The sequence below is a fragment of the Melanerpes formicivorus genome, unplaced genomic scaffold (assembly GCF_026170545.1).
Source record: "Melanerpes formicivorus ecotype bairdi unplaced genomic scaffold, bMelFor1.0.p_v2 SCAF_4, whole genome shotgun sequence".
Classification (NCBI taxonomy): Eukaryota; Metazoa; Chordata; class Aves; order Piciformes; family Picidae; genus Melanerpes; species Melanerpes formicivorus.
Window position 1 is genome coordinate 10,943,745 of NW_027142356.1, and position 144,179 is coordinate 11,087,923.

The 144,179-nt window shown below is 38.5% G+C and overlaps 1 protein-coding gene across 1 annotated transcript; it reads left to right on the forward strand.

Annotated features, from left to right (window-relative positions):
* The first annotated feature begins 3,698 nt into the window (after positions 1-3,698).
* MTNR1A (melatonin receptor 1A) lies at positions 3,699-61,983 on the forward strand. Its single transcript, XM_068136912.1, has 2 exons — positions 3,699-4,091; positions 61,115-61,983. Exons 1-2 carry the CDS (start codon positions 3,899-3,901, stop codon positions 61,981-61,983), a joined length of 1,062 nt encoding a protein of 353 aa, XP_067993013.1. The 5' UTR covers positions 3,699-3,898.
* The last annotated feature ends 82,196 nt before the right edge of the window (positions 61,984-144,179 follow it).

Here is a 144,179-nt window from a genome sequence, read left to right on the forward strand (position 1 = left end):
CCTGTTACTGACCATCACATATTCTAGTCCCAGCTGCCAGACAGGCTCTATTCTCTTACAGAGAGATTTCTTCTCGTTGATTTCTTCTCATGCTTTCTACTCTTCCACTTTTAAGATGGATGGCATGGATCCATTACTTCCCCCCACTCATCTGCTTGGTAGCAGTAACAGCTTCTCCACAAGGGAAGGCAAGCCAGGAGCCAATGGAAACCCCAGCACAGTCCCACAGGGTATGAGAGCAGCAAGCAGACCTAGATGCTGGCAACAGGATCAATCAGCAGCCTTAGACAGTGGAAAGAGATGAGTCAGGCCCAGCACTCATCCAGAGAGTCCACAATAGGATCAACAGGAGCCAGGACTAAAATCAAGACTGCAACATCAGTCCAATATCAGCCAGAAATCAAGGCTAGAAATAGGACTGGCAACAGGCACATCTACAACAGCACTCAAGCAAAGGCAAATCATGGCTCTTCTAAGACAACCCAGACAGGTTCCTTTGTTTCTTCTACATTCACCAAAAGCTCATTCAGATCTCTGCTAACTTTGCCTATTACAGTGAAGTCAATCCTGATTGAAACAATTATAATAAGGGGTGACTGGCCCTAGTGATTTGCTCGTTCTCATGCCTTGATCACCTCTATGCCAGTCTCACGCAAAGCATGATTTAACTTCACCTACTCTTTGAAAATGTGTATCTAGAAAAAAATGTAGAAAATGCGTGGAGAGACCAGCCCCAGAAGATCTAACAGAGAGTATTAGACAGGGCGGCATCTTAAAGTCTCCAAAACAGGAGTAAACAGCTTTTAAATCTTATGTGATACTTTGATGTAATGTTGAGGGTGGTGGTAGTAGAATTTCAACCCACCACACCTTAAAATGCAGCATGCTTTGTAAGAAGAGGTGTCGCTGTCAAGGGGAGAGAATGACAGCGCAGGGGAACGGGAAGGTAGTCCTAGCTGGAGCCTGACCCATGCTCAGTCCCTATTCACCAGGAGGCAACACTGGCACATGAAGCAGTAGCATAAGGCTTCACAACATACTTTGGCCCTTGTTGGTCCTTGGGTCTCCCTCAGCTTTTGTAGAGTTTTCTGACAAGACCTCTCCAGTTTCTTTCTCAGGAAGCATTCCTTTTCCTAAGCATTGCTTTCACCACCACAAGCAGCCTTTGTGCCCAGGATATACTCTTGTCACAAGACTAACATGGGACTGAGTGACATCTCCATTGCCCTGTGGGCACAAATTGCAAACATGTGGCTGAATGAGACAAATGACAGCAGTTCCCCGGTGGACCATATTCCCTTTCTTTGAAGTAAAATCCTGGGCTGATCCTCATTGCCATTCTACCTTCTGGTTAAAAATATCTGACCTTGTAAGACTTCACAAGTCTCTCTCAGCAGCACCTCCCTATCCCGTGAAACACCCCATGAGGTCTACTGAGGACCAGGCAGTTCTGACTGGCTACACGTGTTCCTACCCTTGATCTCACGGCCTGCTGATGCTGCTCCCCTTAATTTTAACCTTGTCCAACAGACTTATAGCATATTTGTTATGCACCTACAAGGACTTTCTCGTCTTTCTTTCTCTGCAAGATCAACTTGGGGGATGGGGGCGGGGATGAAGGAGGAGGGCGAGGGTCGCTGTGTGTGGCAGAGTGCGCTCGCTAGTTCCCTCTGCTAGGGGCTGCGGCGCCGCGGTGAGGGAGGGATCGACTGTAACCCCCCTTTCGAATGAGAGCTGCGTCCCCAGTGATGGGCTTTGCTCTCCTCGACGCAGCAGCTGGAGGGACTGCTCTGCAGTGCCGACACATCTCCCGAGCTCTGCTCTTCACCGAGACGCGGGGAGAGAATCACGCTGCTGGAATATTGAGCATTTTTTAAGTTAGTAAGTGATTAAATAAACCAGCCCTGTCCCCGTCCCCCCCCCCCCCCCCCCCCCCCCCCCCCGATAAAATGCTCTCAAGCAGCAACGCAGGCTGCTAGCCGTGCCGCCTACTCCGTTGGCAACGTTGGGGCGGGAAAGCTCCGGTTGCATCGAGCCGTGTGGCTGGGGCTACGGAGCTGTCCGGATTGGGAGCCCGTACGCTTTCATCCGTGGCTGCACTGGAGGCGACTGCAGATTCTGTTCCCGACGGGCCCTTAGACGGGCGTTCAGTCCTGGGGGACCTGTCGGCCGTTGATAGCGCATGGGGGTACGAATAGAGGCTGGTGCTTTAGCCAGCAAGGACCGACCACGGCCCCTCTTACCAGCGACTGCCAGTCTTCTTCTCACACCCCGCCGCTGTTACGTAACACGGAAGACGGAGCTCCCGTTGGTCATAATGATTTTTAACTGTTGATAACGGTGGGTTTAGTTACTCGTTACCAAGGATTGCCATTACAGGTACAGCCCAGCAGCCAACTTAGCGGAGGTCGCGGTGACTGACCTGGTTGGAGCAGCAGCCAGAGCCTCCCCCCTCCGCGCAGCGCCTCTGCCCTCGCCCCGCAGCGCAAGCAGAACCGATGCCATTCCGGCAGGAGCCCTGCGCTCCTACTGCGTACTCCCCGTCCACTCCTTACCCTTTTTCCCCCCTTCTCCCTCCCCCCCCCCCCCTTCTCCCGCCTCCCCCCCCCCCCGCCCGCTAAGGCTTCGGGTACCCCAAAGTTGCTGTACCCCACTGTTTCGGGTGCGCAGGGTCACCCGCGGCCACCAGCGCCGCTCACAGCCCTGCGCTCAGCGAAGCACGGCGTGAATTGTCTTCCCTGCTCCAGCCCGGGATCCCGAGCGGGAGAGTGATTCCCACGCCCAAGTCAGATATTTTAAACAGCTTTCCACCACGCGGGTGGAGGGGATTTGCTGCTGTCATTACACTCCGAGGAAAGTGCCTTTTCTCCTTCTCTCCCGTACGACACTGTACAATAGGTTGAAGAGAACCCCATTCACCCCAACGGTTCCTCCGCCCGGGTGGGCAATGGCTGCCTGTTCCCTCAGAGCTGCTTTTTGGGAACAGCAGAGCCAAACCCCACCGTCCTCATAGCTGCGGCGTGTGGCTGGCCCGCGCTGCCGAGGCGGAGGCGGGGAAAGCAGGGAAGCTGCCGGGGCGGTGTGTCTCCCCCCTTCCCCGCCACCACCGCCGCCACCCCCGTGCAGCGGCGGCACGTGGTGCTCCCGGGGCGCGGGTCCTCAGACGCCCCCCCCCCGCCCGCAGCGAGAGCTTTTTATAGCAACACCGACCCGCTCCCCGATGGGGGTTTTCTCGCCGCGCTCACGTTACCGAGCGAGTGCGATGCTAAATAAAAACGGGGGATGGAGGAGGAGGAGGGGGAGGAAGTTCAGCGAACGCCTAATTAAGAGACGGCGTTAACCAGGAGAGCTAAAAATAGCCCCGAGCGCAGCAAACCGCATAGCCGCAGACAGCAAACCCCCATTGATCCCGCTCGCTCCTCTGCCGCTGAATGGAGCGGCCGCCACTGAATGGAACGGAAAGCCCGGGCGCATGAATGGGAGAAGCGGGGCGCGGTCGGACGCCGCCCGGGGGCGCTGTGGCGCCGCGCCGCCGCCGCCGCGCGGCAGCTGGAAGCCCCGGCCGTGCACGTGCCGGCGCGGGGGCGTCTCGGTGTCACCTGGCGGCAGCGGTGGCGGCGGCGGCGGGCGGGGCGGCTGGCGCGGGGCAGGCTATAAGAGTGTCCCGCCGCTGCACATGCACACTTCGGGGAAACTTCCTCGCTGGAGAGCCGCGGCGGTCATGGGAGAAACGCTCGCTCCCGCCAGCCCCGCTCCGCCCTAAGGCGGGTAGTCCCGCGGCGGAGGGGCGGCTGCAGCCGGGACCCCCGCCCCGACCTGTCCCCGCGTTAGGCGGTGCTGGAAGGCGTGCCTTTTTCGCCAGCACCTGGCTCTGCCCTGGAGAGGCTGTGGCGGCAGGATGAGAGTGAACGGGAGTGAGCTGAACAGCTCCGACCTCCCGCGGGACCCACCGTCCGAGGACTCCCCGCGTCGCCCCCCGTGGGTGACCTCCACCCTTGCCGCCGTTCTAATCTTCACCATCGTGGTGGACCTGCTGGGCAACTTCCTGGTCATCCTCTCCGTCTACCGCAACAAGAAGCTGCGGAACGCGGGTAAGGGGCGGCGGGGAAGCCCGAGGGGATCGCCCGGAGTGAGGGAGGGGGGACGCGGCGCTTGGTGCCGGACCCACTTCGTCTGCCGACGAAACTTTGCCGGGGCGCGCAACTCCAGGGCTGGGCGCGCTCTGCCTTCATCCCTAGCCAGCGGTTATAGGCTGTGACAGATGCCAAGGGCTTCGTCTTTCCTTCCGAGTCGGTGATCGAGCGGGTAAGGGTATTTTTAGCGCCTGCTACCGAACCGTGGTGCTATTTTTAGCTCTACACAGTCCCCACCTAGCAAAAATGAAAGGCAAGTAAACCTTAATTAAGAATGAAATTTAAACGTGGTTCTGGCGATGCTGCTGTGACACACAGTGTGTGCCTGTGCATGCCGGATGCTGTTTTTCTCATTGATTTTCTTTGAGTTAAAGAAATGCTTCAAATAACGTCTGTTATGGATGGAGCTTCAAATCAAGCAAATGCTAAGTAATAGACTTAGCAGGAGTCAGAAAAAAAACACAACAACATCCAAGGCAGCCGGTTTATTTTCTTTGTTCACCTCCTTCCCATCTCTGGGGAATGGGAAACAACTGTCAGAAAACAGATTTAGGCACGTTCTTTAAAAGAAATAAATAAAAATCTTGAATTATTGACAGGCTATAACCTGTGATGGTCTGTTGAGTAAATCCCTCTTAGTTCATGGATTATTGGTCAGGCAGGCAGGAAGTTCTTCAGATTCATTCTGCTTTATCGTGTTAGACCAGCTGCCGCGCACGTGTACCAAATCTGTGCACTCAAAACCCAATGCATCTTTCATTGAAAAAAATACAGGAGCATGTGAAGGGAGCTGTGTTGTTAATGAAAGCAGGGTTTCACTCCATGGAGACTGATACCCTGCTTTTAGGTTCCCCCCCCCCCCCCCAACTGTCTGTCAGCTTCTTTACTATAATTCCACGAAGTTCATTGGCTAATGGTTTAAAAATCATCTGAGAAGGAACCTGAATCCAAGGTTGGTTACAATCTAGCCTAATAAAGATATCTTTTGTTGGACTCTGGCAAACAGTGGCGCTTGTAACTTTCTAAGGTTAAGTCAGGTTATTCAGATGTCTTGTACGTTTCAGCCACAGTGGAATGCCAGCACCAGGTTCAAAACGAAGACTAACAAGTTGATTTCTCTTCTTCTTACAATTGCCACTCATGTGAGGTCTAAAACCTATATTCTCTTCTTGCTTTCATTGACAAAAATTTCATTCACTGGAGCTGGCAGGGTTACTACAACACTATGTGTTTGAGAAGAGAATCAGACTCCAGAAGTCCAAGTCAGCGTTTCACTATCCCTGTTCCCTGGGAGGTTTTCAGATGGAGGGAGGAAGGGTTCATACAGGCATATTACTGGGGTTACTCCAGGGTAAAGGATGATACTGTGCTCCCCCTTAAGTACTAAATATATGCTTCAGCACTTCTTTGGGGAGTTTGCAATATAGACATGTCTGGTAATAAGCCTGAAATAAACATGGTGCCTGTTTTCAGGAAACATAACTGAATCATTGGACTCTATATATGTGTGCATATCCTCTGCTGTAGATCTCACGTAATCCCTCTTGAACCCCAACACGTGCTCACTTGCTCACACTTACTGCATTTCTTGTTCTTGCCTTTTCTGTCATAGTGGTTGTTAAGAGCTGCAGCAAACTGGCAACAGTTACCTCCCACAGCTAGGAGAATAGAGCATTCTTCTGAACATTATTTATTTTAGACTGTAACTTGAGCTAGATACTGGTTTGGCCTCTGAAGTTAAGGATTAATTAGAACAAGTAGGTACTTACTACAGGACAGGAAATAGCTAATATTCCATTATAGGAAAAAAAAAGTAACAATTTCTAAAAGTTGTAAAGTATTTTTTTTTCTTGAAAGTAAAGATCTTTGGGTTTTACTTCCAGTATATAGATAAAAGACAAATTTGGAAAGAACATAATTAATATGCCTCAGAGGTGTGTGAAGTGTTTTTTGACTAATCCTGCAGAAACCTATGCCTGGGTATAACTTTACTTATGAACATCACTATTAAGCTTGGCATTGAATTAGGGTGGGCCTACTCAGGTGTGTAAATTTATGACAAGGCATAAGTATATAGAAAACTCTGGCCTAGTATTTGTAAGTGTGAAGAAGAAAGTTTCCTAAATCTTGTTGAGACCAATTCAGATTGTTGAGGAAGAGATTATGTTGAAAATAATCTGATTTATGCATACCACTAATTTGTAACTTGATAGTTATGAAGACAATTACAACTATTTACTGAACTGTAATAAGAAAAAAAACACTTAGGAGTACAACAACTGATACTAATAAGCCTTTTGCTGGCACATTTATTGAGAAAAAAGAACACAGGATGAAAATTCCACTGGAAAATAAGGTCAGGGAGGAGCAGAAGATACCTCCTGAAGAAAATGTATCTCACTGAAGATATTCTTCTTTGCAAGAAAGGCCTAACAGAAATAAGGAGTATGTAACACTTTGCCAAAAAGGTGGATTTGGTGGGGGAAAACACCTTTCATCTCTGTCACACTCTGTATTATATACATATTTTTCGAAGATAACTACAAATTGAACCCGTGGACCTATGATTTTAAAAAGTGCTCTGGGGAACAGTAGGAAGGCCTAGAAAAACCTTCTCAACAAACCTTCCTGGCAGTCAGAAGGTTAGTAAAAGACACTGATCAAAGCAGAGATGTCAGTATCTCAAAGAAGTTTGTCTCAGCAAGCGAGGAGTGTCTGATACAGACTCCTTCATAGTCACAAGCATGGCTTCAGTAGATGCTCTTCTAGACACAGAAGCTGATGATGCAACTGGTAGGATTCTCTTTTATTTAATGTACTTGACTTATAATGAGTTTCATAATTCTGGTCTGGTTTTGGGGTTTTATTTTTTTGGGGGGGTTGGCTTCTTTTTTTTTTTGCTGTTTGTTTTTTTTGTTCATTTTTTGTTTGTTTCATTTTTAAATGGTGGCTTTGTAATCTAACAGGCGCCTGACACAATTCAGTCCTGATGGGAGCAGCTACAATTTAATGCTGGCCTTCACAAAGACTGAATTTGGTTTATGATGTCTGTGATCTTTTAACTTTGAAACAAAGTTCAAGGGAAACATTCAAGGCATAAGGATTTTAATGCCCATATCTTGATAGCACATTCACACAGCTTGAATTTTAAACTGATGTGCTTTCCTGAATAATTAATTTAAAAAAGAATGAGAATAGCTCATTTAAAAATGAAATTTGGTGTAAACCATCCTAATATATCTAATTTTCCATATCAGAAAAGGTCATTCAGCAGTTCTACCCTGAAACATGAAACAACTAGCCTTAGGGAAGACATATTAAAGAACTAGTAATACTTTTTGCAACAAGTGGAATTTTTAGTTGAAACATTGGATTAAAGCATCTCAGTAAACTGAAGAGATCATTTGAAGTGATTTATGTAATGTACAGAAATTCAGTGACTTTCCTTATGCCTTTGTTGTTACCCACACCAAGAAAAAACAATGCATCAAGAACAAGATGAGGGAGCAGTTGCAGGTCTTTGTGGAGATTAGTTTACCACTTGTTACATTAAAATGTCAGTTAATGTGCACCTGTCATTTTGGTGTTGAGAGGGATTTGGGAACTTGCTGATTGCCGGACTGGACCATTCTTCAGGTCAATAAGGAAAGCTCTCTAGGTGCTATTACACCTCTTGCTCTTCTTTCTCTTCCTTTTCAAACTGTTCTCTTTGGCATGATGAGTTGCTTTTTCCTGGGTGCTTTATGTCCAAAGGTGCCCTGACTACAGCTCCAACAGCCCTGTGTTAGAAGGGAGCCTGAAGTGGGCAAAAAGGGAGCCCCAGCAGGCTCATTCATTCTTCTCTGCCTGTCCTGTCTGCTAACACCTGACACAAATTGGGATAACACAGGGACTTGTGCCAAGCTGGTAACCAAGCACCTACCACATCAGGGCAGAAAGCTGCATTCACTCCCTTCTCACCCATCTCTGTTCTGTGCTAGATGCGTTTGAGTTTTTGTACTTTTTACCAGTTTCCCCCTGCCTTTCACCCAGATGTTTTGCCACTATAACTTGTGGTTTTGTCCCTAGTGAAGAAGGCAGAAAGGAAGCCTGACATTGTTGAGGTGCCAGGGTCCTCAGCAGCAAGATGCAGTTAACTTCACTAGGACTGCACACATGCTTAAACTTACCCGTGTGTTATCTAATTTTCTCAACAAGATGGCAATGGAAAAGGGAAAACCCAATCTTTGTATGCAGGTCTGAATTAGGTCTGGAAGATCTAAGGAGCACAGCTACTAACTTTTAATTTTTTTTTAATTCACTCTTTGTTAACTCGTTCAGCCATTGCAGAATTGAGGGATGAGATCTATCAGTGAGAATCTTATTTTGGAGACTTTTCAAATTGACCCTGGGATTTGCTCTGAGCAGTATAAGAATCTGATTGGAGAGTGTTCTTCTCTTAGTGCATTTCCTAGAAAATAAATTTTAAATATAAGAATGGGACTATCTTTTGATAATCAGACTGGGGATCTCATCAGCCTTTTCAGAATATGATTGTTCTTGATGATGTTTTGTTTTTGTTTAGTTTTAAAATTTTATTGTTAAATACTCTATTAAAGATTGCTTTATCTAATGAATGAAACGCCTGTAGTGAATTCAGACTAATGGAATCATTGTTTTTATTACAGGTGAACCTTGGATGCGTTTTTGTGCCCTGAGAGATGAGTAGCCCAACAAATATTTGACTCAAGAGAGATAACGTGTAGAAGACCCAAGTTGTAGCACAAATTCAGGGCTCTGATGAAAACTGAGGTGTTGATGACTGAACATTATTTCAAACATGAATAACTTCCAGTATTAAAAATGGTAAGCTGTTTGGGAGAAGTGAAAATGTCTAGTGGAGATGCTGAGCTTTTCCAATTGTTGAATAGAACTGAGCATAAAAATATAGTTTAAATAAACCTGTTCCTCTGACTGGTTTTGATTGAATACTTCACTGAATTGAAGGTTTACTTCAGAAACCTGCTTACATGGCACTGTCAGTGAGCAAAGGTAGGATGAGTATTTCAAATGAATACTCTTCTTACTGATGTCTGCCAAACTCACCTACTTATTTCTGCAAGATTCTGCATTCTGAAGTTTTTAGAGGCACTGCTTTTTATAGTTTACTTTTACAAGCAGACAACTGTACACTAGATGTTGTCTCTTTCAGGCTATCCTTTGAGGGGCTGTCCCTTTTCTCCTTAATTTATGTTTAATTTTTTCATTGGTAATTTCTCATCTGCTTCCTTTACCTCCTTACTACTTCTTTACACTATCCACTTTTCTGCCTTGTTACAGCTTCTTTCATATACTAGCATAAGACATCAACAGCAAGTCTAGTTTAGTGACAGAAAACACTACCAACAGTAAGCATCCATTGCTGATGTGGCAATGTCTGTTCTATCTGTACAATGAGGATTGTTTTCCTAGGGCAATAAAAATGTTGCAGTGTCAGTTCAATGCTATGTATTGCAGTTTAATTTTGCAACCTCTTTAAGAACCTTATTACCCTTGCTGTTGGCAGTTTTTTCCTTGTACTCACATCCGTGACCTGCTTCAAACTCCACGTTTTCCACTCAAACTCCACGTTTTCCACTCAAACTCCACGTTTTCCACTCAAACTCCACGTTTTCACACTTCTGTTTCAGGAAAACAACAGTTACTAAGAATTCTTCAGGATAACTGAAAGAATTTATTAATGCTTTAATGTTTACTTATTTAATGAACAAGTAAGATTGTATTTATGTGTAGTGAATAGTGCTTGGGACTCTAATACAAATGCTGCTACTAAAGAAGTGTTACTTAAAAACCTAGCCCTCCTGAAATCACAAAATGGGCAGTGTTATAGTTCAGCAGGATAATCAACATTGCTACCTTGTGTGACTGAAAAAGATCTGATTACTTTCCTAAATTCAAGAACAGATAAAATACACACAAAAGTTTTACCAATACACTTACATTCAGATAAGCCTGCTGCAAACTTCTTAATCTTTTTCAGGTGAAGCAGAAACTAAAGTATAATCAGTTAGTCTATTTACAACTTTGAGATAGTGACTTGGGTAGCAGCTTAATAATTTTGGGGTAAGGTAAGGGTACAAAGTTTTATGGCCTATTGTTCTTTTTATATGAAGTTTGTTATCCATATAGAGAAGGTAAATGTATACCCCTTCTTTGAAGAAGCACTTTGAACCAGATGTGAAAGACTTTCAGCTTATTTTTTTCACCTTATAAATTATCTAATATAGTTAGATAAGACTTCTGAAAAATTGTTAGTACTTTATCAAGCATCCTAAAAACACAGGTCTTGATTGTCACACAGGGTCCTATACTTGAGTAAGTGGCTCAAATTAGGTTGTCTGGTTTTTGAGGAGGGGAAGTAGGTTGGGTTTTTTGACCATGGAGGGCTCCATCTTTTCTGTTGCTCAAGTTCCAAGAAAGTTCTTCAATGCTTTACCAAGCACTCCAATCAACTCTAACTCGTAAGGTTCCCTGCTCTCTAAGAAGAGAGAACAGAAACAGCTGATTTCAAAACCTGCTGTTTGCTCAAGCACTGTAATTCTCTATTCAAGTACATACTAAGCAGTTATATGGATGGTTTTATGTTAATTGTATTTTGTTTTTCTGTCTGCACCTTTAAAGAGACTAGCTACTTCTGGTGTGCAAGTTGGGCAGAATATGTAACTTCTCCATTTAGGCTTAGAAAAACACTAATTTGCATGAAGTGTGCATGTGATTCTGTGTGTGATGCTACAATACAATATGTATTTGACATTTCTTTTGGGGTGGGGGTGCAAGGTTATCAAAACTAATGGCTCTTTAGGGGGAGTTTACCAAGCGAAAGTACTCTGCCTTGTGTTGACAAAGATTGGCTTCTTCCAAGGTGCTTGGTATTGTCTGAGGTGAGCCATTTAATCTTTACCTGAGCATTAGCTTAGTGTGGCTATGGTGCACCTGTTAGTACCATGTTACCTGGACAGGTGAGGTGGCCATCTCTGTAGCTGTTGGCCAAAGTAATGAATGGGCATCAGCCTTGCAGACAGGTATTCAGTCACACCATACAGAAGTTTCAGCAGATACTTATCTTTGTGTGTGTTTCGGGTAAGAATTATGAATGTTCTTTCCTCCCTGGTAGTAGCTATGTATTCCATTTGATGTTCCTGTTTCCCAGACTGAGTGATGAGCAATTTTCTTCTCCTTAGTCTTGTTTTTAAGGACACATTAATCTTCCTATCTGTGTCTGGGAGAAAAGAAACTATTTAATTTTTAGAGATAAAGGAATATTCTTATCCCAATACAGTTAGGGTATGGGTATTTCTGTGTTACAAGTATTGAAAAGTGCCTAACTTTTTATGTGAACTGTATTTGTTAACAGCCATTATTTGCCCCTTCAGTCAAACATAGAATCATAGAATCAATAAGGTTGGAAAAGACCTCAAACATCATAAAGTCCAACCTGTCAACATAGACCTCATGACTACTAAACCATGGCACCAAGTGCCATGTCCAGTCCCCTCTTGAACACCTCCAAGGATGGTGACTCCACCACCTCCCTGGGCAGCCCATTCCAATGGCTAACAACTCTCTCAGTGAAGAGCTTTCTCTTCACCTTGAGCCTAAACTTCCCCTGGTGCCGTTTGAGACTGTGTCCTCTTGTTCTGGTACTGGTTGCCTGGGAGAAGATACCAACCCCCTCCTGGCTACAGCCTCCCTTCAGGCAGCTGTAGACAGCAACAAGGTCTCCCCTGAGACATGACAGTGCCACTCAAAATGAAGAATTGCAATAACTTTTTATACTCATTCAGAAATCTTTGAGATGCTTTTGTTTTATTTTTCATAAGTGAAAACATCCACAGACTTATTTTGAGACTAGATTTTGTTGAAAATAGAGGAACTGCTGTGTAACCAGCAGGACCAGAATGTTGATTGTCCCACTGTGCTCAGCATGGGTGAGGCCACACCTTGAGTGCTGTGTTCGGTTTTGGGCACTGCAGTATAAGAGAGTCATTGAGGTATTGGAGCAGGTCCACAGAAGGGTCTTGAGAATAGGTCTCATGAGGAGCAGCTGAGGAAAGTGGGGTGGTTTAATCTGAAGAAAAGGAGGCTGACCTTATTGCTCTCTACAACTACCTGAAAGAATTTAGAGAGGTGGGTGTTGGTCTCTTCTCACAAGTCACAACTGATAGGATGAGGAAATGGCATCAAGTTATGGCAGCAGAGGTTTAGGTTAGACATTAGGAAAGAATTTTGTACTAGAAAGGGTTGTCAAAGCCTGGAACAGGCTGCCCAGGGAAGTGATTGAATTGCCATCCCTGGATGTATTTAAAAGCTATCTAGATATGGTGCTCATAATAATGGTTGGACTTTGTGATCTTAAAGGTCTTTTCCAACCTGCATAATTGCAAATTAATGTGTTTCTTCAGTTGCATTTGTGTTCCATTTTGGAAGAAGTATCAATGGGATGTAAATAAAAACCTCACCTATTTTTATCACCAGTTTATGTGTATTTCACATTAATATGTTCTGTCTTAATAATTATTTACATCAAAGGTAGGTTTCCATATCTGTCTGTAATTCTGGGGTCTATCTTCTGTAATTGGAGTACTGTAATGTAGGTCCACATACTGTAACTTTACAAAACCTATGTTCTTCCCCACTTTTCCATTATGCCACATTACGTCTTTGAACCTTCCCTGAATCTCTGTATTATTTCTCACTTCAAGCAAAAAATTAAAAGGGAGCTTCTCTATCATCAAATCCAATTTCCAGGTCTAGTGTTCATACAAATCCTTTCAGAATCACCTTTCACCCTAAGTTACAGCTTTTTCTCCTTATTCCATCTCCAGAAGAGTGTTCATACTGCTTAAATGTACTGTCTGTCAGTTTATGTACTTTTGCTATTGTACCAACATTAATATTGCTTAGCATCTCTCTAGTCATGTAATTAGAATAAAACCATCACCTCTTGGCTGTCATTAGGCTAGTCCATAAAAGGTGGATATAAAATTCTATTAAGTTATTTAGCAAATAACCTTTCCCCTTCTGTGAGAGAGCACTACCCCTAGAAGTATGCCTCATCTCTGGAAATACCTTCCCTAAAAGAGAAATAGGGTTTTACTGAAATCAATAACAAACAGCTCCTGTCTGTTGAGATTCCCTGCAGTGCCTCACAGACCCATCTTATTCTCCCATCCTGATGATGTGATGCATTTCAATACCTGTTGCTAAGGACTTTCTTAGCATTGGCTGTTTCTTATTTGGGGGCTATACGGTAACACATTTGTGTTAAACCATATGTAAATGCTACTGGATTTTAGCATGTTGCAGAAGGTACTCATCAAATTTTGTTTCATTTTGTGGTATACTTTGATTTTATGAATTTACAGATACAGCTGCATCTAGAAATATTTCCTCTAATTATTTGGGTATTTTTTCAGGACATGTTTTTCCATTTTCCTTTTTTCTTCTTTTTTTCCCCCTAAAGCAGCATCCATTGGCACACTGTAACCTGTATTTTTCTATATTGCTTGTGAATAAACACACTCTCTGGAAACGAGGATCTCTTGTGTGAAGGAGAAAAATATTCAGCATGTCTGACAGGAAGGAGGGACAGTAGTCTTTCCTTAGCTTTCCTGCTAGGTACATGCGGTGGGTTTAGTTGGTGGTATAAATTGAAGAGCTTCAGTGTTCCTGTAGTTTGTAATCTTTATCAATGAGTGTCATGTAAACATAGCTTTCACTGGCTGTGCTCATGCCATTCTAACCTTTCTGCATGCAAGTGTCCAGGACTACAGAGTTAACCCAGAAATCCTCATCAGACTGGGTAGAACAGCTTTTCATCTCTGTGTACTGGTAAGTACAGAGAAGATAGAACCAAGGTTGTGTGTTAGCATATGTTAAACACCTAATGTAGAGCAGAAAAAAATGCAGGTTTTTGAACATTCTTTTTAGCAAATAATTGGGCATTTCTTTTGCAGCTCCTGTTTTTTGCAGCCCTTCTGATTCCTTTTTCTCTTGCTTGTTCAGCATATCCCACTACTGAGAATCTCTGCAGTGCCTGGTGCGATTGTGAACTCTGAACATTTTGTTGGTGGCCAGAAATCTGCTTTTATTCTCCTAGTTTTTATAGCATAATATTTGTCTTGTCAATATATTGTCTTCTCCCACATAATTTTTGTTCAAGTATTTTTTGACATTCCTAGAATTCTGTTATACTTCTGTTCATCAAACATTATGCTGAATATTGGTGAAAGTGACTACTTCTGTATTCTTTGCTGCTGAATTTTTTGGAGTTTTGGTGGTGGCTTGGTTTTTTTTTTTTTTTTGTGTTTTCACACCCCTCACACCCCCCTGCATTTTTTCATTGAGGGTGGATATGTCAAGTTTTGCCTGAAAGGGTCTTGTTTTAGAGTTCTTACTGACTAGAGTCTCCCTTCTGGGGTCCATTACATGTTCTGTAAGGCTGTTTTTCATATACTCTGTAATAATAGAATAGTGAGGAGTATTGCAAATGCTCACATTTTAAAAGGAATATTGAGTGCTGGTTTTGCAGTCTTTCCTGGTAAAAATTTATGATGCATATTTAGTGATAATCTAGGGAAGATTATACAGTTACACAGAGGTTGCATTTGCACCTTGTTAATACTGTTCGCAGCAGTAATTATCTAAAATGTGCTGTGAATATGTGGCTGGATCTGATGAACATGTAAATGCACAGGTACAAATAGTTGAAAAAGGAAGGAAATACATGAGGTTGAAGGAACATAGTGAATGTAGAATTTGCAATCTGCTTGTTGTTGCTTTTGTACCTTTGTCACAACAGTGTTGCCTCCCTTTGTGGTAAACTTTTCTAGCAGGTTTTCTCTTGTCCTTTCCTAAAGCTCTTGCATTGACAGGACTTTCCTGCTAGAATGCTTATTGGAGTATAGCTCCGTGAACACGTCTTTATTGTGCAGTGAAAACATCATGGATTACCACCAAAGCAGGGAATGGATTTCTGAGATCCTTTCCTTGTATTCGGATGTTCATATTATCTCCTGTCCTCAGAAAACTTTCTTCACCAGTTTCAAATTTCACAGTGATTTCACCTGTTTCTCTCTTTTGAGCTGCTGACCATTCCTTGTGATGACTGAAGAAAATGTTTGCTTACTTTACTCAAAAGCATGAAACTTGCTATCCTTGCAAATAAATCTCCAAATACTGAACTTGCTTGTGTTGTTTTTTTTCCGGTCTGCTCTCTCATACAGGTGTGCCAATGAAGTAAATGGAATTTCCAGTAGTAACACTGGGTGGCAGCTTCAGTATATGTTTAATATAAGTTTAAAAAACATTCTGAAAACATGTTTATTTATAAAGAATTTATTTTGTAGGAACATTTCTACATATTCATGTGGTAAGTGCAAACGGAGCATGTGACCAACTGCTTTTTCTTGAAACACTAAAAAATTGACCTTTTTAGTGCATGGGAATGTTACTGGAAATAAAGGACTCTCTAATGATCATCTGTGAGTTAAAAAATACTCCTTCTCTATTCAGAAACTCTGAACCTCTGCTGAGGTAAGAAAAATATCAAATGAGCCAATAAGTCAGTAATGCAGTATAACTGGAAAAGTTAGATTAATGTCAGTTATAATAGGGCACTAATTAGGCAGTAATCTTGAAACCAACTTTCCTCTCACAGGTGTAAGTGTGGAATTAGTTACTAGAAGTAGGCTACTTCTCTATGTATGTGTACCAACATGGTTACTTAGGTCTGGAGTCAGTCTGTCCTACTGGAGACTGTTCTCAGGATTGAAAGCTGCACACCCCACCCACTGGTGATGGCTGCAGTAAGTCACTTGTGGTAAGGACCTCCCTGCAAACTTTGGCATTGAAGGGGATTTTTGTCAACAGGGTGTCATTCAGTTAGCAGCCTCAAAATGGTTCTTCTCTCTTCTACTTCTTACTTCCTTTTATTTCTCTTGCTCCTGAAAAAGACTTCTGAGCCCAGAACATTTTGGGTTGAGGTTTTTTTGCAGTTACTATTGTATGATAAATACCCTGAATTTGGTAAGTATCCTGACTTATTTTAGTTTCCAACTTAGTTTTTAGCTGTTTTTAACTTCTGTTTGAAATAATATCTGTTCACCATGTAGAACACTATCACTACTTCAAGGATACTTCTTTACCATCTCTGAGATGGATGTGTGTGGTACTAGACCCCATCATAATACTTGTCACAAGGAGACTTTCTAGAAGGACCTCCTCTCTTAGGAACATCTTAATTCCACCAGGCTTCTGACCATGTTAGGTTGCAGTATTAAGGGAATACATTTGATTAAATTCTCTTACCTGTTCATTAATAATGGTGTTATATTTTGTTGCTCATAACTAAAACTAAACTATATTTTATCCAGCATACTTAAAAGTGCTGAATAATAAATGCAGGTGGGCACAGCTTATTTGACCATTTTCTCTTGCCCTTTATTTCTCTGGAGTTTTAAAGCAGTTTTAGGTTGTTTTTCAGCTCGTTGACAACAAATGGTAGCAAGCTCTCCAGTGTTGTTATTTGTGCTTCTTCAGAAGATCAGACTTAAAACACCTACCCAAGTTTTAACAAAAGGACATTGATTCCCTTTCTTTATTGTCTTCCAGAACCATCTTCCCAGTCCTCTATAGACTTCATTGACTATATTTGTACTCAAAAGTTCAGAAGTGACCTTTTCTTCCAGTCTGTGTCAATACATCGAATACTAAATTTCTGAACATTTGTGTACATGACCTCTATTTCTTGGTTTCCTTGGGACTTTCCCCTTTTACTACTCTTTAATGTCCTTCTATCTCTCATGAGTTTCCTTCCATATTTGTTCCTAGCCAAAGCTTGTAATTCCTTAAATTTCATTAGATAACCTTTATAGATCATGCTTTATTGTTACAATTTTTGTACTGTCAGTGTAGAAAACAGCTAAATCCATTGGCTTCTATCACTTTTTTGTAGTGCTTGGCCAGTTTTTTCTGCATGTATTTTCTACATCAAATCTCACAAATCTACATAATTTTAAACTGTGACAACGCTTAGGAAACAATGATTAAAAAAAATTACATGTTAGCGCTTCACGTTTATTCTGCCTCTACATCAAATCCCTTCAGTTTGAAAATCATTGTGAAATGCTAGGAATGTTCAGCTGTGAAGGGGTTTTCTACATGGATAGATAGGCTTGATAGCATTCCAGTTAATACCCACTACCAGTAGTGTCTGAAAGAAATAACAATCAGGTAACTTTGGTCAAAAAATTTTCAAAACAAGAATTCTATAGTAAATTGAAAAAAAATATTTGGACTATCTGGACTGCAGTACTACTCTGCAAGTGTCTTATAAGAATTTACAGAAAAATGTTCTTTCCTTTTTGTTGTCCAAGTTCTAGTTTGGATTTGGCCACTGGAAAAAAAAAAAAAAACCCAAAAAAAACCCCCACCACACACAATTGATATGAGTCTAGAAATAAAGTCTTGGTTAAGTGGAGCAAATGGTAGAATAAATTTGAACCTGCCTCTTTGCACCTGAAATTCCCATTTCGTATTTTTGTGAATCTAGAAAAAAAGAAAAGTTGCTGCCAGTTTCTTCTGTCACCAGAGACTCTTACTTACACATCTGACTATTGTTTGGTTCCCATCTGTTTTCTTTTATATACTGGAAAGCTTTTTGAGCAGTGGTGTGTACATTATGCAAACTATTTACAATGACAAAAAATGCCAGAAGTATGTAATGAAATAAGATTTAGACCTTTCTTAGTGTGGAACAAAAAATTCCAAATGTATTTTCCAAAATTCTGATGTTAGAAAAATCTGGACATATCTATAGTTAAAAGTAATGACTCTCTTTTAAGCACCTGTGTATTTCATGGAGATGATTCTGTCCTAACCTAATTGAACATGAGGCCTCTGACTTTGGAACTGAAGATGCTACAGATGCCAAAGGGTCTCGTAAATACTCAGCTTTCAGAGCTTGGCAAGTTTTGTAGGAGTCTGTAATACTTTGTTAAAGAAACTCAGTGTCAAAAATTAGTCCAGGGCAAGAAAAGTATTAGATCACATGCTGATTTAAGATACAGATGGAATAGGCATTTATGTATAGGAATGCCATAGGCAGGGTTAATCAGATATTTGAAGAAGAAAAAGAACTGTGGTGACCACTTTTTACTCCTTCTTACACAAACTGCTTTATGGTCTTTTTTGACCCATACAGTTTATGTATTTGTTGACAATACTTTGAGACATATGCAATGGTAAATAATTTCTTCTCATCTGAGAATATATTTCGTTTTTATGTTACAACTGTCAGTCTCCTATTGCACCTACTGTAGTATTTCAAAGCCCAGTTCCCAAGCCATTTTGAACTTCACTGTTTGAGTGATCCTGGCTTGTGTGTAATATCCCAGTTCTGATATTGAATTTACTTGTTCCAATACTTTTTGTCCCCATGAACATTTTCCAGCTTCATTCCGGAACAGTCTTTTTGTCTCAGCGGGGCAGTAAGTAATTCTTTATCTAAAATAACTGGGCAGGGAATATAATTTTCCACAGCACCTCTGTGCCACATAGAAGCCCTGTGCCAGACCATGACTGCAGCTTTTTTGTCATCAGCTTGGTTTCCTATGGAGAGAACATACAGTTAATGCATTTGATTTCATTTGTTGTGTCCTTGATGTTACCTAATCCAAACTACTATTTTTTATCACTAGTTCAGTGCTTCCTCAGACTCTGGGTTTGTACCATGGCCTTAGCTGTTGCACAGATGCCTGTGATGTCCCTGAATTAGTCTCTTAGTTCTTTTGTCAAAGTATTCCACTATTTCACAGTTGACTTTGTCCCTAAAAGAGTGTATTAAAAAAATAAAAAGGGGGGAAGGGGGGAGGAGGAGTGTAATGCCATGTATCTAGTGTGCCCAGCTTTGCTGACTCTTCAGCCTTTTTGTTGTCAGAATGCATCTTCTTATCCAGAATAGTTGGTTTGTTTTCACCACCTGTTTATTTGATTTAAATATTTGTGGTTAAGTGCATAAACTCTTGTTATTTATTGATATCTATGTTAGGATCTTCAAGATCAATACAAATTGTAGTTGAAGGGTGCCTTAGGACTGTGCTATAACACCAATTCATACTAATTATGGTTCTTCCCTTTTTAGGTGCATTTCTGAATCTATTCACCAAAATTACTTCTTCTGAAACTTGTGCATTTTCAATCATTACAAATGTGCAGTGCTCAGGAATGCCCCAGTCCCCTCAAACAATTTCAGGCACTGCACAGTTAGATTGATTTTATTTCTTTTCAGTGATGGATGCATTTTTTCAGTGAATGCCTAATTTAGCATATTTAGCTTTTCAGCTTCACTAGCACTGCAGAACTTTTTAAGAAAAAGTATTAAGAACTGTCCTTATTCTGGACTGTTGCTTCCACTAAGGTCATCTCACCTCAGGCTTTTAGGATCCCTTTACATCTTAAAGGCAAAAGGTCAGATTACCTTATCTGAGGGGCACCTATTACCTCTATAAAGTGAGTATTCATAATAATGCAACACATTAGCTTAAGTCCCTTAAATCTTTAGAAATACATTCTCTAAATACACTGAAGGATACTAAGTTATGTTATATATGATTTATTCTCTAGCACTTTAAAGATGGGGTAGAAAGATATGAATTTATCTTTGGGGTAAGAAATTTATTCTGAATATGGCAGATTGTAATCCCCTACGCCCCCACTTCCCATATTCATGACCCATTACTGATATAGTCTGTATAGAGACTTGGTTGTTCAGACTCTTGTGTATATAACTACATATATTAATTTCTGAATTTCAAATTTGGTACTCTCCCTGCACTTTTGTGAGTAATCTGAGTCTGTTGGTATGTAACTCTTCGTGAACATTTTAAAAACACTTGTCATGCTGTTTGTGAAATTCTGGAAATGTACCCTGCCTATTGCAAGATTATAACTTTAAAAGGAAATATTTCAATTTTCCCTCCCAAAATACCCATTCTTATAAATGTATTTTGCTCACAAGTGTTTTATTCAGAGAATATATGTCAAATGCACCTTCAAAAAATTGCCTTGAAAAGAACTGTGTAGCTAGATGTTCTTTCCTAATCACATATTGGGGCAATTTCCTACTTAGGTCTGCCCAGCTGTTTTTGGATGAGATGCTACAATAAAAATGAACATTGGAAAAATTTGGGGTTGTTTTCTCAGGAACGGTTTCAAAAGTTACAATTTTGAGAGGCATCAGTTAGATGGCGTATCTAGTGGAGTTCATGAGTCTGTGATTGCTGGGTTCCACTACAGTATGGTCATTTCAGTATCAGTGTAACTAAACATTTCTTACTGGATTACAGGTATTACAGGTATGAGGTGTCCTCCCTTCAAAAAGTCTTTATTTACATCATTTCCTTATAAGGGCATTTAAAACTTTTTGAGGTAAGTACATCATGAAGGTCATTGAATTAAGCATGTAATGTGGTCAATATTGATACAAAGTTCAAAAGCCAATGTGAATACTTTTAGCTTGTTGTCCACCCCTTTAGCCATGCCATTTAATTGATTTTTCTGCCTCGTATTGGCTAGCATCAGTGGAAATACAGCTTTTGGATATTTCTGCTTTTCATGTCTCACCTGATAGTTCAAACAATGTCTGAAATGTCCCAGAATGCATATGTCCTTATTTCTTGTGCTAGTTTCTGTAGTTCATGATGTTTCTTAGAGAGATGGCCCTAAATTCTCTGTGAAGTGGTGTCATCTCTTCTATGACATTTGCATAGCTTACCATACTGTTGAAATCACAAAATTCAGAGAAGATACTAGGCTCTGCTGAAAGCAGAAGATGGGCTTGAGTTGCATTTTTCTTCTTGCTAAGATGACTCTCATAAACAAAGCTAATATATATGTGTAATTGGTGATGAACCCCTCAGTCTGGTCAGGAACCACTTCACTGTAACTGCTGGGAAAGCCTACAGTGCTTTTTACTTACTTTCAGCTTTGTCTGTTTTCTCTGAAGACTAGCATGTCTGGTAGCCATGCTCATGTTCAGAAAACTGCAGGTTGTCATCTGTGACTGGATTTACAGCAAGACATTCAGGCCACTTGTAGCTTGTGAATTTTAAAACTTCTAATAAAATTGTTTATGTCCTTGTAAACAAGTTGAAATACCATTCAGTGGTGAATATCCCTGTGTGAAAATTCTACTGAGAGCAAAATAATAGAGCAGTCACAAAATATAGGCATGACATAAATTTAAAATCACTACAAGAAAAGACAGTAATGCCTTCTAATACACTTAAAGCCTTTGCCACATAAACTGCAGACATCAAAACTTTCCAGAAAGTTTCTGTTCTGCTGATGCATGTTTATCCCATTGATTTTAAGAGACAATGAGTGACTTTGACTTAAGTCAAAGTATTATCATCATAGAATTAACATGCTTTTTACATTAAAGTATTAAAGACATTTTACATTAAAGTTTAGGATTACCAGCCAAATATTTGCTATGGCAAAGGAACAGCAAATCAGACAGATCCCTGAAAAAATCTTGTCCTTGAAGAAACTAAATAGCGAAGTGAGGTCGCATAGAGTAAACCACAAATTGAGCTGCTAGTGTGACTCAGGGATTTGTTAAGACAGCTGTAAACTGTAAACAGATTTTCTACAAAGCGTTGGAGTGGTCCCTTTGTTGATAGGCAGCAGTTTAAATATTGAAAACATCACTCCTAATATAAGAGGAAAGAACAAATTTGGAAAGAGTTTCTTGTTTGCATTTCCATGAGCCTAATTTGAAAATGTATAGGAAAAAGATGAAGGAGACTTATGTTTATGACAACAGAAATGAAATTATACAGCAATAGGAATCATATTTACTGGTTTCATGCTTATCTACACTGCCTCTGTCATCAATTGAACTTCCATGCAGTAAACATTGCAAAAGCACCAGAATAGATGACCCTATTAAAAGGATGGCAATCAAGTAATTATGAATTGGGTTCATGCCATTATTTGTTATTTGAGGTCTGATCACAGCAGTTTTCTGGAACTCTTTGCATATTATTCATTCCAGATGTGTGTCACAGCTGTGTCCCATATTACCGTTGGGTAAGAGAAATGGCAGACCAAAAGCCTGTTTAGTGCACTATGCATATCATATACTGACAGAAATATATATCCCCTGTTACATGACAATATCTTTGATATTGTTCAGAACAGCACCCCTTACAATAATAATTTAATTTTTAATTAGCATCTGTAGTAACACCTGGCTGCAGATGTTTAGGGTTTTGGACCTCTCAGTAGTGATGATATATTTGTTAGAATACTGATATATTTATCTTCAAACCTAATTTCAAATGCATAAAGTATCTGAAAATGTTCTTTTCAATGTCCTATTTCATGTATAGGAGCTGTCTGATTTTTTACATTGAATTGAGAGTTTAACAGTAGATTTTAATAGCAGTAGCATTGCCCATGTTTTGTTTTGTGAAATTGGGGTGTCTGTGCCACCAGAGAGTTTTGTAGTTTCCTCCTTAATCTGCTTTAAATCAAGCAAACAGATCCTTAACTGATGTTAATGTTCTCAGCTCCTATCTCTGTGACAGTAAGATGCAGCTGATGTTGCTTCTGGCCCTCCTCCCTGGTGTTATTTTGCCTGCTTAAATTCCATTTCAAGCCATAAGAAGCTGTGGTACTTTCTTATTCAATACATCTGCCTAGTCAAGCTGAAACAGAACTTCATTGGATACTGGTAGATATTGGATATCTGGTAGATTAAATGGCTCTCTTCAAAAAGTCTTTATTTCTAGTCTTTCCATATAATGTCATTTAAAACTTTCTTTAATTGTGCTTTACGTCATTGTAGGGGCTTCAAATAGTACACTGGGATTGGCAGTCCTCTAGGCATCTTTGTTTACAGTTGCAAACTGTGTAGGGTGGATGAGAATCACCTGTCACAAAATATGCACATGAGAAACTTCTAGAGGTAAAAGACTAAGTTGCATACCGGAAACTGGAACTTTGCAATGTGGGTTATCCATGTGCATGTTCTGCATCACTTTTCACTCTCCCCATCCACTTACCAAAGTCCTTGATGCATCAGGACTCTGCAGTTCAGAACAGCTGAGAGCTGGAAAGGAAGGACCAGCTTCTTTACTCTAACTGCAGATCAGAGCAAACAGCAGGAGAGTTGAACTCTGCAGGAGTAATGAGATAAATGTTTTAGCTCAAAGGTGTAGGGTGCATGTACCGCCTGTACTGTTATGAGCATGCATAGAAGTCTGGACCTCTGTCATTATATTACTGTCTTCTTTTTGTCTCCCTAGGATGGAGACAATTTTTGTGTTCTGGGAATTATTAATGGGGGAACAGTCCATTCTGTCCACTTCAGGAAAACCTGGGTAGGTTAGGAAGACTTTAGAGTTTGCTAAGGACCTTTTTAGAAACTTGGTTCCTGCTGTCTTTCAAATATAGTCATCTCACAGAGAGCTCCACTGAAGTTTCTTTTTCTTTTTCACATGACCTTTTCTGTACAGTTGAAGGGGGAGGGTGGTCATTGCTGGTTTTTGTTAGTTGTGGGTTTTTTTGGTTGGTTGCTTGCTTTTTGTTTTAGTTTGGTCTGCTTTTGTTGTTGTGTGGGTTTTTTTGTTCTTTCTCTGTGTTCTTTTTCTGTGCATTTCCATTGCAATACAAACTTTTTCAGGATGCAGATGCCCCAATCAGGCAATGCTTATCCTCGAAGCTGACTTATGATTAAATGTTTTGCAGGTCTAAGGGCTCAACTGTGTATGTCACTACTGGAATGTCTGAAATTAAAAGCCATTATAGAGATTTTTTTTTTCTGTCTTCCTTTTGTTTTCTTGTCTAACCTGAATTTAAGATTCAAATATTTTTGGGAGCAGAAAATATTCAGGACACTCAAAATCCTGCTACTGAATTTGCAACAAGTCCCACGAATACTTCAATTACTTCAGATAGTTCTGTCTTAATTTTATTGCAACACCTCCACAAAAGCCAAGTATGATTGATGTATTAAACATCTAGGGGGGAAAAAAATAGCTTCAGTGCCAGTTACACTTGAGAAGAAGAGACAAATGTATTTTATTTTGTATCCAGATGCTCAAGGCACTTTCTGCTCAAATGAGCTGACTCTTCTGGTAAACAAAGTATTTAAAATAAAGTTCTTAAGACATGTTTTTAGTAATGGTAACGGGAAGATTTCTTATGTCACTGTATTTACATGCCTAGTATGTTCCAGTCACTCAAATCCATGGGTTTATCTAAAATCAAAATCAGTTCCAACACACTGCATTCCCCTTTGGCTTATCCTCAGCTGCTTGAATTGTCACAAAAGTCATATTAATAGAGGCAGCTGCTTTTCATCACAGTATCGCAGTACATTAGAGATTGGAATGGACCTCCAGAGATCATCAGGTCCAACCCCCCTGCCAAAGCAGGATTGCCTAAGGTAGTCCACACAGGAATGCATCCAAGTGGGTTTTGAATGTGTTCAGAGAAGGAGACTCCACAAGCTCTCTGGACAGCCTGTTCCAGTGCTCCATCACCCTCACTGTAAAGAAGTTTCTCCTCGAGGTGAAATCTGTGTTCAACCTTGAACCTGTTGTTTCTTGTCTTACAATTGCATACCACCAAAAAGAGCTTGGCCCCCTCCACTTGACACCCACCCCTCAGATATTTATACACATTGATGAGATCCCCTCTCAGTCTTCTCAAGACTAAACAGCCCCAGGTGTCTCAGTCTCTCTTCACAGGGGAGGTGCTCAAGTCCGGACCCTGCCCATGGCAGGGGGGTTGGAACTAGATGATCCTTGTGGTCCCTTCCAACCCTGACTGATACTATGATACTATGATCCTTGTGGTTCTCTGTTGGATTCTGTCCAGCAGGTTCCTGTCTCAAACTGGGGAGTCCAAAACTGGAAACTATTCCAGGTGTGGTGTCACCAGGGCAGAGTAAAGGGGGAGAAGAACCTCCCTAGACTTTCCTGATGCACTGCAGGGTACTATTTGCTCTCTTGGCCGCAAGGGCAACTTTGTGGTGCTGTTCTGTGAGTACTGACAGGCCAAAGCTGTGCACATCAATTGCAATCCAAAGTTCAGAGTGGACTTTCAGTGCTAAATTTTCTGGGGTTTATTTGTCTTTGTTTTAAAGTTCATTTCCAGGTGATTTTATTCCACAACTTTAACATGTATTTTACTGCATCTTTGAATGTTTTTCATATGAGAGCTTTCATTGATGTTGTTAACTGGCTGTGGTTTGTTTATTTTTTTCTGGATTCTAAAGGCAAATGAACAGTTTACCAAAGACAAATTTGACCTTCACTGTTTTGTACCAGTGCTTTCTTTCACTATCCTGTCTTTTAAGCTAAATGGCACTTTTTTTGCAGATTTTTCCCTGCCAAAATTTTCAAGAGCATGGCTGTCGTAAGAGAACATCTCTCTTCAGAAGAGAGATGAGATTACCTGTTGGACTGTCAAGCCAAATCTGCCTGACATGTATGCTTTGCCATTGACAACGTTAACACCTGCACAAAGCAGGAAGTCTTTTTAGACTCCATTTCTACAGTAATTATCCAGAATGGAAAAATGTCTCCTATCGGTATTTCAACAATTTGGAAACTATATAGCCACAGTGACTGTTCTTTGATGTCTACCTGGCAGATTGTAGTGGCTGAAAAACGTGCTGTGGCATTATAATGTCTCTTGGATTTTGAATGGGACATGCATGTATGATCTTAAATAATTTAAGGTGCTTGAGAACTTAAAATATATGTCAAATCTTCTTCTAGTTAAAAATTTTGATCTGTTATGCTCTATCTCCCTTCAGCCTCTTTTATGCACTCAGAACGGACTATTAGCAGCTATCAAAATACTAAATATGTCAAATTCTAAAGACGTGAGGGGAAATAGCTTTTGTAGCAATTTCAAGGGGTCATCCACTCAGCCTCCTATCCTACCTAACACAGCATCAGCTTTACCAAAGGTACCCCGAAAAGCATCTACTAGGTCAATTCATTATTGTATTCCAAAATCTGCCTGCTTGTTTTCCTCTGCAGAAAGATTATGGAGTAAAGACTGATTTTGCAGGTATGCATGCAGTGGCTGCTTTGTCATTCTCAACAGAAGGAGCTGCTTTCAGCAGAAGGCGTTTTGCTTCTAATGGCATGTGGAATTGATAGAGAGCTCAGAAGTATTATCTCTGTGTGGCCTTGGTCACGTATCTGTGTTATATACAAAGATTAAAAACACATAATCACTTTTCCAAGAAAATATGAGAAATATTCACTTGCCCTTTATCCTTCACCTAAGGTTTTAGGAATAAAATTCTCAAAAGAGTTTGACCAATTACAAATTTTCTTTGGTTCCACATCTTACTGAGGTTTATGACAAAAATTTCCTGCATGATAGTGTTCACAGTTTTGGAAGGCAAAATCTTGAAGTTCAAAATATATGCTTCAAGGTAGATTAGGATTTAATAAAAAAACCCAAACAAACCAAATCCAAAATAAAACGCAAAACCCCCAAAGGTGTTTAATATTATTACATCTTTTTTTTGAGAAGAGTAAGGTTTTTTAATCTACAGTTTGGTAGTGGTAAGATATAATCTTTTTTCTTTTTTGTTGAAGTTTTCTTTGTTGTTTCTAGCACCCTACTGGTATTAATGATCCATTTTCAGAACCTCATTAGGAAAGCTTTCTAAGTTTGCTATCTTGCCTAATTCACCATCAGATTCAGAATATGGGTTTTTTTTCCCCTTGTTTTCTTTTTTTTTTTTTCTTTCTCCTGGTTTAGGTCTGTGAATGATTTTTTTTTTTTACCCAGTCTTTGTAATGATGACAAGAAAAACACCTTGGTCTGTTGATACTTCAGTAGTAATGATAGAATCCAGCCTTGGCTGATTACAGAAGTCATTGTCTAGAACAGTTCAGTGTGCTATTTGCAAATGACATCTAAAAACATGACAGGGAAAAAAAGGAAATAAAATAAGTATCTTTTTAATTGTTTTTCATTCTGATAATGATAGAAGGGGTGAATGGTTTTTCTTCTGTTGCTGAGTTTTGAAATATGAATACCGTTAGAAGCAAAGCTTTCTTTTCTACCTGACAAATCCTACATATTTTTTACTGATTCTAGGCCCAACAAAAGTTATCCACCCTTTTCACATAGGTCTTCTTACAAGTCTTACTTGCATCAGCCTGGGTTTTAAATACACAATTCCTTCTTTCTGGAAGGAAAACTGTAGAAAAGTACTTTGGCAGATACCTCTTACTGCTATATAAGTTGCTTTATCTCCTGGAATCTGATTTCAGGTACTCTGTTGTGAAAAAGTTTTCCAACAAATTATGCAATATCTCTTTGTGTCTAACTGAATCTGCAATTATTTCAAAGACAGTGTTAAGATGATGAAGCTAATTTTGTGTGACCCTTCATATTTGGGAAGAAGGAGTGAGTAGCACTATTAAAAAATCATGAATTACGTAGGAAGTCGTGATACCAGTGTAAAACTTCAGATGCTTGAATTGGACTAACACATCAATCTTCACTAAAGAAATTTATCCCCTGCAGTTCAGGCCCTAAATCAAATAAATCATTCCTTTTGATCCAGTCTTGTTGGGGTGTTTTCCTGAAGTCTTTACCTTAATCAGCTTCTGCTTTACAGTCAGTGGACAGCTCAGCCCATTATCTTTGCACCATTCAACCTGTCAGAATTCATTAGCTTGCCATCTACAGAGAACTCCCTCTGCAACCAATCACTTGTTAATTCATCTACAGCAAACTCTGAGGGATTTTGTTAAAGAGCCATTTTACGCAAAGAATTTGATTTATACTTCCTTTGGCACTATTTCTCCAAAGGTTCGGCACACGTCAGGTTTTTACAGATCACTCAAGCTTGGTAAGATTTTTTACTTCTTGAGGTTTTGAAAGTAATCTGTTAGCAGTGATTTTGGCAATGGGCAAATGCCACAGTAAAAATCTTGTGTGTTATTGCATCAAACTGTTTAGAAATATTCTCTCTCTAGGGAAATTATTTTCATTAGAGGACACTGAAAATAATAAGTCTTTCAATTTGTAATTCCATAAGAGACATTACTTACTTGATGTACATAAAGCCCATTCTTTTGAGATTGCTAGAGGGCATTGAAACTGTCTTCTCTGGGAAGACCTTTTCTTCAGTTTTGTTCAGCCTGATGCGTTGTTGTAAGAATGTTTCCATCAGAATGACCAAGACTCACTTTAACTGATAACCAGCTATTTTATTTCATTCTTATACTGGAATGCTAAGCACTTTAAAGAGCAATGGACTTCAGTATTGTATTTAAGCTTATATATAAAATTTCTTTTAAAATTTCACACCTTTGCTTGTTGCCTTGTGGTGGGCTATGCCTATCCTGAAAACGGGGGGGAGGGCTTGCGAGAGTTTTTTGCCCCCCTGGAGGGTGTTTTCCCCCCTGGGAGACTGACTTGGTCTCTTCCACTGCCTCCCCCCCGACCTTGTCCAGCAGGGGTATAAAAAGGGAGGACACTGCAGCCATTGCTCTCTCTCTTCCTTCTGCTTCGCAGGGATGAAAGAGAGTTGCTGCTGGCTTGCTGCCGGCTTGCTGCCTCCCTGCCAAGTGGTCCTCCCTGCTGCTTCCACGCTTTGCAAAAGGCTGGTTCTATATCTCATATTTATTTTCCTTTTCCCATCCATCCTTGTTCCTTACCCTTATGAACCTTGCCTGTCATTGTTACATAAATATATATACTGTTTAAAGAAAGTTCTTTGTCTCTCTACTTCCAAGCCGAACCCAAATTATTTCTTGGTGGATTTGCTCCCCTCCCTTTTTTCTTTTCTCTCTATTGGGAAAGTGGAGGGGGGAAGCAGGGGAGGGAATTCTCAGCCTTGCCCCCATCTGAGCTATTAAGCCCCAGTTAAGGCTCAAACCACCACATGCCTTCATAGGAGACTCATACTACAGCAATCAATTGTACAAAGGTGTTCTTTCTCCTGAATGTATCATCTTCCATGAATATTTTTAATTCCAAAAAATGTTTAGGCAGTTGCCTGACCAGGGAAAATACAGTGTTGTATCAAAGGCTTAGCACAGGACTAGGCACACAAAAGTCCACAGGTCTGTGGCATATATGAACTTTTGAAATGTGAGTAATATGTTTAGGAGATTAAACAGCAGTATTGAAATCTTACCTTAGACCTGCATAGTGGTTTTGTTTGTTTAATTTCATGCTTTTATATCTCCCATTTCTTAAACAATAATTCTTCTGTATCTCTGCTTCATAAACAATAATGGGTAGTATTTGATATTCTTATTTTCTTGTATCTGTGATTTACATCGTAGTTTCCTTTTTTTTTGAGCATCATTTATATCTGCGATATAGTACCAGCACAAGTACCTCAGTTAGGAGTACAGCATCAGAGGCCTCTATAAAATCAGTGAAAATGCCTCAAGAAAGCTGGTCATCAGAGACAGAATTCTCCATCCTGATTTTGCATAAGGCCTCAGAGATTTCTTAAGAGTGATGATAATGAGCACTATTACGACTTTTCTAAGAGCTACCTTTTTCTCATTAAACAAACGTCTGGCTGCTGTTTACTCCATTCCACTAGTAATTATTTCTGGTTTTTAGTATTGTTACTGGGTAACTACTCATTCATGCCTGAATCACTGAGAGGAAGAGAAAGGCCTGTTAATCATAACAGAGAAGTAAGAAAGTGAGAGGTTTCATTAGAAAGGTATGAAATTTCATTTTTCCTACTAAACATGGCAATATGAGACACAATTACCATGATATCAGAAGCCAGAACAATAAATGTTAGACTTACACATTGGAGCAGTGGGAAGAAAGAGGAAGATACCACTTCTTGCTTCTCTTTTTGCAAAATTAATCAGAAAATAAAATAATTTAAGCTGACACTCTTGTTTTTCACCTCTGAAATCACGCATGCAACTTTCGAGTCAGGATAGACTTTTCAGACCTTTTCCCATTATAAAGAAACATTTTTGACTGCAAAATATATATGTATTTAAAAAAATCATTGGTTTTGACAATGTTCCCCTCAAATAATATGAAATAAATATTAATACTCCTTAAATAATATGAACACTTTTTTCCCCCCTCTTTATAGATGATCAATTATATTGATCTTTTCCTCCACTTAAAAGCAGAAAAGTGAAAGGAGATAAGTAACAAGGTATTGATAATTTAGCTAGAGGAGTAGCCTGATAAGAGCCTCATGAATTTCATCAAGAAGTGCAAAGTCCTGCATGTGATTTTGACTCACTACTGCATAGCCAAAAAGAGCCTTATATTGCTGAGAAATGTTGTGTGTGTACTCATATTCAATGAACAAATGCATATTAGCACTCAGCTGAAGGGTGTGAGTATGTAAGAGTGAGCTTGATTTCCTTGATAGTCAGCACATCTTTAGTGAAAAAGCCAACAACAACCACCAAACAAACAAACTCCAAGAAACCCAACGGGAGAAACAATGTTTATAAGCTGCTATAAACACCAATTTGGAGGAGTTACAGAAATTTAGTTAGCTGAGGTAAGATTTATGAAAAGGGATAATACGTTCCACTAAAGAGCTGGAGAAAACAGAAACACTTACAAGCATACACTCCTCTCATGAGATCTAACAAGAAGGGCCAAAATCCAGGCTATGTCTCCTTCACACACAAAGGCTTTTACTTTAATGTAGTTATACAATAGATTGTAAGTCTGTGGGTGTGTATGCTCCACAAAGAAGATTAGAAATATTCCATTGCTTAGTCTGATTTCATTTTAGTAATATTTACCACTTACTGGAAGTATTCAGAGAACAGGATCTCAGGCCTATGAAAAAATCTGGTCACTATTTTGACATTCAAAGCAGCATTTAATGGTTCTGGCTGTCAGTTCTCCAAGTGCCCTACACAAATAGGAAAATGTCACATGTAAAATACCTACTATGGGTCCCTAGATTACATGCCTGCTTGTCTTTATTGACTGTATAGGACTCAAATACAACAGATACTGGTAGCAGTCACTTTGGATTGCTCTTCTTGATTTCTTGAATTTAGCTGCTCTGATAAATGCCAGTACCGATCTATGGCTCCGCTGTATGAAAATTTTAAAGCCTACAGAGGCAAGCTCCAATGGGGCAGACAGGCTCTGACTGCAACTTAATGTGTTAGCTGTTCCCAGATACCATTGCTTTGTACTGCAGATAATATTGATACAATTGAAGGTGTAGAACTTCCAAAAGTTAAATATAGAATCATAGAATCAATAAAGTTGGAAAAGACCTCAAAGATCATCAAGTCCAACCTGTCACCCAACACCTCCTGACTATTAAACCATGGCTCCAAGTGCCATATCCAATCCCCTTTTGAACACCTCCAGAGACAGGGACTCCATCACCCACATTTTGATTATGAGTTCCAAGCTATATTTGCTATAATTGTTTCTACTCAGTAGTATGATGTCGCTTTAACTCATCTGGAATTTTTGAAGATATGTTTCTGATTTTAATAAGGAATTTGAAGCCCATTGACATCAACAGTAACACTTTCCTTGATTTCAGTAGGAGAATTCTGTCTGATACTAATTCTTAACTAGGAAGGAATTTCAAAATAACCCATTAGATCTAACACTTTAACACTCTCATAATTAAAACAAACAAACCAACAAAACCAAAACACTCTTGTAAATGAACTGAGATGTTATAATTATTTTAAAAATGCTCTAAACCAGTTGTAATTTCCACTACCAGACACTAGAGGGGAAAAATGTTTCGTTTTTTCCAGACCATCAAGATGCAAACCAAACTGTAATGTATTCCATTTTATGCATCACTTCTCAGAATAAGAATGCAATTGCCTAAAATAACCTTTGTCAAAGATTTTCTGGTTGTATCAGGAAGTGATTAATTATACTGTAGTAGTGTTGTTATTGAGTCATTGAATTAACTCAGATCTGCGAGAACACAGAAGAGCATCATTCTTTACTAAACAGCTGGTATTGAGATGTGATACAGTCTGGTGACTAAAACCTTACAGAAGCTGAAAATATGTTAAAATACAGTAACAATTTTGTCCAGTTAATGGCAGCTGATTCATTTCAGTGCCATCTGCAGATGAAATTCTCACAAGCATTTTATAGTTGCATGTTCATTCACAGAAACTGTGGTTTGTTTTTGCTAGGAAACATAGTTTAATTTTTAAAAGCACAAAGAATTCTTTTATGCTTGTGATTGTCTCTCTCCATGTGACCCCCCAGCTTTTAAAATTAATTCCTTACTCTCTGTGTTCTGCTTTTCCACAAAAACCCAAGACCAACCAACCGAAACCAACCAGCCAACAAGAACAACAAAGCCACCACACACACATACAAATAAATTTGACATGCTTAGACCTTTGCAGAATCCAAATATTTTGGATGTATATATAAAAATATATGCCCAGATTTGAAATTTTATTTGCAATAATCTAGACATTTTAGAAAAATCAGTGTTGTTTTCTCTATACGGAAGTATGTCACAGTCATGGGTAACGAGGAGCACAAGTGTACTCCTCAAACTAAGCCAAAAACCATCCTAACCCAGATGTTAGAATGTCTCCAATACTGAAAGTCACATGGCATTATGGCACACTGTTAAAATCAGTGAGATGTTAGTTTCTCTCTCTGTACTGTAAGTTGTAGTTCAGTTATCTCCAGAGTTTACAGAACCAGAACTTTTTAATCATAGATGCTAGTTATTTTTTTTTTCCTTATTCCTTTTAATTGCTACAATTTTATAAACTGTCCTTATGGCTGGTTCTATTACAACTGCTGCAGTGTTTTACTGGTGAAAAATGTAATTGAGATTCTCAAAGAAGCCCAAAGAAACTAGATTTCTGGTTCCTGCTGAACTTGAGTGAAGGTCTGGACACCCATATGCCTGAGGTACGTTTTACAACCTCAGTCCAAGATCCACCTATGAAGACATCTGCCACATTATTAGTTTCATTTCTTATCTTAGAATGACCAAATCTCAGTAGATTAGTTTCAGGCAAATGTGTCGGAATGCTTCGTGTGGGACAGAGATTCATATTAATCTATTTTTCATATCAGTAGATACAAGCAACAGAGTTAAAAGGAGAAATGACACATGGAAGCGTAGGCCAGGAGAATCACTCAGTGTAATTGCTTATAAGGCCCTTGTCTGAGTGCTGCAGTACAGTGAGAGATTATGCTGTGCTAGCTCTACTAGGTGACAAAAGATGAACTGACAAGTGAAGAAAAGCATGAACTTTTGTTTGATACTCATTTGGTAGGTGAGAACCCAAGGATGAAACTTCATTCAGGTGTTGGGGCTGGAGAAGAAGGTGATCATAGCAAGCAAAAGGCTGAAACCTTTCCCCCAGATGGTTTTGGTTTGTTTAGTTTAGATTTTTTTAAAATAAGAAATATTAAAAAGTAAGAATGGCAAGATTTTCAGAAGTCCACAAATTATTGATGAGATTTTATTCTAAAGTACAAATATATCTGAATGTGAGGGAAAAGAGCTCTACAAACTGATCATGTAATTGTGGTTGGAGGGCACCTCAAGGATCATCCAGTTCCAACCGCTGTGCCATAGGCAGGAACCCCTCACACTAGATCAGGTTGCCCAGAGCCACATCCAGCCTGGCCTTAAAAACTCCCAGGGCAACCTGTTCCAGTGTCTCACCACCCTCATGGTGAAGAGCTTCTTCCTAACATCCAATCCGAATCTATGCATTTCTATTTTGTCTGTTCCATTCCCCCTAGTCCTATCATTACCTGACACCCTAGAAGTCCCTCACCTGCCCCATTTTCCCCCTTTTTCCCCTCAAACCCCAGGGCACCTGGGCTCTGTTGGAGTTGCCTCCCACCCCAGGTGTGGCCACTTGGCCCTCCCCACCCACTCCCCTATTTAATCCCCACTAGGAAAGGCAGAAGCCCTAAGATGAGCCCATCTGGGCTGAGGGATCCTCCTCTCATCACTGGTGAGTGCCCATGGTGCACGCTGGGTGATGGTGGTGGTGACAACAAAGGCCGGGGGGCCTGGTGGCCCCCCGGTTGTTAGGACCAGAATTGATTACTCCTCCAATATCATCCATGGGTGCTGGCTGGACCTCTTTATTGGGGCTGAGCTCCTCTGTGTGGTATCTTGGCTGGTTGAGGATCTTGCCCCTGGCTCTGGGATGCATGCAGAAATGGTGGTGGTGGAGCAGGAGCTGTTTAGTAGAGGATATTATGCTAATTGCACTATTTTTACCTGGAGACCCCTTGAGTCTGCTCTCATCAGTCAATAAAAAAATCTGTTACCTGTAAGCAACTGGTAGCACTCGTGGAACCTTCAATAAGGTTCTTCCCTGAAGTTTTCAGCATGTACTTACATGGACCTGCAGTACAACGGCGGGGGGGGGGGGGGGAACCCATCACTGATATCTCAGCAAAGCATTAACTCCATAACGCGTGTTCTGGTTCCATACCAGAGCCTACACTGACTAGAAGTGCCTTTTTTTCCCCTCTCCAGCTTAATTTTGTCCTCTCTGGGTGCCCCGTGATGAGTTTGTCCCGCAAACGTTGTGCATTCAGAGGAGAGATTCAGATCCCGGGCTGGAGAGCAGCCCGCATTGCCCTGCCGGGGTCAGAGTAGCTCCAACCCCGGCGGCTGTGTGGCCGGCCCGGGTGATGGCAGGGCCGCGCAGCCACTGGGGCCGCATCACATCCCCTTCACAGCATCCCGAAATGGCGGCTAAAGAAGGAAAAAGTGGCTCATCTGATTTAGTTGTCTGGAATTAGATAACTTAATATTGTGACAGTCAAATACAAGAGTTTAGACAGGAATGTGTACAGCTGCTTTAAATAATTGGGAAGATTTATTATCCTTGGAAAGACTGAAAAGATTATTTATCCTTTGACAAATGTAACTTTAGAAGAGATTTTTCTCTTTCCACAAAATCCCATTCCCACTTACAGGGTAAGAGCTGCATGATTAATCAAAATGTGTAACTAATTAGCTAAACCAAGGCACCACATATTTAAAAGAAATATATCTATAATGTAATGATAGATAAGGACAGCTTTATACATAATGTATAGCAAACATGACTAATTAGCAAGGTTGAAATGTTCCAGATAATGATTTCCAGAAACAAGGATTCAGATTATCTGAACAACACAATTGTTGATGGAATTATTAAATGTCATCTTCAGTTTTGAACATCCATAAATCACTCGAGTGATTAATGAGACTGAGGTATGCTCAGCAAGGGGAAAATATGTCCCCGATGAATAAGACTTCTCAATGAGTTTTCCTAATATATTAAATATCTTAAAATTGTACTATTCTATCACATTGTTTTCTAACATTATTAAACAACTTTGGCTATGCTATGGGTTATGATCAAATAAATGTACCTAAAATAATTAAGAGTTCTGCTTAGTTTGTAATAGACTCAGGCCTCTGCCATAAACTTGATATGGACTTGAACTTCTCTGACGTTCACAGAGGTACCTGTCACAGATCCCTGCATTTTATTTCTTGCACAGTTTTTATACCAGACACAATTTGGTACTATGTAGAGGTATATAATACTATATATGTGTACGTAAACGTGATTACGTATATGCATATAATTACAGACTTCACTAGAAGGGAACAGTGGCAACTGTGGAAATGCCTGGAAACCTTAATTTTGCTCTGTGACTTCTGATTTTTTTTGTGTCATTTCCTAGAGTCTGTCAATTGCAAATGCAGTGTTTTTGCAGTGTTGAAGTCATAACTAATAAAGGTTTTGTTACTGAGATCTAAGATATGTCAGTTATTAATCTCTACAAACATTTCTGTGTAATCTAGAAGAAACAGGAAAATGTATTTTGTTAATCTGCTAACACAGATTAAGTGCAATTCAAGATGGATTAACCTGCATTCCACAAAATTGAACTCTGCTGTAATCAGGTTCACACAACCTCTCTGGGCAGCCTGCTCCAGGGCTTTGCCAGCCATGTTGGTCTGCCCAGTAATCTTCCCCTATCATGAGTGAAGGCTCCAATCGTTCCAGCTGTTCTGTTACCTAAAAGGGAGCTCCCACTCCTTGCCTTCCCTGCTTGTCCCTCCTAAAGAGCCTGTATATCTCCACTGCAGCACCCCAGCCATGAGAGCTGTCCCACTACGTCTCCATTATCCAACTGAGGCATCTAACTCCTCTTGTGTATTCTCCATGCTTTGTGCATTACCATAGAGGCATTTTAGAGAGGAACCTAGGTGTTGTAGTTACCCCATACAGGCTTGATAACTTTTCCCATGAGGATTTGCTGCAGGCATTCTTTCTTCATGTGCCTGTCTCAAAGGGATTCCACTCCAGCTCTGACTGTTGTGTCCCTTGGGTTTCTGTGACATTGGGCACTTGGCATTTTTTTTTAATTCCTTTAGCCAGTTGCAAGTGCCTTAGAGACCCTCTTTCAAATTTGATTGAAAAGTTTCAAACATTGGAAAAGGGGGACATCCAGATAGGAGTGTCTTTAAAGTGTTTTTATGATACCTAAAGATCTTACCTTTCTTAATATTTAGAAACTGAATTTTCTGCTAGCAAATGTATTTGTCGATATTTATCTCCTCTTGTTTTCCTTCAATGTCTGTACATCAAAAGACTGTCAATAGGTATATATATATCTCTCCAGCAATTTTTGGCTTTGCTTTCTTCATATAGATGGGAAAATACTTTTCCCTCTTCTTATTTCTTGTACTGTCACTTTGGTTCTAATCCAACAGCCTCAGGGTAGTATCTGATATAACAGCTAGTACAGTTTAATAGAAGCTACTGGTAAAGTAGTAACTGAGTAATATGTGTAAAACCACTTCAAGATGCTAGATGGACAATTCCAGTGAAAACTGATTGGCAATGTCAGTCAAAACATTAAATGCAGCTTTAAAAATCTGAACTAAAGTTATAAAAGAGTGCTATGTTTTAATCTTCCTCAATTTCTTTTTGCTGTTGTCTCTACTGTTAAATCACTAGTAAACACATTGTACAAATGTTTTATGTTGGTTCTGTAGCCAGCCTAAATATCTGGCTTTTTATGTACAAACTTAAAGCCTACATTATGCTTAGTTCTAGCACAGCTGGATAGTCCTTTCTGAGGTCTGTATTGTTTGTAAGGGCCATTTCATGCAGCTGAATTGCCTGCAGACTCTGTTTCAAACAGTTCCCCACAGACTAGTAAGAATCATAAAATCACAGAATTGTCAGGGTTGGAAGGGACCCCAGGGATCATCTAGTTCCAACCCCACTGCCCTGGGCAGGGACGCTTTCCACTAGATCAGATTACCCAGACCCACATCCAGCCTGGCCTTAAAAACATCTGGGGATGAGGCTTCCACCACCTCCCTGGGCAACCTGTTCCAGTGTCTCACCACCCTCATGGTGGGTCTAATCTAAATCTACCATCTAATCTAAATCTACCCTCCTCTGGTTTGGATCCATTCTCCCTAGTCCTAAAATGTTCATGACTAGCTTTCTTCTAGGCCCCCTTCAGATACTGGAATCATAGTGATGATTGTGTCCTGGCTAGCAAATAGGCTGGAAAGTACTACTTCTATGACAATGTATAGTCATCTTTCCACTGCATCTCATGGCACAAGAAGCACATTGGCTTGCTCCTTAGAATAGCACAGTGAGCACTGCCAAATATTACACACAGTTTTCACAATACCCTAGTTTAAAAATTAAAGATTCAGTGGTACCATCCACTGTTTTACTGCTTGTATACCTGTTTGGTCAGGTCTGGAATAATGGAATACTATTAAAGACTTTTCCATAATAATTTCTTAGATGAAAAAAAAAAAATACTACTACTACTTGATCAACTGGTATCCAGTATAGAATTTCTCTTATTAAAAACTGAAAACATTGTTACCTGCATACTAAAGTCATCTCTTTTGAAGACGGAATGCATTTAAACTGAAGATGCAGGCATTGTGAGAGGGCTGCACCATGTTCAAGTCATTAAATTACTACTGAATTACTGCTGTATTATTTTGTGTAGTCTCATTCATGGATGCACATTTAAATTGTTGAATTTAAAGAACATTGCCTCAGAAAATATTCCTGACTTCAGCTTGGACTGTTTTGTTTTAGAGATGTCATTACTATACTTGACTTTTCTTTGAGCATTGAATTTTGAGAGCACGTTGGTCATTAGTCTCACTTGAAATGAGCTTGACAGGTGTGTAAATATTAGGTGTAGATTATTGCACAAGATAAAAAGTGCCTATAATAAACTGTTCCTATATATTTTAACCCACACTTGAAAGCTCTCTAGTATTTTTAAAGAACACTTTACAAATGTCAGTGTAAACTTCATGAAGCAACAGAAATCTTCTTTATGGCAAAAGTTTTCACTGAAATGATGACATCTTTAACTAAATAAAACAAGTTTCTAATGATGTCTCTGGCTGGCTCATTGCAGTCTCTCATAACTACTAGGCTACTACATTTGGGAAAAAAAATATAAATCAGAATTCTGCTGTCAAATATACACATTTAGACTAATTTGATCATTTTGTCTCAGAAAAACTTGAAAATGAGTGAGGATCCTGAAGTTTGTCTCCCTGGGATGTGACTAATTCCAGATTCATGTTTTGCATATAGATACAACCTGGATCTGAACCAAAGCCTTTATCTGTACACTTTCTAGCTTAATGGAGAATGAAAGGGTTTTAGAAGCTTAAGTACAATTCCTCCAACCTTGATCCCTGCCTATATCAAATATTTAGCCATATTGTGGCTAATAGACTTCCTTTGCCTTACCTCTACTTCATATCTCTTCCTTCTGTACAGATCTTCTTACACTCATTCTGATTTAGCTGACTACAAGGATTGTTTATTTTTTTCAGTATATAACTCTTGGTTCCAGTTCACAGTTGTCTACCAAGAAAAGCATCATGGATTAGCAATAACAGCTAAGAAAATACTTTTTTTCCTGAATTATAACATAAGCTATCTCTCTCTTTAAAAAAAAAAATAATCTTTATTTAAATACATGGAGCAAGATCTGAACCAAAATTATTGCTGGAGAACAGGATTCCAGCTGTTGATATAATTACAAGATCTTCTGAAGTACTGTAGTATTTGTATGTGCATAACATAAATAGCTTGGAGAAGAGGAGGCTGAGGGGAGACCTTATTGCTGTCTACAACAACCTAAAGGGTGGTTGTAGCCAGGAGGGGGTTGGTCTCCTCTCCCAACCAGCACCAGAACAAGAGGACACAGTCTCAAACTGCGGCAGGGGAAATTTAGGCTCGAGGTGAGGAGAAAGTTCTTCACTGAGAGAGTCATTCGTCATTGGAATGTGCTGCCCGGGGAGGTGGTGGAGTCACCATCCCTGGAGATGTTCAAGAGGGGATTGGACATAGCATTTGGTGCCACGGTTTAGTCATGAGGTCTGTGATTCTGTATTTCACACACCTGTAGCTCAAACTGACCAGAAATTTCATGTGTTGGAACTGCTTCTGCTCCCAATAGCAGAGGATTTGTGAGTAACAGAAATGAGTAGACCTCTAAAATCTCAGTGTTTCATAAAATGCACAGCTGTTCAGATTATAGAACTGAGAGTTGTTACTCTGGCAAAAATCTGTGACCTTTGAGGTTATGCTTATTTCAGCAAATAGCATATATCACTATGAATTGAGAATTACACATGCTTAATTTTTTAGTTCTTTTTTGATTGTGGATATTCTTCTAAATAGCCAAAGTCCAAGAAAAGTGGATATTTCACAGAATCACCAAGGTTGGAAGAGACCTCAAAGATCGTCAAGTCCAACCTGTCACCAGAGACCTCATGATTAAACCATGGCACCAAGTGCCACGTCCAATCCCCTCCCGAACACCTCCAGGGATGGCGATTCTACCACCTCCCTGGGCAGCACATTCCAATGGCTAACAACTCTCTCAGTGAAGAACCTTCTCCTCATCTCGAGCCTAAATTCCCCTGGCACAGCTTGAGACTGTGTCCTCTTGTTCTGGTGCTGGTTACTTGAGAGAAGAGACCAACTCCCTCCTGGCCATAGGTAGTTGTAGACAGCAATGAGGTCTCCCCTGAGCCTCCTCTTCTCCAGGCTAAACAATCCCAGCTCGCTCAGCCTCTCCTCGTAGGGGTTGTGTTCAAGGCCTCTCACCAGCCTTGTTGCCCTTCTCTGGACATATTCAAGTGTCATGTCCTCATTTCATGATGGATGAGATGAGGTGAACAAAGAACATTCTCATTGTCTGCACATACAAAAAACGATACAGTTGAGAAACAGGCTATAGAACCATTGGATTATTGTATTATCTTGAATTTCTGAACAAGCAGCACACATGGATATAAAAATGCTCCTGGTGTTTAATTTTTAGCTTCTCAAGGATGTGAACATCATTTTTAGTGAGAGTTTTAATTTTCACCCGGGAATTATTCTGAAATAATAGGATACTGTATAATAAAACACATCTGTCTGTATTTGGCAAATCTGTGGGAGAATAGTAGTGTTTGATCTGAGGCCTTGATAAGAACATGCTGTCAAATGCATGCAACTTTAAATTCCAGAAACCACAGAATAATTTTATTTTCAGTGGCTTTGAACCTGTGGTTTCCTTAAAGTTACTGATTATGTTGATTAACTCAAGCAAAACTAATTAGACCTGAAAGTTTTCCTCCAGTGCAATAGTAGAAAAAAGCACAGAAATGGTGTTTAACAGAATTATCTCTTTTTGTCTTGAATGTACCAAAGGGTGAATAAATATCCAATAGTAATACTTTTCTTTCAGTGATCATGACAGTTACAATTCCATTCTGACATGCAGCCCCTTTTAGAGACGGTAAGATGAATACATACTAGCCCAAACACTGGCTCTTTATCTTTTTGTTTTATGGCTGTCTGTACCATAAAAATCACTCAGGCTGATGGCTCTAATTGCATTCATTCTTAAACACAATTGAGAGCAAATAAGTCAATTCTATTCATGGAACAGCTACAAATGAAGATGCCAGGCTTGACAGATTTAACTTCAGTGACTGCACCAATGTTACCTGACATACAAAGTATTTGTCACTTAAAATAAATAATCACCTGAAAGGTTGGATCTAGACTTAACAGTAAACTCTTTGTAAAGAACATACGGATTTTTTTGCTTTTTCACATATTAGCCAGTGATTGGCCAGTGGAACGGGCTACCCAGGGAGCTGGTGGCGTCCCCGTCTCTGGAGGTGTTCAAGAAAGAATTGGACGTAGCACATGAAGCCATGGTTTAGTTGTCATGAGGTGTTAAGTATTAGGTAATAGGTTTGTCTTGATCTCTGAGGTCTTTTCCAACCTGGTTGATTCTATGATAATTGTGATTAAGGTTGTTTCCAAATGCCTTGTTCCTTGAGGTTTTGAAACATCTGTGTTATGGAAGCAGAGCTCATCTTCTAGAGCTAACAGGTTTTCTGCTATTTGTACCACAAACTACAGGAAGAAGGGGAGAAGCAATCAAAGAATAGACAAGGAAGCAGAAGAATGAGAAAATCCAACACACTCTTGGAAGAAATCCATTAGTTTACCATCTAATAATATATCTCCAATATTTTCTTCTGACCCAGGTCAGGCTGGACATAACCACACTGCAGCTCTCTTCATATTATTGGAATCTCACGTTTTGTTACAGCTCTCTCCTTGTGAATATCACTACTTTTTTGAAAATAAAAATTTTCATTTTCTTTTTTGCTGATCTTCTTTTTGCAAAATCTGTAAGACACAAAGTTGGATGTACCGAATGTTAGGGTCGTTTTAATTAACCTCGTGATCCAGTCTAGTAATCAGGGGGTTTTAGGAAAGTGATGCTTTTGCATAGAATAGAATAGAATAGACCAGACCAGACCAGACCAGGTTGGAAGAGACCTTCAAGATCATCGTGTCCAAGCCATCATCGAACACCACCTAATCAACTAAACCATGGCACCAAGCACCCTATCAAGTCTCCTCCTAAATACCTCCAATGACGGCAACTCCACCACCTCCCCGGGCAGCCCATTCCAATGGCAAATCGCTCTCTCTATGAAGAATTTCTTCCTAACATCCAGTCTAAACTTCCCCTGGTGCATCTTGAGACTGTGTCCCCTTGTTCTGGTGCTGGTTGCCTGGGAGAAGGGACCAGTCCCCACCTGTCTACAACCTCCCTTCAGGTAGTTGTAGACAGCAAGAAGGTCTTCCCTGAGCCTCCTCTTCTCCAGGCTAATGAACCCCAGCTCCCTCAGCCTATCCTCACAGGGCTTGTGCTCCAAACCCCTCCCCAGCTTTGTTGCCCTTCTCTGGACACGTTCCAGCCAGTCAACATCTTTCCTAAACTGAGGGGCCCAGAACTGGACACAGTACTCAAGGTGTGGCCTAACCAGTGCAGTGCCTGCTCCTGCTGGCCACACCATTCCTCATACAGGCCAGGTTGCCATTGGCCTTCTTGGCCACCTGGGCACACTGCAGGCTCATGTTCAGCCTGAACTGTGGAAGCTAGATGAAATTCTACATCAAGCACTGACTTTATGGTATAGCAAGGCAAATCACCACCCATCAGAAAACAGTATATTGTGTTTAAGAAATACTATAAATGAACACTTAATCTGCAATTTTTCTGAAACATCTTCCAGAATGAGGGACAGTTCTCCATTATCCATTTCTCTGGTACTCCATGTTCAGCCTAGAAAGGGAAACAGCTTTGCTTTTTATGATAAGCATCAGTGGTTGCAGCTGACACACACAATTTCATTAAAAATTTGTGAGAGATTTTTTGCATGTTACCAAAATAGTCCTGTATCATGGACTGACCAGTTTTGCTTCACATAAATGAAGGCTATTACTCTGGGTTTACATATTTTTTGAAAGAGTGAAGAATTTTCAGGTCTTTTGGGGACACCCTTCTGTTCTTGATAATCAAACTGCATTAATCTGCTACGGCAGACATTTTTGTGGTCATACATCGAAACAGCTACAGTGGCTTTCTGAGGACCTCAAGCTGTCTTCACTTCCAAAATTATTGAATCTTCTTATCTATTAAGCTAAATACAGAGGTTTCTGAAACTAAAATAAGAAAATTTAGGAGGCTTTAGTTGAGGTTTGGAGGACACATTCTCCCCCTCTCCCCTTTTTAATCATTCAGTGACCTGTAGAACATTTTAGAAGAATAATGTTTTAAAAATGAGGTGATTCTTTCCTCATAGATCAAAGTAAAGCAAGCTGACTATTCAGTGCTGTCTGAAGCTAAGTCTGTCTTGCCACTTGCTCACCATGCCATCCTTTTCATAGTAAACTTCATGTCAGGTTTTGCAACACAGTACAAATACATTGCATCTTTGACATACGCTGATTGTACAGAACCTCTTCTTGCTGGCATCCTTTCAGCATAGGGATATTTCTTTTAATGTTAACTGAGATAATTATACTGCCTTTCTTTGGGTGCCTTCTTTATTTTTAGCTTTCAAAATAGAAGTGTTGACTTCTAGCCTGTTAAATTTTATTAAATAATGAAATATGTTGGCACACTAAAAACCTGTGCCTAAAAAAAGATGAAGAACTCAGGAGTAAGGTTCAGAGGGAGCACAGGCAAAATTTTCGCTGAATATTTAAAAGGATACTATCTTTAGCTGTCTATATTTAGCTTGCCAGCCAGCTTAAAAGCTTTCTTGTAAGATTTTCTATAACATTTAAACAAAGATAGAAACTACTATAAGAGGAAAAAAAAAGGCATAAAAAAGTAAAGGACCTTAAACAACCAAGATTTTGCACACATAATACTATGAGACTAAGACTGGTTGTGTAGTTTTCCAAATGTATTATTTTCACACAGAGAAAAGGTTAATATTTTTTACACTGGAGGTATTGAAATTGATTTTGCAAATTGTATTTGGATTCTTAGGATGAGCAGTTAGGGTATTTCTGAGTCATAACAGAAATCAATGAGTACAAATGCTTCAGATGAGAGATCATAGCACAACTTTTAAATACTACCATACTGAAATTACCATAATACAAAATCCAATACTTTTGACAGCAAGAATTGGTTTCTGCATTATGTTTCATTGTACTGGACAGATTTTGCTGGTGCTTCAAGTTAAGTAAGAACCTGGACTGATAATTTCTGAAGACATCAGCATTTGCGTGTCCAGAGAAGGGCAACAAGGCTGGTGAGAGGCCTTGAGCACAAGCCCTATGAGGAGAGGCTGAGGGAGCTGGGATTGTTTAGCCTGGAGAAGAGGAGGCTCAGGGGTGACCTTATTGCCCTCTACAACTACCTGAAGGGTGGTTGTAGCCAGGAAGGGGTTGGCCTCTTCTCCCAGGCAACCAGCACCAGAACAAGAGGACACAGTCTCAAGCTGCGCCAGGGGAGGTTTAGGCTCGAGGTGAGGAGGAAATTCTTCACCGAGCGAGTCATTCGTCATTGGTTGCCCAGGGAGGCGTTCAAGGGGAGATTGGAGGTGGCACTTGGTGCCATGGTCTAGGCATGGGGTCTGTGTTGATAAGTTGGACTTGATGATCCTCGAGGTCCTTTCCAACCTAAGTGATACTGTGATACTGTGATACTGTGATTTCTTTCCTATTATCTAGTCCCATAGCCTCATTATACTTTGACTACATTTGTGGAAAGTTTAGACTTAACCAACAGAAAAATAAATACTTTCTGAAAAATTCCATGGCACTCTTCATGAGAGAAAAACCCAGCAAACAGGTAACTAAACTAAGATGAAGAGGAATAATAATTCAATAATAAAATTATGCAATGTATTCCATACACAGAGCCACTTACAGTACTTACTTACTTACAGTACTTACAACTTGTCTGAAGTCAGTGGAGTTAGCTAAATTATTATTTTAGCCAATTGCTTCTAGTTAAAAGCCTGCTTCTAAGGATATAGTGGTCTAGCCATTTGATGAGCATCCTAGATTACATGATTCAATCTATGTCAGCTCATGGAAAAGAACTTCACTTAATACTGCTAAGATAAAAGGTAAAAATCCAACTCCTTTTCATTTCTAATAAGCATTAGATATAAAAGTAATGTATTTGGTAGTTAAATAACCAAGAGGATATTGAAAATTTTTGTAGTTGTATATAAACATTTACTAAAGGAAAATTCTTGCAGTTACCTCACTTATGTAAGCTCATCATGATACATTGTGGAAATACCTGAAGTCATCTATGGTGTCAAAGTGCAGTCATACTTGATAGTTTCTCTTACCACTTCCTTTCAAATTATTATTGCTTGGAAGTTTTATTATGTATTCTGTGAAAAATTCTATCTAGAGCCTTGTCAAGCTAAAGCAAATGCCTGTGGAAGTTTTATCATTCAGATTGTTGGCAAAACCCCCTCTCAGCTTATTCAGTTAAGACTTAAGTGGAGATATGTTAGTGAATTGTAAATATAACACCATGTTTAAGCCCTCTTCTTTCATACTCTGTTGTAAGCAGTAACTATTAGTTGACCCATATGTCATGATGCCTGGAGGATATTCCAAACAAAAGCATATTCCAATCTTAGGTGGGATTATAATTCAAATAACTATATTTAAAATTCTTTAAATAATTTGAATGCTTTTAACCACCATCATGAAATGCTGTAGAAAACTAGCTTTTGTACATGTGCATTATTACTTCTCATATGCTGTATATTGTAAAGGTCTTGGTATTCATAGAATCATAGAATTGTTAGGGTTGGAAGGGACCTGAAGGATCATCTAGTTCCAACCCCCCTTGCCATGGGCAGGGACCCTTCACACTAGATCAGGTTGTTCAGACCCACATCCAGCCTGGCCTTAGAAATCACCTCCCTGGGCAACCTGTTCCAGTGTCTCACCACCCTCATATTGAAGAACTTCTTCTTAACATCCAATCTGAATCTACCCACTTATATTTTTTTTTCCAATCCCCCTAGTCCTGTCATTGCCTGACACCCTAAAAAGTCCCTCACCAGCTTTCTTGTAGCTCCCTTCAGAGGGTGGAAGGGCACAATAAGGTCTCCTTGGAGCCTCCTCTTCTCCAGACCAAACAGCCCCAACTCCCTCAGTCTGTCCTCACAGGAGAGGTGCTGCAGCCCTCTGATCATCCTCATGGCCCTTCTCTGGACACGTTCCAGCATCTCCAGATCCTTCCTGTAATAGGGGCTCCAGATCTGGAAGCAGTACTCCAGGTGGAGTCTAACCAGAGCCGAGTAGAGGGGGAGAATCACCTCCCTCGACCTGCTGGCTGTGGTTCTCTTGATGCAGCCCAGGATGTGATTGGCTTTCTGGGCTACAAGTACACACTGATGGCCATGTTGAGCTTCTCATCCACCAGCATCTCCAAGTCCTTTCCTTCAGGGCTGCTCTCAAGCCAGTTGCTACCCAGCCTATATCGGTGCTTGGGATTGCCCCAACCCAGATGCAGGACCTTGCATTTGGTCTCTAAGACTATTGCTACTGAGAAACTGTTTTTTACAAATATATTTTAGTTCTATTAGAACACTAGAAATTAGATCTTCAGGGTAAAAAAAAAAAAAAAGGGGGGGGGGAAAGGAAAAAAGTTATATACTTTCCAAAACTTTTCTATACACATTAAAGTACAGGTCCTGCCTCACCAACCTGATCTCCTTCTACGATCAAGTGAACCGCCTGGTGGATGTGGGAGAGGCTGTGAATGTGTTCTACCTGGACTTCAGCAAGGCCTTTGACACTGTCCCCCACAGCAAACTCCTGGCCAAGCTGTCAGCCCATGGCTTGGACAGGAGCACACTGCGTGGGGTTAGGTACTGGCTGGAGGGCCGAGCCCAGAGAGTGGTGGTGAATGGTGCCACATCCAGCTGGCAGCCAGTCAGTAGTGGGGTGCCCCAAGGATCAGTGCTGGGCCCCATGCTCTTTAATATCTTTATTGATGATCTGGATGAGGGCATTGAGTCCATCATCAGTAAATTTGCTGACGGCACCAAGCTGGGGGCAGGAGTTGATCTGTTAGAGGGTAGAGGGGCTTTGCAGAGAGACCTGGACAGGCTGGACAGATGGGCAGAATCCAACGGCATGAGATTTAACACATCCAAGTGCCGGGTTCTGCACATTGGCCACAAGAACCCCATGCAGTGCTACAGGCTGGGGTCCAGAGTGGCTGGAGAGCAGCCAGGCAGCAAGGGACCAGGGGATACAGGTCGATGGTAAGCTGAACAGGAGCCAGCAGTGTGCCCAGGCAGCCAAGAAGGCCAATGGCATCCTGGCCTGTACCAGGAAGAGTGTGGCCAGCAGGAGCAGGGAGGTCATTCTGCCCCTGTACACTGCACTGGTTAGGCCACCCCTTGAGTACTGTGTCCAGTTCTGGGCCCCTCAGTTTAGGAAGGATGTTGACTGGCTGGAATGTGTCCAGAGAAAGGCAACAAAGTTGGTGAGGGGTTTGGAGCACAAGCCCTATGAGGAGAGGCTGAGGAAGCTGGGATTGATTAGCCTGGAGAAAAGGAGGCTCAGGGGCGACCTTCTTGCTGTCTACAATTACCTGAAGGGAGGTTGTAGACAGGCAGGGACTGGTCCCTTCTCCCAGGCAGCCAGCACCAGAACAAGGGGACACAGTCTCAAGCTGCACCAGGGGAAGTTTAGACTGGATGTTAGGAAGAAATTCTTCATAGAGAGAGTGATTTGCCATTGGAATGTGCTGCCCGGTGAGGTGGTGGAGTCACCATCATTGGAGGTATTTAGGAGGAGACTTGATAGGGTGCTTGGTTGCATGGTTTAGTTGATTAGGTGGTGTTGGATGATGAGTTGGATGCAATGATCTCGAAGGTCTCTTCCAACCTGGTTTATTCTATCCTATTAAGATGGCTTCAATGAGTCCCATCTAATGTCAAATTTCAGCTGTAACCTGAGGTTTTATCAGCAAGCTATTTTAAAATACACATTGAATATAACCAAACAAACATTGTTTCTGAGTCAATTATACTATATAGGTACTAAAATCTGAAAATTAATTGCCTGTATCTATCAAAGCAATAATGAACAAATTACCTACTTCCTGAATTTCTTATAAGTCTATCCTGTATCATGTATCTAAATAATATTTTAAATAAGGGGAAACATACTTTTGACACACTTAGATTGTCAGGGCTGTTATTTTAATTGTGTTGTGGTTTTGTTTGTTTAGTTGGCTGTGTTAGTTTGTTTTGTTGGGGGTTTTGTTGTTGTTGGGGATTTTTGTTTGGTTGGATTTTTGGTTTTGTTTTTTCAGTAATCCTGAATAGATTTCTTACACATGGTCTAAGAAAATTATCTGAAAATTAGTTTCTACTTTGTCATATTTTTAACTTGACACTAAGTCTAACCCGTTTAGGCTTTGTTTGTATTTCTTACCATATTTTGACTGCAGTGTGGCAGAGGCATAAGCCTGCAGTTTGTGTGGGTGCTCACCAAATTACAAAGGCATGTGCTATGAAAGGGATTCTCCTGGTAGGCTGCAGGTATACACAGGCACAAAATAGTGTAGGTGTTCTACAATTGGACTGGAACAGTCTATTCTGGTCTGGTAGCTGGAGTAAATATGTCTGGGTTTATAAAACTTTTTGTGGAGGAAAGGAACTATACATCATCTTCTAGTTTCCACTGCTAAATGCATTTCTGAGGCTAAAGAAAAGCAAGAGCTCTTGAGACCATCAGTTACTTTCATCAACAAAACCCCCTAATACTGCAATTAAAATAAACATTTTTCAAGTGAATTCCCCATGATGCGTGATAATATTTCACTTGCCCTCTGATCTGGGACCATTCAACTTCTACATTTTTGCTGTAGTACATGAAGAAATGAAAGGGAGGAAGGAAGAGCCGGAGGAAGCTTATTCTTTGATAATTACATGATGGATACCTCCTAAAAATCATCAAACTGCTAAGATGGGAGTGTAATATGATAATCAGCTCTTTTTAAGGATCATGGGGCAAACAAAGAACAAAGGAGGGGAAAGAAGGAAAGAAAAAAGCTTCTGTTATAAATGTGAAAGATTTTGGGCAGGCAATAAGGAGAGAGACGAGGTAGAGATATAATAAAGAAGTGAAGGAAGAAAAGGAATACATAAATAGAGAATAGATAGAGGGAGAGCTAATACATGTGTTATACAAGTTTATAAGTGATATTTTCTATAGTGCTATTTTCCAGTTTCCTGGCAGATGTCCTACAATTACTCATTTTAGAACAAACTGAGAAGACTGTTTTAAGAACTCATTTCATTAGCTTTGCTGTATACTGTGGAGTCTGTAGTTACACGTGGGATTGGCTGAAATACCACCTATACTGTATTGCTCCTAATAGAAAGAAAATGGGTTATTTTTTCACTCTTGAGTCACTTAAACTTTCCTTCCCATGTATAATTCTATTGACAAATTCAGACACAAAATCCTGTGACTTTCAAAGAGACTGAGGAGGGGGATTTCATGTTTGTAATATAAGGTACAGTACAGGAGTCTGCTGTCATTTCTGTTGTGGCACCTTCACTCTCCTATACTTCTTTTCTCAAGAACCTGAAAAAGAATAGACTGTATCTTCCCATTTGCTGACTGATCTGTGAGATTTTGTAGAAATACAAAACATAGTTATATTTCATAAGCATTTCTCTCTGCCTTTTGCTGCCTTTCTCATTTGTTTTACTCTTGAAACTGTATTATTAATTACCTGAGCTGTGCTATTACTGTTATAGTACCATTTTTGTCCTTCCATTTATTTCCAGTCTCTAATGCAAATACAGATGAAGGGGAAAAAGCACTCTTGCACTGATTCTGTTGTGATGCAGTTCAGTAGAGTGGTCCTCTGACATCAGCAGCATTGTTATTCTAATCGGTTTCACACAGCCTGCTGAACTGTGATGAAAACCTTAGTGTTCTGTAACATCTAGGCAATACCTTGTTGGAAAACAGGCTGTTCCCCAGCATTTTTTTTTCTCCCAAATGAATCACAGAAATTAGAGATAGGAAAGATCATATCAGAAGTGATAATATAATTCCCTTCTGTAAAAGTGGATAAGTTATTCAGGCATATCTATTTGGTTTCTGAAATATTGTCTTCATGGTAGAAGTGCTGATGTTCAAAGGGAATAGATATCCTAACCTTGAAAACACACCAGCCCAATAAACTGTAGAAAGAACAGTCCAGGTAAATACCAGAGCCAAAACAAGGGTCACAGAACTCAAGACATACACCACTACCTCTGCCTGCCTTCATTTCTAACTTTCACCTGCAATACAGAAATGTTTGTTGAGTCCCTTCAATGTCATTATGAGCCTTTTTGATGTTTTAGTTCGTCCTTGTCTGGGTGTACTAGTAAAGCCTAAGTCAAAAATGATTTAAACGATATTACATCTGACTGCATTACTTGTCATGACTTTGTGTTTTGGTGAAAAATATCCACAGAACTGAAAAAAAACACGTTTACACATTGAATGGGACACATAACTACAGCAACCCATGGTGACAGGTTGGACTTGATGATCTTTGAGGTCTCTTCCAACTTTGGTGATTCTGTGATTCCTCAGCTTGACAGGGTGCTGGGCCATCTCATTCAAACTATGTTATCACCTAGAAAGGTTGGACCACAGAATCACAGAATCATAGAATCAATAAGGTTGGAAAAGGCCTCAAAGATCATCAAGTCCAACCTGTCACCACAGACCTCATGACTACTAAACCATGGCACCAAGTGCCACGTCCAATCCCCTCCTGAACACCTCTAGGGATGATGACTCAACCACCTCCCTGGGCAGCCCATTCCAATGGCTAACAACTCTTTCTGTGAAGAACTTTCTCCTCACCTTGAGCCTAAACTTCCCCTAGCACAGCTTGAGACTGTGTCCTCTTGTTCTGGTGCTGGTTGCCTGGGAATAGAGACCAACCTCCTCCTGGCTACAACCACCCTTTAGGGAGTTGTAGACAGCAGTAAGGTCTCCCCTGAACCTCCTCTTGTCCAAGCTAAACAACCCCAGCTCCCTCAGCCTCTCCTCGTATGACTTGTGCTTGAGGCCTCTCCCCAGCCTTGTTGCCCTTCTCTGGACACATTCAAGAGACCAGATGATCTTTAGGGTGCCTTCCAACCTGGCTTTCTGTGATTCTATGGTTATTAATTCTGAATATAAGGAAATATGTATATGGCACATCATTTCTTTTTCAAACAGCAATGAAACTGTTTATTTTATCAACATCTACTGGAGATTTGTCAATGAAGTTTTTTTTTAAATGGAACTGCTCAATTTCAAGACTACTTATTTAGTAGTCACTTTCATCTTTTATTTTTATATTGTAAAGCTACAAAACTGTATGACAGTGACAGTTTCATGTAATCTTGTTACCAAATTAAATATATATTAGGTAGATATTACTCTGATACAGTTAAATAGTTTCCATAAAAGAACAGATATCTTGTTCATTTTGCTGCTGCTTCTACAATACAGTATCTTTGATATGAGCCTACTATGTAGAGTCTCAAAGCAAAATATTTTATGGCACTGCACAATGTAACATAAAGACTGTGTCCAGTTCAAATGCCCCCAACACAAGAAGGACATTGAACTGTTGGAAGGGGTCCAGAGGAGGGCCACAAAGATGATCAGAGGGCTGGAGCACCTCCCTTATAGGGACAGGCTGCAAGACTTAGGGCTGTTCAGCCTGGAAAAGACAAGGCTTCAGGGAAACCTTGTAGCAGCCTTCCAGTACCTGAAGGGGGCCTACAAGAAAGTCAGGAAGGGACTTTCAAAAGGGCCTGTAGTGACAGGATGAGGGCAAACAGCTTTAAGCTGGGAGAGGGTAGATTTAGACTAGATATTAGGAAACAATTCTTTACAATGAGGGTACTAAGATACTGGAACAGGTTTCCCAGGGAAGTTGTGGATGCCTCCCTCCCTGGAAGTGTCCAAGCCCAGGTTGGATGGGGCCTTGAGCAACCTGGTCTCGTGGAAGGTGTCCCTGTCCATGGCAGGGGGTTTGGAAATAGATGCCGTTAATGTCCTTTCCAACCCTTGATTCTATGAAAGATGAGTGTTGAGATTCACTGGTTGTTACAAATGCTGTCCTTTAATGTCCTTTCAAAAAAAACCTGTACTTCTGAAAAAAAAACCCACCCAAACCCTGACCACCTCTAGATTTTTAAGTTTGGGGCCAGAAAATATTTTCAGTCAACTCCTTTCTTCTCTTACTTTAGGTGACTAAATTTGCAGTGATAGTCTAGGCTTTTTCTTTACTGCTGCCTTTCTGGGCTGATTTATATTTATGTCACATAAATTCATCCAGTAGATAGCACCCTTCTTGGCATACCCATAAATACCCCAGTCTTGCCAGTACTGAGATATACAACATCCCATGCAACTACTAAATCTAATGCCTAGTACAAACTAAGTACTCCTATCATGTGAAAGGTCCAGTACAAGAGACATTTTCAAAGCAGCCCTGACATGTCATACAAAACTGCCAGAAGCAAGGTACATCCCCAAGTCTGTAGCACTCATCCAGCATACAGATTCAATTTCTTTCTGTGCCTGAGAGTAAAACTCACATCACTTTCCTTTCATGATTGAACTACCTAGAATAGCACTGAAAAATATTTTTAGACTGTAAGGAGAACTGCAACTGTCTCACACATGTGCCATAGGACTTAAGAAAAAAATGGCAGGTGATAAAGTCACAGAAGATTGTATGGCATGTGGCATACGTGCAAAACTACTTAACCACATGTACATACTCTTCAGCTACAGCCAGCTTGGACATGCCACCAAAATCCTCCATTTCTTTATTCTGAATATTATATAATTTCTCACTGCCATTTTCTGACAATTAGACTCTCATGCATCTAATTTTCTTGGCCAGAAGATGGCATAGGTATTTCAAATTAAACTGTTGCTGGAGCTTCCCTGGAAGTTCTGTCCCATAGTTATTATAATCTACATACAGTACAACATTTTATTTTCAGAGTACATCAGTATGATTTTTCATTTATGCTGTGCTGATTATGTCAAATTTTCTTTAACTTGCAGCACATTAGAATAAAGAAATACAATATGGAATATTCTGATAACATGGTCCTGTACAATTCTATTCCACATCTCTCAATATATACTGTTACTTAGTTTTCCGTCTGCCTAGACCTGTGAGATTCAGCACCCTGAATTTCTATCAAGTGCAGTTAAAAGTTGAGATTACTTGGGTCATTGCAGTGTCTGAACTTGCCTGTGACACTCAGAATTTCTACCTTGGTAAGATTATAAATGAGTCCAAACCATAAGTATTTAACTCTCTGTCCTTCATACTAACAAGCTACCTGACTGACATCACTACAGCTCTAGGCAGTTACTATGCCTGCAGTTACACAGCTGGCTTCATTAGTGTCCTAACTAGATGACAGAGGTTCTGAAAATCCCTTCTATTATGTACATGTGAATGAGGTTTTAAAAAATTCGCTGAATAATAGAAGATCTTTTCTTTTCAGCTTAAAAGGAAAGAGAAAGTTTTTCTGACATGTGCTTAAAGCTAAAAGGTTCATTGTGGGCTTTAAGCCATTCACATTTCCCTGCATCACCACCTGCAGCATCAGGGTTAATTTGCTAATGAGAAGCAAACCCATAGGCCCATTATGCTATTCAAATTTAATGTACACGTGGACTTTTTGATGCAGGGCAGGTTTATAAATAGTGCCTTTGGCTTAAAAATAGAGTTTTCAGATCTGGGGGAGTTGATATTATGATCTGTAAAGTGAATGAAGTTCCCAGGAGTAACTGGAGCTTATGCAATATTTATTCCTACATTTTTGCTCAGCTGTTTTGTGCCATTTTGATGGTGAGCTGCAAGGACTGTTAGTTTCTTAAACCTTTCAAATCTTTCTTCAGTGAAGCTGGGACTGTCTGAATGCTTGCTTCCTTGGTAACCTTACTTGGCTTTGGGATTTTGCCTAAGAAACAGTGGTCACTGAACCCACTTACAGGTATTTTGCCTGTGACCTTTGTGAAATCCCAAACAGTTCTGCCAGTTACAGCAGTTCCCCAATATTACATTAATCCTAGAAAGGTGATAGACAAACCTTATTTATCTTAAAGTATGACTAGTTGTGGTCTCAAAGAAGGTTACTGACCCTCTGGAGCTCACCTCTGTCTCTAGATAGAAGAGCAAGGATATTTTGTTAAATTTGTATTAGGTGCTCACAAAACCAGCTTTTGGTTCTTTATTTTGTAGTTGTTTGTGATGTTCTACAACTGAACTATCAGGGCTAATGGAACAACATTCAGGGCCAAAATGTTCATGGAATGTGAAACACATAGATACAATTTTATGCACAGAAGCAGCCATGAGAGAAGCAGAGGCTTAACAAAATACCTTTCTAAGGAAAAAGTTCATCTCTAGTGGCAAAATGAAGCATATTATGTTGAATATTATGCTTAGCTTTCTAATGTTGCTGTCTTCATAAACTAGCTACTTGCCTTATTTCATGTGATGTTTTATATTCTACAGTTATACACTCCAATGATTCACTTGTGAAGAGAAGTTACTTGTTTCCTAAACCAGGTGTTTTGTCAGCTGTCTATCAATGCTGTCACTTTTACTAGGTGTAACTGTGTCAGTATGATGCTGTCTTCACTTATAGCTGAGGTATCATACTTAAATTTTCTACTTCAATTAATTGCATGTACCTAATCGTAGTCTTGTCTTCACATAGCAGAATAAATTCCCAAATTAACATTCTGAACAAGGGCTAGATTAATGAGAAACATTACAAAAAGCCCCCAAAAAACCCAAACCGAACTAAACCAAACCAAAACAAAAACTTGAAGAAAATCAGGAATATTTGAGTTATCAAAAAACAGTGTTTTAAAATGTGCCATTACATATGTAAAAACTGTGGATGTAACAATCGTGGCAATATGATATTTGAATACATCACAACTTCTAGAAAACCTGGTCTAAACTTAGAGGAAGTCATCCTGTTAATAAGGACTAGTTCTAAATAGAAATGACTTAGCCTATCTGGCAATATGTGACAGGTGATAAATAGACAATAAAATGGCATAGACATCCTGGTGGTCCATCCTAGACCATCCTAACTGGTCCAACACTGTAAATGTTTATAGTATGCACCTTCCTAAAAGATATACTTAACAAATAAGCATTAGAGGTATAAGCCAATGGGCACTGAAGCTAAAGCTTCATATATTACTTCTATGACAGCTGCTTAGTCTTACCTGAAAGAAAAAAGCACCTCCAGTTATCATAAAGATGAAAAAGATTCTAAACTCCTCTTAGGTAAATTTGATGCACCCTGAAGTGCTAATACATTAATAAGAAACATTAGGTTATGCGCTTTAAGATATGGCAAGAAGATGAAAACATGGTGATGTCTGGAAAGCAGTTGTTGCACAAAGCCAATACATTATTTATACAGGAATTAATTTAAATAGGTAAACAGAAATAGCGACCTAGCAAATTATATTAAATGGCACAGAAATATCTTGGGGAAAAAAGAGGGAGAAATAGTATCCTTACCAATGTTGCCAGCAAAATGAGCCCTTCTCTGAAATTCATTCAAATTTTCTTATTACTAAAAAAAATTAGCTGGAATCTTTAAATGCTTTCAAACATTGCTATATTGTTCCATAGATAAGCTGTTTCCCTTTTTCACAGTATATCTTTCAGTCTAGCCTAAAAGTTTTGGCAGGTTTAAAATATTTACTGTCTCAGTACTTGAGAAGAGAGGTCTGTAGACCACATCTCCCTCAGTTATGTGAAATTTGTAGAAATAATTAGTCCTTTTTGATCTGCTGCCAAACTGCTCAGCTCCCCAGTCTAAGTTTATGGGAGACATTCAGTGCTACTTAGACTAAGCACATGTAATTTTTTCCCCCCATTAGTATTCTTCAGTTATTTAAATTACTATAAATTTCTGGATTAACTTCAGAACATACTTAGCACTAATTCGAGGGAGTTACAACCCACATAGTAATTTACATGTGTTATGCAGATATGACTTGCTGCTGATACGACTACAAGGAGTTTTTATTTGATGATCTTCTATTAATTTTTGACATCATTACCATTGATGCCCTAAACTTTTTCTTTTTTAAAAAAAATAAATAATCTGTCATGGTCACTATTTTTGCACTCAGTTTGTGTTGTATTTTGCTCTTCAAAACTTCACATTTTCTAGGAGAGCTCTTGTTTGTTTTGTATTTCTTCAATGTAGTTTTTTAGTCAGCAGTTTTTCAGCAGTTAGGCCTGATGTTGCTATGTGTTTGCTGCGCAGAAAGGAGTCATTTCCGCTAAAGGTGGTGAAAATATTTAATGGAACATTGCTTTGGACTGCATCAAAAAGCATAGCCTGCTAAGGTGGGTTACCAGTAGATTATCTTTCTTCCCACATGCACCCATAGCACAACATCTGCTTAAATCTATTAAAGTTTATTTGACTTATGTCGAAGTCAAGAAATTCTGCCTCTGTCTTCTCAGTTGAACCAGCTGGTGTTAATGCACAGCATTACATTCTTCAGTTACACAAATCCATTTTTTTTTCACAGCAATATGATCTCACGCTCTAAAGACAATTAATACTTTCTGTTCAGAGGTGAGCGATTAGAGATCTTCATTTGGTGGCTTTTTGAAAGGGTTCAATATGGAGCTTCAGGCTACAACATTCTGTTCAAACCCAACTCTGAAGATAAAAATTAAATTCTTTTCCTGTATTTTTTTCTGCTACTAATATCTACAATACTAAGTGTTCCACAAACACAAGAGTTTAGTTTCACAATATGCTATTAAATATATGGGAATACCATAAAATATCAATATTTTCCATTCATAGTGGGTGCCTAAATCTAGGATCATATTTTTAAAATCACATAGTATATAACATGTGAAAGCTCAACGTATTTCAGATCTGATTTCAGAGTCTGAAGCACTGAACCTCCAAACGCACAACAAACATAAAAATCCCAAATAATTTTTCACTTGAATTTTCTGTTGTAGTTTAACAGCAAAGTTTCTGTTCTCACAAGGACAACTAATTGGAAATCATGTTTGAAGACAACTCTTCCTGAAAGATAGGTTAAAAGTCCTCTCTGCAGACAGGTAGCTGGTTTCCAGGCAGTTTCTAGCTCAATGTTTTGGTCATCCAGTTAGTATCATAATTTCATAGTATCAGTCAGGGTTGGAAGGGACCACAAGGATCATCTAGTTCCAACCCCCCTACCATGGGCAGGGACACCCCACACTAGATCAGGCTGGCCAGAGCCTCATCCAGCCTGCTCTTAAACACCCCCAGGGACGGGGCCTCGACCACCTCCCTGGACAACCCATTCCAGGGTTTCACCACTCTCACAGTGAAGAACCTCCTCCTCACATCTAGCCTGAATCTCCCCACCTCCAGCTTCATTCCATTCCCCCTAGTCCTATCACTACCTGAGATCCTGAGAAGTCCCTCCCCAGCCTTCCTGTAGGCCCCCTTCAGATACTGAAAGGCCACAATTAGGTCACCTCGGAGCCTTCTCTTCTCCAGACTGAACAGCCCCAACTCCTTCAGTCTGTCCTCATAGGAGAGGTGCTCCAGCCCTCTGCTCATCCTCGTGGCCCTTCTCTGGACACCTTCCAGTTGACATGCTAAGCATGAACTGGCAGCCTGGGACTTGGTTTCTAAGCTCATGATTTTTTAAAAAGGTTCCCAGGATCCCCTGTTTGCCTCCAGTGTCCATATGAAACAATCTGTGTGTCCAAGACTTTCAGTTTGTCACTGTACAGCAGCTGACTGAGAAGTTAAGCCAGGATAATCACAGCGAACCAGTTTAGGGAAGCCTGAAATTTGGCTGATTCAGAAAAAGGGTCCTTATTCTTCCTCGACTTAGTTGTTTCCAAAGCATAGGGTTGCTAAAACTATTCACAGAAATTTTTACCACCAGTCCAGTCTTCTTTTAACAAAGGGAAAAACCCCACACACTTTTAGCGTTGTTCTTACATTTCAGTCTTTTGACTCAAGTGGGAAAATCTCAGTGGATGACAGAGAGAGAAGCTTGTGATGGGTAGGCATCAGGTAAGAAAAAAATTTGTAAGCAAATATAAATAGTATTCTTTAAAGTATTACATTTTAATATGTGTCTAGTTCTTTGTCTCATCCAAAGTTTATATGGTACCATTTCATAAAGCTTGCAATATTCCAGGAGAAAAAAAAAATGCCAACAGCAACTTTTCATTCATTTTCCAATTCTTGATTCATAAAATAACCACAGAGCTCTTCATGTGGCCTCCTTATCCATTCTTGTATTGCTTGACACTATGTCAAGGGTAAATAATGAAAGCAAAGGTTTTTTAACTTTCTCTTCTGCTGCTTAAAGGAGCTCTGCTGTTTGTCCTGAAGTGACCTGAAATTCTGCCAAGGCCTCCAGGATAAGCCTGTTTTCAGTGGCAGTGAAATCCTGGACAAAATAAAACAAAACTACAGACACGATCAAGAGAAAGTTATTTATAAATGCAAATACAAAACCTCCAAAAGCCAGTGTGGTAATGTTTTAACTGAGGATATTTTACCCATCTGCCATTACTATAAATATCAAATGTGGTACTTTGTGCATGCATTAAAATCTAAACAAAAGATAATAAGTATCATCCTGAGCCAGAAAATTTCTATGTTTTAATTTGTGGGTGTTTTCAGAGTTAACATTTTCACCAGGCCATTTAAAGCACAAGATCATCAAGAGAATATGGGTCCTTAAATGTGTGAGATTACATATTTAAAAATTAGTTTGGGGAATTACTGCAGTTAAAATGCGCTATTGGTCCATAGACACTTTTACTTGTTTTTTTAACACATTTTTACCTATTTGCATTTTGCCTGCTCAAAATAAATTCATAAGGGAATTTACCAAGCTCACATTGGAATAATAATAAAATTCTACATGGTCTAAAACTAGCAATATGTTCTCTTATGGGTTGCAATAGGTGTGTTGTGGTGTGATGGTTTAGCCCAGCCGCACCAACAAAAAGCACAGCTGAACTCAGCCAGAGAAGCGAATGAAAGCTGTATTTTACAAGCAATAATGAAATGCAATGAGTATATACAAAATATACAGTATTTACAATATTATACAAGAATTTACAGGAAAGATAGCAACACAGATATCCTCCTCCTCAGAGGATCCCACCTCGTGTTCCCCCCAAAACTCTCTCTCCCCCCTTTCCCTCTAGTTAGAAGAAAAAAGGAGAAAAATATTAGGGAAATTCCAGTTAGCTCAAAGCAGTTGTTAAGAAGTTAGCTGCTTATCTTATCAGTTTCTGTCCAGGGTCAGCGTGAATGCCAAGAGAAAGACAGAAGCTGAAGTGAGCATAGAATGTAAGATTGTAAAACTACATCCCACTCATCTACCAATGAAATTCATTTACAATTGTCTTCCTATTGTTTTCCTTTTTACACCCAAATACTCAGCTAGAGAATTCTGCAGCTGTCCTTTCTTAAAGGCACAGCCTAAACTGTCACAAGGTCTCTTCTCCCAGGCAGCCAGTACCAGAACAAGAGGACACAATCTCAGGCTGCGCCAGGGGAGGTTCAGGTTGGATGTTAGGAAGATGTTCTATACAGAGAGTGATTGCCCATTGGAATGTGCTTCCCAAGGAGGTGGTGGAGTCACTGTCATTGGAGGTTTTCAGGAGGAGACTTGATGGGGTGCTTGGTGCCATGGGTTAGTTGTTTGGGTGGGTTGGATTGGTTGATGGGTTGGACGCGATGATCTTGAAGGTCTCTTCCAACCTGGTTTGGTTTATTCTAAATAAAATAAAGGTTTATTCTAAATAAAAAATAATCTCAGAATTCTAAAATATAATCTCATCAGAATTGCAAAATATTATCTCAAACACACGTCTCTGTATTTCTGTGCTCGTATGCACTTACACGCCTACATGCACGCATGTATATATATTCATGTATTGCTTTCTGTAATACAGATGTGAAGAACTAGACCAATACATGTGGTAGCTATTTAAAAAAAATAAAATAAATAAAAGTTATGTCAGTGTACCTTGTGATCTCCTCCTTAGACACTAAAATGGCTGCAAGGCATTCAGATGATTTATTTAAGCAACTAAAAATAGATATATAATCAATGCACAACAGATTAATCCAAAACTTCTAGTTATGATGGGTTCCATTATCTTTGAAGAACAGAGAGGGGTTTTATCAAGAACTAACACAGCCTAAAATAATCTCTCTTTGTTTTATTTTAAAAAATGAAACAAGAGAATTTATCATTGCTTAGTTTTCTAGTTTGGAGGCAAAGAAGAACGTGGCATCAATAGTGTATGGGAACCGTCTAGGTCACTGACCATCACCACTTCCCTTACTAAAGAGTATGTCTCTCAGTTTAGGAAAGATAGCTGAGCTTGTGTTCATCTAGACTCTTAGAAGTTATGTATAGTTAAGTATAGTTAAGTGCTGGCCATCAGATTCAAACACAGTCACATTGAAATAGAAATGTAGAAAACAGACTTTCATTTCAGGACTGGAAAAGTTAAGGAGTGATGTAAAGAATTAGATGCAGAAGATAACTGCAAGTTTTGAAATTTATTAGCAATCATATTATTTATGCTGATTTTTCAAGAGAGACTATTTAAAACCAAAGCAAGGCTTAAAGAGATGAATATTTTAATTTTACATGAGTTCTTAGTCTGTGTAATAGGAAGAATCCAAATCAATGAGATGGTATTTAAACTCAAAGATAGTCTTCTTTTAAAAGTTACATCTTTAGCTACTTTCTTTTTAGATTAAAAATGAGTGTCTTATTTGTGACAGATGACAATCAATTTTGATCCAGAAAGTAAAAACTAATTAGATTGAAAGGGTTCCACTAAGGCTGCTCACTAACATATTGAGAGCAGAAGTAACAGAAAAGAGCAAAAGAAAAACTAATACTTGCCTTTTTATATTTATTTTACAGGAAATGTGTTTGTTGTAAGCCTGGCAGTTGCAGACTTGGTTGTAGCAATCTACCCGTATCCACTGGTCCTCACATCTGTGTTTCACAACGGATGGAATCTGGGATACCTTCACTGCCAAATTAGTGGCTTCTTGATGGGCCTAAGTGTCATTGGATCAATCTTCAATATTACAGGCATCGCTATCAATCGGTACTGCTACATCTGCCACAGTCTCAAATATGACAAGCTGTACAGCGAGAGGAATTCCTTGTGCTATGTTGTTCTTATCTGGGTCCTAACATTTGTGGCTATTGTGCCCAACCTGTTTGTGGGATCACTACAGTATGACCCTAGGATTTACTCGTGCACATTTGCACAATCTGTGAGCTCAGCATATACAATAGCAGTTGTATTTTTCCATTTCCTGCTTCCCATAGCCATAGTTACTTTCTGTTACTTGAGAATATGGATCCTCGTTATTCAGGTAAGGCGAAGGGTTAAACCAGATAACAACCCCAGACTGAAACCACATGACTTCAGAAACTTTGTAACCATGTTTGTTGTGTTTGTACTGTTTGCAGTCTGCTGGGCTCCCTTGAACTTTATAGGCCTGGCTGTGGCTGTCAACCCAAAAACTGTAATCCCTAGGATTCCAGAGTGGTTGTTTGTGTGTAGCTATTACATGGCGTATTTCAACAGCTGCCTTAATGCTATCATATATGGTCTCCTGAACCAGAACTTCAGAAGAGAATATAAGAGAATTATTGTCACTTTTTGTACAACAAAGGTTTTTTTCCAGGACAGTTCTAATGATGTGGGAGACAGGATGAAAAGTAAACCTTCTCCTTTGATTACGAACAACAATCAAGTGAAGGTGGACTCTGTCTGAAAATGAAAATCTTTCTATTGTCACTCAACAGCATCCAAATAAAGTATCTGTTTTATTAGACCCACTGTTAAATATTATAGTGAAATATCTCTTCTACACTGAAAGCACTTTGATGCATGGTACTTGGGAGCTCAAGTTACAAAGCCTTGTCATACAGATCCTGTTATACATTGGTGTTTCTCTCATATAACAACACGGTGATATCCTTGAGAGAGTATCAAAATTATGCATGGATACTTTTTCCTTCAATGGAGATAAACAACTAGAAAGAGATTAAAATGACTAAAAAGAGATTGAAACAGAAGTACCCACCTTGCCTTACTGTATAAGGGAAATCATAGAACTATTCCCACCACTTTTTTGCTAGCTTCTTTTGGCCAGGTTGTAGTCCTGATTCTAAAACCTCTGAGAACTTATTTTAAAAGATCAAATCAGACCTTTATGAGAAATAGCAGGAAATGTGAACAGAAAAAAAAATGAAGTTAATTGAAAATTCATTAGTTTTTGTTTTGGTTTGTTTTCTATAAATGCATCTATCTATATTGCTTTGCTTCTAACATGGACAGAATTATTCATCTTTTGGAAATTAAACCTCACCAGCCCTCCTAGGAATGACATTCTCAATTGACTTCTCAATTTTAAAATAGGTTTCAGGAGGAGAAATATACCTGACTCATTATCTTCAAAGCTACAAGGGCAGGAGGATAAACAGCAAAGAAAGAAGAAAGCCATGATTTATCAGCTCAAGCCATCTGGGCATGAAAAATGGTACAGGAGGATTGGGAAGAGAAATATAAACCACCATTCTTTCTGAAGAGAGAGTAATTCATGAAATTAGGAGGTGTCCCAGAGGAGTTTCCGGGGAAACACCTTGTAGAAACATAAGCAAGGAAGGGCCATTATTTCTCACTTGTGTACATTACAGAAGTTCTAAAGCTCTGTGAGATGATTAATGGATTCAAGAGAAGCAGTGGGCAAGGATGACAGTTTTGTCTGATTAGTGGAATCTTAACCTCAGGAAACACTGGGAAATGGGATAAGAATTTAATACCTTTCTCAAAGTGCTCACCTGAGAATAGCCTGAGACAGTAGGTTATTTTGTAATTTGCCACAGATAAGCTTTTCAAGATAATAATCAGGTGTTTGCTGCAATGATGAACATAGCGTAATAACCCAGAACAATTAGACATCTTTAAATAATAAAAAAGGAAGATGCTACTTATAACTCTGGTACCTGGAGGAACACAGGATTCTCAGGACAGGACCTGCTATATGGACTTTACACAGATAGCAGGCACCTCTTCACTGAGGGGAATCATACTGTGAAGTGAGGAAGAAAAGCTAGACAGACTGTCTCCTGCAACAATGCACCTCTGTTTATAATGGAAGTCCTCTGATGGAGAAGAGTAATTCACAACAATAGGGTTCACCTTAAAACTGACCTTAAAAAGAAAAAGCATTTAGTTCAGGAAAGATTCTCCAACTGTCTCAAGTGTTCATACCTACACTAATGTTTGAGTACACTTGAGCTTTTCCAAGCCAATACCAATCATTTCAGCTGATTCAGAGTTTCTGAATGACCTTCAGATTTCTGTTAATCTATATTAAAATGAGGACTTTACCTAAACAGTTAATTTAAACTATTACTTGCTGTAATGGAGATTTTCTTGAGCTTATATGTCTTAGAAAATCATAGTTGATCTTTGTCATATAATTCTTTTAAAATGGCATAGAGATAAAATAGCATTTCATCTCTCTTGGATCTCAGATTAATGTACCCTTGAAGTAATAATGAACTGCAAGGGAACAAAGTCATGTTTACTTGAAAACCCCACTGACAATTCACCAACTGACCAGTTTCTTATCTTAAAAATAGGTGCCTCATATCAAGCGGACAATGGAACTAATGAATAACATTATAAAACCCTGGAGATGAGCTAGCAAGTCAATGCATTGCTGAGGTGCTTGACTCATCTTTGTTTACATTTGCCAGTCAGAACCACTGTGTATATAACCAGCTCTCTTCTATTGTGGTATCATCATATGATGCGATATGATACAACATGATTAATATAATAAAGTATATCACAGCTTTCTTCACTGTGATTTCATCCTTGGAGGATGCTTAGCTCTGTAATTTTATTGCTTTGTGTGTAGTGATTTCAGAATATCAAAGGAGGCATGACCAGTTTATAAGAAAATAATTTTTTTTAATGTAAAAAACCCACGTTATTTAAATTCTTACAAACCTGCCTTATTTAAAGCCTATTTTCAATGAAAATAATGTCTTATGATGCATCTAATAAAGTAGCATAGAGGTAGTTTAAGTAGCTTAATCATTAGTGAATTTAGAATTCTTAAAGACCTCTCACTTGCCATTTCCAACAGAAAATGTTCATGTTTATCATTCTACATATTAATGAGCCGGTTCAAGATACTGTATCCGATATTGTGGGTTATCTGAGGAATTCAAGTCCCCTGTAATTCACATGTGCTAAAATATATTTTTGATGATAATGAAAATGGTTTGCTATATGCAATAGAACATATTATACCAAAGGTATATATTTTATTGAGTAGGCCTGTAATAAAAAATGGAGAGCATTTTTTCAGATCTGATATTTTGAAATATTTGTATTAAATCTAAATCACAGAACTGTGCATGCTAGTGATGTTATGATCCGCTAAATAGAGCAATAATTTTAAGAAACTAATCTCTTCTTTGGGGGGAAGGAAAAATATTAGCCTTTAGAATTTAATTTAAATTAATGGTGATGAAAAAAATGGGCAATATCTATTGCTCTCTTCAAATTAATTTTGCATTTACTGCCGTTCTGAAGTATGATTTAGGTACAGTTTGTAAAATTGAAATAATAATAATAATGATGTTTAACTATGCAGCAATGATTTCTTTTAATCAGATTCTGTTGCTTCAAAGGAGTCAAAGTGATTCATGTAAGACAATCAGCAGTCTCGTCTGTGTCTCATTGTCAATGAGCATGACAATGTAAGTCAGCACCTCACAAGATCAGATTCTTTATGGCCAACATAAAAATAACTGATGAAAATAACTGTGACTTCTGTCCATTCCGAGGAGACAGGGATGGAAACTTAGCCAAAATTAGTTGCTTCTGTGCAAGTGACATGTATTTTACATTCACAGTCATTAAATTTTCCTCTGTATGAAAGGCTAGCATAGCACAAATGCATTTTTTAGAGTTCTGTCTGGACATTTTAGATAATGTACTCGTCCTGTAGCAGTCATCCACCCTGGATAGATATAATTCTAAAATACAAGTCTCAGCAGTCTACCACACCTGCAGGGACCCATCATTATTGAAGTTTCCTATCCATTGTTGGTTTGAGCCCCAGTGAAACTGAAGGACATCTGTGATGGAGCACTGATCCCCTAGTGTGCAACACATTGAAGGCATAGCCTAACTGACCCCCACCTTATCCTACAATAATTTCTTTCATATATCATAGTCTTGGTTATGCTGACAATCTGAATATGAACTTATGTTAACTTATCTTGAACCCTTACAGATAGTTTTATTGATGGTTATCTTCATTGCAAATTTCACATTAAGAAGGAAGCCTGGCACTATTTCATATTTACCAGCAAAGACAATATTAATAAATATATTAATATAAATTAACAGGGTATTTATTGTAGTTGAACTGTAACTGTATGCAACAATGTAATTTTATTTGAAATAGCTCCATTAAGAGTGTTTTGCACATTTTCTTCTTCCACTGAGCTAGTGGAAGTGCATAGATATGAAGTAAATACATGTTATTTCGATAGGAACAATATATAGCAGCAGTTTTACTATTTTTCTTTTTTGTCTTACCTGTTTTAGAAGGCAACTCTTTGAATCGTCCATAATAAACATATTATTATAATCAATCTGTATTTCAGTGTATAGTGCATCCTTCTATAATCAGTTAAAATTGCACCTGTTTCTTTTGGACCACTTTTGGTATGGTATCACGTTAAATCTGATTAATTATGACATACTGAAAGGAACTGTTATTTCCCTTAAACTGCACTGAGAAAAAAAAAAGTGATAAAATTGCTCCTACAAATGTAATACACAAGGACATAATAAGTATAGATGATCACCAAATTTAAAATAGTATTGCAGAAACTCTTCTATGTGAGCATTTTGTTCACAAACTGTAATAATACAGATGGACTGTTAGTCTTAAATTCTTTTCTAATAACTGCACTTTCTAAGTATTATTAATGTGGTTTACAAATAATTAACAATTACAAATGTCTGTCATCCTCTCTCTGAGGCTTGGGAAATCACATATGCTAGAGCTGAATTTCTTAGAAGAAAAAAAATAAAAATAAATTATGGCCTGGCTTATAGACCATATACTGTATCTCGAATCTTTGCCTGTGTTAAGTAAGAATTCCATCATGTGGTTTAATGAATTTACTCATTAAAAATATTATTCCTACCTCAAGCGTGTCTGAGAGATTGCAGTAAAGAATAGGGTAGAAAAGACTTGCAAGCACATGTTAATAGACATTACAATTTTTAATGGAAAAGTAGATGCAGTGAAGAAGTACATAAATTAATAATGATCACAGGAAATATTTTCCCAATTCAATAAAATACTCATCCAACACTCACCAAAATATGCACTTTTAGAGAAGCGTGTTACTCATAAATGTATACACCAAGTCTTCCTATAGTTATGACTAAATAGTATTTGAGACACGGTGTCTTATTTTCAGCTCACATAAACCAGTGCAGCATCACTGATTTGTGTCAGCTGAAGATTTTGGTCTTTCCAGTTTCATGTATTTTAAAATTTTACATTATTAGACAAGCAATATGTATTTTATTTCTAAGGAACTCATCAATTGTTAGCTGTCCAGGTTGTGGGAGAATGTGTTCACCTGCTAATTATCTACAAAATTAATCTCATCCACTGGAACTCTGTGTTTTGTCATTTTTATAAGTAAATAAGTCAGCAGTCTTTTATTTCACTTATTTCTTAACTGCATCAATCGTATCAATTTTACAGAAAATTTTACCAACACAGGGATTTTGTTAATCCAGAGGCAAGAAGTCAATTTACTGTTATTCTTTCTGCTTATAGTATATGTGTACACAAGGGTTTAATTTCATCTCAACAAGAATTTTACTTTGCATGCTTGTTTCCAGATTCTAGAAGTGCATATCAATACATACTGTTCACTCTTCTTTAATATGTACAAATACTCAGTTTTTCACAACACATATCGAAGTTGGGGCAATGCAATGAGACTATCAGGTGTGTGATTCAGACCAAAACATTTTTCTGTGCAACTGAAGATGTGGAATTTCTGCCAGAAAGCACTGCTTATACAAGCCCTAAACAGGTACACAAACACCAATCACAATGAAAGAAGATTGCCTAGAGCTGAAAAGCACAAAATACAGCTTCAGCATCAGGAAATCCCTAAAACAAGGATTACTGGAGTAAAACATGGAAGAAGTATTGAGTCCATCATCAGTAAATTTGCAGATGACACCAAGCTGGGGGCAGGAGTTGATCTGTTAGAGGGCTTTGCAGAGGGACCTCGAGAGGCTAGACAGATGGGCAGAATCCAACGGCATGAGATTTGACACATCCAAGTGCCGGGTTCTGCACATTGGCCACAACAACCCCATGCAGTGCTACAGGCTGGGGTCAGAGTGACTGGAGAGTGGCCAGGCAGAGAGGGACCAGGGGATACAGGTCGATGGTAGGCTGAACATGAGCCAGCAGTGTGCCCAGGCAGCCAAGAAGGCCAATGGCATCCTGGCCTGTACCAGGAAGAGTGTGGCCAGCAGGAGCAGGGAGGTCATTCTGCCCCTGTACACTGCACTGGTTAGGCCACCCCTTGAGTACTGTGTCCAGTTCTGGGCCCCTCAGTTTAGCAAAACTGTTGATTGGCTGGAATGTGTCCAGAGAAAGGCAACAAAGTTGGTGAGGGGTTTGGAACACAAGCCCTATAAAGAGAGGCTGAGGGAGCTGGGGTTGCTTAGCCTGGAGAAGAGGAGGCTCAGGGAAGACCTTCTTGCTGTCTACAACTACCTGAAGGGTGGTTGTAGCCAGGCAGGGACTGGTCTCTTCTCCCAGGCAACCAGCACCAGAATAAGAGGACACAGTCTCAAGCTGCACCAGGGGAGGTTCAGACTGGATGTTAGGAAGAAATTCTACACAGAGAGAATGATTGCCCATTGGAATGTGCTGCCCGGGGAGGTGGTGGATTCACCATCACTGAAGGTGTTTAAAAAGAGACTGGATGGGGTGCTTGGTTGCATGGTTTAGTTAATTAGGTGGTGTTGGATGATGGGTTGGATGCGATGATCTCAAAGGCCTCTTCCAACCTGGTCTGGTCTATTCTATTTCTAACTCTATTCTATTCTATTCTATTCTATTCTATTCTATTCTATTCTATTCTATTCTATTCTATTCTATTCTGTACCACTATATTATTGCTCTTATCCTCATCATTGGTATAGATAATGGCCAAAGGATACTTGAGTAGATGGACCTCTTCTCCAACTATGTATGATTTAGAAATGTAAAACAGAACTAATCTGATACAGTGCACTTTGAAAGACAAAGGGCATGATCATAATTAATTAGTTTCAAGAAGCAGCAATGTTCTTTTATTTCCCCTGCTATCCAGTAACTATGACTAATTACTAATAACTAATCCAGTAAGAACTATATTTTTAAAACTTAGCATAGTCAAATCCTAGGAAAGTAGGGTATACTGGCTGAAATGCTAATATTGCTATAATTTGTTTTCTCTCTCAGCATAAATTTTACTTAGCTTGAAAGCAGAAATATTAATTGCTTCATTAACATTCATCTTCATATAGATCATCTTTCCCAAATAGTTTCGATGTTAATGCAATTTACCAGGTCTACAGCTAGAAATACATCTCCTTCTCCAAGCCCATATGATGTTTTTGTTTCTCTCTTTTTGCCATGCTATCAGCTTGACTGTTCCTACTCCATCTGTCCATAGCAGTGAATGTATGCTGTAATGTTCCTGATTCTGAAATATCCCCGACACATCGTGATCTATTATGACCACTTGTGTTTACTAAGAGGAGTTCCATTTTTTCATGTCAATCAAAGACCATCTTACAAGCATATTAAATACAATAATTTAAGTGCTACTCACCCTAAAGAATCTATGATTTAGCACAAGAATTTACAACATGAGTAAAATTCAAAGGGACTCTGTTCTCTAAATATACACCTTGCTTAATAATCTTCAAAATAGTTTCATTTCTTTTAAATGCTCACAAATCTCATTAGTGCCCCAACTTTTTCTATAGATGTCAGGAACCCAGCTTCTGTATTAAGGGAAGAATTAGTCATCAGAAGAAGAAGGATTACCATTGAAGCCTCCTATGAGTTGTGACAAGAAATCAAACTCAGGGTAGATACTACTAAGTAATAAAGCTTTTGATAAAAAAAAGTAAGTGTCTATTAGAAAGATTTTAAAGAAAGAAATAGACCTCATTTCAGGAAATGTTAGTAAGAAATCATCCCCTATGTCATCATCAAAAGATTATAATAGGAAAAAGAGAGGCCAACTTGTATATGAAGCCAAGATTTTTTTGCTAATCTAATTAATGTTTTAATAATCTAATGAAAATAAAATAAAAAAGGTAAGTTCTTCTTTGTCAAGTTTCAATTAAACTAACACTCCAGGTATAAATAATATAACTATAATAGAAAATCCTTATTGATGATATGATTGAAGTCATGTATATGACTATTTGTTAAGTATAGTTTTATATATTGTCATTGTTTAAACCCAGCTGGCAACAAAGTACCATACTGGCATTCCCTAACCCCTCCCCTTCCCAAAGTGGGATGTGGAGAAGAATTTGAAGAAAAAAGGTAAAACTTCATGGACTGAGATAAAGATAATTTAATAGGACAACATAAGGAAAGAGAGAGAAAAATCATTAAAATAGTATTAATAAAAGAATATACAAAGCAAGCGATGTACAATGCAATTGCTCTCCACCTAGATCCTGTTTCTAAATCTATTCAGAGCTTTGATCTTCCTTCCCCATAGCCAGCTCCCCTAGTTATATGAGTATGATCTCATGTGGTATAAAATACCCTGTTGGCTAGTTTGGGTCAGCTGTCCTGGATGCATCCACCCACAATTTCTTGTGAAAATTAAATATCCCAGACTAACCCAGGACATACATAAAAGTTCTTAGCATTTACCTCCTTTTCCTGTTTTTGTGCTTACCCTTCCACAATATGTCTGAGTCATTTTAATGTGATCTGTTGAAATGAAAGTGCCTATATTGTTTTTTGCAACCTATACATCCAATGAAACCTTCAAGTCTGAAGGAAAACACCAACATGGGTGCACTTTCTTTGTGTGTAAATTTGTTTATCATGTTCTTTTGTTCTGATTCTTAAGAGTACATCTGATAGGACTAGGGGAATAGCCACTCCTTCTTCCCAGAGGAGACAGGGTTTGAAACACAACAGTAACAGCCCATGGTGAAAACTCATATTTATTGCTACATTTTTTTGTTGTGTGACATTGAGGAAAGTGTCAGGGTAGACATTTTGTCATCTGTGACCAGCTTAAAGTTCTATCATTCATATATCAGCTCTTAGTTGGGAAACTAATGCCTTGGCAGTCAGTCTAGCCCTGAATGAGGCTCTCCCATGTATTTTCTTTATTATTTCTGGTTTACTCCTTCAAAACAGTTTTCACATTTGACTCACATATTGCTAGAAAACTGTTGCACGGGAAAATGGTACTCAAAACCCAGAAACCATCTTCTGCAATTACTTCACATAGAAATCAAGTGTTTTCAGAGCAATTAGGACAACATCTTGAACAAATTAGCTAATCAGTAAGTTTCCTTATTAATACAGAATATCACAATTCTTTCTATTCCCAGTTAATTTATCTTCTCAGAATGTTTCCTTGACGTTGAAGAAGTGTTTTCATAATCCATATAATACTATCTAATGAATTATTTCTCAGCAAGTAGATGTATTCAAAATAAAAATCCAACTGGTTTTCAAAGAAACAGTTGAGTAACATTTGTATTGAAACTTGAAATAAAATGTGATCAGATCTCCAGAATGACTTTCAAATAATGAGAATAATTTTTCATACTCTTCTTATTTGCTTGCATAAAAACACCAATCCACTGATCAAAAGACCAGCTGTTGCTGTTTTTTACAGATGCCTCTGTGTGCTCAGAAAGGCAAGCCAAGAGACTGTTGAATGTTCTCAATAAATAACTGTGCAGGGTATTGTTGAGTCACATCTAAAGGCAGTTAGGTATTCCAAACTAACCATACTTAAGGGCAGAATGATGACAGTGTGGGCAGATGGAATGAAGCAAAGTTCAGCTCATAGTAGAAATTCACAAAAAAGGAAACCCAATCCAGTGTCTGTAGCCATATAAGAACATTCTTAAACATGAGTTCAGTTTCAGCCGCATTTGCTGCTTCATTTTTCTGTTTTCTACTTCAGCATCACAATCTTTGGTCAGTGTTCCATGATGAGATCAAGCATTTAGCATTAGTCATTTGACTGTGGAACCCATAGATCCTGTGAGTCCTGCAGGACCTTATAATGAGTGCATGGTAATTGGAAGACCTAGAGGAAAGGCCTAAATTCATATATCACATCCAGCACACATACACATGTGGATGAGCAAAATACTGATGAAATGCTCCCTCTGTGCAGGTCTGTGCAACCTTTTGTAGAATCAAGAGCAGCAACTAGTGACAAGTAATGAATTTCCCTTTCAGGAAGTATTTATTGCAAATTAGACCCAGAAGTCTGGCTGCGGAAGCATGAGGATACTTCAAGGATCCACAGGGTATAGCCTTTGGTAGCAACCAATAGAGAAGATGTATGTGCCAGTATGACAAAAGAATTTCATGGATTTGGTTTAATGGGATCATTCAGGATTTACAGCAGCACACAACTCTTGACAAATTTTACCTGTACTCTCCTTACATAGCAGTTCAGGATGAAGATTTTTCTTCCAAAAGTTTCCATATTTTAGAGTTATCAGGTTTTTTGTTTGGACCAACTTAAATTGGCTCCATAATACTGCTTTTAAAATTAAAACCAAAACAACCCAATTAATATACAATAATTTCAAATATACATAAGAATTGTTGGCTAAAGTTTTGCAGTCCTAAAAACTGCATATTTTCATCCAATTTTAAAAGAAAGGGGACTTAAAATAATAGGAACATATTAGAACTGAAACCAGAATGTGAAACAAAACAAAAACAACCAACAATTTTCTTGATTAAAAATTATGGTCAGCTTTTGGCAAAGCTTAGTTATACCGTGGAGCATGGATCTTGCAGGTTTCTTCCAACCAAAGATATTCTGTGATTCTGTGATTCTGATTCTTGAGAACTAAGATGCAACCATCTGCATTCCTGAACCAGTATGACTTTTTTCTAGTCTTAAGGAAACTCCCTATCCTTGTTTTCCTGTATGAGAAACCCTAACCACCACTTTTATCCAGTGAAATTCTTGTGGATAATGGTGTCCTGTGCCCATTATAGATAAGAAATTTCCAAGGTCTTGCATAGGACCTTTCTAGAAATAGCAAGAGAGTGAGCCCTGTGCTAAATAAATTGTTCTGACACACAGACCTTAACTGCAGCCTCTCCGGTATGGAAATGCACTAGCCAGCAGGAGCTGGGAGGTCAACCTGTACTCAGCACTGGTTAGGCCACACCTTGAGTCCTGTGTCCAGTTCTGGGCCCCTCAGTTTAGGAACGATGTTGACTTGCTGGAGTGAGTACAGAGAAAGGCAACAAAGTTGGGGAGGGGTTTGGAGCACAAACCCTATGAGGAGAGGCTGAGGGAGCTGGGGTTGCTTAGCCTGAAGAAGAGGCTCAGGGGAGACCTTATTGCTGTCTACAGCTAGCTGAAGGGAGGTTGTAGCCAGGTGGTGGTTGGTCTCTTCTCCCAGGCAACCAGCACTGGAACAAGAGGACACAGTCTCAAGCTGCATCAGGGGAAGTTTAGGCTAGATGTTAGGAAGAAGTTCTTCACAGAAAGAGTGATTTACTATTGGAATGGGGTGCCCAGGGAGGTGGTGGAGTCACCATCACTAGAGGTGTCTAGGAAGAGACCGGATGGGGTGCTTGGTGCTGTGGTTTAGTTGATTATATAGTGTTGGATGATAGGTTGGACTCCATGATCTCAAAGCTCTTTTCCAACCTGGTTAATTCTACTCTATTCTATTCTATTCTATGAAATTCTTATGTGACTTCTATGTAGTTATACCTTCACCTGACAAAATAACATATCTACTCATGTGCCTGCTGGGTAGCTGTCCTTTACAGCAATTTTCCACCCCTTGCTCAGATGCTTGGTTCCCCTACCCATCCAGATGTCTGAGTTTCATCTGACAATGCCATGATTCCGCACCAGGCTTTTGCCTTTTACCTTGACCTAACAGCTGCATTGCAGTGTCCAGTACATCCACTGCTTGCAGGAAGCAGAATCCCAGGGTGTTAAGAATGAAGACCAAGATTCTTCTGCAGAGTGTTGGAGTTAACTGTGTACCTCTCAAAAGCTGAAGTATAGTTTGAACAGTGAGCATTTACTGAAGAGAATCAGTAAATAAGGTTAGCAGCCCATGAAGCAGTGGGTTTCAGCTTGATCAAGCCACAGGCGATTCAATGGTTTATTTGTGGAAATTTCCTGTGATTTGGCATGTGGGGATCCCTGACAAGAATGTGAATCACAGACAAGTGAAGGTCAGTCTGTTACAGGAAGAGAAACAGGGGACTTTTCAGTTAAAATACAGCACATTCTTTCAGACATAACATGGCAAAGGACCTGCTCGTGCTGCCCCCCAGAAGCATTCTGAGGAGCCAGCTGCAACCAGCATCACCTTGGCTAAAGCAGGAGCTGAGGGTATGTTTTAAACAGAAATTTCACTGCTAGGAACCAGGCATAGGTCTCAGCACTGGCAAGGTGGCCTTTGTTTTCCTGGTGTGTGTCTGCTAACTTCATCAAGGTGAGCATGTCAGTACTCTGTGCCGTTAGCAGAGCTTTCATGACGCATCAGCTCTGCTGCCAGACCATCAGGTGAAATTTAGATACTGATGACACACAAAAGGTGGTTGGACATGACCTAGAGCTATATTGGCAGAGTCCTTGACCTGCATGAGATACTTTAGATGATAAAGGATCTATCTGTAAATATTTAAATTTGTTCACCTCAATTTAGTTGCTAAGTTATTGTGGGGGAATATGGGTGAGTTTGTAGGAGCTACAAATTACTCAAATCAAACAGGCTGCTGGTTTATCTGTAATTAGTCTTGATTAATTTTAATTTTTTTTCAGAAAAAAACCATGCACTCAGCATGCTTGTATTATTAGCTTTATGCCAATACCTAGAAATCTAGGGTGAAAAAAAAATTGAGGAAAACGTACCCTAAATTTATAAATAGATTACTTGTTATTACTTATTATTACTTATTTTAAATATAAATTTTAAACTAAGAGGAGAGATTGAAACACTGTCCAGCATTTTGGAGAGCCTACCATGTCACAGAATTCACCCAGACACCTTGCAGTGGGGGAATATCCTCAGTTACTCCCACAAATCCTTGCCTCATCACCATTGCTATTTGCATAAAGCTGTCATTGTATTTCTTGCAGCCTCAGAATTATCATTATAATAAAATGAACCATCTGTAGAAATAAGGATGTATATCTGTATTTAGGATGATGATGAGGACATTCATGTTCACAAGCATTTACAGAAATACATGCATTTTCTTCTCCTTTCAAAAAAAGTAATTCCCTTTTGGGGTGGTTTGGCCATGGCCTGGAGGCCAGATGCCCACCAAAGATGCTCTATCACTTCCCTTCTTAAGTGGACAGGGAGAGAGGGGAAAAAATATAACAAAAGCCAGTAATAGGACAGGAGCAATTTTAATAACACTAATAAGCAAACAGCAATAGACCACATGGAAGCAAAAAGCTGTGGGAGAGATGTTAGTCTCTACTTTCCATCAGTAGGATGATGGTCGGCCTTGGGAAGCAGAGCTCTGTAAGCTTGGTGGTTACTTGGAAGGAGAGATGCCATGGACGAATCCCCACACTTCCTTCTTTCACTGCATTCTTCTATCTGAGCTGATGTCATATGGTATGGAATTCCTCTTTGGCCAGTCTGGGTCAGCTGGCTCAGCCATGTCCCCTCCCAAGATCTTGCCTACACCTTAATGTACTCTTGGGGCAGGAAAATATTGAAAGGACACAGCCTGGATACTCATTCAACAGTAGCCAAAACCCTGTTGTTATCAACTACTGCTGCAAAACACAGCGCTAGAAAGATGCTGTGGGGAGAATTAACAACAGCTCAGTCCAACCCAATACACCCTTGTATCAGGGAAGACTATTGCCACTCAAAACATACAGATGTGCATTACTCTAGTAAGGTTGTTTATAATATGCTGTGTAATGCTATATAGCAGAGGGACAAATAATTCAAAACAAATATAAGTGATTTAAAGCAAACAGGCATATTCTACAGCAGGTACTGCCAGATGTGGGAGTGCGTGCCAACTTAAATGTATTTTTAGAATTCTCTGGTTTTCTATCTGGTGTACTTATCAAGGGGATATCTGGAAACAAGTGTCACAGTGCAGTTACTGATATCCTAGCTTAAAAAGAACACCACCTTTAGGAGGCCGTGGAATCCTTTACTGCATTTGATATTATTAGGTAGTCACGCATTTCCGATTTTGACTGAGCTGAGCGAGAGGATGACACCAAATCCTTGCAGAGATATCTGTGATTTTTGTACTACTTTCCATATCATGTTGTTCTTGGTATTTAATTTATTTGGATTTCTGAAACAGCAGGAGTAATATTAAAATGAAGAAATCACTATGTTTAATTATGGCATGTCTGATGCATTTGCAAAGAATCTTAACTGAGAATTTAGTTTTTTCTTTTGGAACACCTGTGGAGAAAACATGATTCCCTCTGGCCCTTTTTTTTTGTTTTTAAACATTCTTCTACTGATTTTTCTATTGCTTAGGGAAACATAGTACAGGATGTCAAATTAAATTGTTAAAATATCAAGAGCTACCAAATAGTTACTTCTGGTTGACACACAACATTGAACTGATTAGTCAAACAAGAGGACACAGTCTCAAGCTGCACCAGGGCAAGTTTAGGCTTGAGGTGAGGAGAAAGTTTTTCACAGAGAGAGTTGTTAGCCATTGGAATGTGCTGCCCAGGGAGGTGGTGGAGTCACCATCACTGGAGGTATTTAAGAGGAGATTGGACGTGGCACTTGGTGCCATGGTCTAGTAGTCACGAGGTCTTTGGTGACAGGTTGGACTTGATGATCTTTGAAGTCTCATGCAACATTGGTGATTCTGTGATATCTTGGTATTGCTAGTCCCAGGTTGTGAATGCAGGTAATCTCAATAAAAATGTTCCCTGTGTACACACACACACACAAAAATAATATATTTTCAGGATCTTCAGCTGTGCATTTTTCATATGAGATTCTTGTAAATATTCCCACTAGTAGAGGCTGCTCAGAGGGTACTTGAAGAAAATAAACAGAAATAGAATATGGCCACAGCTGACCAGAATTCACTTAAATATTCAGGAAACTATCAAAAGAAAGTGATGGTAAAAGCTGCCCAGTCCTAACATCTGGATATCTTGGGTGAAACAAACAACCAAGCAAAAAATACATTAAATCCTACTTTGAAATATAACAGAATCACAGAATGTTAGGGGTTGGAATGGACCTGTAGAGATCATTGAGTCCCACACGCCTGCCAAAGCAGGATCATCTAGGGTGGGCTGCACAGGAACTCATCCAGGAGGTTTTGAAAGTCTCCAGAGAAGGAGATGGTATCGAAAGCCTGGCTGAAGTCAAAATAGACAATACCCACTGCTCTCCCTTCATCTGTCCATTTGGCATGCATTGTAGAAGGCTATCAGGTCAGTGAAGCAGCATTTACCCTTCGTGAATGCATGCTGGTTACTCTTGATAACTCTTTTCTTTCATGTGTTTAGAGATGGCGTTCAGAACAAGCTGCTGTGTCACGTTTCCAGGGATGGAGATAAGGCTGACTGGTCTGTACTTCACCAACTCTTCTTTCTTGCCTTTTTTGAAGACTGGAGTGACATTCCCATCTTCCAGTCCTCAGGCACCTCCCCTGTTCACAATCTCTCAAAAGTGATAGAGTGGTACAGCAAAAACATCAGCCAGCTCTCAGCGCTCCCTCAGCACTTATGGATGCACTCCATCAGGGCCCATGTGATCTCTAATCCATACTAACATTGGAGAGTCTTTCTCTCTCTCTTCTGTTTTGCTCTCTTACCTCCAGTGTCTGAGACTGGTCTTAGCAGTAAAGACTGAGAAAAAGAGGGTATTCAGTAACTCCACCATGTCTGCATGTCTTCCACCTCATTTAACAATGGACCCACTTTCTTCCCCTGTTCTTACCTTTCCTACTAATGTATTTAAAAAAGCCCTTTGTGTTATCTTTCACTTCCCTCACCAGGTTTAGTTCCAACAGAGCCTTGGTCTTTCTTGTTGCATCTTGACATGCTTTGACACTATGTCTGTAACCCTCCCAACTTCCAAGACCCTTTTTCTCTTTATTGTGGACATCCCTCTTCCGTTTGACTTTTTCTAGCAGCTTGTTTCTTATCCATCCTGCCTCCTCTACTAGATTTTTTTTAAAGGCTCTACATTTTTTTTTTACCTTGGAAGAGGTGGTGTGTGAATATTGACCATCTCTCTTGGACACCCTTACCATCTAGAGCCCTAGCCCACGAGACACTTTTAAGTAGTTGTTTCAATAGGACAAAGTTAGCCTTCTTAAAGTCCAGGGTAAAAGGTTTACTATTTGCCTTGCTTCTTTTCCTAACAGCACCAAACCCTATAATTTCATGGTTACTACAGCTAAGGCTGCCTCCTACCTTAATGTCCTTGACCAGACCTTCTTTATTTGTTAACACAAAGGCCCAGCATCACACTTCAACCACCTGCATCAGAAACTTACTACCAATGCATCGCAGGAACTTTCTGGACTGAGTATGCCTGGTTGTGTGATCTTTCTAACTAATATCAGGGTGATTGAAGTCACCCATGAGCACACGATCTTGAGGCTAATTCCAGCTGTCAATAAAAGGCCTCATCAACAACTTCCTGTTGGTTTGGTGGCCTGTAGTAGATACCCACAACAGTGTCACCCATGTTTACATGTGCTTTAACTCTTACCCATAAGCTTTCAACACTTTCTTTACCCCGCCCTGGGTTAAGCATTCTGGCTGCTTACTCACATACAGTGCAACTCTAACACCTCATCTTGTTGGTCTGTCCTTCCCCATGTCTCTGTATTTGTGATGAGATCATAGCCCTTCATCTGCACTCAGATTTCTAATTCATCCTGTTTATTCCTCATGCTTCTTGCATTGGTATACAGACACTTCAGAGACTTAGTGAGTGGAGTAAGAATGTGACCTTGGAGAAGAGTAAGAGGAACCACCATGGTCTTATGTGCTACTATTCTTATTTGTCTGTTCTCTTTTCCCATTGGTTGTAATGGCACTCACATTGCTGTGCTGAACTCTGCTCCCTAAGAGCTTGTGTTTAAAGCCTTTCTGATTAAGTTGGCTATCCTACTCCCAAAGATTCTCTTGGCTCTTGGGACAGGTGTGTTCCATCACTTCCTAGCAGGTTGCAGTCATCATAGAATGTCCTGTTGTTTTAGAAGCCAAAACCTTCAAAATGGCAACAGCAACATAGCTGGAAATTAATGTGCATTATTGCTATATAACTTGCTGCCCCTCTTCCTCTAACTGGCAAGACAGAAGAAAACATAACTTGGGCCCCAATGTTTTTAACTTGTTCTCCCTGAGCTTAGTAGTCTGCCTTTATTTTGCTCAGGTTCCTGCCATCAGTGTCATTCATGCCCACACGGAAGAGGAACATCAGGTAGTAGTCAATGGTCTTCACAAGTTCAGGCATCCTTTCAACAATGTTGTGGATTCTAGATCCTGAGAGGCAGCAAACCTTGCGATTCTTTATTGGGTCAGCAAGTGAGTGCCTTGGTACCCTTTAAGAGAGTCTCTCACTACAAGCACCCTTTGTTTCTTTTTGTGATAACCACTGCATTTTTGTTGGAGTTTGACTATATTGTACTTGCTCATGAGTGTCAAGAGACATTAAAACATCACATCTTTTCTTGACACTGATGCTGGGAGGTGAGGAATGATGCTTGGTCTTGCTTTTCTGAGTAACCAGGGACCAAGGTGGATCACTGTTAGTGCTTTCTGATAAGGGAGTAAATAAAATTTATTAAAGTTACCACGGTATTCTGAGACCTCGTGTCAGTTATTCCAGAAACCAAATTTATTACAGATACATTGGAGGTTCACTGAAGAGGTAAACAGTTGCTGTGATGCCAACCACTATAGGAGCAACTGGGTAGAGGATAGAGAAGTTATTTGTTCATAGTATTTGCTTTAGGATATTAATTTCATGCCTAAATTAAAACTGAGCAATGGTATTTGCATTAGCTGTGCTTTAGTGCAAAAACAAATCACTTTGTTATTACGAGCTAGCAGGTTTTCTTCTAAGAGGAAATAATGAAAAGCCCTATTTCTTGGACATATAAGCAGATGAACCATTACCATAGCAACCGAAAGACGTATCCACCGCGTCATTCTGTCAAACAGCCCCTGCATGTGACTCCAAGCTCACATTCCTTACTTTTATCTGAAAGTAGGTTTTAGTCCTGCCATCGAATAAAATCAATACTCAGTAGGATGTTTTCTGCCTGTCATAGTTTAGAAATAGGAAGCTACTTAAAGTAGCTTTTTTATCTTAAAGGAACAGCAAAGGTTGTTTAATCTGTCAATACACTAAAAGTTAATGAAAAAATGGAATTAATAGAAAACAGACCATTTGTTTCCAGGAATACTAAGATTCTTCTTGCTCTTTATTGTGTTTAGTGATTCAGTCATGTCTTTGTTACAGAGCATTATCACAGGTTCTTTGGACAGCTTCCAGCAGTGAATCTGGCTTATTGAAACACCGTGTTTCTCTCTCCTAGAGTTATGAAAGAGACTTTGATTTCTTTACCAAAAGGAGGAGAATCACACTGAAAAGATGTTTTATAAATCAGACAGCAGGAACCAAATACAAATTGCGTAGTGTTAAGTGATCATCTATTTTCCTTGCAAATCCTAAAGCAGGATTTTATTTCCCTCTTCTTCCCATCTTCAAATGTGTTACAAATCCAGCTTCCCTCTCAGATTCTAAAAGGTCATTTTCACCTTGACTCTGCTTTCCTTTTCATCACTCTCAGATTCTAACCTTCTCTACACCTACCCTATAATAAGAACCAACACATGGCCTCTGCTTTCCTGGTCTAATTCTCAAAACAGACAGGCAGAGTTTTCTCAAATGTTACAAAAACTGTGGCAACTTATGCTTGTGCAGCTTCTGCATTTTACCTCCACAAGTCAACACAGGTTCAGTCTCTTTAAATCAAATGCTACTGCAACACTCTCTGAGAGGAAGAAACGAAATGCTGTTTGTCATTAGGTAGATCCAGAGGCAGCCTTGTTACTCATGTTTGGAGCAAATGCTCTTCCCTCGCCAAGTGGTTTGTGATGAGTACTCCAGGATCACTTGTATCCATGCACTGGTATGACAGTTATCGAAGATATGGAACGTAAGAGATGGAAAAAATGATGGTAAAGAGAAGGCACCATCTCTATTTACCACTACAAGAGAGTCATGTAACAGTATACTCTCCACTAGAATCTGAACAATTTTTTTTTCCCTGGTAATGTTTTCTTCTTTTTTTCTTTTCTTTTTTTTTTTTTCTCAATAAGACTGAAGGAGGTATATCAAAAACTGTCCTGTCTTTCTCTCCCTCCCTCTGTCTGAAATAACACTGTATAAGTTTACAAGAATATAAAAAGTGTAAACATTTAGATAAAATGTAGATTCCATATTCAAATTAATTAACAGCTATAGGCAAAAGTGATTTGCAAAATGTCAGTTCACCATACCATACTAATGGTCTTGAAGTCCTATGTAAACTTTCATCTGTCAATTTCAGCTAAAGTAGATGGGCAGATGTTCTCCAAAACATATTACACAGAATGACATCAGTGAAACTGCTTCCTATAAATATGAAAAGTATAGCAAACTCTTGTAAAAAGAAATCAAACAAAGCACTATGTAAACATTTGCCAGTAGCAAAATCAAGAAGCAATTCAAGCATGATGTCTATTGGTTCCTTTTCTATCAAATAAAACTAAATGCTTGAGTTTAAATTCTGAGCCAGAAACTTTCAGGTGTCAGGAACACCCACTCTAAATAGTTCCTGACAAAGTGAATGCCTCATTGAGGAAAGTAACTAACTGTTCTTATGGAATAAATCCGCACAGTTTGTTGTGGCTCAGCTGCTTCACAGTACTATTCAAAGTGTTCACTTAAAAATGACTCTCTTACTAATTTAGTTAGACCACTTCTATCACCAATGCTGATTCTATTTAACTGTCATCAGGCCAAGTCTGTCTAGTTCATGGGTTTTGCCAACAGATGTGCTATTTTTCTTCCCAGTCTTGAAAAGTGTTTATCTGAGACTAAGGTGACACTAGTCCTTCCTCAGAGACATCAACCTTATCAGTGATCTTGTTTTATAAACATTGCTACTACATGCTGACCTAATGAAGTTTGTTCCACTTGACTTCTCTGCTGACGAGTCTCATTCAGTAAAGCCACGTTGCCTCATTTTATGAGTTCCTGTCATTTGTGTTAAGTCTCTCAAAGTCAAGATGAAAGTGGAAGCCTGAGCTGTCACTGGATGTCAGTTGTGCCTTGTCATTTGCTTAGCTCTTCTCAGTTTGTGTTGATGCACATGAACAAAGTATCAGTTTTCAAGGTTCCTCTTAATCACTTTATACTTGCAAAACTGTTTTCTTGACTAGATTAGAAAAAGGGAATTATACATACCCACAATCCCTTGAAGAACAGACTGCCAAGTTATCTTTTTAATCTAAATGCTTTGTGTTCAGGAAAAAATAAAAAGGATCAGTGGAGAAAAAAAAATCAGCATCTCAAAGGTCATACAGCATTTTTATTAAATGTTTTGTGGAAGATGTGTATTATATGGAAAGCATCAACTGCTAACTTTAAATGCAGATATTGTGTCTTTAGCTGATCTAATGCTAAGATCTGTATCTGTGTTTAGACAAAGCAGTGTTGCGATTTGATTCAGATATTCCTTTGCTTCCTGTTTTTCATAGATCTGTGGACATTGAGTCATGTCAGTTTCCATTTGTGAGATTACAAATGTATATACCCAGATTCAGACTGTCATTTATAATTGTTTTATTTAACATTTGGTAGCTTCCAGTGCCCCTATTCAAAGCTGTGGCTTTGCAGTAACAAGTACAGTATCTCAAAAGGTAAATGTAACCCATATACCAGTGATTCCTAAGGGATGTGCTGGGATGTATAGTGTACCATAAGAATAGCAGAAATGTGGCAGCACCCTGAGATGCTTTTAGCATCTAATCTTAAGAACCTGATAGAAGTTAGCAGACGTAGGGTTGCCACATGAGTAGCCCATGCTGGGCAGACTTGGGGCAATTTGGGAAGGTCTCCTTTGTAGTGCCAATTTCAATCCAAATTAAATGGCTCTGCAAGTATCAAAAACTTGGGATGTGTCACCATGTGTCACCATTGTCTGCACAGGAATTGACAGTCTTCCTATTTTCAAGGGCAAGTAAATTCTTTTAGTAATATTTTACTGCCCTGCAATTTTCAGGCATCAAACAATGGATTTCTGGCCACCCAATTGCCTGGGTAAGGAGAGATTTTGAAAGTACAGACAAATGTCTTGTGTACATGTAGCTTGTACATAAAAATTAGGTGATATCCAAAATGCTGATGTTGGTGCCTCTAGTCATATATTACATGTATGTAAACATTCCTGGTTTGCTTTTTGCAACGTTGCTTGTTTTGCATGCTGAAAACACTTAACCCGATAAACAATTAAAATGTTAATTAATTAACTTGTTCAGTAGAAACAATATGAGTCACAGTGGTAGGCCATAAAGCAATCACTGGTTTTTAAGACAAATTATTTACTAAGAAAAATACGATTAAAAAAATAAATATACCAACCAATAAAATATTCCAGCTTCTATGATTCAAATTGAGGAGCCAGTATCCAATTATGACTATTTGACCAGTTCTACTTGGTTGCAACAGCTTTCTTTCAAAAGTTGACACTTAAAAAAGACTTGGGAAATTGTACTTATATATTTAAACTGCAAGAAAATAAACCCAGGAATTATTATTGTACAAGGTGATTTGTGTTTAGAATTTACCTGCTGGTATTTGCTTGAAATGTCCTTCCAGACATCACTGTAACAATTGCTTTTCCTTTGAACTTATTTTCTAGATTTGCATCATAGGGTTAACAGCTTTCATTTTACATTCAGTTTTCAAGGATGTGTAAAATGGGCCATTAGGTTTTATTTATTTATGTAATTGCATTCATAATGAAAATTCCTCAAACTTTGAGGAAGTTGACAATGATTTAGCTTAAAGCATACATGTTCCCTACATGTAAAACACAGCTTTATGACTTCTGTACCTGTCTGTAAAAAAAGCCCCTTTTAATATTTCCTTGTCTTAGTTACAGGTCTTTGGCTTAGTAGAAAAAAAATATTTCAGACAATGATGGCACTGTTGGGGATTTTCTTTTATTCCCTTGGTTTCTATAGCTTTTTCTCTCTGTGCAAAAACTTCAGTATTTCATTTAACCAGATTTAGCATTAAATTCACAGACAACACTGGCATTGCCAGTGTCTTTATGTGTTATATTTCATACAATTTTCACCTATTTTTGAGCTTTGTTTCTTATCTGATTTGATTATTTTTTTCCAAGTTATTATACAGTCTGGGTAAGATAAGAAATTATTGCCCAATAACAGCATACTGGCAGTAGTGCCCAAAGGACAAGGTTGGCTTAAGGACCACAAGCTAGAATACACAGGATTTCAGGAGAGTTCTCAGTGACTAAAAAGCTAAAATACTATTATAGAGATCATACAGAAGAAAATATTTGCTGTGGTCTAAGGACAGTTATATAACTATATTTCTCTGCAGTTAGCCATAGCATGGTATGAATGAAGAGCAAAACATGCTATCCCTGCACACAGACAGGATCAAACAGGGCACCACCCATTCTTTTGCTTTCTGCCTTACATAAAAGACCATAAGTTGTGAAGGGTTGTCAATTGCACTATAGGGAGACTCAAAAAATAGTGATGTTGGCATGGTGAATAGAAATGTCTTTCAAAGAAGTATACTTCTTTGGGCTGTGTATGTCTAGTCCATAAAGTACTAATTGTTAAACATTCAGAAAAAAATTAACCTAATAAAAAGACCCAATTTAAATTGTCTTAGAAAAGCTAACCATCTTCACACATCTGTATGCTATGGCATATGTCATCCTCTAGGGCTTCTACAACTATGGCATCAGCTGCTAGGAAAAGGATCTTAACAACAATGTGCAGCATACAAGCTATGTATGCTCATTACAAGTGTGGTGTATTGGGTAGTCATGGAGAAATGACTGAAATAATTACTTTTTATTGCACATCTGTAAGCAGAATTTAGAACACAATTTTATCTTTAAACAGGTTTCTATCTTTGTTTCATTTACCAGCATTGTGTATTTAGTTGAAAGAAACAAGTATTTTACCAGACAGGGAACTCAGTCATTTCAGGTTCAATTGCTTTGTCTGTGGACTCCATAAATCTTGGTAATCTCAGCTCATATTCTGCCACCTGGCCCCCACCCCCTCATCAATTTGTTTCACATGTACTTTAGGAATGTACAATATACTGTAGCAAAAGAAAACATACAGAAACATAATGAAGGAGGGAAAATAATATCAATTAAAGTACACACTGAGGAAATAAACCTCCTTTTAAAAGAATCAGTTTTCTCTTGCACTCCATATATTACTTGCAAGGTAAAGTACATAGGTTGCAACATTTTTGCTATGACTTGAGGTTGCTTCCTGTATTGAATATTTTTGGTATGTGATTGAAAGATAAAAGATTTGCAAAAGCAAAATTATTTCCATATTTGTAGACAGGAAAGTATTTCAGATAATGCAGAGTATATTCCCTAAAATATATCTGGATGAAGTTTTCTTTCCTGTATATGGGACATTGAAACTTCATCACTTTTGTCTATACTGAGGCTAGGCTGTAAGCCTGCTGCTCCCTTTCAGTGTAAGTATACTCTACAAGCTTTCAACATTTAAAAGCCTTTAGACTGAAACATGCCTCCAATTTTTGATGTCTCTTTTACATCCTTTGAACACAGAACCAGCTCACAGTAGTGTGAAGTACATAGCATAGATTATTGTGAGTTTGCCTTGTTTGTTGAGGATGGTAAAGTAGTCTGGCTGAAAGAAATAGATTTTTCCTCTTCTGTCATCTTGAGGCAGAAATTTTAATGCTTATTTGCCATAATTTACACTTCAGAAACTTCGGATTCCCCCTTTTGTAAAAGAAACAAAGAATTTGAGATGCTATCTGTTTGTCTGCTCATTTGCCAGGACTCTCTTTCATAAGACTGAGGTAAAACTTCACAAGTATTGTCATTTCAAATCTTTTTTTCCCAGCATGCATGTGTTTCATCCCAGAGCTGTAAAGGTTATATATAATTTGCTGTGTAATGATAGCTAATTTTCAGTTTGGTTTTTTTTCTAATGAACATCACTGTAGACATGGTTTCCCCATGCTTATGATGCAATTTGAAGAATTAGAATTGTTTCCTTATTTGTTTTGGTTTTGTTTTTTTTCAATCACAAACTGAAAATATGTTATTGGAATGCTTTCCAGTTTATAAAGAGATCTGGAGATGTGAAACAGCTGGAAATGTGAACAGCTGGCAAATTACAGTCTTCTTGAGGACTTTGGAAGAAGGACATCTGGTGCAAATACATCTGCCTTGGAGTTCAAAACAGTAGGTAGTTAAATGCATATATACCTCTATACCTATCTTCCAAAATTAACTCGTCCTGCAGCATGGCATTACACAGAGTATCCAAAGGGCTTGCACCAGCATATTCTGCACACATTTTCTGAGAAAGAATTAGTTTTATTTACAAAACAAAATATCCCTTTTATACCAGCAATGGTACCAGTTTTCAGAGACTCTCCATTTCCAGGCATCATGCTCCATTGATACTTCAGAACACATTTGCATTACAAAGACAATGTTAGCATAGCAACGTTGGCATAGCTCCTGCTGAAAATGCAGCATAGGCTGACAGGAGAACCTTTTCAGCTGTCATAGCAACACTGTCTTCCCTGCATAGCATAACCTAAAATGGCAAAAGCACCTTTGTATCGACATGAACTGTGACAGACACAAGGGGAGTGTCAATACACTGTTTACTAAATACCCTGATATAATGCACAATATCCTAGTTTCAAATATGATGAATGCTTCTTACACTGACATTTTTCTGTGTGGTGGTCATCTGAAATTATCATACAGAATATTCTGAATTAGTGCTGAAAAACATAGTCCTTATCACAGAATCACAGAGTGATTGGAAGTGACCTCTGGTGGTTGTCTAGTCACTTATGCTAGGCATAAACCTCAGTCAGAAAAAGGCCAGTTTCCAGTCTAGATCACAGACCTGCAATTAGATTTTGAAGCTCAGAGGAGGAATAGTATTAAGATTGAAATGGCAACTAAAGCAGTGAACTAAGCAGACTTCCAGGATTGTCTGTATAGAAAGCAGATATAAACAGAACTTGTCATGATGCTCTTCACACACAGAGCTGGCTTTCAAAAGTGCAGGTTTGGTAGAGTGTAGGCTTCAGTCTTCCCTGCATACCCTCACTACCAGAAAGAAACTGGGACATGCTGCAATTTTGCATAGGACTGAGAGACAGAAAAATATTCCACACTGCCTCTGCAATCAAAAGGATGTGGTTTGCTTTCTGAGGCTTTTCAGGTTATAAACAAGAAAAAGGACAGTGTGATGAGTTTCAGAGCATGATATAGATATCATGACAGAGAAACAGGTGCAGACATCTTTTAAGAGAAATAAACTTTTAGTTCTATCCACATAAAGCTGATTTTTCGGATGTGGAATAGATTTCCATATATCTTCAGGGTTGAAGTATATCCTTACAATGATGTAAACTGCAGACAGGTTTGCCTAAACCTTACGTATAAATGACTACATGGCGAAAGAATTTTCCTCACCTTTTGCAAGTATTTTTTATTGAAAGAAATGTAATTCAAACAATGCCAAACTCACGTGGATAAATTTTCTGAACCAGTCATTAAGCCCCTTTTAAATAACATGGTTTCATAGTTCTGAAATTAATCCTACTGCTGTAAAGTATCTAATTTCTCAAGTAGAAATATTTTGTAACCATACTATCTGATATATCCCTTCTATTTGAGAAGGCATATAATCACAGCCTTCACAACTCTGTCTTCTTGCTAGCCTTGGGATTGTGTAAATCTGGAATATTGAGAAGTTGCTTATGGGAACTATTTTAAATAAATAAATTATTCTTTTGTTCACAAAAAGAGACTACATGAAGGTGTAGTAACAATGAAGGAAGCTATTGACCATGCACACATAGAACCTTGATTTAGATGAAAGATTTTGAGAGAAAGAAAATCACAGATCCTGAAGAGTTAAAGGTCAGTGCCAGTCAGGATGAGGTTTATCTAACTGATGTAGCTATTAAAAAAAAAAAAGGGAAAAAAAAAAAAAAAAGAAACTGTACTGACAAAATGTCACTATGGACCTTGAATCACACAGGTTAGGTAGAAGCTTCTTACATCTGTGATATTTAGACAAGCTGTTGTTGGGGATTTAAAATGAGTGATGTGTTCTTTTGGATATTTGAAGTAGGCTTTTTATTTGCTTCTTCAATTGCCTTATACATTGGACTGCTCAGGAGTGCTTGTGCTAATAGCTGGACTTTGAAGAGAAAGAGCTTCTCCAGCAGAGAAGAAAAAGAGGTATTTTATATGTGACACTTAATCACTGTAGTTCTCAAGTGCATCAGGCCTAAACTAGGCAAACCAGCAGTAAAGAGAAGCCTGCCCGTATGGGTAATTATTTCTCACTCACTGCAGAAGCCAGTCCACTTAACTTTTTTAATGATGGGAATTGCATGCATAATACAGATTTATACTGTATGTTGATGTGTCTTTGTTTTGGATTCTAAAAGGAGATTCTGATGGTTCTAGCAAATTCTCCAACCTCCCAAGGAGTATTTTGGCAGCAGTCTTAATTGGAAATGTCATCTCAGCTCTGCTATTGTATAGTTGTGTTTTAAGTGTTATTTCCTTTTATTTTGCTTCACCACATTCAGTTCTCTGGCACCTGCAGCCCACACTAGACCAGTCAGAAGCTTTCACTCCCAGGAGTTTTGTGATATAGTCCTTATTTCAGCTTAGATGCTGAATGAGGGTGTGCTTTGTCAGACTTTGTATGTGAGATGAAACTTCATTTGCAGTTTTGTCTTCTGATTGGAGGCTATATCCAAGGTAATTTATTTCTACATTGTAATTTAAGTACACTTCTGGATTTTTTGAAAAGAATTGGTGTCACTTAGTACTTTTGCATTGCAAAAGAATCCTCAGATTTATGTCAAAATCAATTTAAAAACTATTTTACAGAATGAATACATGGTATTGTTCTCTATTGCCACTGCTTCTGCTGTACATGTTTTTGGGTTTAAATCTAAACAACATTTATTTATGGTTTCTCTTCTGCTGTGTAAAAAAAAAAGTCATTACAGCACAGAAGTAAAACATAGTAATTCTGTCTAAATCTATTGTAAAATTATTTAGTTTATTATTTTAAATCATATTGTAATTGTTATGAAAAAGTTAGCACAGACAATATCTCTTAAATGAAGTACATTTCAAAAGGGAAAGTTTTATTTCTGCTATTTTTTTCTACCAAGCCTCATGATTTCTTTTAGTACTGCACTATGTGTAAATTGATTTTCTAGACTTAGGAGGACATATTTAGTTCCTACAGTGTAACTCTCTATCAAGCTACCTTGTTCTCATAGCTGGCAGGACATTGAACACCTCTGTCAATACTAATTTAAAGAATGAAAAGGAGGGGAGGGACAAACTGGAAGAGACAGGCCACCTTTGAATTGTCATGACCTGCATATAAGTACAGAAACATTCATTCACTCATTTGCATCATGGAACTCTTTTGATTCTTTTGGGATTGTATTTCAGGAAAATATATTCCTGGGTTTAAAAACAGTGAAACCATATCATATTCATATCCAAAGGTTGAATCTTTAATAGTCTTAGTGTAAAGTTACTGCTAATGAAAGTGCATGTGGCCTAATTTATATTTAGAAGATTTCTATGACTCTTCATTGATCTAAGTGCTGGGTTCTACACATTGGCCACAATAACCCCATGCAGCGCTACAGGATGGGGTCAGAGTGGCTGAAGAGTAGCCAGGCAGAAAGGGACCTGTGGGTACTGGTTGATAGTAGGCTGAACATGAGCCTGCAGTGTGCCCGGGTGGCCAAGAAGGCCAACGGCATCCTGGCCTGGATCAGGAATAGTGTGGCCAGCAGGAGCAGGGAAATCATTCTCCTGCTGTACTCATCACTGGTTAGGCCACACCTTGAGTGCTGTGTCCAGTTCTGGGCACCTCAGTTTAGGAGAAATGTTAAGTTGCTGGAACATGTCCAGAGAAGTGCAACAAAGCTGGTGAGGGGCTTGGAGGACCAGCCCTATAAGGAGAGGCTGAGGGAGCTGGGTTGCTTAGCCTGGAGAAGAGGAGGCTCAGGGGAGACCTTATTGTCTCCACACCTACCTGAAGGGAGGTTGTAGCCAGGTGGGGGTTGGTCTCTTCTCCCAGGCAACCAGCACCAGAACAAGAGGACACAGTCTCAAGCTGCACCAGGGGAGGTTTAGGCTGGAGGTTAGGAAAAACTTCTTCATAGAAAGAGAGAGTGCCCATTGGAATGGGCTGCCCAGGGAGGTGGTGGAGTCACCATCACTGGAGGTGTTTAAGAAGAGACTGGGTGGGGTGCTTGGTGCCATGGTTTAGTTGATCAGATAGTGTTAAATTATAGGCTGGACTCGATGATCTCAAAGGTCTTTTCCAACCTGGTTAATTCCTATTCTATTCTATTCTATTCTATTCTATTCTATTCTAGTTTTCTAGGATATGTCTCTGATATGCATATATATATATTTATAGAGATATTACATTGTTTAGTTTAGAGTAATATTCATGAGAAATTAATTAAATTAATTAAACACAATTTGTAGAATCACAGAATTGTTTTGGGTGAACATGACCATAAAGATTATCTAGTTCCAGCCTCCCTGCCATCGGTGGTTGGAACCACCTTCCATTACACCAGGTTGCTCAAAGCCCTATCCAGTCTGGCCTTGAACCCTTCCAAGGACAACTGGGCAATTTGCTGCAGTGTTTCACCATCCTCACAGTGAAATGTTTCTTCCTGAAAGCTAATCTAAATCTACCCACTTTCAATTTGAAACCGTTATCCCTCATTTTATCACTACGATCCTTGATAAAGAGTTCCTCCCCATATTTTCTGTAGGCACCCTTTAACTACTGGAAGGCCACGATAAGGTCTCCCTGTAAACTTTTCCAGGCTGACCAACCCAAATACTCTCAGCCTGTCCTCACAGAGGAGATTTTCCAGCCTCCTGATTGTCTTCATGGTCCTCCTCTGGTCCTGCTCAAGAGTGTCCATGTCTTTCTCATGCTGGTAGCCCCAAAGCTGGGTGTGATACTCCAGGTGGGGTCTCATGAGAGCAGAGTAGAGTTCCAGAATCACCTCCCTCAGCTGACTGGCCACACTTCTCTTGATGCAACCCAGGATGCAGTTGTATTTCTAGATTGAATGCACACACTGCTGGCTCATATTCAGGTTTTCATCCACTAACAATCCCTGATGTCTACTTAATTAGTCTTCTATTTCTATGCAGTTATTGTATTAGTTTTAGAAGTACATCCACTATTAACATTGGTGTCAAACACAAAACCTTGCCTAAAATTCTGGCAAATTTTTACCAAACAACTACTCACCCAAAGCTTAATTAAGAAAAAATTATCTTGAATAAGAAAAAAATGTGTGAAAAAAGGCAGTCTGTTCCTGGACAAATGTCAGAAAGAAGCAAGCAAGTCAGATAATTAAATAGCTCATTAGGAATTATTTCTTCAGCTAGAGATATCATATTTTTTAATAATTATTTTATAGTAGATATTAGTTTTCCTAAGGCTGTTTTAAATGGAATGATTACTAATAATATATCTCATTTCAGTGGAACCTTCAATTCTACTTACAACCAGAACTAGTTACTGTTAGATAGGCAATAATGATTTTGTTCCGTGTCTTGGGGACAATCAGATTTATTTTTATGTTTTTATAGGATGAAAAGATCCTAGGACAGTTTTCAGTTTGTTCATGGAGATAAATATTGTCCCTAGTGCATATAACTTTCTCCCAGGTTAATTTTCTTGTGGGGGAAGAAGTGAAATTGATCTTATCAGTTCTTATATACAATTAATGATGTATTTGTATACAATTAATAGAGATAAAACAGCTTATAAAAGTTGAAAGATGGGCAAATTCTTATGGTCATAATTTTGAAAACAGTAAGATATTTCTTTTTTTTTTTGATGAAAACCCCACACACTTTTAGTAACTCTTACTCCTCAAAAATGGCAGAAGTCCAGCTAAATCTCCATCATCTAGCCAGAATTTGGATCTTTCTCTGATGAAACCTGTAGTTCTGTGGTCTCAGGATTGATTGTTGCAGTGTATGTAGCTTTGACCTTGATAAATTATACTGCACTATGGGAAAATGTCTTCAGAAAGGCTTCTAGTAACCTTGGAACACAGGTGGAATGATACAGGCATCACAATGAGTACCTGCAGACATCCCCACGGATTTTGGTAGTGTTTGTTTACTGGCTAGATTCAGAGGCGTGATTGAGGCTGGTGAGAGGTCTTGAGCACAAGCCCTATGAGGAGAGGCTGAGGAAGCTGGGATTGTTTAGCTTGGAGAAGAGAAGGCTCAGGGGAGACCTTGTTGCTCTCTCTAACTTCCTGAAAGGAGGTTGTAGCCAAGTGGGGGTTGTTCTCTTCTCCCAGGCAACCAGTGCAGAACAAGAGGCTACAGTCTTAAGCTGTGCCAGGGGAAGTTTAGTCTCAAGAAGAAAGTTCTTCATAGAAAGAATAATTGGCCATTGGAATGTGCTATCCAGGGGGGTGGTGGAGTCACCATCTCTGGAGGTGTTCAAAAAAGAATTGGACATGGCACCTGAAGCTATGGTTTAGTTGTCATGAGGTGTTAGGTATTAGGTAATAGGTTGGACTTGATGATCTCTGAGGTCTTTTCCAACCTTGTTGATTCTAGGATTGTATGATTGCTCTTCAGGCTTGACAGTATTTGAGCAACTATGTGAAATGCTCATATCAGGGGTGGAGACCACAGCTTAAGTGGAGGTTTAATGAATTTCAAAGATTTATGATATTGAGATGTAATCTTTTGACAACTAAGAAACTGCTGTACTTATAAAGACTCTGGGTAAAAAAGATAACATTAGTGAAGTGGTAATTTCCAAAATGACAGAGACACAAAAGTCACATAAAAAGTGTCTTATGTGATTTCTCAATTCACTTACTGTGTGATTGTGGTATGATCGATTGCAGAGCTGAAACAGCCTTAGAGCTGAAATGAGGGTTTGAGAAATGTTTGGTCATGCTGCTGCTCTTTTTCAGCTTTTGTGGCAATGCAAAGGAGTCCCACCAAATGCAGATATTCTCGTGGCAGGGCAGAGGTGGAGAAAGACTCATCCGTAGATCTTACTGTAGATCTTAAGTGTTGCACATTAAACGCAGAAGAATGCAAGCTACTATCCTGTGGTTTTTTGCAAATCCAAAGTGCTTAATTATGGGCATAACTCTTTAGACCATGCATTCTTCTGTTTAATGCAGATAGAGTAACAACAAATTACCTGGCAAAAACGCAGTTCTTCTAAGGGGTAAATTCATATGTTTTGAACTGATAGAAAGTTTCCCTTGCTCCTTGCAAAAAGTGTCATGGCTGTCTGCTTTAACCACTTTTTTTTTTTTTCATCCTGACCATAATCTGTAGACAAGCATTTCACTATTTGCTGTGAAGAGCCATTCGTGTGCTACCTAAATGTCTGCCCTCTTTCATGCACTGTTTTTGTTGATTTCCTTTTGTGAATAAGTAATGATACCACTTTCTGTGGCATTTACTTCCTTTTCGTTGCTTGTGTGAGGTTTCCTTAATACAAGACATTGAAGTTCCCACAAACTACAGCAAAATATAACCTCCAAAGTTTTTAATTGGCTGAACATCTGTATAGACTTCATCTCTTATTGTTGGGGAGATGGATACAATAAAGTTTGTAACAAGTTCTATATGGCTGTGCTATGCTATGAAACCAAATGTACAGAAATCAGAAAGGCTCTTGACAGGAAAATAATTGCCATTGCTTCTAAGCAATTTCTTGCATTAAGGGATATGCAGAAAGATTTGTGTGTGTGTGCGCATGCTTACAAGTTCATAAAAATTCAGCATCAAAAGTTAAGGAGTGGTTACAGTTAGCAGCCTGAAATAAAAATAAAATCAAATTTATTAGGGCTGTAATAGATCTTAAAAAATAAAAGCTTCAAAAAGTTTAGAAGAGTAAAAGTTTTTTTTAGTAAAATATGAAGCCCTTCAGTATCTGAAAATTGTATTGATCTCATTATAAATATTTAGAAATATTTAAGTCCCCTTTATAAGATCTATTACAGAATCAATTTTTTATTTGGTGACAAAAATATGAAAAACATGTATTTTCTTTTTTCTAAGACCCTTTTATACAAAACTCAGATCAAAGTCTACATAAAACTAGACCAAATATTTTAAAAGCATTTGAAGGAAGGAATGCCTTGCCTCTGGAAAAATCTTTTTTTCTGGATTGTTCTTACTTAATTAACTGATGTACAATGTTGGTATCTTTGGGGATTTTGGTTTGTTTTGGGGATTGGGGTTTGGTTTTTTTTCTGTTTTCAGCTTTTGTTGATAATTATTTTTTTGGGGAAAAATTATTCATCAAGAGTTTGTTCTTTTGCTGGAAATTCTAGTTGAAAATACTGAATCCATGTTGGAAATGTTTATAACCATACTAAAAATTTATTAAAGCATTATAGTTGCAATGAATACATACATTTTTATATATATATATATATATATATATATATATTCTATACTTTTCCAGAATTTAAATTATTTGCTTTCTTTTTAACTTGAAATGAAGGTAAAGAACACTTTGTCACACTGTGTCTGAAAATCTATTTAATTCTAGTGGTAGTTTAAAATGATTCCCTCAATTATGTTTTACTTTTCTTTTAAATGTTGCTGCAGACAGATGTGAAATGAGAGCCTAGAGCACAATTAAAAGAGATAAAAATTCATTTTGTGCAGTCTGAAATGGGAAATACTAATTTAAAGTTTTATCAGATGAACTGGTATGGATTTAGCACAAGCAGTTTTCTTGCCCTTTTGCCAGAGATCATCACCACCCCAGCAACTACAGGAGAACTGAGGGCTTGTCATATGGTGCACTTTGACATAGAAGAAGTTCCTTATACTAAGGTTTGGAGATTCACAGTCAGACTGTGAACCAAGGTAACTTTAAAAACATGCAGTCAAGTCTTGTTCACTGCTGTCTCTACAGGGCAACCTCTGTCAGAAAGATGGTTCAGATAGGTTAGGGCAGTAATATCTTAAAACACATCACACAAGATAAATCTACCAGAGATTGTCCAGTTATAAATCGTCCTTTTTCACTTGTGGATTCAGATGAGTCTCCCTCAAGCTCAAATTTAACTCATTACCATCTAATTTTCACCTGTATTAGAAAGGTGTATGCTTTGTATCAAAAATCACTTGATGTTTCTACATCCTACAATGTGATTCACTAATCTGAATTAGTTTGATCACAGTATGTATTCCCTTTTTTCACCATTTTACTTTCCAGGAAATTAAACCAACAGAATTAACTTTGATTTAGAGGTACACACTTTTGACTATGCTGATCCAGCTTTGTTTCCCTGCACACACTCTCCCTGCCAAAAATGTACTCCACATGATGGATAAAAATCATAGTGCAGTTTTAACAATTTTTCATGACATTTAGAGAAAAGATATGAGGGCATATCTGAAGATTGAACAGATCCATTGGATACGTAACATTATCAACAATTTTCTGCAAATCCTTTTAAACATTCAACTTTCATTTCTGGAAAGGAGCATACTAGGCTGTTGCTAGAAATATCTGGACATTTAAACATAGATTTCAAAGTGGTAAAGAAGGAAATCCGCTATGATTAGCACTGTTTATGTTACAGATAGAGAATCTGAGGCACAGAAAGAAGTTCTTCTGAGTATGGAAGATCTTGCTGTACCAACTTTTCAAAGCATAGTGCTTACTCTCATTTTAAAATTCTTCTAGTTATGATTTATTTTTGTCAGAGGCCAATTCTAAAAGGGGTTGTGTTTTGTAAAATAGTGCCAGGTGTATTACAGAGTTGCAAAAGCCACAGTCTCAAGCTGCGCCAGGGGAAGTTTAGACTGGATGTTAGGAAGAAATTCTATACAGAGAGAGTGATTGCCCATTGGAATGGGCTGCCCGGGGAGGTGGTCGAGTCACCATCATTGGAGGTGTTTAGGAGGAGACTTGATAGGGTGCTTGGTTGCATGGTTTAGTTGATTAGGTGGTGTTGGATGATGGGTTGGATGCAATGATCTTGAAGGTCTCTTCCAACCTGGTCTGGTCTGGTCTGGTCTGGTTCTCTTCTCTCTTCTCTTCTCTTCTCTTCTCTTCTCTTCTCTTCTCTTCTCTTCTCTTCTCTTCTCTTCTCTTCTCTTCTCTTCTCTTCTCTTCTCTTCTCTTCTCTTCTCTTCTCTTCTCTTCTCTTCTCTTCTCTTCTCTTCTCTTCTCTTCTCTTCTCTTCTCTTCTCTTCTCTTCTCTTCTCTTCTCTTCTCAACTCCTTTTTACTCACTATAAAACAGTATAACTGCCATAGAACTTTCTATGCTCTATTTTTTTCTTTTTTCTTTGATTTCATCACCTCATTATTCCTGTTATATATTCTAATTCAATGTATGTTTTGGATTTATTTTCAATGTAATTCCCATTCAATTAAATTAAAATGTTAATTAATTAAATGCTATTAATTCTTTTGTGTTACCACTGATTATACTGCTCAGTAAAATTTACCAATCAACTATGTTATGATCCCATTTCTCCTATCTCTCTCTCTATATATTACAGTTGCATGCGGCTTAAATCACCTGGCAATGAAATACTGTTAGTGATTTAAGGAAATTAATTGGCAGAGATGGCATGAGATTACATAATTTAGTGAGAGTGTCTAGCTGGAGTTTAAGGTATTCTTTTTGATAGTTGTGATCATTAACATTCAGTTGTAAGGAATTACTAGCAGCATATGTTCCAGAGTATATGAGTCTGCTATGACAGAATAAACTGATTTGCATTTGCTTTTACTTCTTTTGCACTTGGAAAAAAATATATACAATGGAGGTGGTGTACTGGAAAATCATGAGATGTATTAATTGTTATTTCTAGATGTTATAATAAGATTAAGAACATGGAGAGAGGCCAGAGAGTATAATTTTATTTAAGATGTACATCATACACTGAACAAACCCCTGAGTAATAATAATTTAAAAATAAAATCACAGAGCCTTTGCTATATTTGAGGTTTTTAAAGGGAATTTCAAATTGCAGTTGTTCTGGAAAAAATAATAAAGCCAATGACACAGACTGGTTAATATATCGCTTAGTTGCCTTCAACTCAATCCACTAAAGGAGACAATAGCATGCTCTCTTGATATCCGACTTCGATAATTTGTGTTTATTTCATCAGTTTGAAGTACTGGCACATTATGAACCACCTGAATCATGAATGACACTTTTTGCTTATCTCTTCATTGCTGAAAAGTGACTAGACAACATGTGGTCTGCCAAGCTTGTGTATGTCACACAGTTCCATGCGTAATGCAATTCGATGAAGAATCAGGAAAATCCATAAATTGCTGCTTTGTTGTTCTGTCTGAATTTGCAGAACAATTCTCCCTTAGTATCTAATGTTTGGGACTCCTCTTTAAGCATCTTGAAGCAAGTAGTTTTGAAGAAAAATTGTGAAAGACTAAAGAGGTAAATCAAAACATGATGCATTCCCTTTCATGAAAACAACTGTGAGCAAAGCCATGAGCAACATGAATTTACTTTTCTATTCTTGTCATAGGGTTTCCCTGGAATTACTTTAACTGGTCACATATTTAACATCTCTCCATGTTGTCCAGTAAACACCATTATCAAGAGAAGGTGTCAGACTTTACACTGAACTGGCAATGCAATGTTTCAGAACTTGCCTTCACTTGCCTTAGCCTGAGCTAGCTGTGGTTTTAACACGCTGCAGTGGTCAGCAGCTGCTGCCTGACCTGCTTTAGCTCAAGCCCTGTGAATACTTTGATTAAGGCATCTGCCTCATTCAAAAGATCAGAAAGGAGAATTCCCTCTCTCCACTCAGAAATTAGCTGTCTCCTGACAGCTTCTGACATAAACATTTCCATACATTTTAATTGATGCTAATTAGTTATTTTAAAGTACATTAACTTATCTCTAAATCAGCGTCTTCAAGCGATGCATAAAAGGGCATCAGCATTTACATTCATGGATGTCTAATCTGTATTTGACACTAATGCTTTGTCAAATACTTATTTCTGAATTCTGACTAAGTTGTAATTATTCTAAATATGCAAAAATAACATTTATAATCTACAGGAAAAAAACAAAGGAGATCTAGGAGTTTTTTTAGTAAATTGTGGTTGGTGTTATTTAGAAATGTGCTGAAGTTTCTAGGGCATCCAAATCAAGAGGATAATCATGTACATTAGCTCTGTCTAGATTATTTTTGAATCTACAGCAGGTAAGTGCTTAGTCTGGATTGAGAACTTTTTGTGTCAAGTTTTGCATGACTTTGGTCCCAGACCATGTAAAAAAATCATACCTCATGCCATGTATGTGCATGTCTTGTTTGGCTTGTGACATAATGGCACATATTGGCTAATACTAGGATGTTATCAGTGTGTAGGAATGCCTGAGAAATTCAGGTGAACTAAGGTGCTTCATCTTTTACTGAGACCATATTCCTAGCACTGCATCATGCACTGTCCTTTGTGACTGTATGCTTCAATTAATTGTCTAAAAATTTGGGCAGATATCTACCAGGGGGCAGCAATTCTGGAGGGGGAAGTGCAGTCTTCTTGCATTATCAAAACTTTTGGAACAATTAATGTTGCTGTATAGGGGTCGGGGTAAGGATAAGGTGATGGTCTGTGCGACAAGAATCAAACACGAGCAGCGCATACAGAAGGCAAAAAGCGAACTGATTTATTTCAACACACAACTCATATATTGTGTGTATTGTTAGTGTGGCTGCCTGCAATTGGTTAATGAACTTTTCTCAAGATTCTCATGGGTCAGCGATAGCATTGCTATAGTTACTTGTTAAGCTAGTCCAGGTGGCTTCACATCTTATCTTGCGGCTTCTCATTCCCACTCATTCTGTCCAGGGAGTTTCCAGATTCTCATGGGAGCACAGTGATGTTTTCTCACCAGAGCTCTTCCAAGGGTTCACAGACGCATCACAGTCCCCCACAAATTAACTTGTGCAAAATGACTGAAGAATGAATCCTTTTCTATCAGTCTTTTTATTTCAAGTGTTTCACTGGAAAGAGAGATGCAAAAGTGTTATCTGAGAATCAGTGGAAGAGAAAGAGGCTTCTGAAAAGCAATCCAAAGCTCTGCCATAGGATAATATCAGTGAGAAATAGAGTTTACAACAGCCTTTGGTCTTTTCTGTTATACATTGTTCAAACACACATAATCTCTATCCTAATGAAACAAATGTAAGAATACAATTAGCCTGATTACCTGTTTCCAATAATTGGAATCTGTTCAGTATAATTCTTGCTGAGTGCAGTCACAAAATATCAGCTGATTTTTAAATCTGACTTGCATATTAGGTTTGACAAACATATTTGCATCTTTATTCCTCTTGCCATTTTCTTGTCTGAAGTGCTCATCTGAATAAGAAGAGAGAGTCTATGGCCTTGGTGATTGTTATTTGGTGTAATTTACAAGATCAGGGAAATCTGTGACACAAAATCAGGAAATAAACAGAGCACAGTAGTGGAGAGCAACAGATCAGTGATGTTAAGCAGGTTTAAAATGTGGGAAGGCATACAGGTATGAAAGAAAATCAATTAATCTAAATTTTAAAACGTATCAAAAGTTTGGGTGAACTAACTTCAAAACTGATGGATCCAAAAAAAACCCTCTGAAGTATTCTGTGATTTGCAACAGGCAAACTGTGCAAAGAAGTTATGCAGTAACTTTTTCAAATTCAAGTACACATGCAGCGGATGAATAGAATAGAATAGAATAGAATAGAATAGAATAGAATAGAATAGAATAGAATAGAATAGAATAGACCCGGTTGGAAGAGACCTTCAAGATCATCGCGTCCAACCTATCATCCAACACCACCTAATCAACTAACCCATGCAACCAAGCACCCTGTCAAGTCTCCTCCTGAACACCTCCAGTGATGGCGAATCCACCACCTCCCCAGGCAGTCCATTCCAATGGGCAATCACTCTCTCTGTGTAAAACTTCCTCCTAACCTCCAGCCTGAACTTCCCCTGGTGCAGCCTGAGACTGTGTCCTCTTGTTCTGGTGCTGGCTGCCTAGGAGAAGAGACCAACCTCTGCCTGTTTACAACCCCCCTTCAGGTAGTTGTAGAGAGCAATAAGGTCACCCCTGAGTCTCCTCCTCTCCAGGCTAAGCAGCCCCAGCTCCCTCAGTCTCTCCTCATAGGGCTTGTGCTCCAAGCCCCTCACTAACTTCGTTGCCCTTCTCTGGACTCGTTCCAGCAAGTCAACATCCTTCCTAAACTGAGGGGCCCAGAACTGGACACAGTACTCGAGTTGTGGCCTAACCAGTGCAGTGTACAGGGGCAGAATGACCTCCCTGCTCCTGCTGGCCACACTGTTCTTAATGCAGGCCAGGATGCCATTGGCCCTCCTGGCCGCCTGGGCACACTGCAGGCTCATGTTCAGCCTACCATCAACCAGCACCCCCAGGTCCCTCTCTGCCTGGCTGCTCTCCAGCCACTCTGACCCCAGCCTGTAGCACTGCATGGGGTTGTTGTGGTCGATGTGCAGAACCCAGCACTTGGATGCATTAAATCTCATGCCGTTGGACTCTGCCCATCTGTCCAGCCTGTCGAGGTCTCTCTGCAGAGCCTCTCTACCCTCCAGCAGATCAACTCCTGTCCCCAGCTTGGTGTCATCTGCAAATTTACTGATGATGCACTCAATGCCCTCATCCAGATCATCAATAAAGATGTTAAAGAGCACAGGGCCCAGCACTGATCCCTTGGGGACTCCACTACTGACTGGCCACCAGCTGGATGTGGCACCATTCACCACCACTCTCTGGGCTCAGCCCTCCAGTCAGTTCCTAACCCATCGCAGTGTGCTCCTGTCCAAGCCATGGGCTGACAGCTTGGCCAGGAGTTTGCTGTGGGGGATGGTGTCAAAGGCCTTGCTGAGGTCCAGGTAGACTACATCCACAGGCCTCCCCACATCCACCAGGTGGGTCACCTGCTCACAGAAGGAGATCAGGTTGGTCAGGCAGGACCTGCCCTTCCTAAATCCATGCTGTCTGGGCCTGATCCCTTGGCCATCCTGTAAGTGTTGTGTGATTGCACTCAGGATGACCTGTTCCATGATCTTGCCTGGCACTGAGGTCAGGCTGACAGGCCTGTAATTCCCTGGCTCATTCAACCGGCCCTGCTTGTGGATGGGCATCACGTTGGCCAGCTTCCAGTCTTCTGGGACATAATGATGCCTTGTCTTTCAAAGTCTGCTTTTATTTTAGTCTAGGATTTCTGGACTCTAAGGTCCCTTCCAGTCTAAACCATTCTATGATTCTATGAACTGTCTGACCAACCTAGTGGCCTGCTATGATGAAGTGACTACGTCAGTGGCCAAGAGAAGAGCTATGGTTTTCCTCTATCTGGACTTATGTAAGGCCTTTGACATAGTCGCCCACAACATCCATCTCTCCAGACTGCAGAGGGTAGCAGCTGTTAGAGGTTGAATTAGATCCCCCCCAATAACTTTTTTTTTTTCTTAAATCTGCACCAGAGAGCAAATCTCAACATACTCAGAATTTGGAAGTGAAAATGGAATCGTATTTACAAAAAGAAACTAAATGCAACAGTTTAAAAAGCAATAAACATGTACAGAGTGTATTTGTGTGTGTGTGTGTGTGTGTGTGTGTGTGGTGGTTTAGGCTGGGTGCTGGCCCGGATGCCACTGCATAGACCACACCTGGGAGGTCCCAAGGGGTGGGCCCAGCCCAGGGGGTGGTCACAGGAGACCAGGTAGAATAAACCTTTATTTAGAATAAACCAAACCAGGTTGGAAGAGACCTTCAAGATCATCGCGTCCAACCTATCAACCAATCCAACCCACCTAAACAACTAACCCATGGCACTAAGCACCCCATCAAGTCTCCTCCTGAACACCTCCAATGATGGTGACTCCACCACCTCCCTGGACAGCCCATTCCAATGGGCAATCACTCTTTAATTTTTCATTCCCATAATGCCCTGCTCCCCTGCAGGTTCTTCACTTCCTCTTTTGTCCCCCAGCTGCTGCCTAGGTAAAATGGCCTGAGCCGCCTGCCCAGGCCCAAGGCTGGATTGGGGGGGGTGGGAGAAAAGAGCCCTGGGGGGTTTGGGTGTATCCCCAGGTGGGGATGGGATGTTCTTGGGTATGTTGTGGGATTTCTCTTGTCACGGTGCTTGTGTTTCTCTGTAAAGCTTTCATTGTTGTTTGTTTTTAAATTGTTTTTCTATTTAAACTTTCCATCACTTTTGCAATCCCTTTGTCTGAGTCGTTGTTTCTGCACGTGGTGGGGAGGCGGTTTGCCCCAACCCATTACAGTATGTATATATATATATATGTATATATACACACACACAGAGCACAGGACCCCCCTGTACCTGTATAGCTGGCCCCAAGACAGCTATACAAACCCTTTTGTCTGTTGGGTTGGATGGGGCTCTGAATTACCTAATCTAGTTGAAGATGTCTCTTCTCACTGCAGGGGGTTTGAACTAGATGAACTTTAAAGGTCTCATCCAAACCAAGAATTCTACAATTATTTTGTAATCAAGTATATTTATATTTTCCTCATAATAAAAGACATAATTATCTTTTTATTTTCTTCCCAGCAATACATCAAATATTACCCTGATATCTGTCTGATAACTGCATCAGTTTCATTTCTCCATTTCTGGAACTGCTAGGGAACTTTTGTGGGATGTTTATTTGTATACATCCTTATTACCATGCAATGTCCTTTTTGAATTAGATTTATATCCTGTGTAATATAATACAGAGCCAGACAGCCAGGCCAACAGTATTTATCCATTGTTTTGACTTAACCAAAGAAATGTCACTCAGCAATATATGCCTTTTTGTTTTTACAGATGTTCTTGTGAAGCAGACTATGCGCTAATGTCTCGCTGAAAGACAACTTGATCTATTCTGTTCCTTGAATCTTTTGATACAAATCTACAAATAGAAACTACTGTCAAATAGTAATTTAGAATTTCTTGACCTTCCTCAGTTTCTCATATACCTTGGTTGAGTTATTGTTTGAGGAAGAGCATATATTTTTATAGTACCGTGTAATTTTTTTTCTCATATACATAAACCCACCATGGGTTTTGGCCCTGCTGTTCCATATAACATATTAATTATCTGTATTTTGATTTAGCTTCTTTGAAAGACAAATCTAACAGATTTCTTCTGATTTCCTTTCATTGATTAGACCAAAATCCAATTTCACGTGCCCCCACCAAGTCTGACACCTTTTGGTAAGATCTGTGACCTTGGCTACTCTGATTGCTTCCCCAGAAGATCCAGTATGTTATTGCAAGCTTATTTGTTTTAGAGCTGCAGAGCTGTTTAGCAGTTTGGTGTATTTATCATCAGCAATCTTAAAGAACCTGTACATGTTGCATATGAACAAACCATTTGTGCACCTGATTGCCATTTTTGAATGCATCCAGCCCTACAGCAGACAGGCTGTTCCTGCAGCTGGTGTCAGGCCTCTAGTCACAAGCAACTGGCAAACTTGTTAAGTGATAAGCCTCCAATCTCTGATGACAAGCTAGAATACAAGAGGATTCATCTCTTACTGAATTCATTAATATCTTCACTAAATGCAGCAAACCCATAAAATATAAGAACTCAGATGTGCCTTTATGACATCCAATTAGTTACTTCAATTGTATTTTATCTATCCGTGCAACCTGCTGGCACAAAATGTTTAATTCTTAATAAAATTTCTTACTAAAACTCCGTTGCCAAAAGCTACCACAATGGTCTTTTTTCTCTGCTTACTAATGTCCTGAAGGGTCAAACCCCCAAACATGCCCTAGCAAACAATGGGCCAAGCACCTCTGGATGTGCTTACCTGGACAGTTCCTGGGGTCCAGATGGTCAAGGTGAATGCATAGCACGTGTGATTAACATTGTAAGCACCCATGAATGTGTAAACCTGGACACTTCCTGGGGTCCAGATAAACATGTATCATGTGTAATTAGCTCTGTGACACAGCTGTGAACTGTGTGTGCCCCTGGCCATGTTTGGATATGCCCCATCCTATAGGTCTAGTTATCAGGGTTCTGTGTTACCAAAGGGCATTAATTGTTTTGGGACAGTATTTAAATCAGCCAAGAAGTCAGGCAACTTGCCTTGTTCTCACCCAGACAGGAACAAGAGCCAAACACTGCCTGAGTAGCAGCTGAAGAACCTGCTCTAGCAGACTGACAATTTCACCCAGGCCTTGTACCTGGACCAAAGCAGAAAGGAGAAAAGCTCCAAGGGACTTGAACACCAGAAGAGGCTAGGGCCCAGTGGCTGGGCATGACCAGAGAGAGGCCCCTAGCCCTCTCTGAGCTAAGGACTGCTCAAATTATAGCCACAGCATCCGGGAAGATACCAGACAGAGGAGCAAGTTATGAGTACCTGGCTAATCTGCCACAGAATCCCATTTGTGGGAAACCCACAGATCACAGCACCTGTATTTTGAATTTGCATTGCTGTATGGGAAATCTTAGATCTGTGCTTAAATCATTTAACTGTCTTTATATGTGCAGTGTAAAACCCACAACCGAATAATTGAAGCTGTGAATACATTTTGTAAGTGAGTTACAGTGGTGTTTGAAGATAACCACCAGGAAATATTAATTATAAAATTTATTAAAATATACATTTTTGTCACAACTAATCCCCAGATTTATCTTCTCCCCATAAATCCCCACCCTGATTCTTAAAACATTCCAAGGAACCTGTTCATATGTTCTGTTCTAATTACAACTAGGATTATCTATGATGGTTTTTTCATACCAATACCTGAAACATTAGTAGGTAAGGGAAGCATTTTGATTAGAGCTGAATGAAGATGTGCTAGAGATTTGTTATTTTATGATTTTGACATGCCAGTTTATCAATGGATTAAATAGGAACATGAAACTAGAAACACACCACTCTCTGAAACTAATGATCTGTTCCTTAGAAGAAAGAAGATTGATGTTTGCAGTGTTACTAAAATTACCTTCCAGGGAGGTATTCATAAGAGAAATGTTAAAAAACCACTTGATTTTGTGTTTGATTGTAACAACAGTCTTGCAAAAAGAGTGATAAACAATTAATACATCTAATCCAAGATCATGAAGTAAACTTTCTTTGCCCTGCAATTTTTGGAAGAAAGATATCTCAGATTCTTAAAGAGGTTTTTATATGCCCTACAGTTTAAACCATGAAAATGTACAGAGCTATTGTACATGAAGAACATAACTCCACTAAATAATTATGTGGGAATAAAAAATAAGTTTTTAATAAATAGATAAATTAACAAAAAAAAATCATTCAGAAAAAGATTAAGCAGGGGTTTTCTTTGGTAACAATTTGTAGCACTGTGTTGGCGATTCCTAGTGGGCCTGACAATATTGCAGTTTCCAACATTGTCAGTGTTGGAAAGAAGATTAAACTATATTAAAAGTGCAACCTGTTCCTGGATACTGAGTTTAAAATTTGTCTCCAACAGAATAAGATCTATATATAAAGAGAAAGAGATATTTTAAACTCCTACACATGAGCACTGTATCCAAGTTTCCTTTGAGAAAACTCTGGAAGCTGTGGGTCTGAATGCAGAGGGGAAGAGTTCTGTTGGTAATGCTGTTGCAGTTTACTATCTCCTCTGGTGTAAATTTACACAGTGCAATGATACAACAGCTGCTACCAGCAGATTAGTGCAATCACTTTCAGTTGTGCTTGTTTCTGTCCTTGGCATGAGATTACAGAAATGTGCTAAATATTTTAGGGTTATAAATTAATCACTTAAAATTGTCCCCACACTTGTCAGCAGGTGTTTCTCAAAACCTTTTAATCTTAACTACTAAAAATTAATTGTATAATTACAAATTATGATAAAGTGACCTCAGATACAAAAATATATAGGAATGTATATTAAAAAAATTGTATAAGGAAAATTAATCTTTTAGGGATGAAAAACACTAATCATTAATAAATTTTATTTAAAATTTATCTTATATATATTAATTCTAGGTATTGCTTATAATCTCTCTGTATTGTAATTATATATACATATATACGCATATACATTTAAACTACACGTGACAGATCTACCCAGTCTCAATGTTTATTAGAGTTATTAAAGTGACCGTGAGAAATGACACCTCTTTATTCAGCAGACTTTTTCTCTCAGGGAGCATTTCTCTACTTTTTAGAGTGTCAGATAATGATGGGACTAGGGAGAATGGGAAAAAAATATATACAAATGGGTAGATTCAGATTGGATGTTAGGAAGAAGTTCCTCGCCACAAGGGTGGTGAGACACTGGAACAGGCTGACCAGGGTGGTGGTAGAAGCCCCATCCCTGGAGGTTTTTAAAGGCCAGGCTGGATGTGGCTCTGAGCAACCTGATCTAGTGTGAGGTGTCCCTGCCCATAGCAAGGGGGTTGGAACTAGATGATCCTTGAAGTCCCTTCCAACCCTAACAATTCTCTGATTCTATGACACTGTCCGTGGATACGTGAATTCTGTGATACACAGGTTTTCTGGGGTTGTGGGGAAGTATCTTTTTGAGGCTACTAAGAAAAAAAATACCACAGTAATTTGTGCCATATGTGAATGTCATGCTCCCAACAGTCAGCTGTTCTTATCCATAGTGAATACCTACTAAGGAAGCTCTAAAGAGAGATTCCCAGCTAATATTTTCTTCTAGTTTTCTCCTACGAGATTCTCACACCATCCCTATACACTTCACAGTGTAGAAAAACTAAACCCACACATGTCCCTGTCTTCTGATCTGCCAAGTTTGTGAACCATTGTACAAACTGCTACATCAAAACCTAAAAAAAATTTCTAAGCCATAGAAAATGCCTGGCAGCGTTCCTGATGAAACATCACAAATGCTGTATTTTGGGGAATTTTTTTTATACAGAACTATATCCAACTTTTCCATGTTCTGCCAAAGGTCACTGGATGTGTATGTATGTTTTGAAATCAGTTTAAATCAGTGAGTGATTTGCTCTCATAGGACAATTGTTTGACTCGCAATACTATGTACTCTCTGTCTGTAAAGAAAAAAATATTCTGAACATGCATAGGATGCAATTTTTTTCTTAATTTTAATAAACTGAGGCAATTCTTCTACTAAGAGAATTGAGGATTATGGACAGCATTTTTAAATATTGCCTGATCTTTCCAACCTGAAAGATTCTATGATTCTATGATTCTATGAGCAGTCCAACTGAAGTGAAACTAAAGTTCTGCATTCCTGTAATACTTTTTTCATTTATCCCCTCATCAGTACAGACGAAAAGTAGTCCAAGTTTTTGAGTGTATAACTATGATAGGAAAAGTGTTTGCTGTGGTTTTGGCTAAGAGTATGTTTTTTCCATATTCTTAGATCACTAAGTGCAAAACTGTGCTATTATAAATTATTATTGATATTGTTATTGCCACAATAATAAAGACACAGTCTGTTTAGATGCTAGAGGGGACAAAGTTTGGATGTGATGATCTTGAAGGTCTTTTCCAACCTGGTCTATTCTATTCTATTCTATTCTATTCTATTCTATTCTATTCTATTCTATTCTATTCTATATTTAACTTAAAACAAGTGTTTTAATTAATCATGATGGATGAGTCACTCGAAGAATTTAAGAAGAGACTGGATGAGGCACTTGGTGCCATGGCTTAGTTGATTAGATGGTGTTGGGTGATAGGTTGGACTTGATGATCTCAAAGGTCTTTTCCAACCTGGTTAATTATTCTATTCTATTCTATTCTATTCGATTCGATTCGATTCTATTCTATTCTATTCTATTCTATTCTATTCTATTCTATTCTATTCTATTCTATTCTATTCTATTCTATTCTATTCTAAATCACTTATATCACAAAAGCTTCCTGTAGGATGATCCTTCTATGATCAGGTGACCCGTCTGGTGGACGTGGGGAGGCCTGTGGATGTTGTCTACCTGGACTTCAGCAAGGCCTTTGACACCGTCCCCCACAGCAAACTGCTGGCTAAGCTGTCAGCTCGCGGCTTGGACCGCAACACTCTGTGCTGGGTTAGGAACTGGCTGGAGGGCCGAGCCCAGAGAGTGGTGGTGAATGGTGCCACATCCAGCTGGCGGCCAGTCACCAGTGGCGTCCCCCAGGGATCAGTGCTGGGCCCCATCCTCTTCAACATCTCCATTGATGATCTGGATGAGGGGATTGAGTCAGTCATCAGCAAATTTGCAGATAACACCAATGTTGGGAGCAGATGTTAGTCAGTTAGAGGGTAGAAGGGCTCTGCAGAGGGACCTCGACCAACTGGACAGATGGGTGGAGTCCAATGGGATGGCATTTAACAAGTCCAAGTGCCAGGTGCTGCACTTTGGCCATGGCAACCCCATGCAGAGCTACAGGCTGGGGTCGGAGTGGCTGGAGAGCTCCCAAACAGAGAGGGACCTGGGGGTGCTGATTGACAGCTGCCTAAACATGAGCCAGCAGTGTGCCCAAACATGAGCCAGCAGTGTGCCCAGGTGGCCAAGAAGGCCAATGGCATCCTGGCCTGCATTAGGAATAGTGTGGCCAGCAGGAGCAGGGAAGTCATTGTGCCCCTGTACTCTTCATTGGTTAGGCCTCACCTTGCGTACTGTGTCCAGTTCTGGGCCCCTCAGTTTAAGAAGGACATCGAAACACTTGAACGTGTCCAGAGAAGGGCAACAAGGCTGGAGAGAGGCCTTGAGCACAAGCCCTATGAGGAGAGGCTGAGGGAGCTGGGGTTGTTTAGCCTGGAGAAGAGGAGGCTCAGAGGTGACCTCATTGCCCTCTACAACTACCTGAAAGGTGGTTGCAGCCGGGAAGGGGTCGGTCTCTTCTCCCAGGCAACCAGCACCAGAATAAGGGGACACAATCTCAAGCTGTGCCAGGAGAAGTTTAGGCTCGAGGTGAGGAGAAGGTTCTTCACCGAGAGAGTCATTAGTCATTGGAACGGGCTGCCCAGGGAGGTGGTGGAGTCACCATCCCTGGAGGTGTTCAAGAGGAGATTGGGCGTGGCACTTGGTGCCATGGTCTAGTCATGAGGTCTGTGGTGACAGGTTGGACTCAATGATCCTCAAGGTCTCTTCCAGCCTTAGCGATACTGTGATACTGTGATAACATGAGTATGGTTCCACGGCTGTGTCTTTCTTTCAACCAGTTTAGCTTTTTATTTGATCTATTTATTTCAAAGATTGGTATATATGTCTATGATTGTTCTCATTTATTAATATATCTCCTGAAATAGGAATCTTTAGTCTTAAACTCTCACTGTAACATCGTTCAAAAATATTTTTTCCACAGAAATCAAGGCTCTGGTGTTAATTTACCTCAGGAACTCATCAGTGATGAGGGCACTATGTTGCTCTGGTAGTGAGACTAAAATATCACTGTGTGGGTGATATGTTGGCACATTACATTTTACAGTCTACACCCTTATGATTAAACAAAGCAAAGAGTAAAAGGAAGTCAGAAGCAATTTTCTGTTTATGAGTTCAGATTTCACTTTTAAAAAGTCATATATTTAAAATCAATGCAAATTACAAATACATAACATAAATTAACCTGCTCTCATACCATTTTGTTTATGTACTCTGATGATTTAAAGATCATTTACTCAGCAGAAGAAAGTCAGGATTTGAGATGTGGTAACAAAACTGAATGGTTCTATTTTTTTTTATATGTCATTAGGTCTGCAGCTCCTAGTAGGTTGTAAAAACATTATATGGCTCTTAGAAAGCATGTTTTCACATATTTATATCTATATCTCTGTATATGCCTGAACCTGTTTAAGTGTAAATGTGTTTCAAGCACCTACATCCCTCTCTCCTTGAAATGGAATCATCTGTTGCTATGACCACTGTTGCAGTGAGTCGACAACTATTTAAATCTACTAGGTTAGCAACATACAGTCCATCACTGGATTTCATTGGCTGAGTATTCCTAAGGGTTTTCTAATTAATAGACTATTCCTCTCCACTTAACATGATACGTAATTTTTCCAGGCACATACTGCTAATTTAAAACACTCTCTCTTTTTCATTCTCTGTCATTTATAAAAGAATAATTTTCTCCTCTAATGTCAGGGATGTTGTTAAATAAAAAACCTGTTGAATATATGAGTATGTGAAATGTAGGTACAGAATTGTATTTTAAGATGTACATGATAACAGTGAGACAAAGCCACAAAACCTTCATCCTATGCTCAGAGAAATGAGCTTGGAAGAGACACAATACAGTTAAAACATCCAAACTCACTTCCAAGCAGCTCCATCAATCAGCACTGAAGGGCACTTGAGATTGTTAATTGACACTCTAGCACTATACCAGAGGAAATTCAATGTTTGTTTCTTTAAATAAAGTGCTGGCAAGTACTACAGACAAGAAAACTATGTTCTTGCAGAGTCAAATAGATCTTTTATTTCAACCACCATAGGTATCTTTTATGAACCTGCTGATGAAGAAAGAAATGCCTGCCAACATTTCATGAGATTCAGCTGGAGGGGAGGAGGTCTCCAGAATTTTTTTTCTGAATTCAGATGTGTAATGAAGCACCATCAAATAAAAAGATGGAAGTGTAGAGTGATGAAACGTCTCTTTTTGGACATATGAACTACATTTGAAGTACATGATCCAGGTGCACATCTTAGGCCCTAGGCCCATGTAAGTGATATAGGCATATTTTAATCCCATGTCGGAATTAGATGAAATGTGCAAACCACTCTATCTATACTTCCCTTTCTCTGGCAACTAAAGCAGTCAACATAATCCTTGAGAGAACTACTGCAGACTGCATCTGAACCTTAATGTCCAGGATGTGCCTTCTGCTGTGTTCTCTCTTGCACAGCCAGATGATCTCTTGAAGAGATCTTCTCATATAGATTCCCTACCTCTTTGTTCTAAATGTCAATATGTAATCCTTTATTTACAAAAGTGATTCTAGGTTTTGAATTGTTCATGTTCATCCAGTTTTAAAAGTGCAATAACCTCCTTCACAGAAAATTACATCCCTTCAATGTGCCTAAGGCTGCTACTGTGACATCAATATGATGAAAATATGGTCTTATTTTAAAATGTAGACTGCAGCCCTTGCTTCAATGTTTGTAAATTATTCTTGAATCTTTTTTTTTATTATCCCAAACTGTTGTTTTCCATTTTGCCAATTTCTGATTTCCATTTAAATCTTCCACTATATTTGCAAAACAAAACAAAATAATTAATCCTAGACAGGATATGGCACATATCACAGAATCACAGAATTAGCCATGTTGGAAAAGACCTTCAAGATCATCAAGTCGAACCTATCACCCAAGACCATCTACTCAACTAAATCATGGCACCAAGTGCCTCATCCAGTCTTATTTTAAACACTGCCAGGGACGGTGACTGTACCACCTCCCTGGGCAGCCCATTCCAATAGCCAATCAGTCTTTCTGTGAAGGATTTCTTCCTAACATCCACCCTAAACTGCAAAATTGTTTTAGAATCATGGAATTGTCTGGGTTGAAGGGGACTTCAAGATTATCCAGTTCCAACCGCTGTGCCATGGGCAGGGACACCTCACTCTAGATCAGGTTACTCAGAGCCACATCCAGCCTGACCTTAAAAACTCCCAGGGCTGAGGTTTCTACCACTTCCCTGGGCAAACTGGTGAAGAATTTCTTCCTAACATCCAATCTGAATCTACCCTTTCTTCTTTTTTTTTTTTTTTTTTTTTTCCCTAGTCCTATCATTCTTAGACACCCAGAAGTCCCTCACCTGCCCCATTTCCCCCCTTTTTCCCCTCAAATCCCAGAGCACCTGGGCTCTGTTGGAGTCGCCTCCCACCCCAGGTGTGGCCACTTGGCCCTCCCCACCCACTCCCCTATTTAATCCCCCTCAGGAAAGGCAGAAGCCCTAAGCTGAGCCCATCTGGGCTGAGGGATCCTCCTCTCATCACTGGGGAGTGCCCATGGTGCACACTGGGTGATGGTGGTGGTGACAACAAAGGCCAGGGGGCCTAGTGGCCCCCTGGTTAGGTAGGAAGACAGTTGATAGCTACTACAATATCATCCATGGGTGCTGGCTGGGCCTCTTTATTGGGGCTGAGCTCCTCTGTGTGGTATCTTGGCTGGTGAGGGTCTTGATCCTGGCTCTGGCATGGGTGCAAAAATGGTGGTGGTGGAGCAGGAGCTGTTTAGTCATATGATATTATGCTAATTACACTTTTTTACCTCAAGGCTCCTTGAGTCTACTCTGTATTTGCAGACCCTGTCCATTGGACAAAACCACTTATCTATGTCATGATTTAAAACAAATTATTTAGCCAAGAAAGATGAGACTTGAAGGCTTTTTCCAAGTGCATTTTATATCCATGGATGTGTGCACACTCAAATAATAAAGTATGCAGCCACAAATCAGAATCTTTCTCTCAGGTCTGCTTATTTCTTCTGTTGCTAAGATAGCCATGGGCAACTATTTATGTCTAAAAAATGGAGAGAAATGGCTGTTGCTCTTGTAACTTACAGCTGGATGCATACTGGACCCTAGGCTACTACAGCTACCTCATTATGATAACAAAAACTGAATTAACATTTAAAAAGTCAAAAAACGTCCAACCTCCAAGAAAAGGTAACAAATACAGAAGGTTATATTTTTTTTCACTGAAACTAACAGCTGGAAAATGCTGGTTTAGTTCCCAACTCTGCCTCAGCCTAAGCAAGCCATTTACTCACTTACTGCCCCGGTTTCTCTGACTACAAAAATCTGGATAATCTTATTTATACACTCTCAAACAGTAATTTCAGATCCCAAACAGGAAAGAAATGTTAAAGAAGTATGAATTACACTTTTTGTGGAACACAATCATTGCCCAGACAGAATATGAATTTCCAGTCCATTATGATGGCTTTTAAGTGCTGCAGTCATCACCCCTATCATCTGTTAATACCCCAGCATCCTGTTTCCACCAAATGACTAGTACTAGATGCTTTCAAAAAAAAAGATTTAAAAACCCAATTTCAACCAAGATGAAAGAAACTTTACTTCTAGAAGATTTTTCCTTCTCATCCATAGACTGTTCTGTTGTTTCTTTAGAGAATTTGGATTTTGCTTTAAAATAAAAAAGAAAGGGAGTTTGGTTTCTATCCTATTTAGATCTTAGTATATAATCTTGTGGTTGTTTTCATCATAATACATGAGCATTTTGCAGAAAATAAACCAAATTATTTTATCACTCTTTCTTCCTCCTTTACCTTTCACCAGAGCACCTTCTCCAGGTTTTTGCTTCTTATTATCACAAAAAAAAAGGGGAAGATGTTTCACAACACTTTATGAGACTTCAAGTCTTAAAAATATCAGTCCCCAAGAGCCCTCTACAAAGCATTGTTTTCCCGTGGTGCAACAATTTCCAAATTGCATCTGCAAATCTGAGTTACAAAACATTCCTTTCCAGTCTTCTTAACATTATGTCCACATAATTACTGATGACAGAACTTGGCATACTCTTACCACAAATGTGGGTCTGTATTGAGGTATTCAATCATAATGGATGATGATGGTCTTTTTTCCAAGGCTTGATATCCTTAAAAGGGGTCAAAATTTCGCAAGTAATATTGTCTTTTTCAAAGCTGTTTCTAATTACTCACAGTTTGAAGACTTAATGAAAATCCTTGGAGATGGAAAAGCATAAACTGAAAAGAAAAATGAATCAACCTTTCCCTTCAATTTCCAGGGTTGCTACTCATTAAATAATGTTTTTCATCTGGAAACAACTCCTTGAAATTTTTACTATTGATCACACTGTATCTTGTAGCTATTTGGTGTTTCAACTTTCCAAGCCTAAGGAAACTGGCTGAAATGTCATTAATGAAATAACAGATTATGAGTTGCTTTCTTTCACTTCTTACTTTTGGAGCACTTAGAATATTTCAGATAATGTTTCCCACCCCTTTAATTTTTTTTTCCTCCTCCAACTTGATTCATGTTTTTATTTTCCCCTCATTCATGAGGCCAGAAACACATTATAGCTTGAAAACATTTCCCATATTTAACACTTCTAGAAAAAAAAAAAATACATTGTACAAATCTGCAAATTATTGTAACACCTTCATTATACATTATTTCTCCAAAGCTTCAGTACTCCATAATATAAAAGAAAAAGAGCATAGATTCTTGCATGACAGTAAGAGTTGGTAAGAAATATACTCCTATGCCACCACAGCTCATGTGGCTACTGAAGGTCCTTTAAGGCCATTCAGAATCCCTTTTTGATACTCTACTTAAGTGATTACAATGTCCTTACAGAGAATTTTCAAAAGAATAATGTTGGAGGATGTTAGTAGCTTCTTGGATCTAAATTTTGCTGTACTTTAAAATGACAGTCATCTGGAAAAGTGCTATTGGCATCCATCCCAATATGATTGGTATAAGTCTAAACACTGAGATACATGTGGGAATGCTGTGGAGGAGTCACTTTCCTATCCTTAGCCAAAAGGGGGCTCATATGTAAGTATTTAATCTTTAATTTAGGAACATTTTAAATCCTAAAGATTTCAAACATGTAATGGTCTTTCCATTGAAAATATAAAAATGGGGAAAATAAACAGTGTTCATCATTAAAAAAAATAAAATAAATCCCTTTTTTATCAGAACACATCCCTTTTTTTACCCATGGCTGTAGAAAGAAGAGTTCTCACACACATTAAAAAAAAACCCAAGCCAAAAAATCCCCCAAAAAACCCACCATAAACAAAACACAAACACACACAAGCAAAACAACAAAAAAACAAACAAAAAACCCACAAAACAAACAACATCTGACCAAACTTGTCCCCCTTGAAAAAATCCAGAGGACACTAACTCTACGCCCCTTCAACACATGATATATTAAGTACAAGTTGCTATGCAAAGCTGTCATCTTCCCATAGCAATTTTCCTAGATTACAAGATACATAGAATAAGATCCTGGTTGATTAGTCTTTCAGTACAACAGAAGTATTATCAGTTATTTGTAGGAATTTACACTAAAATATAATGTATACACTAAAGGGTCTTATAGTTAAATAAGAACCTTATTATATCCTTTATATATATGTGTGTGTACACACACACACACACACACATATATATATATATGGCTTTACTAATCCTTGAGAAAAATGTTGGGAGTTTCTTTGTGCCCAATTTCTAGCTATAGTGCTAGCTGGTGTAGCTAGCTGATTTAGCCAATACTGCAATTATTTCTAAAACCTGTGCCTGCAATTTGAGACATTCCAAACTGACCACTCTGACACATAATTTGTTTCTTCTCTCACACTCCTCTTTATAAATGTCTGCTACTGTCTCGGATGAAAACGTTCTGTATGTAAAAGAATAAAAAAATGGAATGAGTTGTGTATCACAATGCAAAGGCTTTAAAAGTGTAGTTTTGATGTTCCTGCTTCTTTAATAGAATCCAAGCTAATGTGTTAAGGATCAAAACCCCTCAATATGATGCCTGAAGGAAGTTACTGGACTAACACCTGTAGATGGAAAAAGCTGAAGTAAGCTCATATGTCTTTTCTTTGTAGGATTGGGATGCACTATTTCAACATGGTAAATACTTCCTTGCAGGGCTGACTGCAAAAGCTTCTCTATAAGGTGAAGGTCTATAATTTTCCTTTGAAAAAAGAAATGTGTTTTTCTTTCCTTACAGGACCACAGAAATTTATAAATCATGCTAGAGATGGTGTGGTTTGAGCTCCCTGGTTGGTTTACATACTTGAAATATCACAATACACGAGTCTGTCATAACTACTAAATGACACACATAATTTCTTCTGGCACAGCAGGTTTTTCTCCACAATTACATATATTCAGCAGGAGGAGTTTAATTCCAAATCACAGAGGCAGGTGATTTGAATTCTTGTCTCCCCGGGGAAACACAAAAACTGAGCCCAGGTCTTGTGATCCTGAGAGGGAGCTGTAGTAACTGAGATGCAGTAGATTAGTATGAATAATTATATTCCCTGTGAACTATATTCCATCCTTCTTTGGTCTGTACAGACAGCCATCTTAGCAGTGTGTGTGGGAATACATGCACAGCCTTTGCCATCTGGGGTGTGGACCTGGGGATATAGATCCACAGCAGCTTCACTTCTATAGAGCTGGGACTGGAGGGGGCCACCTGGATCATGAAATCTACCAGATATGGCATCTTCTGGCTATACAAAAACAAACCACAAAAAAAAAAAAAACAAAAAACAAACCAATCAACCAACCAACCAAAAAAACCTCAATAAACACACAAATGAAACCACAAACAAACCCAACAAAAATACTAAGAAAAATATAGAGCTGTTAATGCTAAACTATCCTTTTCTCAGGAAGAGAAACTCAACAGAGAGCACTGCTGGGTTGCAGGGAACTCTCCACCTTCTCAGTGTTTCAGGGAGACTAAATTGTTTCACAGATTACAGACTTCAGATAGTTCAGCTGACATCTGAAGACTGTGCATCTCCTCCTGGCTACACTTTGCATTCTTTCCTAGGGCAAAAACCCTGTGAAGCTGTCTTAAATGCTTAATGGAGAATTACCTGTGTACATGGTTTTACTGCCTGTGTTGGATCCTGGAAATATGCATAAATCAGACTGAAACCTGCATTATTTATAACAGGAGGTGGCAGGATAGATTACCATAAGTATTTTTTCCCCCTTCCTTATCTTCAGTAGCTACAGCCAGAAAAAGGAGAATGTTTTCCTTGAAGTCTCTGCCATGAAAGAAAGAGGCTGCCCACAGACGTAGCTCACGCAGACATCACTTTCCTCCCTGAGGAAACAATTAGTGTAATTTCTAGAAGACAAGCCGTTCTTAATCTGTGGATGTGTCAGAGTTAGATTTACTTGTGAGTAGAGTTTTACTTTTTCTGGAATCATCAGACTGTGCCAAGGCATGGGCCCAATATATTTAATTTTACTTTGTTTCCTTCCCTGCTATTAACTCCTGGCTATTCTACTCTCCTCCCAGTTTGTCAAGTACCCAAAAAAAAAAAAAAAAAAAACCACCCAAAAAACCAACCAAAAGAGAGTAACCCTGAATTCCTGAAATCTTCTGTAGAAAAAGCAGCCTAATATGGAATTACAGATTAATATGGACATTTTTGCAATGAATGGCTAGGCTATGAATAAAAGTTCTTCAGAAAGAAAAACAAAACCAAAACACAATTTGAAAAGGCTCTGGTGTCTCAGAAGTCCTTCTAAAAACATAAGGTAATGGCAGAAAACCAGAGTCAAAGCTAAGTATGTAACATGCAGTGGATATCCACTAAGGCAGTCTGAGAATGTCTCCTTTAACTATTCCATAACAGGAAATGCTATTTGGTATAGAACAAATTACTGATACTTGTTTAAACAAATTCATTGTGTTGTGAAACAGTTGGTTGTGAACTGATTTTGTTTATTTGCTTTTGTTTCAAAACATTTAATAATAAACAGTATTTTCTTCTTATGGCAAACTCTCTGGAAAATTGTGGCTTGAACCATTTTTTTCATGTGACTTCCAGGAGTATTTTTTCTCCTAAATGATATGGTATCATTTTTTTTAATCATAAAGCAGGCATAGTGAGTCTAGAAAAGTATAATTCAGGCAAGGACTGAACGCATCGGAACAGAAAAAGTGTTCCCTATGTGATGATTCTCAGAACATTATAGGAAAGTGTAGTTTAATCTAGAATTGAGTAAAAGTGAAATTTTAAACTTTTTTTTTTTAATGCCTATATTAATTTATATTGATGATTACTGAGTTTCTAAGGACTTTGTTGTCATGCAAATGTTTCCACATTTAACTTTACTCTCTGTTTAACCCAGCAACAAGTGTTAGTAAAACACTTTCCCTAAGGATGGAAATCTCAGTATTTGTTAAATTTACCTACAAGTTTTGTAGGCTTACAATTGGTACAAAATAATGTGGTTTGATTATAATCAAGTGTCTATACAATTAAAAGAGTTTTCAAGTGAAGGATCAGCAATTAACGGTGCCACCACCATCTAGTGGGGATCTTTGTTGCTGCACGGTGTGTGCAGTGGTGCTTTGGAATAGCAAAAAAATTCCTACTTGAATGACTTCAAGTATATTTGACTGTAGAGAACCATACATGAAAGTTCACAGCAGCTTGTCTTTTAAGATATTTTCTAACATCTCTCTTTTATTATGGTTAATAATGTATGTCATAATATATTTTCTGTTGTCCAAAACATTTTTTAAAACATGAGTGAAGGTTTCTCTTTAAATTCCTTTTTTCTCCTCTTTATTCTAGCTCAACTTGATGAAGTCAATAGGTAGTTTGGGTTTGTTTGTTCTATTTTTTACCATTTTTTCTTTTTATGACATGATCATACAACCTGTATCTTACTTAGTGTCCTTTAGAAATAGCCCAAACAATGCCTTTTATAAATGACTCAATTCCCACCCCCCACCCCCAATATATAGAACAAAAGATAGGACAAAAACAGTTCAGTAGGCCTTTTGAACAGAACACATAATCTTCCTGACACTTTTTCAATAAGACTTTGGTGCAGTGTAGAAAAGAAATGTTTGCCAGTCAGCTCTCACAAAGTATGATCAGAAATATATGTGTCTTCCAGCTCCACTACTGGGCAGGAACCTCAAAGAGCTGGCTTTATTTGCTCCTGACATAAAACCAACCAACACCCCCCTCTCCCCCCTCAAAAAAAAAACAAAACCCCAAACAAAAAAATAGCTTGAGATGAAAATCAGACTCAGTATAGGAACAGCACAACCTCATGAGGTTTACTCACTGTACAGTATAGTAAATTCTACCCTTTATAAAAGTAATGCACCCAAAGACTGCAATAGTTCTTTTAAAAAAGAATTCCATAGAGGGCAGTTACTGTTTAGTAATGCCTTGTTCAGACTTTATTTTCCTGGTAGCTAACTATTACACTGTGCCTAAAAGCACTTATTGAACCTCTGGGCTTACAATAAAATAGGATATATTGAAATAAAATAGTGGTTTGGGTTTTTTTTAAAACATTCAAATTGGATGTTTAGGAAAATATATTTCATAGCGTTTTCAAGGACAAAAAGCAAACTTTCTAAACATAGAATATTTGATGTGTTGACCATTTAGTGAAATGGAAAAGTGTCTGAATAGGTTTCAGCAGTTTTCCTTTTAGAAAGAAAACTTTCCCCAAGATTTACTGTAAATGATATTTTCAACTTTTATTAATGTTTATTACTCCTCCTCTTTGCCTTCCTTAAAGGCAAAATGAGACAGCAAATCACTAGCTTGTGTGACTATATGGAAAAATTTAGACTGAAGTTACAAGCTTTTAAAATGTTCAACATCAGAATTCCTGGCACAAGAAATTCATTGATCTTAATAAAAAAGTCTCATATTCCTCATACTACACATATATTTCTTGAAATGCTTTTTTTTGCTTGTATATCTTCCCTGACATACTCCTTGACAGTAAGGACATCAGCGGTAGTGTGAATGCCATCTCTTAACAAATAGCAGATAGGACAATGAACAGCCATGAACAAATGAGTAAACCTTGCTCTCACAACTTGAAATAAAGTACTTATCTTCAGAGGCTTGGGAGAATAGAAAGGGAAAATATTTAAGGGAAAGAAAAAACAAAATCCTAGTGAAGACTTCTGAAAACAGAGGTTAATTCAAGGGTGGAACAGATGATTTTTTTTCCTCGCTGGGAGGAAACCTTTGGTTGCTATGTCAGCTGAAGCTGAGAAGAACTTGCTGTACAGGTCAGAGAGGAGACAGTATTGTCTACAAGAGTTACCTAAATAACAAAATAAAATAAGGTTCTGAACAGAAGCCTGTAAAATGACAGTGCTCTATTTCTAGAGTACACAAGAGCACTGAGGACACCAAGGTAAGTAGCTGTAGGGATAGGTTTTCTGAAATTCAGTGGTGGCCTCTGATATGGGACCTTATGTTATTGGATGCAGTTGCCCCCTTCTGGTGACAGATCCATAGATGTGAGTCTGCTGCAGTTCCATGTCCCTAGGCCTAGCCAATGACCAGGACGAGCATATATTCCATGTAGGGTACACATATACTGCTAACACAGCTGGTCGCACAAAGGAGCACCAAGGGAAAACAGTGCTTTTGGGGGCATGCACAACATGGAGGTAGCACACTCTCACAAGCATGAACAGCATGGGTTATGATGCAATTGCTTTGGCTGCTCAGAACTAAAAGACGCTGCTGGGTGAGAAAATCATGGTGTTGTGCAAGCACCACTCAGCAGCACCCAAAACACTGGTGTGTTACCGATGCTATTTTAGCCACAAATTCAAAATACAAGAACTTATAGGTTTCTATGGAGGAAGGTAACTCCAGTTCAGTTAGGCCCAGTGCAGCATCCCATGATGTTCACACAATCCCCTTAAGCCCTATCAGAAGCTTTACACTGCCCCAGAATGCTCTTCCTCCTTCATCTGTAGTAGGTCTTACAGACACACTCAAGCAGTCATCCCTTATAGCCTGGACGGTATTATGGAGAGACAGCTTTTGGTTGACTCATCTTGGTGGCTTTCCCACTGAGGGCTATAGTTTAGTTAGCCTCCTCCAATGGTCTTTGAAGAGGCTGATTCTGTAACATAATTTAGTTATCAGATCACCAGGGCTTTTCTGCTTGTGCTGTTTCCATGATCCTTGCTGTGTACATGTGTTGCCTGTGATTAGCTTTTAATCATATAATCTAATACATTTTGAATTAAATATTATAAATATGGTTGAAATACATAATTACAATTAAACAATAATCATAATAATTGGTGGTTTAATTAGTATCTACAGTTTGTTTCAACTAGCATTATTACAAGTCAATCTGACTGATATATAGAAGAGTATATGCTAATGATTTGAAAGGAGCAGAATGAAATTATGGAGAATGAAATATTTCAAGACCTGTTAATCAAACTATGTTTATATTTTTCACTGGGAAATTCTGAAAACTTGGTTTTATTTTTCCAATTAAAAACCTCAGAATAGCTTTAGCAGCTTTCAAAGGGCTTCTATTATTTAAATTTTGCAAGAGCAAGGAAAGAGCAATTAAAAGCCTCAATCCTATTGTAGACTATATACTGTTATTTACACAACAGTAAAAAATTGCAACTTCCATATTTCAAGTTTTTGAAAGAATTTTTTAAAGTTAATTTCATTGCAAATTGCTAAAACTAGGAATTTTCCAAAAGTGCTTCAAATAAAAAAAAAAAGAACTACAATGAAATGTGAGTTATGTACAAAAATCTCCTAAAAAATGATAGTTCGTGGGTTTTCTTACATGACTTTTGTCATTGCCTTATCCTTCTACAATATCATGCTGCTACAGAGGAGTCTTTGTCATACAGAAAATGAATATGGCACAAAACCAAATTTTATTAAAGCTTTGGCTCTGTTTCTACCATGAGAAGCTTTAAAAAGACTTCTGAATTGATGATTCAGCTTTTGTGTTTCTCCTTAGATTTCCCATACCTATCTCATGCTATGTACACTGACAATTTTAACAAAATGCTGAACTTTGCTTTTGCCTTCTACTTTTGGATCAATTAGATAAGGTCAATGTTGTGATAGGATCATATTAGCATAGGCACTGCGCCTACATGGCTAGGGCCACGTTTGGTTCTAGTGACATAGTATTTAATCACTTTTTTGTTTCGTTTTGTTTCATTTTTCAATCACAAACAATGTAAATGAAACAGATATGCATAGAGTCTGATATCTCATATTCAAGTCTCTGTTCATGTACTAATCCTGCCTTTTTTAAAACATTTTCTGCAAATTGTAATAAAATGCACAATAAGTGTAAGATAATTAATTGATCATAATATGCTTGTTTCTCTCACAGACTTTCCTCATTCTCTATTTTCTACTTATTGAGTCAAATTTATCATCTAACACTCTTTCTACTCCCTAATTAAATGGACAGAGGGCAAATAAATAGATTAGAAAATGATGCACTTAATTAAGGGTGTTATGACAAGCTCTAATTCATGCTAGAATTAAATAAATGGCACCTTGTTAATATGCAAACATTTTTCAGTTCCAAGTCAATGATTATATGTATATTAAAAATAATAATCAATAGCCTAGCTCTCTGAGAAGCACAGAAAAATCTTGAAAAATCTCTGTAAATAATGTTTTATACTATTCAGATGAACATTGTGTGTAGCAGTTCCAGTACTGTGCTGTTCATCATCTCACAGATGTATAGTTGCTTTATTGTGTGTTTAATTACGTTTACAACTATCATCTGCTTCAGTCCAGCACACACTATTGTCACAGTCGCTGTTTACCCACTTTTTTTGGACAGATTAAACAACAAATTTATGATCTATAAATTCGCATATAACATCCACAGTAGCTTCTGAACTTAATTTTATTTCCTGTGAAACCTGTAATATTTATTTTACAACAGTTATCATTAAAGTCATGGTCCCTTCAAGACTTTATATTTAGCACTAATTTATAATATTCTGCAATTTACAATCATATTCCACTCCTTAAATATATCCAGAATAACCAGAACTATGGGAAATTCTCTATACCTGTAGTAATAAAGTCGGTGCAGATTAAATGCTTACCAGGGTCCTAACAATGTGATTTTCCAATTAGAAAAAGTAGAAGCACAAATTACATCTCAGACCATTTCTTCATTTTTTTAATCAAACCAATCACCGTTATGGAGATGCATATCCAATGTAGCCTATCTGTTGCATGGAAGTATTCAGTGTCAGTTTAATTTCAGGTCATTTTCTGGTCATGTTGTCCTGAGAAATGTCAATATCCAGAAGATATTGGATTCTAAAACACTGATTTTCTTTCCTTGTCAGGATCTTCTGGTTGCTTATATGGATTTACAGAGTATCTTCAATACATGTCAGATAAGGCCTTTTATAGTCCCAAAGTGTAGCCTCAAATATAAAAATAAGTAGTACAAGCTTCAAAAATAAAATCAAGTTTACATTTGTGCAAAATTGCTGTCCATACAGCTCCAATTGTCTAGTTATTAAAAGCACACTTGGAGCTTCATATGTTAATTTGCTCAAACCGATTATTTCATGTGTTTAAACCATATAGCTAGTCAATATTGTAACTGCTGCCTGGTGGTATCCTATTATTTGAATCCCTAGCATAATTACTTTGCACTTCTCTCTGCTGAGATGGATGAGCCACTTGAGAGTAATCCATACAAATTAGTTTGTTTACTTTATTCCTGTACATTCACAGAGGTTTTATCATTTTCTGATTTTCTGCCATCAGTAAATTCTACTGCCTCTGAACAACATTCTTCACCATACCATTCAGATCCTAAGTATAAAATTGAAGTGTAAAGCTGATGTTTACAGAGCCTCTCAGGTACTCCTCTCAGCCATTCGCTTTCACATTTCAGTTGTGTAACCCCAAGTGTTGAGATGGAAGGCATATAGAGCTTGTACATTTCAGCATATATGAGCACCCAGCTCTTCAATCTTTACCAGTCATATGAAAAGTCAGAGTAATCAGTCTGTGTCATGAACGTTCTTCAGTTTTTATGCTGAATTGCAGGACAGGGTTAAAATTACTCTCTATTCCATCAGAAGTCAGCTTAATTATGCTGTTACCTTATACAGCATGTCCTAAATCTCAGTAAGAATATCTCTATCAAGAGGTCAATACAACAAATACATTCTAAGTGAATCTTATTTTTTCAATACGTTTTGTTTACTGTGGTTTTTCTTATGCCTTCGAAGTCTTCATGGCCTTCCTCTGCACCCTCTACAAGAGGTCAATATCTTTCTTACACTGGGAGACCCAGAGCTACAGGCAGTATTCCAGATCCCTGATGTGGTCTCTCAAGAGCAGAGTAGAAGGGCAGATTTACTTCCTGTGACCTGTTTGTCACACTTCTTTTTATATAACCCAGGATGTTGTTGTCTTTGAGTGCACATTACCATATCATATTCAGCTTTTCATTCACCATCACACGCAAGTCCCTCTCTGCTCTCAGTCCATTTATATTCTTAAGTATAGCATTGTCTGTGGGGACAAACCTCACAAAGCTCCTTTAGATACTGTTACTTGTTTAGACAAGCAAAGGCTCTGAAACTCCTTCCCTGACTGAAAAGGGGTTCTTGGGATACTGCTTTTCTAATTTATGAGTCTATAGTAAAATTTTAAACACATACTACACCATAATCTTTCCTCAGGATTTTTGAAGTGAGGATTTGGACAAATTGCTGAACTGATGCTCTGATTTATTTGTGGATATAAAGCAAACAGTTAATATTTTTATTGTTAAGTGTTCCTCTGTAGTGTAGGCAGTGATATTTATTTTATACACTGAAGACTATATTTTGAGGAGACCTCTAGGATATCAAGTTGTTCTGTTCCATTTTTTACTTTAGCACATTCAGTCTTACATTTTGCATCTTATCTGCTATCACTTTACTAGTTTTACAGTACGTGAAAAGGAAGCAATGGCTTTCTGGAATTATGCCTATCAGCTGATAAAAGTTAAGACCATCTTTGATTAGTATAAGAAATACTTATCTGCCTATTTTTAATTATGTATTAAATTATTGTAGTTGGAGTGAGTTCTTTCAAGAACCCACATGCAGTTACATCACAAAGTAAGGAAAATTCATGCCAAATAGGGAAGAGATTTTAGTTCTTAACTCTACTACTTAAGTACTGAGTGAGGAATTAGAGTCAGTAGCCTCATCTGATTGTTGGCAGTTTTGTGTCAAAAGAAGACCGTATATAGGAGAAAATTACGCCTGACTTTTCCCTTTCAAGCTATATCCTAACTGCAAACTATGTTTAAAAATAGAATTAATTTAAACTCAGCCCTTAATGAGTAGTCATATGGAACAGCAAGAATTATGAAATATATCTTGACATAACCATCATCATGTATTCAGGGTACAATCAGCAAATAGACTCAGCATGGAGAAAGAAATGCAAGCAATTATCTAGTCTGTGGATAATTTCTTATCCAAAAGCACATAATTGACGTATTGTGGGGGTGGGAATCCCATAACTGTAAAGAAAACATTTTCTGTATTCATGTGGTAAGGAGTGGACAAGCATTTAAAAGGTTGATATTCTACAAAATTGTAGATAAGATGTCCCTTTGCAGTAGTGCCGCTAAAAACAAATGACACGTTGTGATTAAACACACCTGCACCTTGTCATTTATTTTAGCAAGTAATAATTTTTTAAACTATGTGCACAACTTGGTAACAGTTGTTGATCTTATTCAAAACCAAATGGTATCTACCATAGTTGGAGTTTGTCAGATGCATTTCAATTCAGGATTTTAATATTCACATAAATGTTAAGGGTTTAAGAACCACAGGGAAGAAAAGTCCTCCAGAGTCTAGACAGCCCAGGAAGTGGACACCAAAAAAATTTACTCTTTTGTTATTTCATCCCATACTTTGTGCATTTCCCCTTTGCAAATGGACAGCTCAGGCTATTTTTCCCTTTTCCTCCCTCTCTTCTCCCAGCACACGTGGGCTCTTATTTCTCTGGTTTGTGGGGGAGTGGGGACTGGTGCAGGAAAGCTGATTTTCTGGCTGCGCAATGCAGCCTGCTATGTGGCAAGGCTTGGGGCATCGAGGCTTGGCTTTTTGGCCTGGTTTGGGGGGTGGTCATGGAAAGCTTTGGCCCCTTGAGGTTCTGTGGTAAGCCTAGATTGGAGAACTGGGCCAAGGTTCACTGTGGATTTGTCTATTTTGTATGTTTTTGTGCTGTTGTGTACAGTTGTGAATGGTACTTCCATTTAAATTTTCACTTCTTTCCAATCCTGTGTGGAGTGTTTTTATTTTACTCTTCTGGGGAGGTGTGGTGGGTTGAAAATTCCCCCTCAATATTAACTTTGCCAGACCAGCTCAGGTGGAAGCAAAGCTGCACCAGGGGAGGTTTAGGCTCAAGGTGAGGAGAAAGTCCTTCACAGAAAGAGTTGTTAGCCATTGGAATGTGCTGCCCAGGGAGGTGGTGGAGTTGCCATCCCTGGAAGTGTTCAAGAGGGGATTGGATGTGGCACTTGGTGCCACGGTCTAGTAGTCATGAGGTCTGTGGTGACAGGTTGGACTTGATGATCTTTGAGGTCTTTTCCAACCTTATTGATTCTATGATTCTATGAAATGGAAGCCATATTTACAAGCAAAACTACAATCTACAAGGCAATGGAATTAATATGTACAAAATACTCAGTAAAAGAGCTTCCATCTGCTCTCTCAGGGACACATAGTGACCCTGCTTTGACATAAATGCATTTATAAAAGCATCATCTTGATGGTGTATATTTCTAACAAAAATAATATGTTTTCCCATTACCTTGACACTTTTAAATATGAAATCTTAAAATATTTTCAAAAATAGTAAAAAATGTTTTTGTTTTTAATTTGCAATTAGAAGAGAAAAATATGGAAAGGATTAAGAAGAAAACTCTTTCATTAGAGGTCTTTCTAAGAATTTCCTTTGCTGTTCCACCTGCTAGTATCCTGAAAAAGCATGAAGCTTGGGATGCGCATTTATGTGATAGATTATAATGTTTGTGTGATTAATTGATTATGCAACATAAATGTGTGTGTGTATTAAGAGTAAAACCAAACATGATTTAAAAGAGCTGTCCTAATGTAAATATTATAAAGGAGATCATAAATTGCAGAAATTGACCTGAAAAAAAACAGTATTTAAAAAAATAATAATATTTATTGCCTCTGAGAAGGCAAGTTTGTGCAAATTATTTTTCTTGGTACTGTTTCTCACTCTGTTGGGGCATGCCCGTTCAAATATTATCATTTTTGGCATTTTTTTTAACCTCCTAGTGGTTGATTTTGTCACTTTAAGCTTTTTGTTAGAGAATGCAAGTGAAATGTTTACTACTCTCAGCACATACTCTTTCATTTATCCCTTCTTTGAGGAGGAAACATTCAGTAGTTTGTTTCACTTCAAGAGAGATTATTCCATGCCCTTGTTCTTTCCCACTAGTGCTCTGTGAGTCTCCACTCCAAAGCCAAATTCTTTGAGAGAGAAGGGAGAGCAGACCCCTCATCATCTCCAGTATTCTAAAGAAAAAATATCATTCTCCATCATGCACACATGTATCCTCATTATTGGTTCAACTGAAACTGCTGTAGCTTTCACTGAACTACCTGCAATGACACCCAGACCCTTTGCTGAATTAATAGTAACATTTTATAACCCTGTAAAGGGAAAGAATTAATCAATTTATTCACTCTTCAGTATGTATTTATCTACATATTCTGTCTTCATCCTTATTCACCTGTCACAAAGCACCCTGCTAGTATCTCAGAAGCTCTTGTGGATTTGGCTGATTAAAATAACTTCAAACATGGTTACTGGACTCTTTTTATCCCTTTTTTGGGCATTGTAACGTGTTTATAATTTTGACCACTGAAAGCATTATGGGAAGTTCATTAAGAATGTAATGATCAGTATATTGATGCTGTTCTTTTACTGTTAAACTTGGGCTAATCTTCATACAAAATTAGGTAACTTTCACAGTGAGAACAGCTGATCACTGGGACAGTCTCATCAGGGACAATCTCATCAGGGAGTCCCCATCACTGGAGGTTTTCAAGACACAGCTGGGTCAGGTGCCAAATAATCTCATCTATGCTCCCTTTTCCTTAAGAGATTTGACTAGATGATCTTTCGAAGTCCCTTCCAACCTAGGCTGTTCTATCATATCCATCATAACTGAGCTTCTCTATTTGCTTGTGGTGTATCATTTCCTCAGAATAGTAGTTAGTATTCAGTTCAGGACATATGTACCTTTCTAAAGTGTGTTCTACATACAATAGGATGACAAACATAGAAAACATCTACTTTTTCCTCTATCTGCCTCTTGGAGGGATACCTTCATCTGCAGCTTTATGCAGAGTCCTAAGGAGATTTGAACTTTCCTGAGCTTTCCTCCTTCCTCTAGTTAATCCTCTTTTCTGCCTACCCAGCACCACAGTGGAAAATCAGAGCATCTCAGAATCTCCATAACACTGTGGGCATTGACTCCTCTGAAGCTACTTGACAATATCTGAAAGTGTGTTCAGGTATTTATGTATGATGCTTCTTATCCCATAGTCTGCCCATATACTTGTGGTCTGGCCATCCCAATAATATGATTTAATTTAGAAACTTTAGTCATCTCAAATCACAGGAAGTGTAGTACCTGAATCATGTAAAAGTTGGCTATCACCTCTTTCTGCATTCCAAGGGAAGTCCTGTTTCTGTCTCCAGAGAAGATGTGTAACTGTGAGACTGCTAAGTGATCATTATATTTGCAGGAAAAATAAACCCAGAAAGATTCCATGTTCCAAACACAGAAGGTTTTTATAGCAAGCAACTCTTTAAATGAGTAGTGTGTACTTCCCCTTGGAAATTACTTCAGGCTGAAAACATCTTTAGTATTCACAAAAAGGTGTCAGTGAGACACTTTGTACTTTGCTCATAGAAAAACAGACTATCTACTTCAATTTGCATTTATTACACTTCTTAAAGCAGAAATAATAAACTGTGTCTCAGATTAGAAATCAGATTTAAGTTTTAGGAGTATAGGTTTGATTTCCTGTGTCTTAACTGGTGTGTAAACATCTTTTCTGATATCAAACATCTGCTCTTCTGTAATCTACTTCTGCATCTGCTAACAGAGACGGAAAGTTTTCTTAAAAATAGCATTGAGAAATACCAATTAATTTCTATGGACAGCCTTTCTAAATTCAGTATAAGTAATGATACAATATTATGTCTGTTCCAAAAGCATGCCAGAAATCTGTTACTCAGTACATTGTTCTTTCTTCTTAGTCTAAAGTGAAGGAATAGTATCTTTTACTCCATAACTTGATAATCAATCACAGATTAGTTTTTCATTTGGTTGGGGTTTTGTTTGTTTATTTGTTTGTTTTTTCTTGGTTTGAAATATCACTGAACGTTAGACACTCTTCTGCATTTGTTTCTTTTTTTTTTTCCTGTCTTTTTTTTTTTTTCCTCTGTCCATATCTGTTGAAGGTGAAAATCTGAATTTGGCTCCCCTGTATGATGACATCTTGCAGTTGCAGTCAGATTGGCATGCACGGTAGCAGGTTTTTCTCAATAAAACCAAGCAACTGGATGTTTAATATCCAGAGGAGAGTGACAGAAAGGATCAGGGGGCTGGAACATCTCTTCTACAACGACAGACTGAGGATCTGGGGTTGCCCAGCGTGGAGAAGACTCCAGCGAGACCTAATAGCAGCTATCCAGTACCCGAAGGGGGCCTGCAAGAAGGCTCACAAGGGACTGTTTACAAATTCCTGTAGTGAGAGAATGAGGGACAATGGCTTCAAGCTAGAGAAGAGAGGATTTAGATTGCATGTTAGAAGGATGTTCTTTACCATAAGGGTAGTGGAACACTGGAAGATGTTGCCTAGGAAGGTAGTTGAAGCCCCATCCTTAGAGATACTCAAGGTCAGGCTCATTAGGGCTCTGGGCAACCTGATCTAATGGAGGATGTCCCTGTTCATTATAGGGGGTTGGACTAAATGACCTTCGGATTCGCTTCCAACCCGACCCATTCTATGATTCATTCTTTCCCATCACTTTTCAAGTTCCTAAATAACAAAGAAAGCAGTTATTCTCTTTGTGTAAGTGCTAGAGCAGCAGCTTTATACTGTGTCCAAATGTTGAAATATATTAAACCTACTTCAGTTGTGAATAAAGGTTGAACATAGGGAAGCTTTAAAGGAAATCAAGTTCCCATTGAGGTGTGCTAACTCCAACACTCACATTCTTGCTTTACTTGAGGTATACTTCAGACTTATCTGAAGACACCATATTAGACTTTCAATTGTAAATCATGCCATTACTGTTTCATATACTTCAGTTTGCCTAGAGCAAATTAAGGATGTGTTGGGTTTTTTTATTGTTGAAGAAGAAAAATATAATTATAACACTTCAAAGAAAGAAAGAAAGAAACCCTAGATATATTAAATATAAAAGTACTCCAGTCTTTTACAATGATGTTGTTAAGAACACAACTGGACTACTACAGATCTAGAGCTTTTGAATGGTAACTATTATCCGATTTCAACCAATTATTGTTAATCCAAATTACTGATAAAAACTAGGCTGATGTCAGGGGAAAACAAATTATGTTGGAGATTAAAACCCAAGAACTGAGTCTTGTACTACCTCCTCCACCAAAACATTCTGCTTTCTGTTATTTGGAGAGTATTGTCTGAATGCAATTGCAGGATTTTTTCTCAAGGCAGCATTTTCATAAACGACAGTTGATTGATAGACAGAGACATAAAATTAGATGCTCCACCAGGGAATAGCTTGCAAAACTAATGAAAGTGCAAGGAAAAGCCCAGGAGCAAAATTTAACAGACTCTTACTACAAATTGTACTTTTTTTCCACCCCAGTCTGTAGCTCCATACTAATAGGCTTTCTGTCCTAGAAGAAATCTGCCTTCTGCAAAGCCCTGACTACAAGGTAGCAGATGATTGTGGAGGTCTGCCCTTTCTCACATCCCCATACTCTGTTTCTGAAACTGTCCTTGTTCTGCTTCCCCTCACACTTGACTACCTTTGATCAGTTCTCTGTTCCTCTATTTTCCAGAAGAATCTGTCTAAGCCAGTAAAGAAGACAGTGTGTACAGAATGCACATGAACAGATAATAGGTCTCTAGGCCTGCCTGCCTAGTCAAAAATTAGAACATTAATCTAAATTGTTCTACATGAAGCCTAAATATTAGTTATCAACATAATGTCTTGCAGACTGTAAAAACTATATCTTCACTCTTTTTAGATTAGTAACAAAATTCCTAATGGGTCCACTACTTAGTGGAACAAAGATTTTTAGTTCCCAATTAAGATTTTTTTGAGTGGTTTGGGAGACATTGAGTGAAATAGAGCTGTTTAAACCCATCTGAGGAGTTACTATTATGCCAAAAGTTTTCCAGGGCTCCTCTACAGGGTACAATTGCAATTTGCTATCCTAAAAGTAATCTTATTAAAAACAAGGGCAATAGTAAACACAAAAGAGCCATTTAACTCTCTTCTAGGAAGCTGTCCCAGTTCCGAACCCCACCCAAGCACATATTTAATCCCTACTCTTTTAAGGAGATGTAAATAAATACCATAAAATAGTTTTCTCATTCCAATAACTACTAAAGATATTTTTGGAGATAACAAATGTTGTCATGTTGCATATAGGAGAATGGCTTAATTCCTGACAGTTTGTCTACTCTGAATTAGATCAAAGGAAGGACATATTTACATTAAGTTAGAGCATTGTCTGAAGTTACATAATCTCTAATGATTGATAGGTAGTGCTGTTTTAGCACAGTGCTTCCAGAAGCTTATAATATCTTAAATAATGCAATAGTATACGGTAGCTTTTAAATGTGACCCTTTCCCCTCCCCACAACAATCATCAGGGGTTGGTGCAGGAGTTATTCATACAAAAAAATGAAATCTGAAATGGTTTGTATTCTATTTATTAAAATGTTCATCTTCAGAATTATACAGACAGGACATGGCAAAAAAAAAAAAAAAAGGCAAAAAAACATTGGGTAATGAATCTTCCCACGTAAAAGAAAAGTATCCATAAAGGTAATAATTGAAATTCAAAGGAAAATTCATATAAAGAGGAAAAAATTCTTTCATAGTATTTCTTAATTTTTTTTCTCCCACAAAACATTGTGTTAGAAGTCCTCAAGCAGCTGCATTTACAAATAAATAAATAAATCATTGACCAATTTTCTTCTTCATTTTGTCTAGAAAATGCAATAACTATCTTAGCTGAAATATATTAACAGACTTTAAAGTGATTTTAGGGTTTGTCAGTTGTATACCACAAAAAATTCCCCCTTTCCTCAAAATTGTATGCATTGAAACTTTTTTTTTACCCTTTTTTCCCTTCAGAATCAACTATTATGTTCTATTATACAAAAAATTTTGATCTACAAAATCAAATATTCTAAACTTCTGTGTTCTAAAAAGCCACTTGACATTTTTGGTCTGCAGTGATTATTGTCTATGAATCCATGGGTCTTTCTTAAATACATCAACTAAACTAGCCCTTATATAAATTACTCATGAAGCTTCACTGGAGATTTGGACTATCTTTTTACTGTCTTTACATGTATATCTATTTCATTTTGATGGTGCTATTGCAATTGCTTTAATAGTTACAATACTATTGCTTTAAAAAGCAGTGTGTAGAAAGTATAGTATATTGACCTGTGTTCTTTGTTTAAATTTGTGCTATCAGTTTCACTCAAGAACAAATACATTGTTTGATAGTTTTAGAATTGCAAATGTTTGCCCGCTGAGAACATCCTCTGTAGACCACTCAGCAAGAAAAGATATGTGCAACACCTTTTTGTTCAAAAATTAAAGCCATTTTAGATCACCAGAATATTGAAATGTACCAAGAAAAATGACTGCTTTTTGCCCTTCACTACTTGCACAGTATTTTTCAATCTCTTCTTCTGATAAGCAGTTTCTGAAATGTCAGGCTGAAACATTAATGCAACCTGAGAAGATTGTACAAAGGAGAATATTTTATTAGTGTTTATACTGACTAAAGATGTTTCACAAGTCCTGTTGATTAGCCAGTTGTACAAAGTGAAATGTCATTGTTATAAAATTCCACCATGCAGTTAATATTCTATAGGAAATAGGAAAAGATACTGAAAAAATACTCAGACAAGGTGGTGAATATATGTAAAGGAATTTGTTATTGATTTGAAATGACAAAATAATGTGTAAGCCCACTTTAGAAATTTCAGTCTAGTTCAGCAGGGAGAATCAAAGGAAAAAGAGAAAGAATTGAATACAACAGAAGTAAATTACAATTGATTGCAGAGGGGGAGGAAAAAAGGAAACTTTGCACCATAAATTGAAGAGTTTTATAAGTCTGAATTTCAGTCCACAGGAATGTCTATTAAGACAACAGATGAAGCTTAGATTCTAGGAAATTGACTCATCTGGAATGAAATAAAAATGAATGTAGCACTATAGAAGCTCAGTAACTGTCTTAACTGGATTATGAGAATTACTTGGCTGTAATATTTATTTAATATTTGCACAGAGGAGATCTCTTATTCCCCTAAACCTTTCACTCAGTTCAGTGGGATTATTTTTCTTTTCCAGAGTACTAGCATAAAAAACATAAAGCAATCAAGAGAAGCGTAAGGTCAGGGAAAAGTGGTGATATTTTCTTTTGGAACAGCTGGTATACTCCCTCGATCCAAACATCTGAGTATCTTTTTCTTATTATTATAGTTTTTCATAATCAGAAACATTCAAGTACAACAGAGAATATTTTCCTCATGAACATAAAACTAAACATGAAGACAAATTGTTTATAATCAAAATTTAAATAATCTCCGCAGTCCTGTGGCAAACAATTGGATAAATTCCATCCGTGTGCAACAGGGCACACTGTTAAATAATTAAGAATACAGATAGTACACCCACAGCAAAGGAATTTTAATTCTTGCTAAGCTTTAAAACACAAATGTAACCAGTTTGACTACCAATAAAAACTGTATTTGTAGAATTACTTGCTGTCTGACACAGGACATTGAGAGCAACAAAGCCAGTCAATAGGAAATTAAGGACATATTGAATTACAGAACTCTGTTGTCTTGCAGTGCCTGATACTGACTTTGCCAGAGCACAATCAAGAGAGGCAGCTAACATTTTAAACAGATGAAGGCTTTTAATGTCCAAAAAATTGCTACAATTAGTTAATTCAAGAATTTTCTTACCAGGTACAAGCTTAGATATAATAATTCAAAAGAGCGTTTGGTTTTGGTCTTGTTTGTGTTTTACATGATAAAAGGACAATTTTTACTTATTGCTGCATCAAACATTAATCCTTGATATTTTGGTAATTACTGGCCGAGTAGAAAAGACCTAGAAAAATGACTAATTTTTGTTACACTGCTTCAAATAGTTTCAAATACAACAGAAGTCTGATATAGTACAGTTTGATACTGCTGTAAATATCCAAAGCTCTTAATATTTGCTAACAAAAAACTTATTAAATATATGTAGATTTGGCAATAGAAATGAAATGTTTACTTCAGATAACTTCTTTAGTAGTTTTCATTGTGTTCCTTGGCAGCACTGAAGTAGAAATAATTGATTCATCTTCTTATTCAGGGTTGACAAGTGCTCACCTTAGGGTTTTTATAGCTGTGCTGACTCAGTAACCCGTATATGCTGCATGCAGGAAAGAGTAACAACATCTTTACCAGCAACACAAGCACTGACATGAAGGCATGTACAAAACAAACAGAGCAGATGTCAGGAGGGAATACGGGATTTATTCCAATCATAAGTAGGAGGGAATGTGAGATTTAATCCAACCAATAATTACCCCACACTCCAGTAGACCAAAAAAAAAATTTAAAGTTTGGATGTCAGGCAGGAATATAACACTACATATCTAATTTTTTAAGTTTTATGAATATTCCTTTTTAGAAAGATGACCCAAAATGTTCACACGCTCATGAAAGAGAAAACCTCTCACTCAAGAGTATTCAGAAATAGGATTACTTACCCACAAGGGACAATGGTTCATTCAAGGAGATATCCAGAAATATTCACTCACCAAAGATGAAGGCAAGGGCTCACTCAATCCTGGGAGTTTCCTTGAGCATTGTCCTGGGCCAAAGGTCCCTAACTGCATACCAGATTTTCCAAGGAGGACTTGCATAAAGTGGGTCGCTGCTGGGGAAGGGGTGGATGGGACACAGATACTGGTTGCCATTTATACCCTCATTGAGTATAACTTGTGGTCAGTTCTAGTGGGCTGGTGGCAAACACATGAAAAACAAAATAAATATATGAAGAGAAGTAACCACATCTGAATGGCAGAAAAGCCCTTCTTGTATCTTTGTGTCTTTGTCAGGCAGGTGCAACTGCCACAGGCCTACCCCAGATGTTTTAATTTCTTTTTTCATGAAAGAACAGAACAAATTGCATGAGTAGTCTTCATTGCCACTCAAATTAGAACTGTTAGCTTCAAATGTCAAGGTAATGTAATTCTGATAGTTTGAGGGTCTATGTACACCCTGTTGAATTTTCACAGAAGTGAATGAGAAGCTCTCACCCCTTTACTCTGATTCCTTGAGGGCTGAGAGAAAAAATACTGACATGAAATGCTATGTCAGGTAATTATCATGAGACCACCTATTCAGGTTTACTATTTGGGGCACATGGCTGAGTCCTTCCCAAATATTTAACCATTGCTGGCAAATATTTGAATCATGCAACAAGAGAGAATTTTGCAGTTCCATAATTCATCTCTTCAAGAATGCATGATGAAATTAAATAGGTATTTAATTCTGAAAGCGCTCTGAAATTGCTTCAGAATTAGCATATTTCTTTTTAGGCAGCCTCAGATTAATAGAAAATTAGATAAAACAAAGGCCAACATACATACATGTGTACACATACGACATATCCTGTATCCGCTTCCTTTGTGAGTAATTTAGCAAGCAATTTTTGTTTCTCTTGGTTCTTTGCTGGGAAAGTTTCTACTTACTGAAGACTTAGGAGCCTCACATAGACACAGATTCTACTGTTTTCATACCTTGCTGTTTAGATAGTTTTCTAACGTTGCAATTTGTACTCCTACCAGCCATCTCAGTATCTGACAGTTTGATACAGCTATAGCATTGGCTGTGTCTCTAACATGCCCACTCTTCCTGAAGAAAAAAAGATTATTCTTTTTAATGTTTGTTTTGGGAGAGGTCAGAGTTTATGAAATTTGTAGATCACAGAATTATTGAAGTTGTGTTTGGTAAGATGTTCTCAAACAGGCATCAGTCTTAATGGAATGGGAGCTTATGTGAATGTCCATCCTTTCATATTTTCATTTTCCCTTCTACTTATCAACTTAGTATAGTTTCATCCCACTCAAATAGGCAATTCCAGCCCTGTTCATGTGCCTTGTGCTTAAACTCAGTGAACCTAGCACTACCTGCTCTATATCCACAGACATTCCCTATCTTTCAAACTATTTCTCTAGTGCATAGATGTCCATGGTTTTGTTAGATGTTCCATTTTTTATTTCACAAGAAACTCAACATCTTTCCTCTTTTGATTATAAGGAATTAAGAAGTAGCTCTCCAGAGAAAAGAGATTTGAGATATATTAAACTAGGCAGAACTGTAGCAGACTCTTTCCATAGCCCAAGAGCAACAAGTACACTAAGAAATAATCAGATGTCCTTAATCAGGTGGTTTCAAGAACAATAATAGCTTTAAAGCAGTTGATTAAGAAACTTATTAACCAAGTGCCACTAATGATACAAGCAGTTACTGTCCTTTCCCTTCTATAGCTGTGCTCAGCTCCATCTGCCAAGCAATCTCTCTAACACAGGAGTAAATGACCCGTAGGACTCTAAATGAATCACTGTTGCAGTCTGCAGAGTTTTGAAAGCCTCCTCTGTGGGTATGAGGGGATTACCTTTTCTATTTTTTTTTTTCATCTATTTTATGGAGGGATTGAATACATGTTATCCTTATTTGTATTGTGATTTACAGTCTTCTAGGAAAGCACAGGGAAGTATGTATGCAGCTTTCATAGGCCAGCTAGACAATAACAAGAAGAAATATATTTTGCCAACTGGCATTCAGGCATGCATGCCTCTGGGTAGTCAAGAAAAGCCTTATGCCACTGTCTTTCTGTGGACATTCATCTATATCCTTGAAATAACTGTCTGAGTTAAATCTGGAATAATGCAACTTACTACTCCAGATGTGAACTCTCAGACTGGAGCATCTTTTTTGTATTCTTTAATCCTTGGAGATCACATACATGTTATGGAGCAATGAGCTCCAGAGGCAATAAAGAATTAAAACTGACAGCAATGAAAGACTGCAAGAGGGAGATCAGAGGAGAAATTGCAAAGTTGTGTACCTTCCAGGCATTGACATATAAATGTCATTGTATATTTTACCTTGTAGAAAAGGAGTTGAAGAGGTTAGGACAGAGGCACTGACAAACAGCAATTGTAGGTGCAATTGATTTCTCATAGAAAACTTGAAATGTAGAAATACCCTTTAATTATCAATAAACAACACACAGGAGTGACTTGAGTAATTACTAAGGAATTACCTTTCTTTACCCAGTAAGTCCAGCTTGCAAATAAAATCAATCCACTCATAAAAGCAAAATGTGAATTAGTAAATGGGCAAGGACTCCTGAGTAGTGTGAGTAGTAGGCTACTAACAAACATGACTTCTACCACTGAGATTGAAGCTGAAAAAAGTATTTGAGCCTCACTGTCCCTGGAGTCCCACATGAAATCATACACCTAACATCTGATCAGGGACTATACACAATTCAGGCAGTTTCAAAAGAAAGAGTTAATTCTTTTATACAGAGACATATATATGCATGTGTGTATATATATCTATAAAATCATATATATAGTGCTTTTGTAATGGTAGTGATTGTCTAATTTAAAGTGGAAACACTCTGAAGTCATTTGATTCTCCTGGAAGGCCCGCTTGAAACTGTCAGACAAACTGACCACCTCTCAGAGTCCTCAGAATGAATTCTGAAACAACTATAATTGATAGTAAAAAGCATAGTAATCACTATTGCATAACTCTTTCAATAAAATGTCAAAATTATTTTAGGGACTTAAATAATGCCAGTTTGACCTTAAAAACAGACAATTGCTGAAGAGAGTTCTGAAGTGTTACAGAGAAGTGTTTGTCTCTTCAACCTTCTAACTCTTCTGACTCTTGATTATGGTGGGAAATCTATTAACATGCAGTGGTTGGATGAGAAATTCTAGCCTGCCTCTTTTTTTTTTCTACCACACTAATTAATCTACCTTTACAGCTAAAATTTATACCACAGGAAAAAATTTTACAAAATTATTTACAAAAAGGTCTAACATTTGTAAATTTTAGGATTACTAAAACCCCTTGTCCTAAATGTGTCTAAAGCTTTAAATTCCTTGATCTTTTCTTAAAAAGACTGTCTAAAATCAAGTCCCTACACTACACTTGAACTGAAGTTCATTTTCAGCTTATCCTTGATTTGACTGATAGTGAAGCTCACACTCCTGTGTAGTATGTGTATTTTCTTTTATCTAGGTCAGAATGAACATGTCACTTTATAAATATTTCAGAAATTTTGCTTTCTGACCTAAATGACCTTGGGTTATTGCTTGTTTTGAGGTAAACAGTTGGGTGCAACAAACAGACCTTTATCATTCACTAGTCTGTTATTATTTGAATGGTAGCAGAAAAATAATCTGGCACATAAAAAACACTTCAGTGAAACAGCAAGCCAAATGTTAGTGGTAAGAAAGAACACTGAGCCTGGAAACACCAGCAAAGATACACTGAAGTACGCATCTCAAAAAAAACCCACTCCTAGAAGTTTAGGAGGTCTGTGGTACTCAGCAGTAGACAGTGTATATATAGTGGAAAACATCAGCAACACTTTATCCCAGTGAAATAGGTGGTTCAATTCTGTTTGACAAGGAAAAGTAGAGATGGATGGAATAGTCATGAAATCAAACCTCATCTTTTGAGACCTTGCCTAGATTAACATTAAATCAATCCTCATCATGTCATGTACTGGTATCCCACTATGTCTTGACAGTTTATTTCTCCATCAAGGCTGTGAAAGACTTAAAACCACCAAAATCAGAACACATCCACCTACAAACTATCCATCCACTCCTCCTCAACACTACATTTAAATTCTTATCATTTGTCTTTTTTTTTTTTTTTTTTTTTTTCTGGAAGAGGATTTTTGATCTGAGACTTGTCATTAGACTATTTCTGAAACTAACCTCTGGTGAGCCTCTGCCATCAATATATATGACCAGCAGGATGACTAGAAATGATATTGCATGAAGACGTGGTCTTTAGTCAGTATGACTTTTGTAAAAGTTATAACTGACATTTTCACAGTTGAAAATAATCATAGCACAGTTTGATCCAAATGATATTCTGCATCACAGTTGAGATAATTATAACTGAATATAAGACCAACACAAAGAAATCTGAGAGATCATCCGTGTAATATCTGCAGATTTAATATTTCACTGAAGCAGAATAGATGGATGTGGATTAATAGAATAATGGCTGTAATTTCTTTGTTTTCTTTGTATCTCACAAAAATGTTGTGACAATATCTCACATATTAGACAAAGTGAAAAAAGAACCCCAAGCAGCCTTGCAGTGTTACTGATCAAGATTCTGACACACTCTCAGCGAGCCCTGACAACTTCTCATGTAGCAATATATGCTAATGGTTTTCTAAATTATATTTCATTCTAGGGGGTTCAAGAAATTTCTAAATCTCTGTCTCAGTGTAAATTCACTAAATGATTAGTGGCAGTCCAGCAGAATAATACCTTTTGGAACAAGAAGGAGGAAAAACAAACAAACAAACAAAACCCACAAAAAATTTCAATTTTCATGTTTTATTAGTAGTAATTGAAATAATTTTAGACTCCCATTTTCCAAGTTAATCTAGAAAAAACCCAGTGCCACGTATCAGTTCAGATGGTCACAGGTAATAGTGTCTTTGTTTTCCAGTAAAGTGACCAGTAAAGTGGAGGTGCTGGAACGTGTCCAGAGAAGGGCCACAAGGATGATCAGAGGGCTGGAGCACCTCTCCTATGAGGACAGACTGAAGGAGTTGGGGCTGTTCAGTCTGCAGAAGAGAAGGCTCCCAGGTGACCTAATTGTGGCCTTCCAGTATCTGAAGGGGGCCTACAGGAAGGCTGGGGAGGGACTGCTCAGGATGTCAGGTAGTGATAGGACTAGGGGGAATGGAATGAAGCTGGAGGTGGGGAGATTCAGGCTAGATGTGAGGAGGAGGTTCTTCACCATGAGAGTGGTGAAACCCTGGAATGGGTTGTCCAGGGAGGTGGTCGAGGCCCCATCCCTGGAGGTGTTTAAGCCCAGGCTGGATGAGGCTCTGGCCAGCCTGATCTAGTGTGGGGTGACCCTGCCCATGGCAGGGGGGTTGGAACTAGATGATCCTTGTGGTCCCTTCCAACCCTGAATGATACTATGATACTATGACCATAAAAACATCTTCTTTTTAAAAGACAGACTGCTTAGCAAGGTTTATAAGAGCTGTAGATATAAGGTCATAAATAGATATCTTGTTAAATGGAATTGTAGTGAACTGGTTTGAATTTATTTTGTTTGTTCGATTTCAGTGCTTTTCAGGTAGAAGAGTGACACTATTCATGTATCTTTCCCTTTTCCTTTCTGTTATGCAACAGATTTGATCCAATGCCTAATCTCAAAAGCAGAAGAATTCAGATTTCCTTATGGTACTGTGGCTTGAGCTCATTTTGGAGTTGCATATTAAGGAAAAGTGCAAGGAATTCAAATAGTCTGTGAGGTAAATACCAAACATATCTCCTTTCTTGTATGACCTTCCTCCGAGCTTTCTAGTTCTCATTTTCATAATACATAGCCAATGACACATAGCCCGGTGCTACAGGCCTGTGCCTTGGCAGCAAGTACTTTAATCACTAAGCAATTGAGGCATTTTGAATCTGTCTATAATAAATATTCTGCTGTTTTCACATTGCTTCGTGGTTTATTTGTGGGATTTCTGGTTTTGTTTTTCCTTTCTTTACAAACAAAACTTCTAAATCCATGGTTTTTTTTTCAGCTGCTGATTCCTAGGGTCTGGAGAAGGGACTGGGGGCAAGGAGTCTCAATCTTAGTAAGGACAGTAAGCAAGTCTTGAAGGCTTATACGTGTAATACAATATTCCACACTTCAATCAAAAGGTCTACATATCCATCACTCAGAAAAGGCCCTACCTTAAAGGAAAAGTGTCTCTGCTTCTTAAGTTTTCATTAAATATCAGAAACTATTCTACCCTATTGTCATTTTTTTATATGATTTGTAAGGTTGCAAACCAGACTAGGAGTAATAAAATTAAGATAATAATTGGGATAGGAATCCTGAAATACATGCCCAGGTTAACTATGTAAACCTATTGCCATCAGCTTTTATTTATTTTGCCTACATTGTTTGTTGGTACTAGTGACATTATGAATGTTCTTTTTCTTTGATATATAGTTGTTGGGAATAAGTTTCCTATAACGGAAAGGTTGTCAGAAATTCCATGATAAAGTCTAAATGACTTCTAGGTTAGAAATTTACATCAGACAAAACATCTGAACAACCATCTATCAGTGTGAATTTTACATCTTATTAAGACCCTGTTTGCAATATTTTAGTACAGTTTGGAGAGTCCAAATATCTAATGTGGAATTATATGGGTTGGGAATCAACTTCAGAATATCAGAATATAGAATACATTTTTCAAATTATAAATATTACCCAGTAAGACTTTCCAGAGATCTTATCATTCAATGTCATGATGCAAAATGAGAGCTAATTCAATTCTCTTATTAATTGAAATGGTGGATAGCCTTACAGAATGCTTAAGATTCAGTTAACGTAATGCAAACAACAAAAACAAGGGTCGAGGCAATCCCAGGAACCGATATAGGCTGGGTAGCCACTGGCTTCAGAGCAGCCCTGAAGAAAAGGATTTGGTTTCTTCTCCCAGGCAAAAAGCACCAGAACAAGAGGACACAGTCTGAAGCTGTGCTAGGGGAAGTTTAGGCTCAAGGTGAGGAGAAAGTTCTTCATTGAGAGCGTTGTTAGCCATTGGAATGGGCTGCCCAGGGAGGTGGTGGAGTCACCATCCCTGGAAGTGTTCAAGAGGGGATTGGACATGGCACTTGGTGCCATGGTTTAGTAGGCTTGAGGTCTTGGGTGACAGGTTGGACCTGATGATCTTTGAGGTCTTTTCCAGCCTTGTTGATTCTATGATTAGCTCTTATTTTATTTATTCTCTTATGGGAAATATTTTTAAAATTTTATTTTCATTCAAAACCTTTTTTTTTTTTTTTTTTTTTTTAAGGGTTAAATGTACTTAAATATTTCATTACAATATTAGAGCTTTTCAGTGTCTGTGTATGGAAAATTCTGATAAAGTTGCATTTTCCCCATTGAAATTATTCTTGGAGTTGTAGTGGAAATTGCACTGTTCCGTGACTCCTCTTATGGTAGCATAGGCAATGTTGATTATTTTTGTGCAGAAAAGAAGAAAGCCAGATGTTTGTATAACTTTCCATAAAGTTCTATAATTTTCAAATGCAGTTATTTGCCTTGTAGGCATAATGCTTCTCTCCTGTAGGTTGCCAGGAGGCATGACACAGGGGTCCTTCTGTGGATCAAAACACACTGTATTTGTCATGTCTCAACATTCTGAAAGCAATGGATTTCCTTTCAGTGGGGTAAACAGGTTTGCAGTCATACACTTTTACTCCTTCCAAAAAGAAAACACAGTTTGTCTTATGAGAAATATTCTTGAAGAGGGCAAATGCTGTGATATTTTTCACTTTGTGTAGGTTGTATAGCACATAGAACAGATGTTCTTAAATCCAAGGCTATAATTAAGATAGGAGACTGTCAGTATGTCACTGAGGTTGCAAATGCCATTAATTTTTCTGTCGCAGTGAAGAGTGTAGACAGACTTAACATACAGAGAAATCCTAAAGCATATGCAACTACTTATCTGTTTGGTCTTGGACTGAGTTCAACTGCATAATTTCCTATTACTCTCTCTTTTTGTCGATTTTACTGCAGGCATAAATAAATGAATTCCAAGAGATTTAATTAATGTGTTCTAATGTTATACAATAAGCATCAATGGATCTACTTTTCGTTACATGTTTCATTTAATGAGAACATCTAGAAGAGTAGATCAACAGATGCATATATATAAACGCTTTGCTAATGATGCCAACAGATCAAAACTTCTCAGTTCCTTAACTAAAGGCATAAAGCCTCAAGAAAAACAACTGTTAGGAATTTTTTTGTCTGTGTATCATGCACTTAATACCCATATGAATGAATTCACATCACTTGAATGTGAATTCATGTTCCTCATCTGTCAATGGCCAGCTCTTAGAACAACAGGACACATTCACCAGGTTGGATCCTTGCTTGAGGACAAATATATCAAGAAGAAGCTGGTTTAGATGTTTAGCCCGTAAAATACTTCAAATCTCTTCTTTATGCAGAAATGCCTTAGAGTTTGATGTCGCCATTCACTAAATCATTCCTTTAAACTCACATGCCACAGAAAGAAAATATATTTGGAATAAGATATAAGGAATATGAAAAAGAAGCAATAGCTATCAGAAACTTCAACCACACTGAAAGTTAGGAAACCAAAAAGCCACAAGTAGACCACAAACACAAATTAGCAGCCTGTAGTGTCAGAAAGGCTAAATGCAATGCAGAGAAATAGCTCTGTGGGAATCCAATGGAAATAAATACCATTCAGGCAGTTTTTCTTGCCTTTAGTGTCCACAGTTGGGAACCATGGCTAGACAAAGGTGACTACGGGTAAATAGATCTGTAGGGAACAGTTACTCATAACAACAGGTAGAAGTATCTAGAATCTGTTGTTTTCGTAAAGCAAAATTAAAGCAGCACAGGATTTTGGCTTCATTCTCTAGAAATACCAAGAGTTATCTAAGTTATGATAGAATATTAATGCAAGAAGAAATGTGACTATGAATTCATTTGGGAATTTGGAGAATGATTCCTAGACACAAGGGCAGTGAAGTTTCAAATACTTTAAGGACTAAAATTATCTTCCCCCTACTAAATTGGTGTTTATATTTTTATGTAAGGAAGTACACAAAATGTGCTGTCATAGGAGGAGCTGACAGGATGGAATTTTGTAATCTTATGTATATGTTTATATTCTGTATGGTCATATTTAATTATATTTAAAAGTGACGCAGTACAGACTAATTAAAAACAAAACAAACAAAAAACAAATGCAACGTTTTATTTTAGGAACTATTAGATCTAACAAGCCATAATGCCACTGCCCTTATCATCAAGGCACCAATGCTGACAGTCATTATGTCCTACTATTTCAATTTTGCTTTGTATCCTATACAGACATTTTTGCATGCTAGTCCATAATATCAGTGCATTACTCTTCTTTAAATGCTTTACTAGAACTTATGCCATCTATAAAACATTTAGAAATGTCTCACTAATTAATGTCCTTCTGCTGTAAACTACTGCTTGTTATGCTAAATGTGTTTACTTCTTGGTTACCTTCTTCTTCCCCTTCTCTCATTTGTTTCATAAACCTATCTGCTGTCTAAAGCAACAGTTTGAATTTCCAAACACATGGGATG

What these genes read in the sequence shown, in the direction of transcription:
- MTNR1A (XM_068136912.1), top strand. Translation starts at nt 3,899, where the DNA reads ATGAGAGTGAACGGGAGTGAGCTGAACAGCTCCGACCTCCCGCGGGAC. An exon ending in CAAGAAGCTGCGGAACGCGG is followed by an intron (nt 4,092 to 61,114) that starts GTAAGGGGCGGC and finishes TTTATTTTACAG; the next exon opens with GAAATGTGTTTGTTGTAAGC.